General features: G+C 44.2%; 3 protein-coding genes across 5 annotated transcripts in view; all 3 read left to right on the forward strand.

Annotated features, from left to right (window-relative positions):
• The first annotated feature begins 1,306 nt into the window (after nt 1-1,306).
• On the forward strand, nt 1,307-68,430 carry RASGEF1C (RasGEF domain family member 1C). The gene is made up of 14 exons (XM_041397799.1): nt 1,307-1,429; nt 42,155-42,337; nt 43,941-44,063; nt 46,563-46,700; nt 51,173-51,385; nt 53,454-53,528; nt 56,842-56,937; nt 58,019-58,121; nt 58,222-58,301; nt 58,945-59,040; nt 63,502-63,597; nt 63,747-63,870; nt 65,903-65,975; nt 66,370-68,430. Exons 2-14 carry the CDS (start codon nt 42,161-42,163, stop codon nt 66,392-66,394), a joined length of 1,419 nt encoding a protein of 472 aa, XP_041253733.1. The 5' UTR covers nt 1,307-1,429; nt 42,155-42,160; the 3' UTR covers nt 66,395-68,430.
• A 10,479-nt stretch (nt 68,431-78,909) lies between these two features.
• CLK4 (CDC like kinase 4) lies at nt 78,910-89,872 on the forward strand. Of its 3 annotated transcripts, none has more exons than XM_041397421.1 (14): nt 78,914-79,509; nt 81,342-81,401; nt 82,018-82,175; nt 83,200-83,425; nt 84,597-84,687; nt 85,077-85,143; nt 86,402-86,518; nt 86,612-86,778; nt 86,881-86,975; nt 87,326-87,455; nt 87,756-87,838; nt 88,319-88,398; nt 89,350-89,437; nt 89,521-89,872. In XM_041397421.1, the coding sequence occupies exons 1-14, from the start codon at nt 79,171-79,173 to the stop codon at nt 89,656-89,658; spliced, it is 1,839 nt and encodes a 612-aa protein (XP_041253355.1). In that variant the 5' UTR covers nt 78,914-79,170; the 3' UTR covers nt 89,659-89,872. The 3 variants fall into 3 exon arrangements, with proteins under 3 accessions (XP_041253356.1, XP_041253355.1, XP_041253357.1); XM_041397423.1 differs by having other exon boundaries at nt 79,395-79,516; XM_041397422.1 differs by lacking the exon at nt 81,342-81,401 and having other exon boundaries at nt 78,910-79,509.
• Nucleotides 89,873-92,937: 3,065 nt separating this feature from the next.
• Nucleotides 92,938-142,512, forward strand: part of COL23A1 (collagen type XXIII alpha 1 chain) — a 178,642-nt gene continuing 129,067 nt past the window's right edge. The window contains exons 1-2 of the mRNA XM_041397859.1: nt 92,938-93,159; nt 96,874-96,943. Coding sequence (XP_041253793.1) covers nt 92,938-93,159; nt 96,874-96,943 — 292 coding nt within the window. The remainder of the gene's footprint in view (nt 93,160-96,873; nt 96,944-142,512) is intronic.

Raw genomic sequence — 142,512 nt, forward strand, 5'->3', positions numbered from 1 at the left:
AAAGAGCTGTAGTCTCTTGCCTTCACTGAAATTGATAAGAGCTGGTGGTTAAGACCCTGGACTGGGTAGGACAGAATCTCTTTTGGGGATGGGGGAGCTGAATTCCAACCTGCACATTGTGTTAACAAGCAGGACTGCCCATCCCCTTAGACACTGCCCAAGCTGATAGAAGTACAGATGTGTCAGCTCTCTGTGGCTCCCCTCTGCAGCCCTGGGCTGAAAGAATTCCCTAATCCTGCTTTATCTGAAGTATTTACACACCTCGTAGTGTCCAGGTGTCAGCAGGAATGGCATGGCTGGGTTTCAGCTTTGAGTCATGGGGTGAAAGCAGTGTGGTCTGGGGCCTGTAGTGACTAGAAATCATTACCTTGTGTTGGCTGCTTGTCCTCTATAAGATGAGTTTGTGGGCTTGATCCATTTTCCTCACAGAGATGCATAAAACACCCACACATCTGACTTGTATTAGCATGTCCTTATTGGCAATTTCCCTAAAGACAAACCAAGCTGGGGAGAACTGGGGTTTTTTAACCATCTGCAGCTCACCTGGCCCATTGAGAGCACAGGTACAGCGGGGGAGCTGCACAGGGGGTGCAGGTCCTGCTCAGCCGCCCAGGACATCCTCTGCTGCTGAGCTCCTGGTCAATAACAAGGTCCTTCCTTCCCCAGTGTGTGCAATAACCTTTCCATCCTGCAAGCGCGGTGTTTCATCCTCTCTGGCTACAGGCAGCCCAGTTAAGCCCACGCTCTCTGAGGACACACACTTGAAGAAATAAGTAAATAATCTTTGTCCCTCATCTTCACCTGCTGTGAGCCAAAAGGATCGCAGGTGTCTGAACGCGGGTTCTCGGGAGCGGGGCCCCGGCCATGCGGGGTCCCCAGGGCAGAGCCCGGGCGCGGTGTCGGGGGCGGCCCCGGCTCTGCGGAGCCGGCGGGGGCAGCGCACGGCACCGCGCGGGGGGATTCGATCAGCGCGGCTGCCAAAGCCAATTATCGGGGAGAGGACGATATAATTATATTAGGGAACATCTGTACTTCATTAAAAGCCCTCGCGGGGCGGATTCGCGCCCGGCCGCGTTACACACAGGCGCTTCCAGCCTCTCCTCGCCCCCGTTCCGCGCACGGCCGCCGCCAGCCCCGCTCCGGCAGCCGCGCCGCCCCGGGGCCGCGCCCGGCTCCGGCTCCGAACCCATCCCATCCCAGCGCGGCGCGGCGGGCAGGCGGCGCTCTGCGGCCGGGCTGTGCGGGGCTCCGGGGCGGCGCGCTCCGCTCTTCCTCCTCCTCCTCATCCTCCTCCTCCTCCGCGGCGGCGGCGGCGCCGGGCAGATGCGGCGGATCGCGGGGCGGCTGTGGCCCGCAGCGGGCTCCCGTCCCCCCGCCGCCCCGATGGACGGCAGCGGGGGCAGCAGCAGCAGCAGCCGCGCGTAGCTCGGTGAGTGCCGGTGCGTCCCCTCCGCGCCCTGCCCGCAGCGCTGCCGCAGCCGCGGGTGCCGCTCCTCTGCCGCGCTCCTTCTCTCCGACCAAAAATCACCCTCGGCCCGGCGCCCCACGCGTGCTGGCGGCGGGGCCCGGCCGGCGGCGGCGCCGGGGCTGGGCTGCGGGGACCGGCTCTGCCACCTGCTCCCCGCTGCGGCTCCGGCCCCGGCTCCGGCCCCGGCTCCCCTCGGGGCTGCGGGAGCGCCGCCGGTGCTGCCTGCCGCCGGACGGGGCTTGGGGAGCGCTCCCCGCTCCTGCCGCGCCAGCGTCCTGCCCTCCTCTATCGGGAGTCCCGGGCTGGGGGTGCAGTTGGGCTCCCGAGCATTTGTTTCCGGGTAGGACTTTACCGCTATCAATTTTGGAGTTATTTTGTTTCAGTGAATTTGATTTAAATTGACCCAGCGGCTGTGAGAAGCTGAGAGGAGAATGTCAGTTTGAGGATGGTTTTCTTTACCTTACATTTAAAGATCTCTCCCTGTGTTTCCGGTTATGATTTCTTTTTACAAAATAATTTTGTTGTGCTCTATTAACTCCTGGAGTTTAACAGTCCTCCAAGACAGACAGGCTTGTTGGAGGCTGAAATAATCAGCTCCAAGGCGCAGACAGTGCCCTTGGTCGTAACAGGTGCAGCGTGCATATTCTTATGAACAATGAAATGGTTTCAGCATTCAGGTTTATTTGTATGCTCTGCGTTTCTGTGACTCTGGAGAAATTGTCATGCTGTGTTATGTCAAAGATGTGCTTACGGCGTGAGCGTGTCCGCAGTACCCAATTAGCAGGGCAGGGGAGCAGCTGCACAGACCTCCTCAGCCCGTGGTGGCTTTGATGCCCGCGGCATTCCTGGTGACATCGCATAGCCTCGGGTGTTTTGGTGGCTGTTTGAGGACCCACACTGGGCACTGCTCCCTCTGGCACAGCATTAAACACTGGGAGATGACGAGGAAAAAGAGAAGTGCAGAGGAGGAACCATTTATGCTTTGATTGTATTCTCTAGACTTGATGGTCCCTGCCCATGTGTTGAGTAGGGTGGTGATGGCACATCATATGATGTTACTGAAACCTGAAATACTGACATTTGTATTACACAGGAGAAATTTCCTGGGCATGTATTTTCCAGATAAAAAGATAGTTATTGTTTTAGTGGCTTCCTGGGCTCTTTATTTAAGGCAAATGCCCAGAGTGACACCACAGTTGGGAACTGGCTTAAAAGGAGTCACTAAGGAGTTAGAGGTGTAGATCAGGAGGAAATTAGACTGGAATTTAATTATTGTTCTCAAACCAGTGTAGCTGAAAAGGTGTATCCAGCAGTCCTTGCCAGGTTCAGCTCTTGCTGTGGGATACCTGTGCTCTGTGCTGCAGCCAGTGGCACCTCATTCCTGGAGGTGTGTCTGCCCTTCTGAGCACTGAAAGATGCCCCTTGCTGCTGCCCTGTTTCCCAGGACTCTTTTAATCTCACTGTTTTTTTAGGGATGGGAGAAGAGGTGAGCTGCCTTTGAGGGATGGGGAGGATGACTTGGTACAGGAGTGAGGATGGGGAGTGCATTTCTTTGTTACACTCTGGCTCTTTGTGTACTTCAACGAAGAAGTGCTAGAGCAAAAGAAGAGTCAAGGCTCTAGCCAGGGGAAAGTGCTGGTAATGAAGTCCTGGGTGATATTAATGGAGGCTCTGAACAAAGCAAAGGCACCAGAGATGTCTGAGAGGTCTGAGCTTATTGTGAGAGACCCCTACACTGCACAGGCTTGGAGTTATGCCTTTGTAGCTTACCCCATCATAGGGAGACAGTGCTTCCTCCTCCAGGAAAGTGGTGAAAGAAAGTAATGAAGCTGTCATGTGGAGCTGTCAGCCCTCTCCAGAGGGCCTCCCCAGTGGTGGGGTCTGCCAGGTCATGCTGATAACTGCAACAGCAGTGAACTTTGTGTTGCTTTGTAGAGTCTGCAAACCTTGGGACAGCACAGTGTCTTGCAAAGGAGTTGGAGAAATGTAACCAGGATTCCTTGTGGTGTCTTAACTTCCCTTGGACTTCTTACAGCCTCACCCAACATTCTAATTCCATCCCTCACGGCAGGTGAAGGTAGGGATTTGTTCTGCCTCCTTTGAGTCAGGGCATTTTGTGTAGTTGTAATTCAGTCAAACAAGGAAGATAAACACCTTGTTAACCATTTGTAAGGTGTGACTAGTACAGCTCCCTCTGGTTTATTAAGGTAAAAGTGCTGTGTCCTGTTAAAATACAATGCACTTCTCAAAAAGCCTTTACTTAAGAAAATGGCTTTTTTATACCATCTAGTCAATTTCATATAATGATGTTTGGTTGAAAATATTTACAACATTTTAAAATCAAATTTTAGGACAGTAATCTTGAGGGGTTCTTTTAAAATCCTTAGAAATAATTAGCAGTCTTATTTAACTTCTTGGACAATTTATGCTGGTGAGAGAGTGCTTTGTCCGTTTCACATCGCTGGCAAAACGTGATGTTGCTGTGAGTAAGCTGGATAATGTTTATGGCTCTGCCACAGCAGTGAAGCTCTGCATAGTGGCCCTTTGGTTGCCTGAGGCTTTTCTTACTATACATGCTTGTTTAGCAGGGTTTGAAAATCATCTCTGGGAGCCAGCTATATGTTTATGCTGCAGATGCTCGTCTGGCCAGGGCTGTGTCCAGGCTGCAGCTGTGGCCGTAGCTGGAAGTGCTCTGCTCTGCAGGAGTGTCTGACTGCCTGGAGCTCGCTGCATCCTGACGCTGCAGGTCCCTGCTCTCGCTCTGCCGAGCTCACCCGCACCAGAGGAGCTCCAGCCTCTCTCCACAGACCTGATCCATCTGCAGGAAAGGGCTCAGGATGAGCAGGTCAGGGTGGGGTTGGTGCAGGAGCAGAGACTCCTGGACACTCTGATTTGGCAGACTGGTAAGCCATTAGCTAGCCCAGGAGTTTAGCAGGATGTAAACTGAGTTTGATGCTTCAGAGAGTGAGGATGTGAGAGCAGCATGTGCTGAAAATGAACAAGGCTTTAAGGGGGTTCCATTCCTTTTCCTCAGTATTGTTCCCTTCTGATACAGTTATAAGATGCTTTCTAGGTGTTGCTGAAGGCATATGGAACTTCTGAGGACTGGGTGGCAGTGCCTGTCCTCTGAGGAAAGCCTCTTCTACAGTAGACAGTTAATAAATGAATGCATTCTTTTGTGACTATAAATTCCTAGTCATAAGTTCAAATCTGTGTGGTGAATTTCTTAATTAATTTCATTTATTCTGTTTTCTGATTTCCTTGCTCAAGGACTGCTCTGTGTGTGTAAGAATAGTAGGTCACATGCTCTGGGATGCTTCTTTCAAATATCACCATGCTGGTTATTTTAGAAAGGTTTTGTCTAACCTAACTCATTCTGGACACTTTTCCCACCTGCAGGTTTCCTGAGGGATGCAAAAGCTTAGCAGGTGTATACTGAAGGCTTTTCCTTTGCTGGCCAAATGTTTGCTCATGTCCTAAATATAACTTCTGGGAATTTGTGTTTGTTTTGGAGCTGGGGAGCACTTTTCTCTTTTACTCTCTTTATAGATTCAGAGAATTTAAGCATATGATTAACATTAAACATGTGAATATTCTCCGCGGACTCATTTTTTGGATCAAAGGCAGAGTGCTCAGTCTGTTGAGAGGATGGAGCCCACAACCACTAAATGCAGGGAGCTGATCTGCTGCTGTGCTTGTCTGAAAGAAGTATATGATATGAGTGCTTTGGATTTATGTCTGTCTGTGCCCCAAATCCCTCTGCTAACTGCTGTCTTGATGTTGCTTATCTACAAAGTGCTTACAAGCATTAACAAACCTTTGTGGTGCTGCTGAGATGTGCTGTTATCCCCCTTTTCCATAAGGTGATGCTGAGAGAGTTTGGTGATCTCCTGAGACCACTGTGGGTTATGGACAAAGCTGGGCATTGAACGAGGGGCTGTGAATTCCCAGCCTGGAAGGGGCAGCAGCACAGCTCTCTGGCAGTACTGGCTGCAACATTGCCATCTCTCACGCTGCCAGAATGCTTCCCAGATTTCCATCCTGACACAGAAGCTTCTCATATCATCTGCTGGATCAGGCTGCAATGCAAAATTCAGCCTGTCTGCAGGAGTGAGCAGTGGCCTGTTAAGGGAAGGAATCTCAGAGTGAATTGTGTCCGTGCTGGCTCTCAGCCTTGCTGGATGCTACAGGCAGAGCTGATGCGTCAAGAATCCTCTAATCTGAGCTTAGAGAAAAGGGAATTTTTCCATCTTCTCTAAGTACAGTGATTCTTGATTTCTTGCTGATTTAAAAACACTCGTAGTGCCTCTACCAAGCAGGGAGCCCGAGTCCATGTGTATAAATATAGAAACACTAGGTGTGTGTGCCTATGAGCTGGCAAATGAATCAGTTTCCAAATCTGAACTTGGCATGGTGTCACTTTTGGCTCCAAGGTGGTTGTTTTTAGTCTTCCTAGTTTTATTGTGCTTCACTTGATTAAATTAGAAGAATTTCTTGAAAGAGAATGGGCAAAATTCAAACATGGAAGCACATGCTTTGCACCGTGCTTGTGCAGAGGTGAGAGGCCAGTGTCTGCCTCCCTCCCTTGCCCCTGGTCCATGAGTCCCTCCTGGACCACTGCAGGATTCCAGGACACTGGGAAACTCTGGTGGCCAGGCAGGCTTAGGCTGGGTCCAGAAATAAGGCAGTGCTGTGACAAAGGCAAGGTTCTGTGTTTGTTGAATATTTCCTTTAGGAAATGCAATTCATCAAAATCCAGTGCTCTGCAATATAAGTCTGGTGACAAACTTGCACTAATTCTCAAGTTTTCCACAAGACAGCAATCTGCTGTACCTGCACACACAAACATGTGAGGGACAGACAAGCCCTAATTGGGAATTTATTACCTTTATGTGCTGGGTGAATGAGCCATCCTGAGCTTTTGCATATATATAATGGCATCTTTTCTTCTTTCCTTTTATCTTCTGTAGAGAACCTGTGTTCTTCTGAACTAATGTTCCCTTCCATAAATGACCCAATCAGCCTTCATCACTGCTTGTTAGATCAGAAACTTATTAGTTAATAGCAGTGCTGTTCTTCCTTTTAGTCCCTTCTACAGCTAAGCTCATGGCATTTACAGACAGACTTGTTAGTCATTAATATTCTTTGTATTCTTCATCTTTGGCTTCAGAAGAGAAGGCCTTTCATCTTTTGCCTTGCTTTGTTTTTTAGAAGAAGCCCAGTTTGACTGGAGGAAAAAAGAAACCAAAAAAACATTTCTCTACTGCTTTCTTACAAGCTTCCAAGCAGTCTCCCCTGCTGACTTTGTACTTTTGCAGTAGACAAACATTGACTTTGTTTTCACAGAATATAGCTGATTTTTTTTTTCTAGTTTGCCTTTTTGGTTATGCCTCAGTAGCTTGACAGGACTGGATTAATTAGTCAATGACTGCATCTTTTACTGAAATTCTCATTCTTTATTCAAATTTTCCATCAGGTTTATTATACCTGAAATCAAGCTGGTGTAGAAAGCACGTGTCTAAAATTGTGAAATTAGTAAAATTGTGAAGGGTTTCCCTAGTTTGGAGACTAAAAGATTACTCAGATTGATCTGTGGGTTCTTGTTCTTTTCTTTAAAAGAAACCCAAATGCTGATACCCAGAAATGTGTTTTAAGTCTGTGCAGTGGGGGTGACATGAGCGTGGACAGGTAGGATAGCAAATTGTGTTTCTCAGATGGGGAAGGCTTTCTTAACATCACTAAATTCTCACTACTTGCAAGTGGTCAAATCCTTTGCTAATCTGCAGTGCTAACTAAAATGAAAATACAGAGAACAGCATTTGTTGTCTGTGATCACATGAAATCTCACACCTCATTTCTGAAGAGCAGGATCAAAAGACAAAAAACTTGGTGCCTGAGCTATGTGTTTTGTTCTTGAGGTTTGTTAAACGCTTTTTTTGAGTATGCCAGTAGTTCATATCCATTCTGCTCAGGTTTCCTCACTCCCAGCTCTGATGCGGTGCACATCACAGTGTGATCATTAAGTGTGATTACTGCATTTTTGACCTATTTAAAAGTGTCTGGCTGTGAAATTCCAAAGATTCTAATTTAAGCTATAAAACAGATTATTAATGTGCCGCCGCTTACACATTTCATGGCTCATTTCCTGATTACAGCAGTTCTGAACGTGTACGTGTAGGCTGTTCCAATGCATGTGTATAAACATCCTACACCATGTTCAGCCTGGTCACCTGGCTCAGGGATCATGTTCCACAGCTTAAAAACAAATAGAAGAGGAAGCCACAAGTGCAGGAAGTTGGGATGTTCCACATTGGTGCTGTTGAAAGGCCTGATGCTTTCTGCAGGGCTGGAGCTCAGCACAGGGTGTAGGAAGGGGGATCATGCAGGGGTATGGAAGCTGGGCAGGAATGTCTTCAGACAGTCCCCTGCTGTGCCCTGTGGACTGGAGAAGGTCCCTGAAAGCATCAGGGATCCGTGGCTGTCCCTGGAGTGCTGCCAGGAGACTTCAGCTGTACTGAAACTGGAACACAGACAAGATGCTGAGTGTAGTCAGTGGATCTGCAGAGAGCAAAGATGACTCTTGAGATCTGCAGTCTTTTCCATCACTTCATTCAAATCTGTCAGCTTGTTCATGGAACTGAAGCTCTGCAGACCCCCCCTATTTGGGCGCAGAAAGAATTTGGGGTTATGGTTATGTGGGTCACTTATGATTCACCATTAGGATGAGCCAGCATGGAATAATTCACCAGGGTTTCAGGTGCAACTGCAAACAGAGGGTCCCATAGAGAAATTCAGGTAGGAAGACCAGGAGCAGGTGAAAGTGTTGTAGAAAATATCCTGTGAGGCACTTCCATGCTGCTACATTGAGTCTTCTCCTGCTGAGGGCATAAAGGAAAGCTTGTGTTGCTGTGTTTTGTAGGATTAATTACGTGCTGAAAACTGCACCTGGAGATTTCTCTCTGGGCTGGGAACATGTGTAAAGCTAGGTGTGTGACTGGCTGAGTTTGGTGCTTTGTTCCAGAAGGGCTGGACCTGGTTCTACGTGAGCTGCCAGATATGGATATCTCCTGTGTGTGAGATTAGCAGTGATTTTGTACAAGTTTCAGATGCAGGATGAAAGCAAGGTCTGGAGCAGGTGTGATGCTCTGTATCAGGGTGGAATTTGTGCTTCTGCTCCTGGCATGTGCACGCACTAAACAGCATTTCAGTGTTATTGCTTCAGAACTTTATGAAGACAGAGTTGCTGCCATTTGTTCCTCAGTTGCTGGAACTGATTTGGATCCTTTGGATCCTTCTGTCTTTCTCCCAACTGGAAGGTTGGTAGCAGGGCTGGCTGAGCCCTGGTGGAAGGTATAATTGTACAGTGTACACAGCTGGGAGAGCAGCAGCTTGTCGTTTGCAGTTGTCTTATTTCTTAATGTGGTGTAGTAAATTATAAATGTACACAAACACCTACGGAGTGTTTCATTCATAAGCTGCCAGACTGCAGTGTGCTTTCTGAAAGTGCTGGTTTGGGGGTTGTTTTTGTTTTGTGAGATAATTTCATTATCTGATACCAGGCATTTCCTAAAAGTAAATGGATCACATGAGGACTCTGTGTCCATTAGTGATTGTGCTAATAAAAATTTGGGTGTTTTTTTTTTTATTTTTCGTTCCATAAAAGACCTTCTGTACCACAGCCTTTTTATGCTTTATGGCAGTTATTAGCTGTTACCAGGTCATTTTAGGAAGGTCATTATTTGCTGATGGGGGAGCTGTGGGGCTTAGAAGCATATGCCACAGCCTCCTGTAGGCCAACAGAAGTATTTGAAAGTATAGATTTGTTAGGAAAATGTGCAGGAGGGTTGTATAAGTATAAATAGGGATGGTTACTGGGAGTCCCTCTTGTGGCATTTCTCACATGCCTCTCCTCCGGGATGCAGCAGTGCTAACAGCGATCCCATTTGTGTATTAAAGCAAGGATCTTCTGAAGTGGAACCACAAATGACAGCAGAATTAGGATTAAAGGGCGGTCAGCACTGACAGCAAGCCCAACATAACATACAAGCCTGGCTGCAGTTGGGAGAATGTGCCCATCTAATAAGCAGCTTAACTTGGTGTATTACTGTGGAATAGAAAGAACCATGGAATATGTGATGTGAATAGTAGGCTGGATTTCCCTGTCACTTCGTATTTATGTTCCTGGAGCTGCCCTGGGTTCGCCAGGGTTACTTCTGAATTGCACCCCAGGGATTGAGTGGTGGATTTCCACTTCTCAACACCATTCTTTTTTATCTGGAAACTACTATAATTTCTTTGGTTTAGTCCTAGATTTGAAGTTTTCCTATCAGATAAAATGTGTGCTAAATATCTTAGCTGTAAAACTTAATTGGTCCAAATGTTTGAATTTTCTAGTTCAGCTGCTAACTGATACAACTTCATCTAACTCTGTTGAAGGAAAGGAGCATTGTTCCTTTCTCATTAATAACAGTTGAATCGGGCCATTAAAGGCCAATTCCAGGAGAAATATTAGCAAATGCTAAGGCTCGATCCACAGCTCTTTGCAGTCAATAAATCAGCAATTGCTGTCTACACAATAGCAGGTCTAGCAGGGTTTGAGTGTCTTTGAGATTGAGAGCCCTCGTCTTGAGTATTGCTTAAGTTTCCTGAAATCAGTTAAATTGAGATAAATTGAGATAAAGCCAGTGACTTCTTCATGTCTGTTGGAGTTGCTCAAAATTTATGTTCCTCACTGAGAACAGACTGTGCTCTGCTGTGGGTTGGGGAAGGTGGAAACTTTTTCCCTTGAACTGTAAATAGCCTGCTGCATATTTGTATTCTGAAGGTGTTCAACCAGCCACTGACACTGTATTTCCAAATTGCCTTAAATCACTTCCTGAAGGTTTCTGTTACAGGTATCCAGGTTTTACCTTTTGTAGGCTTTTACATGTGTGAAGTTTCCTTTTAAGATTGTTGTGTCTCCCTCCCCTCCCGTCAGGATTCTTCTTTACAGCCACATCTCAGGGGTGTGTTGAGGAAAGAAAAGCCTGTTGGTACCAGGCTGTGTGTTTGTGTGTTTCAGCAAAGACCACAGGAAACTGGAGGTTCTCTCCTGCACACCTTCCATCCTGATGTTCTGACAAGCCCCATTTAAAAGCTCTTATGGCAAGTGATTTTTATGAGCACGTGTGGAGGGGAATGTGCAAAGATGGTAGAGACTGGAAGAAGCATGACAACTGCTTTGTGTAAGCTGATCTGTGTCCGGAGGAACAAATGGTGCATTGAGATGACAAATGGAGCAGCAGAGGGGCAGCTGGGCACTTCCATAGCAGGGGCACCGCCAGGCAGCTCCATGGAAGGAGTTTGGAGTCGATAGAAACAATTTTCTATTAGCTTTGAGCTTTCTGATGAATTAATGATACAATTCGCATTGATTTAATTAAATCAGATTCCAAGGGCTTGATTTGCAGAGTTTTCTGGTAGTAGTTTTATAGCTCGGTGGACAAATAAATGGCCTTGATTTTCTTGCTGGCTGGGTGGGGTGTCTGGTGTTAATTACTGCATTTATCAAAGTGTCCTTTCATGCTGGAGACAGGCTGGTTTCCACTTGTGATAGCCAGAAACAGGGACAGTGAGATTCTGGGACTCTCCAGTGGCTGCTGTGTGATGATGGGTCAGAGCTCAGGAGTTAAGTGCTGGCACCCTAAAAGCCAGACTGGTCCCACGTGTTGTGCATCACTCATCCTCTGGGCCACACGGCGCCTTTGTCCTTCCTGGGGAGGGCAAACAAGCCCTGCACTGCTCCCTGCCCCAGCTACTGCTGCCACCAATTAAAGGCTCAGGAGTTAAGTGCTGGCAGACTGGTCCCACGTGTTGTGCATCGCTCATCCTCTGGGCCACATGGTGCCTTTGTCCTCCCTGGGGAGGGCAAACAAACCCTGCACTGCTCCCTGCCCCAGCTACTGCTGCCACCAATTAAAGCTCCAGTGCAAAGATTTGAGGTTTTGGTGCCATCCCAGCTTGGCTTTTCACCTGGTGAGACAGTGTGCAATATCACATTGCTCTAATTGGTTTTGGTTTCTCTCACGCGAGTTTGAATGAGCATTGGCTTTTGTCAGGAGATCAGGAAGGAATTAAAGCTTCATTCTACTTAATTGTTCCTCAACAGTTCAATCATGACAAAATTGCTCCACCCCAGCTAGTAAAATAACACTTAAGAAGACTTAATTAGAGTCAATATCTGAATTTTATGTATATGTATCTTTTTATTTCAACTAATTACTGTGTTGAGTAACAAGTTTAATAAGAGCAGCTTGTAAGATGAATGACAATAAAAACAGGGGAAGAAGAGAATGCATGGGCTTTTTCCTGTAACAGGACTGGAGGAATTTGTACCCATGGGTTAGACTTGCAAAGCCTCAACCCTCCCCTATTAGTATTTTTTTCTTAAAAACCAACATGCTGTCAGCACAAGTCACCACGTCTTGGAGAGGGTCGTTTACCTTTCATAAAATATAATAAAGGCCTGTATAAATACTCCCCATATGCTGCTGCTGGATTATATTAGTGAAATATGTCAGTGTTTGTGGCGTGTGCAGCCCCGTGTTTCATGGCACCGCTTGAAAAATGAAAGACATTCATGTGAGTTATTTGGGAGACAGTGACAAACCTATTTGGCCAAGCAGGGTCCTGAAGGGAGCCTTTCCAGGGTCCTGAAGGGAGCATTTCCAGGCTCCCAGCAGAGGCAGAGTGTGTGACCAAGCACTCCCAGCACTGGGGGAGCTTCACCCAAGTGCTGCTGGAGGATGGATGGCTGTGGGGCTTCCCAGTTTGCTGGGTCTTCCCAGTGTGACCTGTGAGACCAAGTTACAGGCACCAAGCAGATGGCCATGAGGATCTTTTCTGCCTGGCTTCCAGATATCTGAAGGCAGAGTGGTTGTTTTGTTTTCTTTTGGGTTGTTTTTTTTTGACAGTTTATGTGCTGTTGGGTCTCTACTATACCTTGGTATTTCTTAGCCATGTTTTACTGAGCTTCTTGGATAATCTGTGTGTTGTCAAGTTGTGCTGCAGAGCTCAGCAGACACAGCAGAATCCAAGGCTGTGGTCAACCTCTAAAGCAATGTAGATTTCCACCTGACAGTGCTGGCTGGAGCAGGTTGCACCTCTGGCTGTGGGGCTTCCCAGTTTGCTGGGTCTTCCCAGTGTGACCTGTGAGACCAAGTTACAGGCACCAAGCAGATGGCCATGAGGATCTTTTCTGCCTGGCTTCCAGATATCTGAAAGCAGGGTGGTTGTTTTGTTTTGTTTTGGGTTGGTTTTTTTTGACAGTTTATGTGCTGTTGGGTCTCTACTATACCTTGGTATTTCTTAGCCATGTTTTACTGAGCTTCTTGGATAATCTGTGTGTTGCCAAGTTGTGCTGCAGAGCTCAGCAGACACAGCAGAATCCAAGGCTGTGGTCAACCTCTAAAGCAATGTAGATTTCCACCTGACAGTGCTGGCTGGAGCAGGTTGCACCTCTGTACATCTGGTGCCCCGTTCTGCTGGGTGCAGATGTTTGCATTGGTGACCAGAGTTGGTTTGTTGTGCCAGAAGAGCAGGGGTGCTCAGGGACAAGCTGGGTTTGGGTTTGGGCAGCCAAGGAGAAGGTTACCCCAGCCACCCCTCCTGCTGAAGCTGTTGTGCTCTGCCTTCCCCATCCAATACAACAGGGACAACTGGTAGTAAAGAGCAAGCAAGAAGCAGCTTCTGACTGCATCTTCTTATGATTTTATCTAGTCTCTGAGCCTTCACTGTATTATCTCCTTAAATCTCTGTGCCTGACACTTTTTCTTTAGCACAGTTGAATGTATTAGTGTCCTGGGTTGTAAAAGAAAAGCGTGTGCTGCAGGCTTCCATAGGCTTCCTGGGAGGGCTTGGAGTAAATCTCCCAACGTGCAGCTGCCCGCTTCAATTCTCCCTTTTCATGCAGCTCTTTTTTTAGCAGTGAACTATTGCAAGGATAAGTTTCTATATGCAAATTTGAGATTAAACCTTTTGTGTTTCCAGCATTTTCTGTCTGAGTTGCTCAAAGAGTGGCTGCAGGTTCCCAGCTTTGGGCTCTGGCTGTGCAAATGCCCCAGCTGAGGGCAGGGAGTGTTGCTGCATTCCAGGCTCAGGTTCCTGGGACAGTGAGTGACAGGATTGATAAAACCCGGGGGTGGGTGATTTGTACTGCAGGCAGCAGCAGCACAAGGTGGGGGCTCTTTTGGTTAATGAATATTGAACTGCTCCTGTCTAACAGCAAGTTGTGTCGTGCTCTGCAAATGAGCATCTCTGCAAGAGGCTGAGCTGCAGGCAGGGGGGGCTGCTTGGGAATTCATTAATTCCTGTCTGGGTGATGAGTGTGCTCCAAACGGGGCTCTGCTGGTCACCCAACAGTTGGTGCCATGCAATATGACTTTTTCTCTTTTTCAGTTGTTCAGTTCTAATTATTTTCCTCTCAAAAATCTTTACTCAGGGTTGGATGCTTTTCTCTGGATGCTTTTCTCTAGCTGCCCACATTGCATTTTCTGCATGACAATGTCCTCAAAGAATTGATGTAATAAATTTGTGCACTCGGCAGTCCCTAAATTCAGCTCTATTTGTGGCAGGAGTTCCAAAGGGCAAATGCATCTCAGAAGCATTGTGATTGCTGCATGAAATGGTAATTGTAATGCATGGAAGATCAGCTGCTGATTTATTTTTATTAGTGCAGATGAAAATTACTATGATGTTTCAAGTAGGGCGTAAAATAATATCTTTCATCTTATTCCAGCAGGAATATTAACTTCACATTTTGTATTTCTTTTCTTTCCCAAACCACTGAAAATGCTTAGTATGTGATTTGAGTGTCTGTTCTATCATGTTTATAGGATGTAAAGGAAGGTTTCTCTTTTTTTTTCATGCTCATAATAGGAAAAGTGTATTTTGATTTGCTGTTTTTTATGTAGTATAGAAGTTCCAGCTCCTTTGATCAGAAAAGTCTCAGTTTTTAAGCAGAAATGTGCATTTATCCCCATAGACACATTTGGGGAATACTTTTCCAAACAGGTCACTGCAGGTGAATTCAATTTAAAATCCACCTGGAGTCAAACATTTGCCATCAGCAGGAGCACCTGGGCAGCCATGGCTTGTGAAAGGGACAGTTTCTGCTCTTGGTTTCCTACAGGTCAGAACCAATTTGTTCCTGGAGACTCCATAGATACACAAGTAGTTCCCTGGAAGGCTGACTGTAAACTGAGGCTCTGAGCAGTGTCTGTGTGCTGGAGTCTCCACTTGTGGAGTTTCCCAGCTGTCTTGGCAGGAGCTGCAGGGAGGATAAGCCTTTGTGGACTTCAGCTGTGCCCTGTCTGTGCAGGTTCATCTGCTGCCCACGTCTGTGCCTGGGGGAGGTTGGCAGCATGAAAGCAGCGCTGGAAGTGGAAAGCAGTGCTCCTTGCTGCTGCCACTTCAGGGCTGGCACCTGGAGAGGTGAGGGGCACGATGTGTGCCAGCCGCTGCACAGCCCAGGTCCTTCTGGGAGTGTTGGCTGATGGCACTGGCCAAACATCCCTGGAGAAAGCGTGGTGATTGTGCCAGCATGACTCAGTACTCCTGCTCTGAGCTACCAAAACAGGAGGGTAAGCAGAGCTGTGAATAACTGAGGGTTTTCATCCCTAGATAAGTTAACAAAAACATGGTTGTGGGCAGGCCAGGACTTCGTACCAACGTGTGAGGACATGAATGTGTGTTTCTGTCAGGTTCTGTCACATTCTCCTGTCTCTGAGTGCTGCTGTGAGAGCATTAGGTAGCAGTGGTGTTTCAGGGGGGTTAATTGCTAGTCTAAATAGCATTGTGAGGAAAATTGTAAAAGGCCTTGAAGAGAATATTAAAGGATTCAAGTATTGCTTAAAGCATTAACAGAAGATGCACATGTAGGTGTGTGCATGCATGTGTGTAATTGACAAAGCAAAGCCTTTGAATTGGAAATCATTGGTACAGAAATACAGTTAAGGGTTTAGAATGGACTTATTTCAAACAGCCATGGGGAGAAGTCAGCAGTAAAAAGATGTATGGCAAGGTATTCACTTCTTTATCAATACATTGATTATACTGAAGGTGGAGTGTGTGCAGAGATGGGTCTTCTGGTAGGAGAGCAAAATGTATTTTAGGAAATGAGAAAAGTCACTGAAAGTGCTGTGAGATGTTCTTAATGCATCTTTCTAAAAGTCTGGAGAGGATCCCTGTGAGTTCTGCTCTGTGTTCCAGGAAGTTGAATACTGTCCTGTGTCTGGGAAAAGCTTTGCACAGCTGAAGAAATTGGTGTGGTCTAAGACTCCACAGGTATAAGAGAAGGAAAGTAATGATATGAAAATATTTATAGTGGCAGGAAATTGTACACTGCTGAAGTGACACTTCTGCTGTGAATAATTTTCCATAATGAAAATCAAGAAATGGGCATCCTGGTGAGTTGACTTTGACTCTGTAGTGAGAGTGCTCAGAGGTGTTCCTGAGGCTGCCAGGCTGGTGCTTATTATTCCACAGAACAACTCAAATAGTCTTTATCAGTAGCACACAGTGTGCTAAGGGTGATGATCAGCTGGCCTGGGGAGTGAGCACCTGGAGTTGTGTGGCCAAGATGTTTTCTATCCCAAGTGCCTTACCTGCCCTGGAGCTCTCTGAGCGTTCCCTCATCTAGGCTGAGCACTCTGTGGGTGTAAACACTCTGTGTAGACAAACTTTGGGGAGGAATTTGGAGGAAGTGGCTTTGGGAGTGTTACAGGTTGAGCTGGGCAGAGGCAGATAACCCACACTGCACTTGTGCCTGGTCTGTCTGCTGCTGACCTTGTCAGTGATGCCCCTGCCCTCTCCCAGCAGGGTTGGGGTGTCTGGGGGCTGTCATGGAAAGCTGCCATGGCTGTGTGCTCCGGAGTGAAGTGGGAGCAGGTGTCCATTGGTGGGCTCCACCACTTCTGTTTGCTCCAGCCGTGCGCTCACCCACCTGCTGCTGGTGCCCGAGGCCACTGTGGGTTTCTGCCCAGTGCTGGGGATGCTGAGCCTGTCCTGTCCACACCCTGCAGTGGGCACACTGCACAAATGCTGTTAGCTCCCACTGTGGCTCACTGTTCCCGTGAAGGCACACAGTGGCCCCCAGGTAGTGGCAGTGTGAGATGTGATGTCTGTGCAGTGCAGGGTTTGAGGCCAGTTCATTGCTTTATACTGCAGAGCATAAACCTGCCCCAAGAGCCTTCTGGTCACAGGAGGCAGCTCATCCCTGTCTCCTGAGCTTTTGTAAAACCAATAGGCTGAGCTACTGTGGGGTTTTTTTTACTACTAAGTGCTAAATCTTTGAATGTACCAGCTCCTGTAGGAGGTATTGGTATTTTTAAGGATTGCTTGGTTTCCGCTTGCAAATACACAGCTTGTATTCCTGGATGAAGATATTCTTGGAATACTTCAGCATGAACCCTCCAGTGGGCAATCTTTTATTCCAGAATAATGGGCCTTTGTCCAATTTAACATAATGTACTTTGGAAGTGGAAGCCTGTCATTTGTTGCACAGGAAATGCACTCATTTACCAAATCTCATTAATTAACTGGCACCTATTTAAGGGAAGTCTCTTCTCTCATGTAGTGTTTAAAACCTCATCTATCATAAAAGTAGCTCTTTAGTTTTTTAGATTTCATCTTTGGTTTTACAGATGATTCCTTCTGCATATTAAAAGTAATTTTTCTGCTGTTCCTTCTTATGAAAAAGGGACCTCAGCCTTGAGAATTGCAGTTTAAGCTGCCCAGAGTTGTGTGGCAGCTCTGTGCTTGCTGCCAGAAGCTGGGACTGTGCTCAGGACACTGCGTCTCTGCCGTTCGACATCATCTTCTACGTGATGAAAAACTAAAGTAGCTATTTTTTTATTCTGTGTCTAGCCCCCACCACTTCTGAAAGGTACAGGATTAATCTTCTGGCTGCCAATTCACAGAGCTTTGCCCACAGCAGAGACATCCAGCAGTGCCTGCACTGCACCAGCTGTGTCAGACAAACCTCGTCACCTCTCCTCAGTGGGCTCTGTAGAAATAACTGTGCAGATGCTTCTCCTCAGCCAGCTCGTCTTTGCTCCTTCCCTTGCCTCACTTTGTCATTTCCAGGTCACTTCCCTTGCCTTTGTCAGCATGTTTAGCCTTGCTCCGTGTAGGCACTGCCCCCAGGAGCACTGTCATGCATACTAAATCCACGGCTGGGGCCACGGTGTGGAGTGGCCCATCCACTTGGGAGTGAAATACAGCCATAGGGAAGAACAGGCAAGCTGCTGACCTTCTGGGGGTCAGCTCTGGGCAGCCACACAGGCACCTTCTGCTGCCCTGCCAGAGTCAGGGTGCCAGGGTGGCCCTTGTGCAGGTGGGTGCGCTGCTTCTGCCACCCCTGGCTGCTCTGACTTCTCTTCAGTGGTGCCTGAGCCAATCTATTTCAGTAATGCAATTATTCACATTGAGCTTAATCAATGAGCCACAGAGCAATCTACTGGTGGCTCCAATCAGTGGAATTACTCAGAAGGATCAAGATGAGCTGCTCTTTGTGAAAATGAAGCTGTCGTTCACACAGAAATGAGTTCAAGAGAGCCCTGTTCTTTATGCAGGGCATGCTGTGACTCTGAGCACCTGGCCTTGGAAGTCCTTGCCTTGCTGTAATGTAGGAGTAGGAGTCTGTGCATGTTTGGGAGGATGAGGATTCCTATGCAGAAGGGCCAGGGTGGTCACCTTACAGAGGGAATAGGAATAAAGGGCTGCAGAGAACCCTGCAGTTTGCTGTCTGCCTGCCAGCAGCACCAGTGCAGTGAAAAAAAAGATGATTTCAATGGGGCCCAGCTGAGTGTCTTGAGGACAGTGTGGCACAGCCCAGACAGTGATCACTGCCTGAGGGGGAAGTCTGTGCAGCTGTCCAGCTGTGAGCTGCTGTGTCTGGTACCTGCTGGCATGAGCCTGCTGTCCCCATGCAAATATCCCTTACACCTTCAGCATCAGCCACTGAACTCTCAGCGTGTGGGCAGCTCCTCCTGCCTCTCACATGTGCTCGTCCTTCCAAATGACAAGAATCCATGGAGGGTTTCAGGGAGCGGGGAGGGATTTGGTGTGAAAGCTGGCACTCCTCTGTGCTTGGCAGGACTTTGTCCAGGCTCACAGCTGGACGAGGGGAGGCCAGATGTGCGCCGCTGTCTGAGCGTGCGTCGGCGCAGCTGTGGGAGCAACCCTGCAGATTGTCAGCCCCGTGCTGGGATTTTTATGTGCACGGCTCTGCCCTCACTGGTTATGTGTTCCTCTGCAAACCTGCCTGTGTCTGCTGACTAGACCCAAAATCCCACAGCGCTGTCTCCTCCCCCACATGTGCTGGATGCTCACTGAGAGCATGGCTTGAAGGTTTTACCCTGCCCATGAACTGATGCCAAAAGGGAGTCTCTTCCCTCTTTTGGAGCTGTGAATCTCCTCCCTCTCCCTTGCCTCAGGTTGCAGGTTGTGGGACTGACAGCAGCAGGGCTCATCCTGTGGGCAGTGTGTGCTTTTGCTAAGGGGCAGGGCAGTCCTTGGAGGGGTTTGTACCTTTCTGTGTTTTCATTCTCTGCTACATCAGCAGACTGAACATCCCCATCCCACTTTCTGCCAGCTGCTGTCTATTGTAAGGAGAGCAACAGGCAGCAGTGGGAGAGCAGGATCTCTCCTTCACTCTTTGCACAGTCACACCACATTATGTTTAACATCCAAATGCTGTCTTGCCTACTTCTTACCTTGGATGTGACTGCAAGTGGAAACTGCTGAGCTTTAATATGATTAATTTTGAGTTCTGAGTATAAAAATGCAGCCACAAATAGCTGTTTGGCTCTATAAAGCTGAAATGTTGGGTGCTTGTAATGATTATTTATTGTCAGACTCTTAATCTGGCTGGGGTAAGTGAGAAGCTGGTGGTGAGATCCAAATATTTCCATACTTTCAGAGACCTCAGTTCCCAAGTTGGAGATTAGGCCCAAATATTCATGGTGATCCTTCCCAAAATGCCTCATCCCAAGGGGCATAACACTCCCTGTCCATCACTGGACCTTCAGCTCGAGTTCTTGAGTTCAGTTCCTGTCCCTGGTCATCCCATGCTGTCCTGCAGAGGTAAGGGGGAGACAAATCTGAAGGCATTTTGAATTGCCAGAGCCATTTGTATCTTGTGTATGTGAAATCTAGCTGGGGAGAAGAGTTTGCTCTATTACTGTTACTTTATGGTATTGGTTTGGGTGTTTGGACAGTTTTCGTGCTTTATTTGTAATCTTCTCCATAGATGTTTATGTGATACTGAAAACCTAGTCTAGGATTCCTGCTGCGCAGTAAAAATAAAGGCAAAATTGAAAAACATCCAGTTGGATCCAGTTTTTCAGCTCAGTTCAGATCCCTGATTAGGGAACCCAAAATGTGGATGAGAAAGCCAAAGTGCACAAGTAACCCATGTCTCTAAGACCCCACGCTGTCTCTGAGCACGTCTCTGGCGTTGTTGTTCCCCTTGATTTATAGAGTAAGCGTGGCAATATTGTGATACACGTTGGCAAAATGATAACTTCTCGTGGCAGCCTCTGCAGGCTTCAGGCATCAGTTCAGCAAAACCACAGAACCATCCGAGCAGCTCCACCTCTGCTGGATGGGACGTTTATATGTTTACTAAATTTTGAGCACATGAGTAGCTTTGTTGGCTGCTGCATTTTGAAGCACACATTTAAATGATTTACTGACCTGGGGCCTACATGCAGATGTGAATATTAAAAATTAAAATTAAAGCATCCAGTCCAGATTGTGAATGTGAAATATATGTTTTCAAGGCAGTCTTGAGGATTTAGGCAAACATTTTCCATTAAGTTTGATGGAATATACATGCCTTAACTCCTATAGACTGCTTTGAAAATCATCAAGTGTTGCAGTGTGAAGCCCTAAATGCTGGATGTCTTTGCATTGAAAGTTCTCAGCTCTGAGGATCTTGTAACATCTCCTGGTCATTGTTTTGCATCAGGATCTCACTGTCCTTGTCACACTGTGTTGCCAGCCCCTGCAATTTTATCTTTAGCTTCATGGTACTTAGTTAGTTTTATTTTAAAATAACAATTCCTCATCCTGATCAGTACAGTTTCACTTTCTAGTCCTATTCCTACTTAGCATGTGTTGCAGGGTGTGATGAACGTTTACAGCCTTTAAATTCCTGAGGGAAGCACTTGAAACACTTGACAGCATTAACCATAAGCACTCTTATGGTTAGGGAATAGGAATTTGATAGACTTGTGCATGTGTTTTTAAGTCTCAAGGCTTTAACATCAGTCTCCTGACCTGTTGCATTGCTGGGGGAGCATTTGGTGCCAATCTGGCACATGCAGCTTCACAACCTCCCACGTGGGCATCAACCAGACACGGGCACTGGGACTCTGGGTCTGTCCTGCTGTGTTCTAGCATGAAGCTCAGCTGGATGACTCTCCTGCCTGTCTTTCTGGAAAGCACTTGCAGTTGTCCCAGCTTCTCACAGCTCTGCTTTCTTTATAGTGGTGCTCCAGGGGCTCCAGATTGGTGCAGCAAATGTAATTTCTGTGTGCTATTTGTAGAACTGCTTTGGTTTTTTGGAGGTAAAACTGTTTTCCTTCAACTCTGCCTTTTGTTCGTAGGCACAGTGCTTGAGGCAGAGCGTTTCATTAAAGATTTATGTAAAGCAGGGGCTGGTCTCTGAAGCAGGAGGATGAAGCTGTGCTTCAGAATGCTAATGCAGAGCTGGAGCAGTTTGAGACGTGCATAATGCACCACCGGTTGGCACGAGCTGGTGTCTCATCCAGGAGAGGGAAACTTGCACCATGGTGATCTTTACCACCCCGTAACTTGGAGGATCATTCACATTTCAGTGTGGATGAGGAAACAGAAACATCCTGCAGGCAGGCCCTGCTGGGAGCCCTGAGAGTGAACAGGCTGGGAGGGGTGAAGGGAGGTTTGGCTCCAGAGCAGCCACTGCACTGAGCTCCGTTTGTTGGAAGGAAACCACAGCCATGTGATTTTGTTCTCTCTCTGCCCCAGCCTCCCTTTTCCAGCTGGCATGAGCAGAATGTGGAGGTGAAGCTTGGCTTGTGTTTCCTTCACTGAAATCTCTCTGATAACTTCTGCAGTGGCTGAAATGTGTGGAGAGTGGTCTTTCTTCTGTCCCTGGTTCCCCAGTGGTAGGGAATCCAGGGAGTCTGCCAAACACTGAGACACTTGTGAAAATGTACAAGTGCACCCAGAAGCACGGGTGTGAGAGGCTTCACCGAGTACCTGGCAGCTGCTGCAGTGCTGCTGGAATCCTGCCTTGTGGGAGGGCACGTGTGTTCCTACAGAGCTGGGAGCAGGGACTGTCCCAGCCCCATCCCCAGCAGCTTGTGCAGAGCCAAGCAGCCTCTGACAGCACTAACCAGATATCTCAGAGCATATGGAGCTTCCCTGGGCTCCACAGTTGTGCACAGGGACCCGCAGTGCTGCTGGCTGCTCATGGCAGGTGCAGCTCCTGTTCCCCACTCTGCAGGCAGAGATCCTTCCTGTCAGGAGGCACCCAAAGCTCTCAGGGACCTGCCAGCCTTCAGCCACGCATTAATGTACTGCTGAGCTGTTTCTTTGGATGTAGGCACAGGAAATGGGGCTTGTATTCATGGAAATGTAATTATGTATGTTGTGTAAACTAACTAGTAAAAGTAATTCTGGAATTCGTAACAGGACAAGATTTGAATACTTATTAAGGAAAACAATAGCAGTTGCTGTGTGGGTTGGAATAAACATCTTTATCCAATAGGAAAGGCTGTGTTATCCCATCCTCCTTTATAGCCCTGGCAGCTGGAAATGACCGTCCCGCAGGCCTTGTGTGGGAGGATTTGGCAAATGTGGTTCTGGATCGTCTCTGCTGTGTGGAGATCCTGCAAGTTACAAGATAAAAGACTGGATGGAACAAGCTTGCCTGCACAGGCAGTGCCCTTCCAGCTAGTCTCCTGAAGATAGGATCTATATAAAGACAGATCTCCTGAAGATAGGCTCTATATATCCCTTCAAAGTTATTCATGGATAGCCATGATAACATGGAAATCTCTTGGGCTGTCTCCTTCTGCAGCAGCTCCAGCTGGGCTCACAGGCCAGACTGCTGCATTGCGTGTGTGAGAAGCAAATGCTGCTGCTGGAGGACTCTGCTTGCACAGGGTGCTGGTGGTGAACAGCCTTGTCGAGGGATGGATGGGGTAGGGTTTGACTTGAGACTGAAATTTCAGCCAGAGCAGCTCAAGTGTGAAACAGCCCCAAGTTGGAGAGCCCAAAGGTGTGTTTGCAGATGGTCCTTGCAGTGTGAGCTCCCAGCTTCCATCAGCTGTATGAAGCAGTTGCACTGCCTGTCGCTGACCTGTCAGACCAGGACTGATTGGTTTCACTAATTTCACCATGTACCTGAATTAATACAGCAGACTGCGACACTGTCATTTGCAGTTTGTTTTGAGGCAAGGCTGTCATAAATTGGGAAGTCCAGTTCCAGTCCTCTTCACATCAGTCATCTGCATGGAGGACACCAGCACACCTAGAGAAACACCTGGTGGTTTTTGCTCTGCATTTGCCAGAGGCAGGTAACGCCAGCTGATAGCTTTTATAAGGGAAAGTTCTGAGAAGCTCGAGTTATTCTGGTGCAAATCAACTTGGTTGCAATGTGAGTAGAGCTAAAGATTGGCCAGTGTTGTTAATCCTAAGCAAGGGATAATGGATTGTGGAATACAAATTGAAAAAAACCCCAAATCTGTTTCTTCATTTTTGTGGTCTCAGTTTTTGGGCAGTGCCTGTGATGTAGGACAGGTGAATGTCACCTGGCTTACCTTTTGTTTCTTCAGCAATGAATTCAGGCAGCCATCAGCTTCCAGTGACTTTCAGCATCTCTGCAAACAAGCACTGGAAGTGGCTTTGCTGATGTACAGACAATGTCAGATCTAGAAAGAACAGGTTGGCAGTGTCAAGTTGTTGTTTCCCAGCAGCTTTGGAGGACAGAGTATACTTGAAATAAATCTATCAGGTAGGATTTCAAATTGGCCAGGGCTGTAAGTAACAGTTTATTGAGCTTATTTATTATGTGGCACCTAGGAAATGAAATGGAGAATGTCAAGTGCTTTCAACACCAGCCAGCACAGTTTAATGCCCCCTCCCCCTTGCTTGGAAGCTCTGTCTTGGCTTTGTGCCGGAAGCATATTATTGTAATAAAACACATTCACATTCTAGGTGGTAAATGGAATTTACCCAATAATTAAAACTAGAAATAAGTTCATTCATCATCTTCATTCCCAGCATAGCTGACATTCTTACCACTATATATGGTATAAAAATGTGCACCTTGGGTTTTTTAGCTGTTCATGGTGTAATGACCAAATCCATCTGTGAGAGTCTTGGGAATTGAAGCTGAAGCAAAACCACATGAAAGCTAGATCTGAGCAGTTCCCATAAAGGATGTTTCCACAGTCTCTTCTCCTGAATTTGGACTTTGGCCTGGGCTGAAGCCCATCTTCCTTCCAGACTGTTGGTTGTTGCCATTGTACAAAGACAGAGCAGTCTCAAGTTCCTCAGCTGAGTAACCATCTGTCTGCCCTCCCACACAGACACCTGAAGATGAGATAATGTTGAGAAGAAAACAAATAATTTAAGTAATTTTAAAGCCTCAAGTGCATCTTTGTGCAATCTTTAAAATTTCCAATATATTTTTTTAATCTGTTAATAGGATAGATGTGTTCTTAGAGGTTAAATTTGCTTGTTACATTAGAAATATGCATTCAATTTGATGGAGTTGTTTCATAATTGTGCAAAAGGTCTGTGCAAATGCACAAATGAGTTGGATTCAGTCCTGAGGGCCAGCAGCCCTTCTGCAAACCTGGGATGAATGACATGAGCCCTGCAGTCTGCTTTGCAAGTTATGTCTCTTTGTGCAGTCTTACTGAGTAAAGCCTTAGTAAGCAGTCAAATAATCCAGTACAAGCAGCACAACTGAGCATAGCAATTTCTTTTCAGAGGAGTGTTTGCTAATATTAGGATAAACTTCCACAAAATAGAAAAATTAAAGACAACTTTGAAATGAATCCTGAAATGCAGCTAGAGGGATCTTGGATTAAAAACCTCTTGTGTGCTGCTTTATGAACAAACAACTTCATCCGTGATAGACTGTGAGCCCTGAGCATACATAACAAGGCAATTAAGAGAAGGCACAGTCAATGGAATAATATTGCATTATCTTTTTGTTTCACATAAGTCCTGTATCTCCTTTCCACTGCCAGTTTGCTGTAAATTGCACCTTGTCATTAATAGGATTATCGATAACTCTGCCAAACAGAGCTTCTGCAGAATTTAGTGTTTGCTAAAATGCCTCCTTCACCATTTAGAAGTGTTACTAATATGCTTTAGACATAAATCTTGTACTGTTAATACTCTAGGTTATAGCCAGCAGCAAGCAGAGCTCTGTGGATCATGAAAGCTGGAAGACAGGGACCACTCCTGCTGTGGGATGCGGTGTGTCCAGCTGGTAGAATTTTTTTCAAATCTGTTTTTAAAGCTTAAAAGTGAATTTGCCCTTCCACCGTGGGGCAAATTCAGGGGTGAATTCCACCCTGGACAAATTGTCTTGTGCCACAATCAAATGTTCACCAGACAAGTGGTGTTTTCCTTTGCTTTGACCCTCTCCTGCAGCTTCCTTGGAGGCAGCAGCTGTGCTGCTGGTGTTGGCTCCGTGGGTGCCTGTGCTGGCCTTGGCCACAGGGACATGGTGATACACAGGTTCAAAGTCTGGTGGCCTCTGGGTCAGCTGAAGGATGTGGGTTCATGTCCAGCAACACAAAGCTCTTAATCTCCCACCAGCAAGGCTGTCAGCAGTGGGGCTGCATGTCACACACGTCCCCCGCTGTCACTCTGCTTGGACCCAGCGTGGATGACTGCAGGCCATGGGCTCGTTTGGGGATAAAAGACAGAATTGTGGCTGGAACTTTGTCCAAACCACTTTTCTTTGCAGAGTAGCATCACGTTCTGCACCTTGGGTCTGGGTTTCAGCCAGCTGCTTCTGCTCTTGGTCATCCTGTCCTGTGTGGGACATCTTTGTGGCACCTGTAGTGTGGCTGGGCAGGGAAAGGGTTGGTGGCACTGGGTCTCCCCTGCCCTTTGACAGCTCCCCAAATCCTCCCTGCCTGATGTGGTCCCACAGGTGCTGAGTGGGATTCCAAAGCAGGGCTAGTAAGCAAAGGTGCATTGCCCATCGCTGCAGTTTATGAGGAAGAGTTATGTTGCAGGATTATCCTGGACCACTTCACTGCTGTGAAGTGCTTTATTACTGACAGGTCTGAAAGCTGCAGAGGATTTGTAGAAATGAAAATAAATTACTTTCCCATCTGTGGTAAGAGGCAGAGATCATCTGTCACTGCTTTTGGTGTCTCATCTCCCGCTTCAGTCCAGGTTGTTGTCTGGACCATGAGCTCATTCAGGTGATCACTGCTGCACCCAGTGTGCCCTGTCTCTGTGTAGTATTCTCTAGTGCACAGTCCAGCTCAGACTGAAATAACAGAAATGGATTTAACTGTTATTTGATGGAGCTGTGTGGTATCAATCTGACATTGTAACAAGACACAGAAGTGCTGTGGTACCATCCTGATATTTTCAAGGACAGTGACCAAATTGAGGCCAAGCAAAGATGGTGCAGAGCAATTCCTTGAGATTTTCATTACCAGTGTGTTGATGCTCAGGTATTGTTAAAGTCTGTGGCCTGCATGGAGTGGAGCAGTGATCACTACGTGCTCCCCCATTCTCTTCTCTAGCCTGTGTAAAGCAGCGACTGGGGCCTCCTGCTCAGTCATTTAGAACATGGTTGTTCTCTCAAAGCAGCAGTTTGTCAGACTGTAATTTTAAAATTACATTGTGTTTTTCTAGGACTTGGCAGAACTTTTCCAAGACTTTTAAAATAGTACTCCAGAAAAGCTCATTCCTGGTGCAATTAAAAGGAGGAAGAGTGGTTTGAAATGAACTGTTTGTTTGGGAGCTGAGTTTTTGTTTCTGTTTTTTTCTAAGAGAATGGTGCCTGAAACTCTTGCTTTTGAAGATGTGTTCCCATGCTGAGTCACATGCAGGGCTCCTGCAGAACAGCCTGGCTGGTGTTTTAGAGGTCGATATTTGTTGACTATTTCAGTGATGTTTCTGGTGCACAGCAGTGGTGTCTCACAGAGGGGCTGCAGGCATGCCCTGAGATAAATTGATTCAAGAGGTAGGCACTGCCTCTTGGCTGCTTTAATTTTCCTCCTGCCAGGTTCACTGTGCTGGTGTGATTGCAGCACACACCAGGCTGGAGTTGCCATCTTTCACTGGGTGACAAGGACAAACATTTCTGCCTTCAGAGAGAATGAAGGTTTCTCTATTGTGTGTCACTGTGTCTGGGGAGCATGTAGCTGCATGTCACCTGTGACAAACGCAGCCTTAGAAATAAGTCTGCTGTGGGTTAAGAGCCTCCATCTGGAGGTTATGTGGTTGTTATGCTACTAAATGTCACTTTAACTTACAGAGCCTCACTCCAGCCTTATTTCTCAGTGCTTCGGTTGGTGAGCGTGTGGTTTTGCTGCTGCTCCTCATGAAGTGCATAACTCAGAGTGAGTAAAGACACCCATCTGAAACCATAATGTACAACTACATTAAGCCCCATTAGTTAAGAGTCAGACTGGTGACAAATGAGGGTAAAATGGCCATTTCATTGCTGCATCTGTCTCTTCTCTGTGTGCGTGTTTAATTCTTTGAACAGAGGGTGGGGAATTAAGAGACATCTCTGTGATACATTTGGTGCCATTTTGAGCCAGCCCAAGTCTGGGAGAGCAATCGTATTTTCATCACCTCTGTGAGTCATCACAAAAAGTGCCAGCTCAGGTTTGATTGCTGAGATTGCATTGTTGCTGAAGTGTGAGACGTGGAGTAGAAGGAACACAACGTGGTGTTTAGCTGCAAGACTGAGCTCAAGATGCTGACGATTTGAAAAAGCTCGGTTTTGACTTCGTGTGCCAAACAAATTTACTGTCGGAAGAGCATGCTGGCCACGCGATGATGTCATTTGCATAGAGTCACTTTACAGATGGTGCCTACAGCTCAGCAGAAGGCTTGGTCTGAATACAAAGACCTCTTTAGGGTTCTTCTAAGTCTCCTAGTTGGAAGAAAGCCAGTACTGATGTGATACTGAAATGCAGATAGTGAAACTACTCATCCGGTAAAATGCGTGCCTGAACTCACTTGCAAATCAAAAGTGTCATTGAACTGCCTAGAGAAGGTGAAACCTATCAAAGATTTGGAGATGTGAGAGAGAAAGAAAAAAAATATGAGGATTCTACAGAGGATGGAGACATGGTGCTGGACCAAACTCTTTCTGTGTGGAAGGGTCGCTTGGAACTTGGAAGCCCGTGGAGGCTTTTGTAGAAATGAGTGTTGAATAATGATGGACTGAGCTCCACAATAACCTCTTGACTCTGGCTTCTCATGGTGTGTGGTGTGGTAGTGAAGCGGAATGAAGGGCTGGTGTAACATGAAAAGCTTTAAAAGTGGAGGATTTAGGAATTTTGAAATTGAGTTCTCACAGAGAAGTCACTCAGCTGGCAAAATGGACTACAGCCCTGAAAAATGGTGGTGGATTGTACCATATGTGAGGTGGAACTTTTTTTGCTCCCAGGTAATTGTGGTAGCCATCTAACTGCTCACTATGTTAATACAGATTTTAAACAAGAAAGCAATTATGTATTTATGAATGGCAGGCACACACTAAAAAATGCCTGGACAATCAAGAAGAATGTTGGTCATTAGTGTGGTAAAAGATGTATAATAGGCTAAATCACTTAATTTCCCACACATTTCTGGATTTGGCCAGTGGGAAAGATTTCACTGAAACAATCACAAAACAGACTGAGATAATCTTGGCCAATATCCTCCTTTTTGACAAAACAGATTCTAATAATAAAATCCTGCGTTTGATCACTTATCCCAGTGAAAAGCTTTTCGTGGTCCTTCCTTTTCACAGTGTTTAATAGGCTGTAGCACCATTGCCAACCAGCCCAGAGCAGGAAGGGAAGGAGAGCTTTGTGCTGGCCTTGGCAGGAAGGTCAGGGCACAGATCTGGCCAAGTGCAGTGGCATTTGCAGGGACCAGCTGGGAGCTTTATTTAATGTGTGGGATGGAAGTGAATGGGAGCATTGGTGGGAAGGGGGGATCTTCACAGATACTTCTATTCAGAAGATAGTTCTTGAACAAAATGCTTGTAACAGTATGGAGGGAATTCAGATGTGGGTGAATTCCTTCTGTTTCCCAAAGGGGTTCCCATGCCAGGACTGATGGGGACTCTTGGCCCCACTGAGATACATGGAGCTCTCCGGGGAGGGGATGTGACTGCAGGTGTGCACTGCCGAGCAGATAAAGAGCAATACATCTCTGCTTTTGGACACTGCAGCTTCTCTGGAGTTTAATCTGTTAAAACTCTTTGAAGAACTTAAATATGCAGAGCTCTGTCTAAAACTGAATTATGTCTTGTCCTGTTCATGTAGCACAGTGTGGTGTTTTCAAGCAATCTCTTGAGTTGCTGGGTTGTTTTTTTTTTTTCACTGACTATTAAAAGGCACCCGATTCTACCATGTTGTTTTAAAGCTTGAGTATTTCAATTTAGGGGATATTTTAAGCTGGCATCCTTGAAATCCCTAAGAAACCAGCCTGTTTCTCTGAGTCCCAGGCATGTCTTCTGAAAACACTGTAAATGTCATAAGAAGCGATTTCACTGCACGGCTGCCCAGAGCAGACATTTTGATGTTATTTAGCCTTCACTTGCCAGGCTGAGTGTTAGGATTGGGTTTTCACATGCAAGGCAGCTATCAGCTTTACTGATAGCCATATTTTCATAAGCTGCATTTGGCTGTCACACCTTCTCCTGTAATTTCTTGATATGCAAACAAGTCTCAGTTATATATGCTCCTGGCGTATAAACTGATATCCCTGAAGAGTTCCTGATTATCCTTCCATTAACTTTTACTCTCCTCTGTCTCCCTTGGGGAGGTAACAAGTACTCTTTCCTCCATCATGGATTTCCAGCTGGTTACCTTCCTGCTTCTCTCCTAAATAGATTCTTTCAGTAGGGAAGTAGAGTCTGAAAATTCAGTGCCATTAATAGTACAGCAGGGACTGCTGAAATGGGAATTTAAAAATTTGAAATTTTACTGGATCCGAAAGTGCCCTCCCAAAGAACAGAATAACCATACACATCTAAATGCAGAGTTGTAGTGAAGCCAGGAGTAGGGGTTTGCTGATTGTACGTGGTGTTTCAGCTCCTCTGCTGTACTGCTGGAAACTTTGATGGAGGCTTGTGTCAGGCTCTGCCATTCTTACATTTTCTGGTCTAATTAGTGTCATTTACAGACCAACATTCAGCCCCACTTCTTGGTTTCACTCAACACACTTCTCAACATTCCTCCCTTCCACAGTTTCTCTTTATAGAGCTCACATTGTTTTTTTATCAGATTCCCATACCCTGTGTCCATCATAGCTGCAGCTGGGACATCCTAGCAGAGCATTCAGCAATGAAATCTTCACTTGTGCTTGTCCATCCTCCTGCAAACTCGTGCAACAGCAAATGTTTGTGTGAGTACCACCTGAGTCCTGTTCCCAAAGGCTGGCTCCATGGAGGGTGTGTTGTACTGGGAACCCACCCATCAGGTTTTTGCACATGCTGCTGTCTTGACCCCTAATCTCTATGATTATTTAAGTTCTAAGTGTTCTTAAAACAGTCCTCGATGCCACTCTGTGCTCTCCCATATTCCTGCTTGGATTATATCCTGTTGACGAAGGGCTGTGTGTATCTTCTAGTTACTGCCTTAAATTGAGCATAAAGCAGGATTCTTGTCAATGTTCTTTGTTTGCAGAAGCGTGCTGGCTCAGCTTCTTTAAAATTATTCAAATTGAAATTATTTAGTTGAATAAACATTTCAATAGAAGTTGCACATTTCTGGTTTTGGTATTAGCACTCTTAGAAAGTTTGCAAATACCAGAGACTGGGCTTTTAAATCTCTAAACTTGTTCCTGTAAATATTGACGTGAGCCTTCAGTTGTATTTGGGGAGCAAAGGTGACTCCCCTTACCCACATGAGCAGAAGCATACTTGTGGAATACTCACACTGATTTCAAGAGCTTTTTGAGGCCACAGAACAGAATTAAGATGGCAAGAATATGGCCCCAGCTATGAGCTGATGGCAGACCTAATTTGAGAATGTGATTCATCCTATTTCCCATGCGGGGTGGAAAGTCAAGGGTTTTCTTCAATTGCATGTATAAATCTACAGGCTTGAGAGATTACAGGTGACATTAGACTCTTCCTTTTGCAAATACTCTGTGTTTGCATATCTGTAGATGCATAGTTTACCAGAAATTCCCCTGTGGAATTTAGAGTCCTGTGTCTGTCTGTGCAGGTCTGGAGCCTGAGAAGATTAAGTAAGGGTGAGACATTTAGCCACAGGGTAACAACTCTGGTGTGCATTCAAATTTTGTATCAGCCAGTTTGTTATATTATTAAAATAGTGCAATTTCATAACAGTGAGAGTTGCTGCTATTAAAACATCACTGTTGCTCAAACAATATGCAAAATTAAGGAATGGATATAGTTTTTGTATGTTGGGTGCTATCTGTAGACACAAATTGGGATTTTTACTGTCCCTGTACAGCATATCCTTTTCCAAGCATTCCAGAGGGGTGTCTGTGTCACCATCTGAGCTGGCTAAACCTTAGGCAAGCTGTTACCCTGCAGTTTTGAGGCTGAGGGGAAGAAAACCCATGTGTGTTTGGGGCTTCTCAGAGCACCAAAATAATGAGTGATTAAAGCTCTGTGCCTTCTGATGGGTCACATATCTTTTTGACCTACAGGATTTGCACCCTTGACACCATCTTTTGAGGACCACTTCCAAAAAGTATGGAATGAATGTAGATTATGTGGGAAATATCTCAGTAGTGTGCTCACACAGCTCGAGTCAGCACAGTCTCCCACTGTTAACTGGACATGTCCTTTATGGAAATTGGCTTTGTAGCCCACATTTCAACTGCTGAAGAGTTATGAGGTCAGCAAGCGCAGTTCAGAATTTAGCTAATTTTCTGTATATCTTGGACCATGTTCACCCCTGGGTTTTATACCACAAAAATCAGTGGAATTATGCCAAGAAAAAAATTCATCTCCAAATATTTAGGATCAGCTCCTCTGACTGGAGTGTATTTCACTGAGCTCCCTGCCATAGCTCTAAGAGTTCTGGTGCTGGTTCCTGAGAGTTGTGATTTCTGCATGGGCACTGAGAATCACTAACAAGAGCAGGTTTTGGATGGATATTAAATCTCATGCTTCAGGTTACAAACTCTTCTCCTAACTAAAGAAAGAGGCTGCTGTAGTTGGCAAAATGTTCTATTTCTGCCCCTGCTCTTGCCTGTCTAAGATGCACCCAGTGTGGTGGCCAGTGTGAGAGGCAGGTGGGAGGGCTGGATGGACCACGGGCAATCCCCAAGTTTCTCTGAGAGCAGATTGCTGATCCCAAAGCCAGGGCTTCACTTTGCTGGCGCTTTGATTGGGAGCTAAGAACTAATGTCTGCAGTCCCTTTTAATGACAGACTTCTAGCAGCGAAGATCACAGAATTGTCTTGCAGAGTTAATTTCAGCTAATGAGCAATTAGTCAGCTCAGCAGTGACTCTCCCTTGCCGTGGCCCCTGGGGAAGGGGTGGTCAGGGCTCAGCATGGTGCTTCCCTGGGCTGTTGGGAGCCGCAGCATGTGGGTCCAGCACCCTCACCTGTGCTGCTGCTTGGGCTGCACCTCAGATTTCCTCCTTCTGAAGCAGAGGGATTTATTTTCCAGCTACAGACTTGCAGTGTTATCCTAAATGTCAGCAGTCTCTTCTTTCTTTCTTTTTTTTTTTAAATACTTATTGCAGCCAGAGAAAATCTGTCAGCCGAAGACTCCTTGCCTGCCCAAATGAAGGCTGAATTTCTATGGGCTTGAGCATATTCCAGCATGAATGTGTTTAGATTTGGGACAGCCAGGGATGCTGCTGCTGCATCCTGGGCCCATGCAGGGCTGCCTCGGGTCACGCTGTGGCAGCGGGTGGTGGGACTGGGAGCAGGCACAGATGGTGCTCCAGAAGGGGAAATCCAGAAGCTCACGAGCTCATTTCTTTTAGGGAGACGTGTCCATATGTCACCCATAGAGGATGAGAGCCTGCTCATCAGTCTGGAGCACTCTGAGGCTGCTGGGATGAAATAACCTGAATCTATGAATAACCTGAATCTATGTCTGAGCTGGAGCCTGGTGCTGGCTGCGTGATGGAGCCCCTGTGCTCTGTCCACCCTCCCTGCCTGAATGCCCGAGTGTTCAGTGCCTCTCCTGCCTGGGGCTGAGGGGGAGGACTTTTCTAGAGAGCCTGCATGGCTGGATCCATCACTAGCAGGCTCAGCCCTGACCTCTCAGTTTTCCTGCCCGCAGTCCTGTGCACAGCTCCTGGAGGAGAGCTGAGGCTCGGGGATGTGAGCACCATAAATCAGGTGCTTGGTTGTCTGTCCCCTCAGCCAGGCACTGCACACTGGAGCACAGAGATGCTCCGCACAAAGGATACCTTGCAGCTGGACATAAATCTCAGGGGTGCCTCCAGACCCTGGCAGTTGGCACAAATGTCAATTAAATTTTTGCTCCTGATCTGGTAACTGAGCATTGCTTGAACACACTGTAATGAACAGTGGTGACAAATTGACATTTGTGACAGTTAGAGCTTATGCTGCTCTTCAGAATGTGTTGATGTTTTCTGAGATAAAAATGAGACCCTCTTCCATTTAATATTTCCGCAAATTTGGGGAAGAAAATGGGTCAACAGAAATGTTGTCCCACTCAAACTGGAGCAGTGGTAAGGAAGTTACTTGAATTTCTGCATTTACATATTGAGGAGGAGGAGTGCACTTACATGAATGTGTTGTGTCTCTATATAACTGCATTTACGTATATAACACCCAAAATACATCATATTCACATATGGTGTCTGAGGATGTATGTATAAAAATATGATTTCTAGGTTTTTAAACCTCCCTGACAGATTCCAGGAGACCAATTTCTAAATGTATGCCAAGATTTTTGACTAAGAGACAGGTAGCAGTAGGTGCTAATAAAGGAAAGAACTGCAAGTAAAATGTTGTGACATCCACCTCCCTGAACAACCTGCAGAGCGCTGGCAGAATCATCAAACCGAGCTGAGCGTAATCAGCAGGGACTGATAAAGCTGCTCTTGTAATTATTTGTTTGATATACAGCTTTCCTTCTTCCTTCTGCATAAATAGCAGAATTGCTTTGCTTAGTGTGGGAGGTTTTTTTATTCCTGTCAGGGCTTGTTCTCACCAAGATGTCATGAGAGGAGGACTGAGATCTGCATTTTTGTTTTATTTACGGGCTTTCCATTGCAATTCTGACAGCATGCAGAGGAGACAGCATTCATTTAGCTGGGGAGAGGCAGCCTTGCTCCTGCAAAGGGGCCAGACTCTGCCAGGCTGCTCCTCTCTGATTCCTCCAGGCCTGGCCTGGCAGAAGCTGTTCCTGGGAGGAGGTGGCTGCTGAGGTCTGAAGGCAGTCGTGGTGTCACGCTCGAGTATTTGGGTATTAAACACAATTTCCACAGCGGCTTTCTTGATTTTAGGTGTGAGTTTGATGATGCCACAGCTGCCCAACTAAACCACACAGCCCTGCATGTTGACAAGTGTTAGTTATCCTTAAATAACTTCCCCTCCTTGCCACTTCCACTGCTGAAGGAAGAAGATCCAAGCACTGACTGATTTCCAGGCAGTCCCAGTTGGTGGCCCATCGGTGATGACTGAGCTGAGCCAAAAGGCTCCTGTTGATGTCAGTGGTTTCTGGGAATGCTGCCTGTGTGGTTTTGTTCCGGGATTTCCCTCTCTGTCCATGCCTGGTTGAGCTCTGACTTCACTCAGGGCAAAGTTTGCAATTTTGTGTTTAACAAAAGGTACAGTAATTCATTCCCACCCTAAGCACTCTCATTTTCCTTTTCCCATTTATGTACTATTTAGCCTCTTTCTTTCCTTAAAAAAGGTGTGTGTTGGGGGGGGGGGGGGGGGGGAAGAATAATGGATCATTTCTGAGAGATAAAGAAAGGATAACTACTACTTTTTAAAAAATTCTGTGCACCAGAATAGTTTTTATATTGTCTAAGGGTTTTATCAGGATATCAGGAACTCTGGAGGAAGGGGAGGCATAAGAGGAGAGAGAGGCACATTAGAGCAGAAAATAGATTTCCTAGCCTAAAGAGAGAAATCCAGACTGCTGCCTTTGGCATGCATTTGAATATTGTCAAGGGCATCTGGAATATGTTGATGGCTGTTCTCCTTCTAATAATTCTAAAAATCTGCTAATGATGAGGCACAGATTTGCCATGGGCTGTGTCTGCCACGTGCACATCCAGCACTGGGAAGGGTCTGAGACATCAGAGGCTGTGTTGCTCTCCTGGCAGGGTCAGCACCAACTCCCTGTTACTCAGGAGAAATACTTCAGACTTGAACCAGATTAATGAAAAGAGAAATTGCTCTGAGACTAAGAAAAAAAGCTTTACACCCATTGCAGTGCTGTGGGGGGTTGTTCTGGAGCGATTACAGCTCATCCTTTCAATGCCTTCTGATTCCAGGCAATGATGGCATTTTAAGATAAATAAAGTGTTCATGGCTCTGCTTGTTATTGAAGGGCTTTTATTATTGCTGATGTTACATGAAAAAGAAAGTTATTAAAAAAATGTGGCACTAACAAATTGAAGCCCCTGGGGAACTGTTGCCTGAATGGGATTTTGATTGGAGTTCAATTTAATTGGCCATAAATCTTCCCTTTTCTGATTTACATTCTACTTCAGACCAGTCTACCAAATTCATGATAATCAGGTTTTCATTTTTCTCTATTGAGCAAAATACTCTGACATGAGCATAAACAGAAATATTCCTTCAGCAAGGTGACCTTGTTCTTGCTTGCACCGTGCTGGTAATTGATTTAATGCCTCCTTACCTATAAATTGGGCCTCTTTCTGAGGCATGTCCGTCAGATTTCCAGGTAATTGGTTAGCATGGTTGTTTTTCTGACTGCAAGATATTTCTCATAGACCTCTAGTACAAGATCATTTTACCTCTAGGATCATTTTACTGACATGATGGAATGAATTCAGCAGGCAGACATGCACTGGCTCTGCTGCAGCTTTGAATGCACCTATGTGCATTTCTTGGGGAATTACAAAAGATCTTGTTCTAGCCTGGAGTAAATCTGTGGAGTTGTAGAGCCCAGTAATTTCTGTGGAGTTCAATTTTGCAGAAAAAAAAAAAAGAAGAAAAGTTTTCCAGGCACCCTGAGGCTCCTGGCCCACATCCCCTGCTCTGGGTGTTGTGTACCACAGCACATCATGGAGCTGGCCTGTCCTGTCCTGTCCTCTGCTCAGCTCTCCTTCCTTTACCCAAGGCTGCTTTCTGTGACAGCTGGTTTACACTTGTGAGGAGTTTTCCTTCCCCTCCTCTCTAAGAAGGCTTCACTGGGTGAACTCTTTAGGGAAGTGATATGTGTGGGTGGATGAGTCAGAGGTGAGAACCAGGTGGGATCAAAGGAAACAAAATTGTCATCTAATCCTGATTAGATATCCAAAGCCGTACGTTCACTTGCTGCTCTTGCAGCCTCATTCATGGGAATCTCAGTGAAGTCCTCAGCTGCTGCAAGGAGTGGGTAGGAAAGGGGAGGGAACGTGCATTGAGATGTAATCATCATTATTGAGATTGGAGAATATTGCAGTTAAATGTTTTTCCCCACTGTTCTTATCCCTTGTGCTTTCTTTGTGTTTCTAACTCATGTAGAGCCTTCATTATAATGCTCATTTAACCACTTCCAGCAGTACTGGGATTGACAGGTTGAGTTTTCAGCAATCTCACAACTTCATGGGCTGTAAATTGAGTGTTTTAGGGCCTGGTGAAAAGGTGATAAGAAAGTTACATCTGCTACCACTTTCCTAATTACATCATCATCAAATACATTGAGTTTGTTAATGCCAGGTACTCTTGCTGAAAATACATTTATAACCATGGCCTTAGCAACTGGAAGCAATTACTTTGCAGTGGTTTTCCTTTTGTATTCTGAAACACCAGAATTCTTTTCTCTTCTTTCCTCTGCTTCCCTCCCTACAAAAGAAGCAGTGAAAAATCTGAATTTTAACTTGTTATGATTATCTTCCGCATTTTTTTTTTGTCAGAAAAGATGAATAGCTAGAAAATTACTGAAAGTAATGTAAAGAAAAATGAGCATCTGCTACTGGAGTTTCTGCTGAGCTCAGTGGTATTTGGGGCTCGTGTGACAGCAGTGGGCAGGTACTGAGGCTGATGGGACCTCAGTGCTGTTCTGACAGGGGCTGTGGACAGGGTTTGTTCCCCATATAGTGATGGCTGGGTAGTAGACCTGGTTACTAAAACCGATCAAGGCATTTTTCCAAAATGTTTTATTGTGGGCCGTCTTCCTTTAGTTATGGTTTTGGTGATTGTTTGATCAGAAAAGAGTTTTTCAGGGTTGAGATGGGATGGGAGACGTCTCCTATCTTGATTCTCAGCTCACTCTGGATTAGGTATGTTTGTTAAAGTCTGTGCCTTGCCAAATGAATGCTCGACTTGGGTCCCCCATACCCCTGGTTTGTCCGCTGCCCGTGCTCCTGAATGCTGACTTGATTGAGTGACACTGGAGCCTCCCTCATGGCACAGATGGATACCCCTGCCTCCACACCTTCTCTTACCACCCCCTCTAGCTCCTGTAATTCTGCTGGGAGATTGTCAGAAGCTTGTGCCTTTCATCCCTGGAGTGGGAAGGCTTTTATTTATTTGGTTAATCCAAAAGTTAAGTGGGTGGGAAGATAAGTCGGCAGCCCCGTTCCCTTCGTCACATGGTACCAACTCTTGTTTCCCCTTGAGAGAGGCAGAGCAGATGGAAGGCAGAGATGAAATGAAGATCAAAAGTAAACAGTGTGATTAGGTTTTTGATAAAGGATAAAACACTTATCACATCAAAGGCGGTGAAAACCACATTAAATGTTTCCTGAACATTTCGTGTCCACGTAAGCATTAACTGTACTTGCCATGGGGACACTTGTATCAGCAAGTGGTGCAGCTGGGGGATGCTGGTGGGTGTCTACCCTCATGGCTGTGCTGTAGGTCACCTGCCTGGCCCAGGAAGGCAGAACTGGCAGCCTGCAGCTGTCCTCTGGCACCTTGAACCTCTCCTCCTGCAGCTCAGCTGGCCATGTGTTTGCTCAGGACTCCTTGTCTTGGTTTGCAATAGAATACGATTTGCCTGACAATCCAGGACACTCCTTTAAGCCTTCTCAGTCTTCCAGGTCTGGGCACTGGTTTTCCACAGATTTCAAGGCACTTGCAGATGTAGATAGGTGCAGAGTTTGTGGGTAACTTTTCTCCCAAGCACTGGTCATCCTTTGGTTCTGTGCTTTAGCTCAGTGAATCAAGTCCTGAAACATTTTGTGCAAGCAGCATCATTTGTAGTGAGAAGTGTCTATATCTCTTTTCATCCCTGTGCTGAAATGCTAGATGGTGCTGGCCAGTGAAGGAAGATAAAAAGATGTATGTTCCCATTAATTTTAAAATGGTGGCGCTGATTGCTCTGGCCACAGCTGGAGGACATAACATTTTGGTAAAATTAACCCAAAATGTTACCAGCCCAGCCCAGCAGCATTTGTTGTTCTTTTTTCCAGGCAGTGCTGAGTCCAATCTGCCTTTGCTTCCAGTTTATCACCTTGTTTTCCTGTAGGCAAGGAAGGAGGTGCATGCCCTGCCTTCTGCCACGTGGGACATTCTGTATAACACAGACCAGTCCCAGAAACAGTCTGCCCCTGGATTTTCTTTTTTGTTTTTTTAGCCAGTGCAGAAACATTTTCCCATCTCCTGGTGTCAGCCCTTCAGAGCACAGAGGTAGTTTAAATGCTGTGTGTGTGTGTAGCCCCATGTATCATCAGTCATTCTGCATGCTGAGGGTGGAAGTTTGCCCTTCGCTAACATCTCACCATCTCACTTCCTCCAGAGCACCATTTATCAACTGAAACTGGCATCCGATTTGCTTCTGAAATGAGAGGAACAGCAAAACATTGTATGTTGAATTGGATGAAAGTTCATGGAAGCACCTGCTGAATCACATGCTTAAATCTCATTGACTTCAGGTTCAGTCTAAGAGGTTTTCAAATGAGGTTTTGAGTCTTTTTTACCACATTCAAGCTGTTGTTTCCAGGAAAAGTGGAAAAACTTTTTATGACAAGATGGACTTCTTTACAAATATCTAATAATCTGGACTCAATTTTTACTTGCCAGGGTTTATATTAAAAAGCTCAGAAATGGGGCAATACTTGAAAGAAATGTGTGTGTTAGAGTCACAGAGAAGCCAAAAAGAAGAATCTCTTGCACTCATTAGTCCAAATTCCCACTTGAAGCAGGGCTTGAAGTTTGCTCAGAGTCTTGTCTAGCTGAGTTTTGAAAACCTCCCAGAATGGAAATGGAACATCCTTTCCAGGTCCCTCTTCCACAGTGCTCAGGGGATGATTTTCTCTTCAGCTGGTATTTCTCTGGGAGTGCTGCCTCTCATCCTGTCACTGCTCTTCAGGGGAGGGTCTGCCTCTGTCTGTGCTGCCTTTTCCATCATCCAAAGGGTTCAATAAGACAAATCTCCTTCGTTGTTTGCTTGTTTACCTCTCAGTGCTTCCCTTGTTTCTGTATTCTGTGAGTGATTGACAGCAGAACCTTGTCTGTGTATTTGGGCTCTTTCAAAGAAAGATCTTGTTTCTATTTAGTACTCTTGAAAAGAGAACTCTGGAAATGTATGAACAGAAAAAGGAGTTAGGCAGAGAAGCCCCTGTCCTGAATTCACGTCTGCCAAATGCTAATGTTAGTTATTTTTGAGCTTAGTAGTGCAAGAGGCTTTTATCCTTTGTACAGCTGGCCTCATCCTGCTGTATAAATGGAACACAAAAGGGAGCAAAAGGCATCTGTTAAAACCTTCAAGTCTTCTTTGGTGGCAAGTAAGGTGGCAATCGTGCACCAGCTCAGATATGACACAGGCCTTGCCTGAAAACTTGAGGTTACTCAGGAACTTCATAATAAATAAGTCAAATTTAATTTCTTGACAATATCCAAGACAGATGTCTCAGTGACAGTTGTACAGCTGTTTTATTTCCTTTTTTAAAAATGTACTTTTTCTTTAAAAGCATTACCATGTATTTCAGCAAGATTTCTCATTTAATATTATGCAAAAATTCAGGCAATATCCTGTTTAGATGGTTTCTATCTGATAATAAAAATGGCATTGACAGTGAGAGATTGCACCGAATAAATCATTAGTTGTGAGTTCTGTTTTATGCTGCAGCCAGGATGTGTCCTGTAAGTTCACAGCTGTTCTAACTTTTTCTTTTCCTCATCTAGACAGCTGTATGTCCATGAGATTTATTTCTTGATCTATGTGGACACAAAATCCTTTTTGGGATTATTGCCATAGAAACAAGCCATAACATAGAGCGTGTTAGAGGTAACAAATGGGATTTGGCAGTCCTTCCCATTTACTACACAGAGTCTGAGCTATGTGCTTCAAAAAGCAGCAATTACTTGCTCTCAGAGCTTTATTAACAGGCACATCTGCACATTCATTAGGACTAGATGCTTCAACTTCCATCCTGGCTGGGATGGCATTTACATATTCTGGTCCTTAAACTAAAATCCAACATCTAGTTTATTTTTCAGTCAAGGCAGGAATTGGTCAGGTTTGACATTTTGGTTCTTTTTTGTTGTTTGCAAATCCCAGAGACAGCCTGTGTGAGCCTCCCAGAAGGAGATAAGGGGTGGAACTGCTGGCTCCAGGGAACGCTCCCTCCTTTGAAGGATGAAGTCACCCAAGTTTGGCTTGTAAAGCCTGATCTCCCACGGAGCTGGGACTCGGCTCCAGCCTCTCCCAGGGCTTCCCACCCTGCCTGGCTTACAGGAATGATTCCCTTCTCCTCGGTGGCCCAGGGTGGCTCTGAGCTGGGGGAGTAGATGGGCTATGCCAGGCAGGGAAGGGTTTTTTGCAGGAGTGAGCTCAACAAGCTGTACCTGGAGCTGAGGCTGAGCTGACTGCCTGGGGCACAGCACAGCTGCTGATATCCATGGGGGAGAAAGGAAAACTCTAAATTCTATGCCAAATCCATGGGTCAGCTTTTGAAATGGTATGGGATAGTAAAGAGGCAGAAAAGCAGAGGGAACAGAACACAGAAAAGGGCAGAGGAATGTACGAAACCCCAAGGTGTGTCTGCTGGCTGTGTGTGCCCAAGGCCTGGCAGCGCTGTCACCGTGGCCCTGGGCCTTCTGCCATGGGAGGTCAGTGCTGGCTCAGCAGGGCACAGGGTGCAGATCTTGCTTGGCTCTGGTGCTCTTCTCTTATCTCTTTCCTATCCTCCCTTTTATGAGGTAAAATCAAACATGAAAACAACTAGTCAGGTCACAGAGGGGTCCCTTGCTCTGGATGATGCATTTGCAGACCTGGAAGGGAGCACACACTGTTCTTTTCCCATCCATGTCCTATAATGCTGCCTCTAGCTGAGAGAGGAGCAGCTTCCAGGAGGGATTTCAGAAGCAGCTGGAGATGCTTTAAAGCTCTCAGGGCAAAATCTCTTATCCCTCTGCAGCAATTCAAAAATGAAACAACTTTGCTCAACAAGAGGAACATTCAAAGCTGATTGTAAACCACAAAATCAAGATGAAACCTAGAATGCAACCTGAAAAACCCAAATAACTGAAATATAGGGATTTGAATCTGGGCTATGTGCTCAGAGTCTGCCTGGCCTCCTTTTCAGAAGTGCTGAGGACTGAGCAGCTCTAGTGCAGGCGATGAGCGCTTGGAATTTCTTTGAAACATTTATTTAGTACCTAAGTATAGATCTAGGACTGACTAACTTTGGGCTCCAAATATAGTTCAGATGTCTGCCTTCTCACTCTTCCTCATTTCTCTTTTCCTTGCTATTTAATCTCTTCATCCCACATTCTCTGTTTCCTCCAACTCCCTCCATTTTTCCGTCCTCCCCCAGCTGCCTTTGGTCCTGCTCCTATCTCCTCGCTCTGACACCTCTGCTGTCCCAGGGGAGCCGCTGGCATTCTCCAAGGTCCATCCCAAGTAAGCTCTAGATGGCACCCCTTTTCTCTCCTGCACACCCTAAATTCTCCCTGCCTCATTCTCAGGCTGGCAGAGGTTCAAACAAACTGCTTCATCCTGTTCGTGAACCTGCCGAGGTTTAAGTCCCAAGTCTCTCTCCTCTCCTGTGTGGGCCCGACCAGAGGTGGCAGTGAAAAGGGAATCATCACAGCCACTCTTGACTGGGGGGAGCCCAAAGTAGCTGCCATCACTTTCTGGCTCAAAAGCATAAATCAAAATGTTCCATTTTCTGTGTTCTGCCCATTGCAGGAGTGATCTGCCAGTGCCAGCAGTGGAAGAGATGTGGAGGTTATCAAGGAAAGATCATGTTAATTTTGTACATAGGAAGCTCTCATTAGTGTCTGTGTTGTTCAAATCAGCCAGAAGACAGAGTGACTGCGGATCTGATGGATGTTGTCCCTGTCTCTGTTGCAGGAAGGCATGCCCCAAACGCTGAGTTCTACCAGCATGTTTACCCCATGTGGCTTCAGCCCTCATCTACATACTTCAAAAGAAGGTGAACAAGGAGGACTGATCTTCCAGGATGGAAACCTTACCTCAGCATCTCTGGATGCTCTGATCCAGCATCTGATACCTACCACTGATTACTACCCTGAAGTAAGCAATTCACAGTATAATAAATGGTTTAATTTTGATGAATTGGGGCAGCACTTTATGCAAAAGTGCAAATGTGTTAAATTTTGAATTAAGAGGGCTCATTTAAAAGCTGCATACAATTAAAGCTTGGTAAATTGATGCATTGCTTTAAATGCTGTTTCACTGCTCTATAATTGTTCCCATGAAAAAGCAGATCCCAAAGATGATACTGCCTTTAAATAAGAGAACAGGGTTGGGGGAGCTGTCGTGGTGATGAATTAGTGATGTAGCAGTTGGAGCTTTTCAAAAATAGCAGCGCTTCCCAGAGAGGTTTAGAGGAAAACTGAAGCAAAAAACTCCCAAGTCTGAACTGGCATTAAATTAGCTGAATTTCAGTGGCTGCTGAAGTCATCCAGGTTTGCCTGTATGTACAGAGCATTCCCTTGGTGATGACAAAGATGCTTCTTCTGGTGGGTTTGTAATTTATGTAATTCACAACTTTGCAGTCACTGCACAGCATAGTCCAGATCCTAATCCTTGCTTCATCAGTGGAAATTAAGTGTTTCCTCACCACAAGTGTGAAGATCTAAACCGGAAGCAGGTTTATGGTCCTGCAAGCTATTGACTTCACTGGATTTTGTACATCCTCAGTGGAATTCAGACAGAGTTTGACTGGAAGACTTTTAAGTGCTAATATATCTCCGTGGCTTGTATTTCAAAGCACAGAGGAGCATTGACTTCTGGGTACTTGAGGAGACTGGGAAAGTTATCAATGCAGAGCAGGCAGCATGTTTTAAATTACCCGGAGCTCAGTTTCTGATCAGCTAAAAATAAGTAATAAAGAAGCATCTCAACTTAAAAAAAAAAAAAAAAAGGAACAGAAAGGCAATAAAAAATAGGTAATGGGCAGATCAGGCGGTGAGATTTTCATTAGGCAATGCATGATATGTAATATTATACCTGCTGCTTGGGAGCAGGGCTAGGGCTGGTGGAAAAGAGATAATTCAGGTGCAAGGATGCAAGGAGGGGTCAGGATGCAACAACTAAGACTTTATGCATGTATTTTAAATTCACTGCTGGAATAATTTGAATAATCCAAGGATTTATCCTGCAGACCTGCTTCCCACAGCTTCACAGATGTGGAACTGCATGTGATATGACTTGGCTGATAGAAATGAAATTTGGGGAGTTAATAGAATAAATGAAATATTGCTTAAAATAGGCTGGGTGATATCTGCAGGGCAATAGCAAGATGTGGCTGATGTGGGGGTGTCTGCAGCTCCCAGCCCAGTACAACACAGAGGTTCCTGCCCTTTTAGCTTTCCTGTCTCCAGCATCCTGGTTGGGCTGTCTCCTGTACCTGGCCTTGCTCCTGCACACTCTCTTCACTGGATGTTTGCCCAGGGTTTAGGCAACCAAGGGCTGGAAGTGGATGCTATGGAGGAAGGAGATGCTGCTGCCTCCTGTGCCCAGTGTAACCAATTCCATGGTCAGGAATTATGTCTTTTAGAGAAAAAGGTCTCGCCAAGTGGAAATGGAAAAGCTGTGAAGTTCAGGGCTTTTACAGTAAATACTACCCACTGTGTGGCTGCTTACAGCAGGTCTTCTTGTCTTTGTCCTGCAGAAAGCCTATATCTTTACATTCCTGCTGAGTTCCAGACTCTTCATCGAACCCCATGAGCTTTTGTCCCGAGTTTGTCACAAGTGCATTGAGCAGCAGCGGCTGGATGACCCCGTGCTGGACAAGGTTAGTTTATGTTTACAGCAGAAAAATGTGAGGTGTTTTCAGTGGGGAGAGGATTCTGGGGCTCTGGCATGTTTCCCTTGCCTCTCTTTAGATTGAAGGAATCTTTCTCATAAAGGATTTGCCACTGAGATCCTGACACGGAGGCATCCTGGTATCCATGTCTGAGAGCAGTGCTTCAGGCAGTAGTTACTTCAAATCTTCTTCTGATTTTCCCTTTCCCAGGGAAGAATCTCAGTCTTCCCAGGTGATTTTCCTTCTTAACTTCTTTAAGGCTCTGGGGAAGCCTGCAGGATGCAAGGAGGTAGGACACAACCCTCACACACTGTTGAGTGCAGATGTCCACACACCACTCTCTCTCCCATTTTTACTTAATGTCTCTGCCCCTTTGCTTTCTTGCTCCTGCTACAGTAATATTTCCCCTTGGCCTTCCCTGCCACTTTGAGCACTGTGTAACAGGGGGCAGGTGCCCACCACCCTCTGCCCTCAGAGCAGCACCAGTGGAGCACCAGGAATGGGCAGGAGAAGCAGCGGGGGCCTCACAGGTGAACAGAATGAGAAAATCCAAGCTGTTCCTGCCTCAGCACTCTTCCCACTTTGCCCCAGGGACTGTGCAGCCTGGTACAGTGTAGAGGAACACATGTGCATCCTCTGGCAGTGCCACAGACAGTGCAGAGGTGATGGGTCCCACTGGATGCTGCTCAGTGCTGGGTTCTGCCCAGGCTCTCCTTGCTGCATTGATGAACACTTGTCTGGTTTGTTATCTGCAGCAGGACATGCACCTTCAGAGCAGTGGAGAGGCTCAGAATATGCATTTCTTGGAAATTTCCAGAAATTCTGAAGTGGTTTTCAATATCAGGCTTTCCGTCTTTGAAACTGGAGTTTGGCATCAAATACTGAGTCACCAACATCAGACCATGTGCTTGTTTTTGCACAGGCAGCTGGTTCCATGAGTAGCAGGAGCTCTGCCTTCTCTGTGGAGAGTCATTCTCCAGAATGCTCAGCAATCCCAGACTCCAGTGTTAATAGAAATATTTGTATGGGGTAAACCATGCAAAACAAGTTTTCTAAAGGTGTGAGGTTCTGTTCTCCAATTCTATGACAGATACAAGTTTAGTAGGATTAAATGTGACCATTGCAAAGTTTTGCTGCTCATTAAACTTACAAGAAAATAAAAACACTGTCTTATTATGAAGACTTCTTATCTGCCTGAAGTTCTTCTGGGTTTTGTAGCAACACAGGGCTGGTGGGGCACGGCTGGTTTTGTGTTCCTGAGAGCGGGGCTGATTCTGAAACTTTGTACACAAGCAGCCTCCCATCCCATGCCCTGTGACTTGCACAAAGTCCTCTCCATCAATTCGTAATGCAGTTTACACAGCTGGAGCAAATGTCTCCCCAGACCTTTGTAGTTTCCAATAAAGCTTTCCCTTTAGCAGCCACCTGCTGGTCTTTGAGCCTGAGCTTAATGCTAGCTGACAGCAGTTATTTTTAGAGATGTGGTTCATTGAAACCTGTTGTTGGTGGAAAGCTGAAATATGCATTTTGACCACCTTGGTTGAAAAACAAAGAGCCAGGGAGCTTAAGTGTATAATTTTTCCTGATTGCAGGGTACACTTCAGCTGCAGTACGTGGGGATGCAGAAGAAGGCTGCTTGTTTCGGTCTGTGTTTTCTGTAAATAAAAATGCAGTTTGTTTTTTAACACCATTTCCTTTTCACATAATGGAGGCTGAAAGCTTTGGGAGTAGCCACACTGGCTGTCTTTTGAGATAACACTAATGCACCAGTTGTGCCATTCCTTGCATTTCCCTCCTTGCCCCATCCCAACTATTTCCACTGCCACATCCTCAGATGAATCTCCACCAGAAGTGGGCAGCAGCTGTATGCTGTGTGAGTGTCCTTGTCCCATCACAACCTTGAGCTCATGTGGGAAGAGAGCAACACTACCAGCAGCCCAGGTAAAGTTACAAAAGTGCTGCTGTTCTGTTCATCTTTTTCTTCATTGTGCATCTGCCACTTGTGGCACTTAGTGAAGCAGTTTTTTTCATACAGCCAGAAAGCAAAGGAGCAAAAAAACCTCTTTGATGGTCAAGAAATTCATTGCAATTTTTCAGAGAAGGTTGAAAACATAGAAGTGTTGTGAGTACAAAAGAGAAGAACAAATGTTTTGAATCAGCAAAAGGGCCAGATGTTTTAAAAAAAGGTATAAAAGTTGCACCAACAAAATGTCCATCCAACCATAAACAGGCCAATTGCATGTGCAGAATACTTAAATCTGCATGTAAAACAGGCAGTTGTGCATGCACCTGAGTCCTGGTACATTTTGCATGCCAAAATGTATTATTTGTGCACCACACTCTTTGTATGCATGTGTGCAGGTTTTGCAGGTGCAACACAAATGCCTTCTTTGAAAACCTGGCCCCATGTTCAGTGACACACACACACAGACTTTAATGAGTGAACATGTTTCAGTCCCTGTCCTCATTCAATGGTTTTCATTTCAGGCTCGAATCAGAAAATTTGGACCCAAAATCTTACAGTTGCTGACAGAGTGGACAGAGACATTCCCGTATGACTTCCAGGAAGAGCGGATGATTGGGCATCTCAAAGACATGATTCACAGGATAGCTCCATGTGATGAGGTGAGGATGCCTGACTTGGCATGTTCTGCTGATACATTAAGCTCATTTTCCCACTTGGTTCCTTCTTTTCCTATTTTTCCTGCATTCTGTTCCATGCCTCTTCCTGGATACTCCCAGAGGTTTTTTTCTCTAATAATGTAAAAACCTGTAGTATCTTCTCTGAAAGTCACATCTCTCTTTAGGTGCTCCTGGAGCAGTGAGCATTGGAATTTATCTCCTGCAATTGGAATTGTAGGATAATAGCATTCCCATTTTATAGAAGGAATATTTGAAGGCATAGCATAGACTGAATGTGCTGGTGACAATTCAAATAGCAGCAGAGCTGTGATCTCCCAAGTTAGAATCATAGAATCACAGGCTGCTTTGGGTTGGAAGGGACCTTAAAGACCATCTTGTTCTACATCCCTGCCATGGGCAGGGACACCTTCCTCTACACCAGGCTCTCCAAGCCCTGTTCAACCCGGCCTTCAGTGCTTCCAAGGGTGGAGCATCCACAGCTTCTCTGGATCTAAGTTTTTATATTCAAAGAAAATACTAATATTAGTGGACATGTAGCTTGTCTGGGAGCATGGAGGTGGCAGAAGACAGCCGTGTGTGGCCTGCTGAGCACAGACTCAGGCTAGAGGTCTGTATGGTCCTGAGTTCCAAAATGTGAGCTCTGTGTGTGGCACAGTGGGTCACAGTGAATGGAGCCTCTGGGAGACCTGCTTGCAAATTCAGGTGGGTGAGCCCCATAAATTAATTCAGAAACATTAAAAAGACCACAAAGTTCATGAAAATAATAAGCAAATAGTACACTGAGAGTCTGTAATTACTTCTAGGTTAACCATGGGATGTGGAAAAATTCAGTTCCATGGGCTACATGAAGGCCTGGCCTCGAGCCACAGAGGAGTTCAGTCCAGTAGAACACCAAGAACATACCCGTGAGGATGAGAGAGGGAAGAGGGGAGAGAGGACAGAAGGAATTAGTGGGGCTGCAGCACACGAAAAAATTACATTGGGCTCTTCTATGCCCATGAAATATGTCATAAATGGAAACAGCTGCTCTTGGACTGGGCTGGCATCATGTCTAGCACTTCAGGGAGCTGTAGGCTGGCATGGATTGACTGCCTGTGCTGGGCAGCCCGTGGGAGAGAAGGGGTAAGACAGGGAAGCTGTGAGACACAGTGGAGGTGAAGACAACAAAAAAACTCAGAGCCAAAGTGGCTTGAGTTGCATTAACCAGAGTAGTAGAATTCCTTCAAGGGAAAGAGGCAATGAACTTGCTCCTGGCCAGCCCCAGCCAAAGGCACCTTGCAGCCCTTCAGCATCAGAAGTGAGGGAAACCCATGCAGACCCTCCAGAGTTGTGTCCACTGGAGAGAAGGACCCAAAGGGTGGAGAGCAAGGACTTAGCATGTGCTCTTTAACAGCAGTAGTTGCCCTGGTGAAGAATCATAAATGCTGTAAATCAACTTTCTGGTTTATTTGCCTAACCTGAGCAAGTACTGCCCACCTTTGCTCCGGAGCGTGCACAGCTGTGTACAAATCTTTGTGGGTGCCCTGGGGGGCCTCAGACTACATTAGTTTCAAACCACTGTTTTCAGATATTACTAGGCACTGTAATTGCAAGTGATTATGCCTGGGCAAAATCAATAATTAATTTAAGAAACAGCTCATATCCTCCGAATGCAAATTTTCTTTTTTTTAAGGGACAGCACAGAAGAGTGATGGTGACCCTTAGTTTTTTGGAAGAAACTTGTTCCCATTGTGAGCCACAATGTTAAAGACTGAAGTTAAAGACTGAAAGATTTGTGATGTCATCCAGTCCATGTAGGTCAGTGCAGGATTTTCCCCTGCAGTGTCTGCTCCTGTTCTTTGTAGAGTCCACTTTCTAAAGGCTGTGATGTGCTTATAAAGGTGTCCATGCTGAGAAGCATTTCTTAGTAAGTGCTGTGATTTGCATTTAGAGTTAGAAATTTTAATTAAAATTTGAGCTCCTAAGCCACCTGCTGAGGCCTGCTGTCTTCAGAGGAACTTTCCTAGTTAAGAACGAAACATTTTCTTTAAATATTAAACAGTAGTGTGCTTCTTTTGACTGTTAATGTGGCAGTGAAGTGAAATTGGTTGATAAGTCCAGCATGCAGCCCCTGTACCATAGGGGGTCACTTTGTGGCAAGATAATTACCAGCACGTTGAAGGTAATGAACAATGTTGTTTTCAGTTAGTGGATGTAGTTTAAAAAAGGCAGGAAAGGCATTTAAAAGGACAAAAGCAGGATTTTTTATTTTTTAAAATTTCTCTCTCAAAGTGCACAGAAAAGCTTTCTAAGCAAGGGTGCACCCAACTGATTTCCAGTGAGTCTCTTCAAGAGCTCTGATTTCTGTGTAATTGTTTGTGTCCTTTAAGTGTGTCTCTTTTTTTTTTTTTTTTTTTTTCATTCTTTATTAGATGGTTGGCTTACCTGAGTCTTTGTTTACTGTTGTCTGTGTCTATTTTTTGTGCCATATTCCCTACAAAGTGAGGTGAAACTAGATCTCTTGATAAAGATTTATTGAAAGACTGGCTAATATGCATGTCTTTCAAGCAATTTTTTTGTAGCTTTTTGACCTTTTGGCTAAACTATGAAGAATTTGATAATGCATAGACAAGTCTGGTCCAAGAGTTTTCAGCCAAACTCCTTTTAGAAAGAGGAGCTGGGTTTCCAGCCAAGTCTTTTAGCCAGATGTTTTTTATTCATTAGAAGGTTTGGCTTTCAGTGCTGTCCCCCCACCCCCAAAAAACTGAGTTTCCCATTTACAAAATAAGTCACAAAATGCCAAATATGTCACTATTTGAGTTTTCACTAAAAAATCACACTGTGTTCACAGAGCTTCATAAGCTGAGGTTTGCAAACACACCTGGATGTAAAACAGAGAAATATTTAGATGGTGGTCAGTAGTTTGGGTCCAGAACAGTCTTTTTAGTCAAAAGTGTGACCATCTGTTGACATGAGGATTTACATGAAGAAGGCTTTTCTTGGAGCTAATATACATCAGTAACAAATAAAAACTGAAGGAGTGGGGTTTTCCTCAGTCAATTTTCATTCCACCTTTGGGATTTGATTCCAAATACATTTTGTGTTGTCATTCTCCAAGATACATGCCTCCTGCCTTCTGGGTACTTGCTTCATTTCAGATTTAACAGCTCTGTTTCACAAAAAAGAGCCTGACTTATCCTGCTCATCTGGTACATGCTCTAGCCCAGCTCTAGAGAGCATCTTCCTTAGTGAAAGGAGAGCAATGTGAGTCCAAGAGAGTAATGAAACCTTTTGTTAGAAAAGCTGCATCAAAGTTACAAAGTGTTCTGGCAAAAGTTGAAGCACCTGGGATGTTCTAAAGGTCTCCAGCCTCTCCTACCCTGCCATGAAGACAGAGTAGGTGGGAGAAGTTACTCTTCACTGTGAAGCAGGAGGAAGTGCTATCTCCAATGTGCAGATTGGATTCTGTGCAGCTGAGATGAGCACTGACTCTGGTTTCTGGTTCCTTGAACACTTAAAACAGGAATGCTGTCAATGCCTAACACTGAAGACTATCTTCAGCCTACAAAACTCTGAAGACAAGGGTTGGATCTAAACCATGGGATTACTTCCCAAAGGCTCACTTGAGTTGCATCCAGCTTGGGACATGACATAGGCGTGTGTTGTTCTTTGTGGTGAGGCACAGTCTAGCCAAGGACATTTCCAACTAACCTTACCCTTAGAACCCACCCACCAGTTCTGTTATCTCAGTTTTGTGATGTCTGCATCTGTCAGTCATGAACAGTTGAAGTAATTTCTTTCTGCCCATCCTCCATGGCCACAGACTCCACTCATTGTCTGTAAAGAGTTACTCCAGCTCTGAGAACAACCTGGGCAAGTTGGTAATGATGATCCTGCAGCACATGGCTGTGCTTGGAATACAATATGAGCTTCTTTCAGTAGCAATTAACATTTGGATATTAAATACTCAAAGCTACACAATGCTCCAGCCACTCCAGCTGGATAGCAAGCAGCTGTGAGCTTCTTCTGCATTCAGGTCAAAAGGATGGAGAAAATAGCATTAGAAACATTTCTTGTTCCTAATAAATAAGGGTTGACAAAGCAGCATTAACAGGTAGAGTTCTCAGCCAAAATGTAGCTGACATAAGAGATAGGTACCAAAAGCTGCTGTGCTCCAGAAAGCTGCAGTAACTCTTGTGGTAGCATTGCCTCTCCTTTGAACCTGATGTTGGCAGGAATCTGGAGTATCAGTGCCAGCCCAACCCACCAGTCCCTGCCTGCCTCTTCTCTTGACTGCAGTCAGAGCACAGAATTGTAATTAAGCCAACTGGTTATTCTGAAATAGGCTTGTTGGAAATAAAATGGTAACCTGTTGCTGGCTTAGGAGTATTTTGCAGAAAGGAAAATCCAGCACAAAAAACCACTCCAATGTCAAGTTTTCTGGGTGGCTTATGTTTCTCTCCCTGTCTCTTCAGGCTTACTGGAAAAAGATGAATCAGCTCTTGCAAGCCCTGAATCAGAAGCTTGCAACCCTCAGCCATGGGCAAGAAGGGATTGTCAAGATCAGTACTGCTGTCTCTGATAAGCTGGTTGCCTTTAAAACTAAACCTCCATCAATTCAGAGAGAAATCCTGAGTGTCTGCAGCGACCCTTACACCCTGGCTCAGCAGCTGACACATGTGGAGCTGGTAAGTGGGAATGGTTCCCAACTTCTGCAGCCAGAGATGTTATTTTAAGCCATCAGCTGCTAAGTATTCCAGACATAACCAAAAAATGTCTGCACTGCTGCAGCATATCCCCTGCTGTATCAGCACTGCAGCATGAGGCAGGGTTTGACGGGTTAAGAGATGTTTGAGAAGAAAACTATATATCAGAGTGTCCCTGTGCAGCTTGGAGCAGGTCACTGCACTTCAGCTTGCTAATTTGTGAAATGACAGTCCTATCCCAGCAAAGTCAAGTCCCAGGAATGTCACTTCTATAAGGTGCTCAGAGCCCCACAAGCTCTGCAGCTGCTGTTTAAATGGCCGGTCATTAACCCTTTTATAAATTTGGAAGAAATGTTAGCAGTTCAAATCTGTTTCTCAGATATACAAAGCAGTGGGTTGTCTGATGTGCCTTTCATTCTTCCCTTTGGGATTTGGTGCATGGACACATACGGGTGTGCAGATACCACCCCCACAAATTGCTGCTGTTCCCCCTGTGCTGGGCTGCATTCTGCTCCCAAACAGGCTCTTGTGTGAAAAATTGCAGTGCTGTGGCCTTGGTTGTGCTGTTGTGCTGCACACCCTTCTCCCAGGGTCAGGTGCTCCCCACAGACCTCCTGGGTGTGCACAGAGAACATAAAACATTGCTGCCATCTGCAGATCTCTTGTTGCTCTGGTGCCCTACTGCCTGTCCTCCTTCCCTCTGCTCATCCTTCAGGGGAAGGATGGAAAAACAAAGCATGAAATGCACTGTGGATTGCAGTGAGTGTTAGGAAATCAGAAATTTGGATTTCTGAAGATAGTATTTATTCTGTTTGTCAAGAAGTGGAATGGATAATTTTCAGAACCTGCAGCTTTGGCTCTCTTTGCTTTGTGTAACTTAATCCAGAGAATAGAAGTCCTTTTGCATGGAGTTTTGCCTTGCTTTTGTTTTTTTTCCTCTTCCACAGTGCAGCTGTCTTCCAAGGGGAAATTCCCTATAACTGAGGCATCACTGCCTTTTTAAAACAGATGCAGCTAGAGATTTTAATTCCACTGTGCTGTAATCAATTCTCTTTACTTTCTTGTTCATTGCTATGTCTGATATATCAAGTGCTCTGCACTGAAACTGTCTGATGCTTATTTGTTAGTAAGAATTATTTGATACTTATTTAAAAGAGTTATTGATTAGTAAGAGCCCTATACAGTTATCAGTGTTTAAATGAGAGGCCCAGAGAAAAAGCATAGGACTAGACATAAAATTTTCCCTTGACCAGAATTACCATTTATTTTATTGTTGCTTGAGTATTCTAAGTTTTGACTGTAGGAATTACAGAATACCTCCTCGGAAATACCTTTGTGGCCTACAACCTACTGAAAATATTTATTTTTCTAATAAACACGTTTAAGGAGAGTGAAAAGTCTAGCAGGAAGGTCAGTGTGTTGGAGCTGCCATGTTTTTCCAGGAGCTGCTGGAGGTGGCCTCTCTTACTAAGAGAGATTTGGATGCTTTATTTATTCTTGGTTTGCTTAGTGCCTGGGACACTCTCCAGTGTAAGCAAAGCCTTTAATGTGTCACGAGCATCCTCAGTGACCCAGAGCCATCACCCCAGGGCAGCACCTGAGGGCCAGTGGGCAGGAGCCAGGGCAGAGCCCTGTGTGGGCAGCTAGCAGAGGATTGCTGTGGACTCCAGATAACAGCATTACTGCCATTGTAACAGCTGGAAAACAACTGGCTGCTGAGTGATGCTGGACCACAGCAGGTCTGAGGGAGCACCAAACAGAACTGATGTCTGCGGGCTCCCAAATGAAGCCCTGTGCATCCAGCACAGTGGAGGGGATTCTTATTGTGGCTTGTCAGTAATGAGATGTATTTATTCTAATTTTCATCTTTCTGCTGACATAGTTCTAATTGTTGTTATGAATTTTAATGTCCGTTAGTTGGCTGTCTGCAGTTCAGTGACACCACTCAGAGCTGACAGAAAATGATGCTGTTTTATCAAGAGAAACAGAAGATATTCTGAGGTGCTTTCTTATTTTTCCCTCTCTCTTCCCACTCCCCTACCCTCAACAGGAAAGACTAAGTCACATTGGACCTGAGGAGTTTGTGCAGGCATTTGTACATAAGGACCCTCTGGATGGCACCAAGGTATGGCTTCTCCACATGCAAAGTGTTTCCTGTGACCACAGCTTGTCCACTTGTGACAAGGTCCCCAAGAGCAGGACCTGAGTCACAAGCTGGCATGGGCCAGGCCAACTGGTGACCTGTGTTGTCATGGCAAGGCAGAACCTGTTGGCAGAGCTGGCACTGGCAGGTCACTGCCATTCCTCCCTGGTGACAAACTAGCCACCACCCTGGTGTGCTTTCGGACCTGTTCCTCCCGAGCTGCTTTGACTGGGACAGATGCTTGTGGCTGTACACAGCCAGGGAATGTCTGCTGCTCTGGTGAAGGACTAAAGGCTCTGGGTGTGATGTAATGGCCTCAGTGTGTGCCCAGACACCACAGCCATGAGTCAGTGCGTCATGAATCAACTCTTCTCTCCCTACACAACAACCCAAAGCACCACAGGGAGCAGAGTGCCTGATCAAGGCTTCATCCAAAGGCTGTGAAAGCCACTTGGAGTCTTTCCACTGATTCCACTGAGGTTTGAAGTAACATTTCAGTGAGTGCTTCAGTAAGGAAAGAGGCTTCCTAGCTGGAGAGTCAGAGATTTCACATACTGTCTGAAAAGAAAAGGTGGGAAATTCTTGCCCTGAGCTGCGAGTACATTCTCACTGAGATCATACATCAAGGGCTGAATTTCCTCATTGGATGCCAAAGGTACCAGGAAGACCTCTGCTTGTAGAGCTGCAGAAGAGCACCAAAATAGCTTGTAATGGTGAAAAGATGGATGGATGGATGGATGGATGGATGGATGGATGGATGGATGGATGAAACATGCAACATTGGGCCCTTTCCTTCTTGGACTTGTGGAGATTCTGCAGTTTGTTTCAGCAGGAGGGAAATAGGCAGAGATGGAGTTCCAGGTATTCTGGGCATTGATCACATTCCTTAGAAAGGTGCTTAAAGGCAGCAAATGTGTGTCAGAAACATGCAGAAACACAAGATACCAAACCAACCACAGTGAGATTTCAGCCACCTGGGCTTCAAGTCAGCAAGGCTGATCACAGTGGGGGGAGTCTGGAGCTTTTCTTCGTGCTCTCTGTGGTTGATTTAGAAAAGCTTCTGTGCCAAGATACAGCCCAGGGGGAGAGCATTGCACGCAGAATCAAAAAATAGTTTAGGTTGGAAAAGACCTCCAAGATCATCACCTCCAAACCTTAACTCAGAACTGCCAAGGCCACTACCATACCATGTCTCCAGGTGCCCCAGGTGCCACATCTTTTGAACACTTCAGGGATGGTGATTCCATCACTTTCTTGGGCAGCATGTTCCAATGCCTGACTGCCCTTTCAGTGAAGAAATTTCTCCTAATATCTAATCTAAACCTCTTCTGGCACAACTTGAGGGCATTTCCTTTTGTCCTGCTGCTTGTTACTTGAGAGAAGAGACCAACTGCCCTCTGCCCTACAACCTCCTTCCATCGAGCTGTGGAGAGCAAGAAGTTCCCCCGTTTTGTCTCCAAAGCTCCCTCAGCTGCTGCTCCTCAGATTTGTGCCCCAGCTCCTTTGCCCTTCTCTGGACACATCTTTGGACAAAGTAGCACAAACCTGATGTGGAATCATATTCCCTGACCCCTGCAGAACATCTCTGTCAGACAGAGGGAGTTGGCTCAGGTCTGAATTCCCTCCAGCTGGAGATCAAATTAAACATCTTTCTTGCGTGAGGGCTTCAAAAGGCTTCACTTATGAATGTTTATCAAGCATTCTGAGCTGCAGATGGAAGATGCTTGGGAGGTGCTAAATATTGCTGCCATTTATAAAGCTTAACCTTTAAAAAGCAGTCTGTCTCCACTTTACTGTTGCACATTTCTCACAAGTTTTGCGTTATTAGCTGTGGCTCTTACGCCCTGGCACAGGACAACAGTTCTGAGATGGAAATACTATTTTCGGATCAAAACCTGAGGTTTGTGTGCTTTTTGCTGTAATAGGAAACAAGAAACAGAGCATGTGAAAAGCAGTTAGACTGGGGCTGATTCGGGTTTCCTTTGGGTTTTTGATATTTACATGCTGCTTGCTAACATTTACTTTTGAGATGCTGTAAAAATACACTTTTATTGTGTTTGTAGTCTATTCATAAAGTGGCTCAGAATTTCAGTCCTGTTAGGATTTGTTCCTCCATAGCATGGTACTGTGATTTCTGTTCCTAAACACATCTGTGTACAGAATCACAGGTGAATATTTTCTTACTTTGAGTTACCTTGGGAGTCATATTAAGCCACATTTCCAAAGGGGTTCTTAGTCACTGGTGTACCTTACATAATATGGGTGATCCCATTGACATTAATGGATCTTTGCTTATGCATTATGATTTTCCTCTTAGTGGTGTGTGTTTATGGTACCTCTGGGAAACTGATCATCCTAATAAAACAAAAATCAGTATTCTCTGGTACCCTCTAGTGGATGTTACTGACTGTTCAGACAAATCTCTTGAACTTTAGAGAGCTGAGTGTCCTAGATGGATTGTCTAAGAGTTTAAAGCTGGGCAAAGCACTTGAATTTTTACAATCCCAAGCAAAATATTCAGACTGTGTGAACTGTCCCATCACTCCTCTGAAGTCAAATTTTCTGTTGATGACAAAGGAGCGGGAAGAATTCAGCCAAGTATCTGCTCACATAGCCTGTATCAGTTATGGGAATTTATGTTAAGTTTTATATAAATAAGTGAAAAATATGCTTCTTGTAATGGCTCTTATCAGTGAAATGCCTCTGGCATGTTTGACCTGTTCAAACATAGCCATCCAGGCAGAGCTGGTTGCTAAGAACCTGTTTTTTCTGAAAACTCACTAAGGAAAATAGTGGGGTTTTTTCATAAAAAATCAACCAGAACTGCATTTCATCTTGTTTATCTCTTGTACACTTGACTAAATTCTGGTCCCTCCCCTGCAGAAAAGGGCTGTGGGTGATTTTATTTACTGAGGTGGAGGAAATCCTGGAATCAAAGTCACAAACTGAGCCTGCTGTGGAAGACTGTGCCTGTCTTACTTTGTCTGCACATCCTTGTTGAAGTCAGAATCCTGCAGTGCCTCAGCTGTTCCTATCCCAGTGAACAAGGGTCAGTGCAGACTCTCAGTGAACACTTGCTGCAGGCAAAAGGGGGCTGTTTTCTGGACACCAGTGTGAATTGTACAGTGTGACACACCCAGGTATCCACAGGATTTTTAAAAGGGGCCCTTAAATGCACAGTCTTCCAAGAGAAGAGAGAGATGTGGCCAGTAATTACCTTTGTGCAGTATTTCTCTTAGTGATCAGGTCACTGACTGGAACACATTTATATCTTTCTGTGCTTTTTTCCCCTCAGACTTGTTTCAGTGAACAGAAGAAGACGAGTAACCTTGAGGCCTATGTGAAATGGTTCAATAGACTCTGCTATCTTGTAGCAACAGAAATTTGCATGGTAAGTTACAAGTATGCACCACATTTTACCATATACCTGAAGTACCACTCTGAGATTTTGTATTAATAAGCAATCCTGGGGATTTATTTCTTATGATCCAGCTAAGCATCTGATGGTAAGTTTTAGTAGTGTTGCACTTGCAGAAGAGACCTGATAAATGACAAACATATTGCAAAACAGAGGTGGTGGCGCACAGGGGAATGCACTTTTCTCTTGATGTAGTAGGAGCACAGTGTGGAATAATGAACCCTGCAGGGAAAAAGAGAGGAAAAAATGCCTTGAGTTATCCTGTGAGATTTCTGCCAGCAAAGATTCTAGCAGAGCCATATTTGTTATCTGTCATCCTAAAGATCTGCTGTGTGTGTGAATTCCCACTGCATGGCTCTCTGTCCTGCTGCCCATGAGTGTGGCTGTGATGTGGTCGACGTTTCTTGTAGTGGTTTTAGTTTGTTTAACTTGGTCCCATCAAAATGAAATTCATGCATTCCTCTTTGGAAAGGGTATGGAAGGGAAGAATACTCTTAATAGTTTAAAGAGCCAGGATAGCCTGTGACACATAAGATTTACCATTTGAAGATCATCTTTGGAAAAGTTAGGGTGATTCCAGTACAATTAAAATGTGAATTTAAAATGCTATCATTTGGTCTGGCTATATTGCTAAAGGGACATGAGAGGGAAAGGGATTAATGCAATGAAACAAGCTCTTTCTGAGACAAAGATGCTGCTGTTGCAGGGGTGTGAAATCCTGCCCTTGGGGAAGTCTGTGCTGATGAGCCCACGGACTTCAGGGAGGCCAGCAGGGAGCTGAGGCTCTGCTTGGGCTGCCTGTTCCAGTACTGAGACAGCCACTGGGGCTGGGAATTGCCTTGGATTTCTTCTGTGTCACTGCAGTGAAAGCTTTGATTTCAGAGGCTGCCAGTCACCAGCATCCACTGGATTGCTGGAACAGAATTAGGGCCAGTGACTGAAAGCAGATGGCCCAAGCTGTGCATGAAGCCACGCTATGCATGGAACAAATGCTTAGGATGACCTCCAGTTCTGCATATGCTCATTACAGATACTCATTTATTTTAATTTACAGCCTGCAAAAAAGAAACAGCGAGCACAAGTCATCGAATTCTTCATTGACGTTGCCCGAGAGTGCTTTAACATAGGGAATTTTAATTCACTGATGGCAATCATTTGTAAGTACAGCTTCTAACCAGGTCTTCCATCAGCTGTCACAGATGAAAAAGCAAACCCAGCTCTTATCAATGGCTCTGTTTTTTTCTCTCTCACTCGTAGCTGGAATGAATATGAGTCCAGTTTCCAGGCTAAAGAAGACTTGGTCAAAAGTGAAAACAGCCAAATTTTTCATTCTGGAGGTAAAAAAAATTCCTGATGCACTGCTTTAATTATATTCAGGATATTTTTGTTTGGGAATTTTACATTGTTATCTGGGTGTGAGATGTCTGGAGACACATTTCAGAGGCAGAGAGCCTGATTCTAAGCTGAAATATCCCAGATGTAGGGAGGAGGGTGTAAAGCTGATGATATGTAGAGGGAATTCAGAGTACTCAAATAAATAAGAAGAATGTTAAAAACCTTTAAAAACCCCAAAGTATGAACACCACAGTGCTTCTGCTGATGCATTTTTTGTTTGGCCATGGGCACAATGCTGAATGTAAAGCTCCCAATCTATACCTTGGAGGTTGAGTGAACACCCCACAATATTTGGCATTGAGAATTCCAGGATTTGGCACACATGGAATGTGCAGTGCTTATTCTTCACATAAAACCTCAGTAAGCTGTCAGTAGGAATATCAAATGTATAAACAGCCATGGGCTGCAGACCTCTCATTGCACCCTTGGTGCGTGGGGCTCTGCAGGCATGTGGATTTTGAAGATGTACATTTTGAAGATGGAGGAGGCTCTGCTCTGCTCACGGTTTGCTACAACTGAGTGTAAAATTGTCTTTAGAAAGCCCAGGCTGCTTTCTAACCAAGGCGTGTTATTTTGTGCTTGTAGCACCAGATGGACCCTACTGGCAACTTCTACAACTACCGGACAGCGCTGCGGGGAGCTGCCCACAGGTCCCTCACCGCGCACAGCAACCGGGAGAAGGTGCGTGTGAACACAGCCCACGGTCTGCACTTCTGCTGCCACTCTGTGGCTCAGTCTGCACGGGGCTGGGCTGCACTTCTGCTGCCACTCTGTGGCTCCAACACTTGATGCAGATGCTCTCCTCCCTTCTGTGGGTCACCAGTGCAAAGCCTGTGTGCTTCAGGATGCAGCCAGAAGTGTAAAATGTGGGGGGAAAACGTGGTTGAAAGAGTCTGGGTAGGATCAAAGCAAATCTTTGTGGGCTTGCTGCCAGACATTGGGAGGGTTAGAGAGGGCAGGACACACAGCATGGAGAACTTTGTTGCAAGTGTCTCTACATCCCTGGAAAATTCACACTGTTTAGATTGATAAAGATGATGGAACAGGTATTCCAGGCTGAAAAGAGTTGTATTTTGGTGATGGAGCATGAGCCTGGCAGACCAGGTGGAGCTGTGCTTTGTTACAGCTGTGCCCCAGGCTCTGGCACAGAAGCCCCTGTCGTGTGTTGTGTGAGGTGAGATGGAGAGCAAAGGGCACAGCCATGGAGGCGAGGTGGATCTCCATTTACATCAGGGAAAGATGATTTACCACAAGTCCTGCAAGGGAGTCTAGTCTAAATCCATTGCAGCAAATTCAGGGTGATATTCTGTCCTTGTGAATTTTCATTTCATTTGGTTGTTGCTGGCATCTCAGTGAGTGAGAACTGAAGTGTTTTATCAGTGTTCGTGGCAGATGTGGAGCTTTCTGACATGTCACTGATGCTGCAAAAATCAGATTGACAAGATGTTAGAGTGTAGGATCCTCCTGGTTTGTGCATCGATGTGTTTCTTGTTAATTTTCTTACTCCTCCATTAAATTATTTTCTTTTCTTTTTTTTTTTTTTTTTTTTAAAAGAGGGTTTATGTTTTACACTACAGTTGCTCATAGTCATAAATGGGTAATCTCTGCACTAAGCATGGCAAAGCTAAAATAGATGCTGCATGAACAAGCACAATATGGAATTTAGTATTCATTCACTAGAGGAGCCAGGCCAGATGCTAATCTCACACCCCTGTAAATTTGATGTAAATCTGCTGAAGCTAATGGAATCTCACAGCATTTACAGTGAAATGAGATCAGCATCTGGTGGCAGGCTGACTCAGCTGCAATGGGAGTGCACTGAGTTGTTCTGAAAAGCACTTCTCTATGCAAAGGAGAGATCATTTGGATGTGTGTGACTAGAAAAGCAATTCTTTCAACTCTCACACACTTCAGTAAGGACCTGTCAGTCTGATATGCTTTTGCAGTTTAGCTCTTCTGCGACCATCACAGATATTCAAACCAGTTGCTTTATTGTTTGACTTAATTTCCTGTGAAGTTAGCAATCTCTGTCATACCTCTACCCCTAGCTGGTTAATACTGATGGCAGAGATGTTATTAGACTGAAAGGAATCTATTGTACATCAGAAAGAGCCCATATTCTGTTTTCCTTGTGTAGACAACATTAGTTCAGGAAAATGCTCCAGGATGTGATTTGGTTGCTGCTTATACTGGGTATTTTACAGTGTCAGATACAGCAGATCATGTAAAGCTTTCTGTAGGATTAAGGAATTTTGTTTCTTTTTATAAGCAAGATTATAATTTAATTGTTTTAATGAACATGAACACATCCAAAAGAACATGATGACTTCTTTTTGATAGATGTTACATTGTTTCTTGGCAAACTCATAGCAAAGCTCACTCTGAAGAACATTTTTATCTTCAAACTGAATTGTGCTCGCAGAGGGGTGTACTGGTTAGTAAGCAAGTCTGGTTTTGTCTGTGCAGTCAAATGACCTGTGCCAGCTCCAAAATGAAGTCATTCCACTGGGAAACTGCATTGTACTCATGGCATAGCTCTGGCTTTGAAATGTTGGGAGTGTGTACAGCACAGCACTGTGTGTTGTTGCTGTCTGATACTGTGGAGACAGAACAAGTCAGATCTCATTAACTTTCTTCTTTCTGCAGGAGGCAATTGTCCTTCAGCATGTGGGTGGGTTGGATGGCATGGAAGGGGGATAAAAATGGAGAGAAATATGAGTTTCTGGCACTAACCCAGGTTTTATGCTAGCAAAGTGCCTGGAGTGAAGCCAATATTACAGTATAATTGTAACAACTTTTGCTGGTTTTCCTACAGAAATTTGGAAAGCAAAACAATACAGGGTAATATATTTTTATTGGGAAAATAAATGGTGACCAAAATACAGCAATTCCATGGAAATGTGTAGAGAATTGGTATGTCTTTTTAGCACCTTTTGGAAGAGATGAGAACAAGCTCTGCCATGTTCTGAGCTGACTGGGGGCTCTGTAGCTGTGTTACCCTGGCATCCAGCCCACATTTGTGTACCTTTCCTCTCAGCAAGGCTTCTCCTTCATCTTTAGTACCACTAATGGTGCTGACCTTTCTCCCAGGCAGTGGAGCAGGACAGAACAGGCTCGCATCTGCCTGCAAAAAAAAATATGTAGACAGAACCTGGCAGTGATTTCTAGCTGGGGCTCAGTGTCTGGCTCCAGCTCTCTGTATCTTCCCACCTTTTGAGACCACACTGGTTACAGAGTTGTCATCATTTTTGGTAGAAAAGAAACCACATAGAGTGAGTTGTATTCTTCACTACAGGTGGATGATCTAGTTTGGGTAAGATGAAAATAAATCCTGAAACACACTTAGCTCAGTTTGTCTAGAATTTGTTCCACCTGATCCTAATAGGAGGCCCCAGCATTTTGGGAGGATAAGGCTGTGCTTTGTGTTCATTCCTGAGTTTTATCAGTGGAATGTATCAGGATAGGTATTCAGTGGCTCTTGGGGCATCAGTCCAGGCTTTTTTATGGCTGTTTGCAGTGACATTACAGAGTTTATCTGTGGCTGTCCCATAAGAAAGCCAGCAGAGATGCAGATCTTTAAAAGTTTACTGGATGTGGTAATTTAGCTAGAACAGAAATTGGCTTCCATTTTCACAAAACACACTGGCAGTAGCTTGTGGACTCTTTGCCTCAGTGTTTTCACTTCTATGGCTTGTTCACCCTCATTGGAGCATCACAGCATTGTAGCATCCTTGTAGACTGGAAAATAACAGCTGCCAATCCTGTTCTGTCCATTTCATATCCTGTTACAGCTATGTACAGCATGAGATGGAATACCATTAATGAGATGGAATAACATTAAATACTTAACTAAAGGATTGCTCTCTTGGCTGTTCTTGCTTGCCGTGAGGGCTTTGGTGCTGCTTAATAAGCTGCAGCTCAGTTAATATACAAACAGACCACTGGAAATATTTGGACACTGCCATGCAGTGTGTTTTCTTTTATGTTCATGGTGGCTAAGTTTGTGCTTGGTGGTTTGAAAGACAGACATTGCTGCCACAGGAAAATTCTCACAAGGGCACATGCTGACCTTCAGCTCAAAGCCCCCAGGCAGCCTTTTGTGTCACAGTGTCACTGCTGGAGTCGTGGGCAGACTGAGGTTTGACTGTCAATTTTCATGGACAGGTCCTTAGTGTTATCTTTCTTTTTACTTTGAGCTGTGAGACAAAGGACCCTGAGAGAGTCTGCTTCACTCTGGATCTCTGCTGAGATTGAGGATGCACTTCAGGAGCACTATTACTGCTTTCTGCTGTAGAACATCTGGCATAAAATTTATTTATCCCTGCTTGTAATTCCATCAATTTCAACAGTCTTACCCAGACTTCTTTTATAGCAAATTATGACCCAACTCTGATGGGTAAGAGGGAAGTCTTGGGTCACTGCTATATGTCACTCTGCCCTGGATGATGGCCAGGGCTAGTTTTGAGAACTACAATGGTCTCTCTGGCTACTGTTAGCAGTTTCCTGTCAACCAGCTTAATATTTTCAGTCCTGTTGTCTGCAGGTTAATTTGGAGAAGCAGGTTGTACTAATCAGGCACCAGGAAGGAAATTGCATGCCTCAAGAGGTAGCCATGCTTGGAGCTGTTGAAAATGAAACAGCTGCTGATTAACTGTTTGTAGACAAGTCCTTGGTCATCAAATTGTGTGCTGTCTTTCCTTGTCCAGGGACAATATTGGTTCTTTGGTTCCCACCTGTGTTTAAATTGCTCCATTTGTGTGTTCAACATCTCTGCTTATAAGGACACAACATGAAAGGGAAGAGTTCTGCAGTGTTATTTTGTTCTTTGCTGTCTGATGTTGTCATCAGACAGTGATGTTGTTGATAATAAACTGGGCTTTTAGCACTTTCTTAATCATGTTATTGTGCTCAGTGAACATTGTGTTCAGTTCACTTTCATCTCAGCATACATTCTCCTGGTGGCTGGAGGTCTCTCTAGACACCACTGCCCTTTTGCTGGCCTGTAGCTGTACTGCTTTTCAAGTGCACAGCACACTGAAAAGTTAATACTTCTTTATTCTCATCTCTCCCAATTGAGTTGTTCTTTCATGCAGAGAAAATACTGAACTGAAAAGATAATGGTATTGTCATTTCTCTCCACAGATTGTGATCCCCTTCTTCAGCCTATTGATCAAAGACATTTATTTTTTGAATGAGGGATGTGCTAATCGCCTTCCAAATGGACACGTCAACTTTGAAGTAAGATCTGAAAAATGTTTTTACCTATCCCATTCTGATAGCTGAGGGACTATCTGAGACTATTAGCCTGCAATTTTCAGTGCAGACCATCAAACACTGAACATGTGGTAATATTACTATATCTGAGTGGAATGATTTTGTGTTTACAGAAGTTCCTGGAACTGGCTAAGCAAGTAGGAGAGTTTATAACATGGAAACAAGTGGAGTGTCCATTTGAGCAAGACCCTAACATCATCCACTACTTGCACACGGCTCCCATTTTTACTGAAGATGGTAAGACTCTGTACAATCACTCATCACTGAAAAGGTCTCTCTTCATCACTACTAATTAACACCCTGATCCATGCTTTGGTGATCTCTCTCACTATCCCAGCTGTTTCCTGACTTTCCTGCCAAGCAGCTTGTTTATGCCCAGTCTATCAATGTGTTTTTGCAAATACAGCCTTCATGAAGCTGCTGCCTGATGGCTTTTCTCTTGTCTGTAGCTTCTCTATAAGGCACTGTCTAGGAAGCTGTCATTGTGGCCTTATTTTTTTAATCATGAATTGAGGCCACACAAGCCTGTCATGGACTCCTGTGAATGTCAGCTGTCCCTTAGCCACTCATTCTGTGATTGATGGAACCAGAGCTAATTTCTCTCACAAACCAACGCTGTCATCTCCTCAGTAAACAAGGCCCAGGGCGATGGAGCCCAGCTGACCTCCTCCTCTGCACCAATGGCATGTTATGTACAGAAAAGAATTTTTAAGAAAACCTTTTCTACTCATTTCAGCTGTAGCTATGAAAGCACCGTTCTGAAATTGTTTCTCTGATTGTCTTTTTATACTTTTCTGTCCTCATCAGTTTGGTATCCAGCATGTCGGTATGTGTCACTTCATACTGGTTTGTGTCAGCTGCCTCTCTATACGTTGTCACACACAGAATTGTCTATAGCAGCCTTCCCATAAGCTATTCTGTTGGTGGGTTTATTTCTTCTTCATTCTATAGGCAGTTTTCTGTACTAATCCAAGGTAATCAGACCAGACAGCTTGTATTTCACAGGCTACTTCAGAAAGCAAAGTACTTTTTCTAAAATCCTGCCTAAATCTTAAGAATGACTGGCAAAATAGAATAATTAATATGATTAAAGTAATATGTATCAAAAGGAGATAGGATGAAGGCATTTCTTCTTGTTTTAGACTCTAAAGGGACAGAAAATGAAAGTCAGGGTAAAAGTACAGTTTTCAGGCTACTGGACTAAAAAAGAGTGACCTCAATCCACTAATTGTATGCAGATTTTCTCCCTCATGTCCTCCCCTATAGTCATGCTGCTTTTGTGAAATGCTCTTTGCAGAAGCCACAGGAAACCTCCCCCATTACCCAGGGGCAGTGCAGAGTAGAAAGAACTGCCCTGAATGAAAGGTGGGAAGATAGCTGAGAGAGATTCAGCAGTGGCACGTGAAACGCAGCTGTACTGTGCTTGTCACGATGTGGAGGAATGGGGGCCAGCAGCTGAATATTACAAGACAATGCATTTGTAGCACAGACTTGAATGGTGAGATGGTTCCAGCAGTAAAGAATTTTTATTCTTTATAAAGAATAAAATCATGAAACAGTCAAAGGAGAAAATGTGTGTGAACACAAATTACAGCCTGTGATTCTGTGAAGACTGTAAGATATTATTGCACTGCCAGCTTTTGCAGAGGAGACTACAATCTAAACTCATTTCAGTGTCATAAAATGCATCCTACAGTGTAAAGATTTGCAGGGGGAAAAAAAGGACATATTTATTTTCTTCCACTGCATTCCTTCTCAGGTTCTGTAACTCACTCTTACCTTGACGGTATTTTGTATCCATTTAAGATACCATGTCCCCATAAGCTTTAAAAAGATTGAGGAACATAAAGTTGTGTTATGTGATGAGAATATCCTTAGTTTTTAAAAGCTTATGGGTTTAGGTGTCAGCTCTCACTGTGTCTTTTTTAAAGTTCATATAATTCTTGAGTAGCAGTGCTGTGATGAAAGAAATGGGCCCAGATCTCTGTATGCAAAACCAGAGACCATTCAACTGCTTAATATTGTAATGAGAAGATTGTGCTAACATATTTTAACTCTGGGCTCCTTTATTGTTCCATCAAAATTAACACAACAGCTTTCCAAGGTAGATATTAGAGCTAAACATCAGTGCCCCACTGATTACCAGCTACCTGAGGGAACATGACGTTTTACAATTTCTCTTTCTGTCTGGTACAAAAGGATGTACAAGAATGCAGAGGGATGGGGGTTGCCAATGCTGTTGTAAATAACACATATTTACTGTTTCCAGGTTTGTATCTGGCTTCCTATGAAAGTGAAAGTCCGGAGAACCAGACAGAAAAAGACAGGTGGAAATCCTTAAGGTAACCTCTCATTTTATCAGCTCATTTCTAAAGTACCTCCAAACAGCTGTTCTGATACCAAAGCTTGTGAAGTGCAGGTATTTAAGCTGTAACCCCTGAGTGAGGTCTCTTCAATTTAAAGCTAATTTGCAGAGCTGAGGCTGCACTGATAAAAGCTCATTTTAATCTCAAATTATCCTCCCTGTAAAGAATGCCCTCAGCTTGCTGTACCCATGCACAAGCCTGATGCAGATGAAGAATGCTCCAGGTCAACTGGATCTTCCAACAGTTTACAGCTCTTCTAAGAGATGTGAAATGGTTTGATGTAAATGAAAATATGAAGAAAGTGATTAAAACTCCAAACCTTTAAATTTGCTTTTTTTTTTTAAATTGTCCTTATGTTTTACATTTACAGATCCACTATCTTAGGAAAGACTTGAAGATTGAGAGGTTATTGCAGTAGGTCAAGGAAAAGAAATCCGCAAACATTTTGCACTACTGATTCCAAAGATGCCTGTTTGGGATTTAGACAATTTCTTTTGTTTGAGTTTTTTTGTTGGGTTTTTTTTGACTGCCTAACATGATGGATGAACTGGATTCATCCACTGAAATCAACAGAACTGTGTGCACAATGATGCTTTTCTAACTATGAGACAGAGAGAGGAAGGACAAACAGACTATTTGTGGCTGTGCCCAAACTGCGTCAGGATCACTGTAATTTTGCCTCTGAAGGAAAATGCAAGAAAACCAGGAGCAGGGAGAATGATGGCACTGCAACAGAGAATGGAAAAGTATAAAAAACGGAAAGCAAAAATACACAAGAGTATTTCAGAAGCAGGTGCTTCAGACAGCAGTTCTTTAAACCTTTGAGGATTGTAAAATTAAATCAAAGACAGACAACAGCAATCTGGTTAATTGCTGAATGAAGAAAAAAAAGAACTTAACCGTGCATCAGCAGTCCCCCAGCCTTGTTGAACAAAGCATTGACTGCTGCAGGTTGGAGCTTGCAGGGATGAGGACTGGCACCACTCACACACACGTCTGTCACATGTAGGCCACGTCAGCATGGGAACATTGTCCTGATCCCATGGATTTTTACAGAACAGGAGTGTGGCTCTTGCTTAGTTTATCTTCCCACCACTGTTGTTGCTTTCCTTACTGTGAATCTGGGCCGGTCTAAGGAAGGCACAGAGGGTTGATGGTGCTGCTTGAAGACACCACCACCACTTCTGAGACTGAATGAAGAAGCAAATGACTCTGGACTCAACTTGCCTCTATTTAATGTATGTAGTGTATTCCCTAAATTTATTGATGCCGAGTTGCATCTTTTAAGGGGTTTTATCACAGTAAAAAAAAAAAAAAAAGGTACTGCATTGCCATTTCTATCGGGTTCCAATTAACACAATACTGTTTATTTTGTAACGTGATACTTAGGAGGATGGGGGTTAATTGCTCTGAACTTAGGAACTACATGGTATGCTTTAAGAAGACAAAGGGTTTCAGACTGGAATGAATGTACTAAAGAATTTGTCATTCATGAGCAGATAACCATTTTTGTCTTTTTTACTTTTAGGATGTAAAGATCACAGTTTCCTTACAGATAACATGAAATAGGGACAATGTCTTGTGTTTAAAGTTGTACAATAATCAAGGTGCTACTGTAATAGATACATTAAATGATAATGAACTATATTAGATTCAAAACTAAGCCCTGACAGTAGACTATTGTTTGTGTGTGGGAGGAATGTTCCTAACTGCCCCAGAAAATATCTCAAAGCTTAAATGAAATCTAAATGCCACATCACACTGAACTTTGCATTTTTATTACTAACTTGGTGCTACCTTTTCAGATGTTCCAGTCCTTCTCTCCCTACAAGAGAAGGATGCAACCCTTTCTTTGAAATCAGTAATAATTTTATTTCAGCACAGAGTGATTCCAAGTGGCTGTGGTGTTTTGAAAAATTAGGGTAATCACAAAACCTGGCTGTGTTGGCCTACTCAGCCAGAAAACTGGAACTGTTCCTGCCCTCTGCCAGCCCTCAAAGCTGTTGGTGCCTGAGTGAGCTGTTGACCTGCAGGCATGGGCAGGCAGCCTGGGGATGCTCTGTGGGGTGCACTCCAGGTTTGATGTGTCTGCAGAGCAGGTCTGTGGTGGGTTATGTCCTGTGGGAGCCCAGTCTGGCTCACTGAATCCATTTGTGCTTGCTGAGCTGAGCAGGATGGATTCTTCTGGATTTGCAAACGGGACTTGAGGCAGGACTTCAGATCTTTTCCTGTAGATCTATCAGCACATGAATTCAGACGGGGGGACATAAACTCTAACGTGTTTATTCCAGCTTTGTATGGAAGAACTAAGTGTAAGGATGGTGCAGCATCATTGCAGCCACGGAATGATGACTGTTCTGCTGATACTGTGAATCTGCTGTTTGTTAATTTTTGTACATGAGCTGAGAGCTGTACAGAGAAATTATACACATATAGCTGTTCCTTCAGGCAGAACCATTGCCAAAATGAAGCCATTAAAAGCCTCTTAAATTTCAGATGAATCCAGAACAATAACCATAAACGTAGCAGGTCTGTGGTGGGTTATGTCCTGTGGGAGCCCAGTCTGGCTCACTGAATCCATTTGTGCTTGCTGAGCTGAGCAGGATGGATTCTTCTGGATTTGCAAACGGGGCTTGAGGCAGGACTTCAGATCTCCTTTTCCTGTAGATCTATCAGCACATTAATTCAGCCGGGGGGACATAAACTCTAATGTGTTTATTCCAGCTTTGTATAGAAGAACTAAGTGTAAGGATGGTGCAGCATCATTGCAGCCACGGAATGATGACTGTTCTGCTGATACTGTGAATCTGCTGTTTGTTAATTTTTGTACATGAGCTGAGAGCTGTACAGAGAAATTATACACATATAGCTGTTCCTTCAGGCAGAACCATTTCCAAAATGAAGCCATTAAAAGCCTGTTAAATTTCAGATGAATCCAGAGCAATAACCATAAACGTATCTACAATAATGCTAATGTTTAAGTGTGTTTCCTAAATAGTCATTTTTTCTTACTATCTGCATATTTTTAACAGGCACAGTGTGACTACACAGTGGAAATATGGGGGTTTTGCTTATCTGAAACCCAGTGCAGGTGGATGGGCCCTTTCTTAAAACCTGCTTTTTAAAATTGAAATCCTCACTCCTTTTCTAATGAGCCACGAGAGGTTGGTACTGATGAGATTAAAATATGGTTTCTCATTATAATTCCTTATATTTTGGGGCACCTTCCATGAATTTGGGCAATTTTGTAAGAATAAGTTAAATTAGATATCCTAAAGTTTATTGCTGTTGCAAACTAAACCACTTTTGTAGTCCAAAACTTTCAGACCTCAGTGCTTAAAATGGAAGCATAAAGGTCAGATCTAGGTGGGTGTTAAGGGCTTAGTGGGACTGTCAGAAGCACTAAATTATTCTTAAGCCTTTATGTAGTCACACATTTAAAAGGTCTTTTTTCAGAGGTGCTAAACATCCTCATCTCTTGGGGAGTAGTGAAGCAATTGTTTTATGAAGGTGCATGGCACATTAATCTGTAGTGTTTGATCTCGAGGGACATTCAGTGCTCTTTGCAAAATGATTTGGAGATGAGAGTGCAAAACAACTTAAAATGAGAAGACAATGCTTTTAAAAAAATGCACTTCAGGAGACACAGCTTGTCGGCAGAGAATTTTGTAGCTCAATCCTATTTAAACAGGAAAAATGTAAGCCTTAAGTTGCAGCTGTCAGTTGCATTTCTAATCAATCTGTGGCCTAACCAGGGTGAACAGCTCCTGGCAGGAGTGGGGTTAGAGCCTTGCTTCACCAACAAGCACCAGTACAACTGAAAACAAAGAATGACAACTTGGGCAATAAATTTCTTCTAAAAATGTATTAATATTACATGAAAATGAGAACATATACATGTCCAGTAATCTTTTTCTTGCTATAAAGGCATAAAGAACTCCTGTCATGATGAAAAGAAAGGATCACTTCCCACCAAGCACTAAACCACTGTAAGGTGTGCAGTCATTAGACCAACATCTAGACAAGTTACTTGTAGCAATGTTGTGGCTTTCTAATTCTGCTGCTTTGAGTGGATTCACTCCCTGGCAGCTGCTTGAACTAATGCTACACAGAGAACAGAGCAAAGCTAAACCTGTAGGTCTGCACTGTTGGTATCAAACCCCTAAGCTGGTAAAATGTGAATATGACACAGTCTTGCAGAAGCATTAACTTAGTTTCTGGTATACAGCAGTATTTTAAAAGACCCCAATATATGAAATCACTTCTGCACCTCCTCTGGTGTAATCAGAATGGTAAAAAGTCCCATTTTTCCATTTCTTGAGTGTGCCATCCTGCAATGCAGGGATAAGAATAAAGCTCAGTGGAAAACAGGGAGGGAACGGTGTGCCTTCAGCTTGTGTGAAATCAGTGAATGAACTTGCTCAATGCCTTTCAGAAGACATTTAATTGTACAATGTTGACCTCAATTTCACATCTGCATTGATCACATTACTGAATTAAAGGTGCATGGATACAGGGCAGCTGGGCACAACTAAATTTTCAGGGCAGAAACTCGAAATGAGTCAAGCACTCAAGCATTCTGTGCACCAGAGTGCCCCGATCAGACTGCCATTATTCCCCCTCTTAGGCAATGAACACAATCCTGTTGTACATCTCTGGAAGCTCCCCATGTGGGTAAGCAAACTGTGATCTCAGCTTCTGCTGAGTGTCACTTTAAAAAAGTGTGGACAGCTGCTAAAGCACTTCAAATAAGAAACAATTTAAATGTAGAGATATTTTTCTGAGCTCAAGAATATTTTATGGTGGTCAGTGATGATAAGATAATCACTCACTTAAAATTAAGCCTGTCCCTTCCCAATATCTTGGTTATTTCATCATGTTTTATTGCAATAGTATATGCACCTTTTTTTTTAAGCATATTAGCACTGGTTTGCAAATGACTGTAAACCCAGTTTAGAACAGAGCTCAGATCACTGAATATGTAATTGGAATTATAAACCAAAAAGACATGTTATTAGAAAAAATAGTTATGCATATCAATATAAAAATGTTACACAGTTAACAGTCTCTGGCCTAGCAATGACTGTTCCGTGCAATGAGACTGATTCCAAGCACAGCAATGTGCCAGAGGAAAAACTCCAATTAATTTTGATGTGCTTTGGAGCAGTCCTGCAATTATTAACTGTAGTACAGTTTTTAATTATTCATAGATATTAAGCTGTATTGCCAGCTGGTCTAGTCTCTGTGCCAGGGCAACTCTCAGAGGGGAGATGCACTTAATAGGGTGAAAGTCCAGCCTTAGCAAAAGTTTTCTTTGACATTGTTGAACTTTCAGCAGCAGATTCAAGGACTAAATCTGATCCAATGAATTAATGTCTGAGGACAAAATTTGACTTTCTGGCTTTAAGAACCTTTTTCTCTTTTTATACTGGCAGAAATTAGCTATACTGTCTCAAATTACTCTCTCAATGGAAATTAAACCCCCTTGGATTGTGAACTGATTATTTCCATTGTTGTAGTTGCAGAATGGGGTTAGGGAGTGACAAGGAAATAAGAAAAAGCCCCTTTGGTACTGCTCAGAGACTCAACTGTGGGCCAAAGCTGTCTTTTTTTTTTTTGTTGTTCTTTCTAACATCACCTGTGGAGTGGAATTCCCTCTGTAGGTGGTGCAGGGCATTCCTGAAATGTGGGTACCCAGCTCTCAGGATGGCAGCACAGGCACTGCCAGGGGATGATCCCAAAGCTGAGTGCACATTCACAGCTGAGCCTGCTCTCTGCTTTTCTGGGACACATCCCTTTTGAAGGAGAGAAAGTTCTTGGAAGTTCACCTGAGGCAAAGCCTGCTATACTTCCTTACCCACCCAACAGAATGATTTATGAGAAAATTATTTGAGCTAAAATAAATCTTCTCTAGTGGACTTAAAACAGTGAAGAATTTGTTACTTAGATGACAGAGATTTTAAGATCTAAGAAAAATAAGTATTTTAAAAATTATGAGAAATACTTTGATGGTTGTTAACCTTCATATTTCACTGCATGGTGGCAGAGTGGAACAAAATATCTTCTATTAATAGCAATGGCAGCTAGGTAGGCAGGAGAGAATACAGTGAAATACTGGTGCAGAAAATGTTTGTTTTAGTATTGGCTGGAGTGTGTCCATTCCCCTGAAACCACTGCTCCCTGCTCTGTGGAACAGCTGAACCAGTTACTTTTTTAGATGGAACAGATCTGAAGTTTAATCTGGTTTGTATTAATTTCATTTAGAATTCTTTCTGCATATTGTCAGATAGGCAAAATATACTAAGTACACTAAAGCTGATGCTCATACAAGGCATCACATCCTGCATTGTTACATTATGCCAGTGTAGCTAGGGACAAAATAGCTTGTATGGCTGGTATTTCATACACTGTGCACGGGTGCAAGACACTAAAACTCAGGCAGCAGCCTCAGCTGCAGAAAGAAGCTAAGAAAGAGTCACTCCTGCCAAGCTCCCCTGCCCTGCTCCGTGGCCAGCACAGGCTGGAGTGCTGGAAATTCAGAGTGGCTTGGTCTGCTCGCTCCTCCCTTGATGCCTTTCCCTCCACAGAAGTGGTATTTTGCTCCATAAACAGCTCTTGCAAAATGCCAAAGGAACATTTTTCTAGCTCTCTGCCATACAAAGGCTCTGTATTCATACTCCAGATCTGTCATAACAGAATAGGAGTCCTTCTCTCTTTTCATCCCCATGGCCTTAAAACTGCCAACCCAGATTAATATTGCAGTGTAGCAATGTTCCCAGGGCTCCTAGAATGCAGAAGACTTAGGAGTTCAGAGTTCAGGAGTCCTGCAAGTTAAAAGGTTGTAAAGGAACCTTCTTTCTAAAAGGTGCAAAGCCCCATCTGATGGAATTTTGAACAGAAAATTACATACTCCAGATACCTTTCAGAGCAACATAACTTCCTCAGTAAACTATTACTGGTCAGTACTATATCACCACTTTCATTATTGAATTATGCTTCTAAAATTCCAGTCTTTTTGAAATTAATATATGATGTTTTTTTGACAATTGGTCTGTGGGCAAACAGAATAGACAAAAAGGGGGCTGTAGTTTAGGCTGTTGGTATCTTCTGTGTTTCTTTAGCAGCCCAAGCTGTGTTATCACTTACTGTCTGTCCTTGCCTTGAACCAGAAGGAATTGTTCCAATACAATTGTTCAAATTATTAAAACTTACTGAAAAATGCACGTGCAGAGCTATTAAATTCAAGTGTTTTGAAGTCTGATTCTTACAAATGTACAAGTACTTCCCTTAGAGGTCTGTCTGTAAAAACACCATTACTACTACACAACATAGATGGAAAACAAATTATCCTCTGGGTTCCAGAACTCTTAGTGAGCATTCATAAGCTTATAAAGGTGAAAAATCAGATTTTAAGATTTTTTTTTTCACTTTTAGCAACAGTGACTATCAACTGTCTTAACTCCAAGAACATAGTGTTCTAAAAGTATTAGAATGATGCTATTTAGTCACAGACCTAAAAGCACAGAGTAAAAATGGGTAAGCAGGACTATCTTTATTTTCAGACTGAGAAATTCAAAGGTTGCATGACAGGCCCAGGGCTACCTGGGAAGCATGTCCTTTCAAAAAATTATCCAAAAAGATACCCGAATTTTAGTTTTACTTCTGGTGTTAGTCCTTTTTACAGCTGTGCTTAGATAAATGGGAACTAAACTATCACTTTAGGTTTTAAAAATAAACAAGATAAGAAATAAATATGGCTTAAAAGAGTGGTATGTATTAATCATGTGAGTGATAGCAATGAGGAACTGTGCTTTTCCTGTATCTTTTTCATTAAATTAAAAAATTCATGTTGTGATTAGCATTTTCAGGTCAAATTGAAATCTCTCTACCATAGAATCATAAAATTGCAGAATCATTTAGGTTGGAAAGGACCTTTAAGATCATTGAGTCCAACTTTTAACCCATCCATAATACTCAAACCAGGTAGCTTTGTTAGAAATTCCCAGAACAAGTACCAACACTTTATTAATTGCACAGGCAGGAAACAGTAAAGTTACTTGAGAGTGGCTGTTATGATTTTGTGACTGTACATAGATCTTGCAAAATGTTATTGGTAATTTGCATCCTGTAGCCCACATAAACACTGCGAGAATAGCATGGTCATTGTTACGCTTTCTAGCTGTTGTGGAAAATGTCTTAACCTGCATTCATGATGGTAGTGCCCATCTTACTCCCATGCCTTTTTATACAGTTGTGGTAAGATTGTTATGAAATCCTTTTGTCAGTCATGTTCCAGCTAACTTACCTATGTATAGAATTTATATATTAAACCCCCCCTAATTTATACTGTGTTTTAACAGTTTGCCTGAACTGTCTATGGTTTCTAAATTTTGTAATGTGAGTGTCAAATAAGAACAATTAAAAAAAAAAAGGCTCATCTGTGTGGATTTTTTTCTTTGGTTTTATATGTAGGAAAGATTTCTTCAGGATAGGCTGTGAATAAACTCACTTTGCATTGAAAGAGATGTCCCTGACTCTGCACAACAATTAATGAATATGTGTGTAGGAAGAAACCTGTGATTTCTGCTCTTTCTCATTTCCACTTTACTGCTTCTCTCTCCATCCTCACACATGCAGTTCAAGCATGTGCACTGCAAGGAAAGGAGACAGACTCACAGTTCCCATAATAAAGTGTTTTCCCAAATAGGAGCTATAGAATGGAAACTTCTTAATAATAGGAGGAAAGAGCTGAGACTGGGTCTGAGTATTTTTAGTTTGTTTTTATAAAACTCTGTGGTACAACTGATGTTTAAATGTGTTTTTTGAATATTTGTGTTGCTGACGGCAATACAAATAAGAGGTGCTACTGAGATGAGGGCCCCATTTCAGCAACAATGTACAGCAAGAGACATCGTTGGTTCAAGCAGCTTAAAACTCTTTTAAATAAAGAAGAAAGAGCCTCAGAGATGAAACTGGTGTAGACAGAAATGGTGGAATTCCTTGATGTAACATTTGGCACCTGCACCACGATGGTTCTGTGAGTGTGTAACTGCTGGTGCTGCCTGCTGTCACCAAGGGAGAAGGGCTCACTGTGAGGGTGGCACTGACTCCAGAGCCTGTAGAAGTGGATGTGCAACTCCTTTCTCAGCAGTGCTCTTACTCACAGTGCCAGAGCTCCTCTTGCCAAAAGGAACTGTTGAGTTGTCTGCCTGAATTTCCTTCAGACTGTGGCTTCCCCAGGCTTCCCCATGTGAAGTCCCAAATCCTCTATTAGGCTAAAACATTTCAATCCTCAGGAGGCCCAGCTGTGCCACAGAGAGTGAGAGAAGTCCAAGTTTCAACCACCGCTGTGAGCTTTTCAGTTACAGGGAGTGGCTCAGCTCAGCTCAGCCCAAGGGAGCCCAGCTGGCCGTGGTCACCACAGTGAAAGGCAGCCTGCCCGCCGGAGGGAACACTCCCTGCTCCGGGTGAGCTGCCATCGCCCTCAGCACAGCCCAGTCTGCCACTGGCCACAGCTCAGGTGTTACCTGGCCAAAACTTCTCCCCACCAGGGAATGAACACAAGTGCCCACAATCACACAAAGTTTCTGGGCCACTGCTTTTCTAAGAAAAATTCTAATAACTCCTACAGAAGGAAAATGTGTCCCTAAGCCATAGCCATACCTTGTTCTTTTTTACCAGGCTGAGTATATTTGCGTTTTTTCTATTCTACTGCGTAATCTAAAAAGAATAATTTTTAAAAATCTATTTTAAAAATTTTCTTTATAAAAATAAACTCTCGTGGAATGGAAATGCAACTGTCAGTGGGTTCTCACTTTGCCTTTCTGCTGATCCACACATCCAAGCTCCTATTATCTCTTTGAATTTACATATGCCACAACAATCTGGGACACTGGCTCTCTTGATCAGTAGTTACAGTGATTTGTGAAACGAATAATATATTTTGCCTGATGTATCTTAGAAATTCTCGTGGTGGGTTTTCCATCCCCATTCAGTTGAGTCCCTTATAAAGAGACATTATTGTCATTACTCTGTCCCTGAGCTCCCAAGCAAACATACAGCTGCTCCCACACAGTTGGGGGAACCTAAGAATATCTCTCTGTCAGTGTAAAAATCAAACCATGGAACTGTAGAAATCCATAAACAACTAAAGGCAAAGCACAAATGCTAATCAGCCACCCTCTGACACCAGAGGGAGGAAAAACAAAACTAATACATCTGTAATTAAGAGAAAGCAAGCACAGCAGTGGAAGTACTGAAAGTCAGGAATTTTTGGCTCTGCCTCTGAGTTTTTCTGAGGCTTTGGGCAAGGCAGACAACCCTTGTTTTAAATTTTGTATCCAATGAGAAAACTCGATAAGATCTGTATCTCCTGAAGAGCTGCTGTGAGGATGGATCACCTCTTGTGGCAAGGCATTTGAAAGAGGGACCTTACAAAATTGCATTCTGAAGAAAATGGTTTGAATGTATCTTTTCATACACTCACAAATGTGTCCCAGCAGCACAGTAACACTGAATTGTAATGTACTCTGCTGTACAGAGCAATCTAAAACATAGTTGCATTGTGTGTTGCTCACTCCACAAGCTGAGCACACATTTGGCATGGCAAGTCTAATTAAAGAAGGATCTCTCTCACATAAACAAAAGTAAATACCTTAAGGGCTGACAGCAGAAGTGGCTGTAACTGCACTCAAATGGATGTCCTGAGTTTTGTAAAGACTGAATTTCTCTAGTTTGATTCTTCATTATTCACTTCATTCCTGACTTTAAAATGGCCATTTCTAGAGGGACTGTCACTTTGTGCTACCCAGCCTGGTCATGGGCAGCAAATTTCTCCTGACTTTATCCTTCTCTGAAACACCTCCTAAATTGCAGCTGACATTCCTCCAGTGCTGTGTCTCCACTGCCACCTCCCGAACAGGAAGGAAAACTAACTTCTTCCAATTCTGCTTTTCTTTTGAATGTCTGCAGAGGTGGTTTTGAAAGCGCTTTGTTCAGCACACAGAGAGGAGCTGAAACTGCTTTGCAATCTGTCTAGAGAGGCTACATTCTATAAAATCCATTGTAAGGCTTTTACTTCAGAGGGAATTTCTTTATGGATGTTTGATATGAAGGTGCTTCAACGTTTATACACTGCTTTTCTTCTTCAGAAAGGTCCAATTATTAACTTCTGATAGGTTTATTCCTCTTTCAGCTGTCAGCTGAAAGCCTGTGACTGAAACCAGTAAATCTTTACAGCTCCCATTCATTCTGTTTTCACAATGCACAATAGCTATTTCTACCTTTTCTATTCCAGGCTGAAGATCCTTATTCCTAGCAGGAGGGAACCAAAATATCCTAGAACCAAAATTTTCCTGCTTCCAAAAGTAGCCAGTTCTGAGAATCTCTTCTGCATTAATTTCCTTTTATCCCACTAAATGTGATTTCCCAAAATTGCCCCTGAACTGCTACACCCTGTTAGAGGCCCTGTCATCCATTTATAAGGGGAGAGGAAATTAGCAAATGTAAAACCCAGTAAATACTTAGAAAAGGCACCAAGGCAAGAAAGGCAGAGAGCGTGATCCTGTCACACCCCGTCCCCTCTGCCCTGCCAGGAATACCAGCCACGGGTTTGTCATCAGCCTTCCAGCAAGAAACTTTCCATAAAATCCAGATGATCTTCCTAGCCACACCCCTTGGATTAAGAAATTAGAGAAAATTTGTAATTATGTGGTACAGTTGGCTAATATCAGGCACATGGATATTTTCTGCCTCTTCACAGGTGCATGTTCACTCTCTGTGAATTTAATTTCATGCTTCTATCTTTTTTCTGCTGCTTGAAGTCTGAGAGAATTCCTCATACAGTATTAGTGGATGCTGGGAGAACTCTTAATGCTTGGCAGATATTACTGTTTTTTTATAAAAAATAGCCAATCATTTAGGTGCTAAATGAGAAACACTGAAGCAATGGCACCAAAGCCATATTTGGCATTAACAGATTTGGTATACAATGTGAATTATGAGGTTAAAAGATTTTTAAATATGCAGCAGGCAATAAACAGGTGTCAATGCTCTGTATCTTAGTTTCTCTTCTTCAAAAAAAAACCAAAAAAACCAAAAAAAAAAAAAAAAAACAAAAAAAACCAAAAAAAAACAAGAAGAGGAACAGGATTTCCACTCTAGTGCAAACCAGGTTTAAATGGTCATCTTACTCTTGTTGGCAAGTTAATTCTAATGACAATTTTAAAACCACAAATGCTCTCATTTTAGAACAATTTACTAATGTTATTGGGGACTAACATTAAAAGGACAACAGTACTCATTGAATTCTAAGTACATTATACCTTAGCTACTCTAGATTGTGCTTCAGCTGCAAAACCTTGCTGTATTAGAGGTTACACTTGCTAAAATTATTTTGGGAAAGAGCCACTACGTTCAGGAATTTTTCAATTTACCCATTCACCTTCAGAGATTGCTATTTTCCCCAGATTGCTATATTCCTCCTAGTAGGGAAAGAAAAAAAATCCCAAGCAACCACAAGTAAAATTTTCAGTTCACCCCAAATTTTTTTTGCTATTTTCCCTCACCGTGAGCTCCTAAATCTGAACCTTGCGCTGCAGTTGGACTTTTCCCTATTTGGGGGCGTGCTTTTCTTTACTTCGCAACAATCTCTTTGGGCTCATTGAATCCTGCCTGGCTGAGGGCGGGAGGAGCTGGCGATGCCGTTTCCCGGCGCAGCCCCGCGGTGAGTCCGGCCGGGTTTGCCCCGCCGGGCCGTGACTCAGCGGGACCCGCGTCCCACACGGTGAGTCCGGCCGGGTTTGCCCCGCCGGGCCGTGACTCAGCGGGACCCGCGTCCCACACGGCTCCGCAGCGCCGGGAGCCGCCCAGCCATCCCTGCGGCTGCACACGGCCGAGGGGCAGCTCCGAGCTGCGGGCCGCGGCTGGTAAAGTATTTTATTGCGTTTTTAGCGTTTTCACACAGAAACGGCTCGCACAAAGGACTGTGAGCCTGAAGACAGGCCTGACTGAGGAATCACCAAACTGCTGAAACGCTGCGTTTGGAGTTCATTGGAAGGAATTAATTGGCGGTTGGGGCTAATTGGTGATTTCCGCACTACTACACGCGTTTGATGAGGCAACAAAGGAGAGCGGGCCCGCAGATCTAGAGTTGCCTCTGAACTCGCCATCCATGCTTGAACTCCTCCACGAGTTTGGCTTACAAAGCCGTGAAGATTTGGGTAAAGATGCCCAGCATGTGCGGTGGGGCGGCACAGGACGGCAGGAACACCGCCCCGCTCCCCTCAGAGCAGCCGCCACAGCCGCGGCACCGCCTCAGGGGCGTGGCGCGGGGCGGGGCCTCTCCTGGGTCTCCCGCCCTACAGGCGTTTACGCCGTGCGTCTGACGTCACAGCGCACAGACGCCGCGAGAACGAGGGAGGAGGAGGAAGCCGCTTCTCCGCGCTCTCAGCCGCCATTTTGTCTGTGCGCGCAGGGCGGACACGGAGCTCGCTCGCTTTCTGTTCCAGTTGTAAGTGGTGAGGGCCGCCCTTCTTCGTTCTCTTTTCACCTTCGCTTTTTTCCTCTCTCCTTTCTGTTTCCAGCGGGAACAAGGCAGCGGGGAAACGGAGGGGAGGCAGGGTGGGGGGTGGGGTGGCCGAGCTGCTTGCGTTGTCTCCGCGGCGCGGGGCGCATCAGGCGCTGCTTCAGGAGGTGTTGAGGGGGGAGGAGGATTCTCGGCACAGGAGCTCTGTCGAGGTCTCTGGAGGGCTGGGGCGGGCGGAGCCGGGCTCACCCGGCCCGGCCGTGCCTGGCGCCCGCCCAGGTGGCAGCGGGACCGGCCCTTCCTCCCCCGCCGGCCCGGAGGGCTCCGGGGGAACGCGGCGTGGAAATGGGCTCGGTGCCCCTGGCTCGGGCCGAAGGGTGTCCCCTCCGGGATCTGCCGTGCGGGACTTTGGCCATCCCGAAGGAATAAGCCTTTGACCTCCTCCGGCTGCCAAGGTTTTGAGGAGAGGCATTTAGAAATTGCTGTGTGGGCAGCTTACGGCGCGGCTTTTGTGGCCCTTGTGTGTATGGGTCTGTTGGAGGAGCCTTATGGCAAATGTGGGAGTGAAAACTGCCTGCGATATGGATTAGTTCCACATGCTGCAGGAATGCATATGTTCGTGGCAGCTGTCACTATTACATAAGTGAAGTTCTTCGGTGCATTAAATCAGATAGAGCACCGTAGTTAAAAAATTTTAAGGTGGCTTCTAGCGTAAAATGGACTCAGACCGATTCTGGCCATTTCCTCCTCATTTAAATGTACCTGGCTCCTTTAGGGCCGAAATTTGTAATTTTTGTCTTAATTTCACTAAAGTTATGTGCATTTGGTTGTAGTTTAGCAGCAGTTACTCTTCGAGCATTTTCTCCGGCTTCCTGTGTCAAATATCCATCCTTCCTGCCCCCAAGCCCTGCTCTGCAGGACAGTTTAATGGTGATTTTATTTAGATAGTTGTTAATTACAGAGCTTTAGTGCACCCCGCCTTCCTCCAAGTAGGGGAAAAAATTCCCAAGCAACCATAAGTAGAATTTTCAGTTCACCTAGAACTGAGTGTGTCTATTTGGAGCTCTGCGCCTCAAGAGTAACTCAAACCTGAGTGTGCTTCAGAGCCTGAGTTATGTAAGGTGAAAATACAGGAAAATGGCTTTGGAGCTCTGTAAGAAGAGAGGAAATTAAAGCACGTGAATGAAACAGCAAGTCGGTGTTAATTTTTCAGGTGGCTTTGTTGGTCATTTGCTACATTAGTATTTTTGGATTTTGTTAGAAACAAGTACGATTTTTTTGTGAGTCATGCCTTACCCAAAATGTGTACAATGCACTTATTTTGCACAGTTTGTTAATATGTTTTTGATTTTTAAAACATTGTTGCAGATATCTGGTTTTGTTGTTTTTTTTTTTCTTTAATTATCAGCCTCTCACGGATCCTGAAAGTATCAAAAAAACCTTTTCTTTCAGAATAGGCCTGTCATTTGCATGTTCTAGGAGTTTCCAACTTCCTGCCTTCTCTTTGTATAGAGGCATTGTTCTCTGTAAATTTACACGGATTTGCACAATTTACACATGATTTACAGTCATGATTTTTTCTGCTCTATTGCTGTCATTGTCTCTAAACTACTGTTCTCACTGTCACTGCTAACTGCAGAAACTTTTTATTATCTTGTATGAATTCATTCTTTGGAATATACTGCAATACGTATAGAAGGTTATTCTTACTTTTAAAAAACCTCCTGCTGCAGATGAGTAAACAAATAACAGTTGGTTTTGTTACATTCTTTAATTCTACAGCCGTGTTTTACTTTGCCTTTTTTTTTTTTTTTCAGTTGTGCATGTACCTGTTTGAACAAAGAATTCCTGCACCTAACATCCAGCAACAGAAGCTGGTGGGTTTTGTCTTTGGTAAATCAGCTGAGCTGTAGAACACCCACAGTCCTGCATGCTCCTAGGGTGCAAAAGTTGTGACTTGGCTCCAGGGGCTCCAAAGTTGTGTTAATCCATCAGAGTTCACAGTGGCTGTTGCTAAAAGTGACTGTTTCCTAGTGTTCTGTAAATAGTTTAGTGAGAGAAGTTTTAAGACTGATCGTGTATTCTTGATTTTCATGTAGTAACTTTACAGTGCAGTGGGAAGACCTAAATCCAGGTTTTCTTGTTAGAGGATGTTGGGAGAGGAAGGTTTCTTCCAATAGGAGGCTCTTTAAGGATACTATTGTGCTTAGTCACTTGAGAGCTTATTTAAAACTGGCTTTAATGACATGTTTGAAGCTATTAAATGGAGATGAGTTGGCCTATTTAATCTTGATTTGTGTTTCATAACAGCGTTAGCGTTGGGATGGGGGAGCTGTGTCTGCTTGCCAAACCGAAATAATGGGGGGAGGGAGCTGAGGAAAAATGGGCCCTTTCAGTTCTGTCAGACTCGATCAAACTGCCATTGTTGGCTTGAACCTACATGTGTGCTTGTTGATTTTTCAAAATTATTATTATTATGATTGTGTTTTGCAGTGGGAGATGAGGCATTCAAAGCAATCTCAGTGCCCTGAGTGGGACGACAGGAGGAGCTGGGATCAGAGGAAGCACAGCAGCAGCCGCAAGCGCAGAAAGAGGTCCCACAGCAGTGGCCAAGAGAGCAAGCACTATAAACCCAGTCGCATTTCAGAAAGGTATTACACTCTGAACTGAGTCGTGCAAATGTTTCTTACCATGTCTAAGTTAAATGTGTTTTCAGGGTAGGAGTTTTTGAATGCCCAGAGTTGTCAGTTCCTTATGGTTTGGCTCACTTAAGACAAGCCTGATAGGTAGTTGTTAACACAGCACCTGAACTATTAAGTAGAAGTTGTTGAATAAAAGCAAGTAAATGTTACTAGTTTGTCTCAGTGGTGTCAGTTAAATTTTGGTATTGAATACAATCACTATTAACTTTCAAGTGAAAAGGATGCCTTTTAATGTGAACAAAAGGAGGAGAAGGTTTGTTTAATCATTTAATACAGTGGTAAGTATGAATTTCTCTTACTAATTTGGAAGTGATTTATGTTTTCTCCCATACTGCTTTCACTGGAAAGATGTATTTTCTCTGTTTTGTCTTGGTTTGGTTTTTTTTTTCCCTTGAAAAGATCCAAAGGAATTCTTTTAAAAGCTCATTCTCATGCTTATTAAAATGCTGGAAGGAGTAGGCGTACAGCAGTCAGGGAACTCTGTGCCTCAGCAGCTTTCTTAATGGTCTGTTTTCTGTGCAAAAGATCCTTGTTCCAGATCCTTTGAGGTTTTAGTGTTGGTTGCAGAGCACTTCTCAGTCTCCAGGTTTTATTTAAATCTGGAGCTTTGAAAGTGCAGAAGGGATGATTTCTGTATTGAAGGTGGTTTCTCATGTGACTTTTAAGGTTGTAATGAAGTTGCTCAGTATATTTTAGGAAGTGTTTCTCCTTTTTAAGTCTGAGTTTCTTACTATGCAAACTGTGGTCAGATATTACATTGTTCATGTGGATGGCTGCCATGTATTTGAGACTGACAATGTTGTTAAATTCCTAATAAAGTAACATCAAAAGCTCCACTATTTTTGGGGAGGGAGTCAATTAAAAAACATTTGTGCTGTAAAGACAGATACTGTGTAACTCAGCTCAGGTCACTTATCTTGTTGGAACCTCAAGTTTTTGAAGTGGAGAACATTCACTTAAAATATATTTTCAGTCATTATTTGGACGATAGAGCCATAAATGAAAGAGACCATCATGACCGGAGATATGTTGAGGAGTACAGAAATGACTTCTGTGAAGTGTATGACCACAGGCATTATCACAGAGACTATGAAAAGAGTCACCATCATCACTATAGCAAATCCTCTGGTCGGAGCAGGAAAAGTAGTCATAAAAGGAAGCATAAGAGACATCATTGCTCCAGTCACCAATCGCATTCGGTATGAGTAATTTTTAACTTTATTATTAATGAATTAGTGGTAATAGACTTCTTAAATGAGTGCTAGAGCTGCAATTCCTGATCCACGGTACTTTAAGAAATACATTATTAAAAAAGGATTTGTATTTATTTGAGTCTGTTTGTGGAGCATGTGAATATGTTGTTGGTTGAGATTCTTGGATCGTTGTTGGGTGGGGGGTGGGATCATCAGTACTAGCTGTACATTGGGAATGTAGGTGGTTGGTAGTCAAAATGACTGGGATTGACCTGAAAAATGTTATCTTGAAATTGAAGACAGGCAGCTCTCCTCTTTTAAAGTACAGTTGTCACTTAGTTTTGCAGCGTTGAGCTCTGGTTTTTTAGGTAGACTGTGAGGTTCTATCCACCCTATTGCTAAAAGTAATTGAGATGACATGCTTTTTTAACATGAATTACAAGTATGAATGTGCATGTCTGGTAAATGGATGTGAACAACTTTGCATCTAATTGCAGAAAGCTTTGATAAACCCTGTGCCCAGCTAATGGCACCTAATGTCTTATGAGATGGGATAAGTTTGCTGCTTGCCTTCTTTGAAGGTGTGCTCTCTGAATTTCTCATGATTGTCATGATGCCCACTGATGCATCTGCAGTTCCAGGTGTTTTATACCACTTTTCTGCAGTAGAACAGCAAGGTGTATTAGATGATATAGTGCAAATTAAGGACTTCAGAGTAATTTTTCTCCCCTTTCTAAACATGGGGGAAGTAAAATTGTTTACATGAGTGGATGTTTTAAGAGTAGAAACATTTCACCTGACTGAGAGCTTAGGTATGTACATAAATACTGGTTTTTGCTATTTGCTAGCAAAGAATTAGAAATAGCAGTGTTGCAGTCTTAATCTGTCTTCAATTAAGCCACTGTTTGAGAGACAAAATTGTGTTGTTTTTTTTTCTGTTGCTTGTATCACTTTAAGTATTTATCTGAAAATCTGTTCCTTGCCATGTTTTTCTTCTGTAACATAAACTGTGCCCTGTGAATTTCTGGGGACTGAATTTGAAATTGCTCCTGCCAACTGTTCGTGGCCTGGTGTGTAACTGAATGCCTGAATATCTCCCCGCTGAATGAATTGCGTATTCTGCCCTGAATTCACTCTGATATATTGATTGGCTGGACGATCTTGGTGCCGTTTCCAGAAGAGTCACCGAAGGAAAAGATCCAGGAGTGTAGAGGATGATGAGGAGGGTCACCTGATCTGTGAAAGTGGAGACGTTCTAAGAGCAAGATGTATAGAACATTTTTCAACACTTTTAAAAAACTTTTCAGAAAAAAATCTGTTTAGAATAGTATGTCAGAGGAGGGGGGCTAAAGAAATCTCATTGCTCTTTTTGTTCTGTTTTTTTTTGTGCTTTTTTTGTTTTTTTGCATATCTTCTTTTCTGTAGAATTTAAATACTGTGTTCAAAAAGTTCCAATTAGTAAATGAACTTGAGATTAGAACAAGAGATAGTTTTTTGGCTAACTGTTTTCATGACTCCTGTCCAATAAAATAATGCATTCTGATGCTGAAATTTAAAGTAATTATGCTTTTGTAATGGCACATTTTAAAATCTACATTAATATGTTCATTCTCCTTTAAGTAGTTGTATAATTCTAACTTGTCTTTGTTCTTTTTAGATGAAATTGTTGCGACTTTAGGAGAAGGAGCTTTTGGAAAAGTAGTGGAGTGCATAGATCATGATATGTAAGTGTTGGGTTATCTTTATCAGTGGATCTCATGATAAAAGATACCTAGATCAGAAATTAAAGCTCGAGGACATTTTATTTAAGAGAAGGTTGCAGCCCAAGTGCCCTTTTAATGATTGAGAACTCTGTTTTGTTTCATTTTTCTGTTTCTATTAAGTCCTGCTGCTGTAACTGGAGAATGTGAGAGCAGCTGAAGAGTGCAGAACTAGTTTGGGAGGCCTTTAAAGGTGCTACAGTGACATACTGAGAAAGTAGTTTTGGTTCTTAGTGGAAGCAGTTTCTGGAAAGCAGTTACTTGGAATTGCTTGAGCTGTCAATTGCTGTCCTCAGTTCTCATAATCAAAATTATCCTTTAAGGTTTTTTTGAATCGACAGTAACCTAGTATTGAGTACTTTTTTAATTAAATGATTGCTTCCATGTGGAGGGCATGTCTGGTGAAGTAGAAGAAACTTAACTGTATTTCCATTAATTCTGTATGTTCCAACTGTTGTTAGAACTCAGACTATTCTAACTGTATGTTTTATATCACCAGTATGACGTGGTTTTAGTACTTTTTCCTCTACCTTTGGTTTGTTTGTTCTGTCATTTCATAAGTAAAGACTGTTCTGGAGTTTGAGGTCATGTTGTGAGGGCAGAGAGTGTTCTGAAGTTGTTAGAATTGAAAGAGCTCTACAGAGACAAATTGTCTAAGAGCAAATGGGACAGAAGGAGCTGTGTCTGTGTTCCATTTAAATAACAGCCTTGCAGTCTGAATGCGTGCAGGCATTCAGTGCAGGGCAGTTTTCACTGGTATAAACTGCTCATAATCCAAACTTCTGAAATTACTCAATTCCCCTGATTCCATAAGAACACTGGAAAAGAGCCAGCACAAGTTGTGCAAGTAGCAGGAAAAAAAACCTGTCAAATTTTTGTAGTATTTTTTGTTCAAATGAGAACTTTGTTAATTTTTTAATCATTCTGCTGGCAGATTCCCAATGTTTATTCTACTTCAGATGAGATAATAACACTGAGAAGTCATTAATAAAGCATATACTATAAGTATTTGAGAAAGGAAAGATCAGGATTACTTTTTTTTTTTTATAAAAACTGTTCTGGTTGAGTGCAGTGTGCTTAAATCAAATTCCCCTAATCCAACTCATAATTCTCCTTGACCTTTAATCTTCCTGTGTTTCTTTTATTAAAATCAAGCTGCTTTGGGGCTGTGGGTGTTTAACAATAATTGATTCAGTTTGCTATGCATTACTTTCTTTTCAAGGAGAGGAATGCATGTAGCAGTTAAAATAGTGAAAAATGTTGGTCGATACCGGGAGGCAGCCCGTTCAGAAATACAGGTGTTGGAACACTTGAACAACATGGATCCAAGCAGCAATTTGTAAGTATGAAATCTGAGTAGGCAGCATACCAAGGATTTGAGGAAGGTGATTCATTCAATAGTTTTTCATTTGTTTTTTTTTTCTCTTTTAAGTCGCTGTGTCCAGATGCTGGAGTGGTTTGATCACCATGGCCATGTCTGCATTGTTTTTGAGCTACTGGGGCTCAGTACTTATGACTTTATTAAGGAAAACAGCTTTCTGCCTTTTCATATTAATGACATTAGAAACATGGCCTATCAAATTTGTCAGTCTATAAACTGTAAGTAAATTTCAATACTCCTTTCAAATACATGGGTGTGTTTTGGTTTCTCCGTGAATTTAATGTGTAAATTATGGAATACTGTTCTCTTTTTCCTTGTAGTTCTACACCATAATAAACTAACTCACACAGATTTAAAGCCTGAAAATATCTTGTTTGTGGAGTCTGACTACATAGTGAAGTACAATGCCAAAATGGTAAGTTTGTTCTTTGTTTCTCCCAACTTGAGTTGCACTATTTCTGTCTTTGTTGAAACTTGTCTTAAAAAAAAGAGACAACAAGTAACTGAAGTTAAAGGTTAACAAAAGAGGAAAAGAACTCTTGTTACTGCAAATGGTCTTTACTCAGCTGTTTTGGGTACTGAGATTAAATCACTTTGTTGCCTGCTCTTCTTTCTTGGAGCATTGAGCTGCACAGGAATTAAAGTATTTGGAGGAAGTGCTTTGTTACACGTTTTATGCTAGCTGGTACTTTGAAGCTAATGTGATAATGCCTTTTGCCTAAGCATGCTTTTAAGAAGTATTAACAGCGTTTTGGTTTCTTGCAGAAACGAGATGAGCGCACTTTAAAAAACACAGACATCAAAGTTGTTGATTTTGGAAGTGCGACTTTTGATGATGAGCATCATAGCACATTAGTGTCTACGAGACATTATAGAGCTCCTGAGGTTATTTTAGGTCAGTAAAGACTCTTAAACCTTCTGAAAGTTCATTGCAGTTCATTTGGATGTCTTTACTTCATAAACTGGAGTAGTTGTGCATGGTTCTGGTAATCAGTCGTCTCTCAGGTGGTGGGGGTACAATTATTGAGAGTAAACAGTAAAAGTACTCTAAAACCAGAAACAAGCAGCAGGGTTTGAGGAGGGCACGGGGAATAAGTTGGGCATCAGTAAATGTGTGGAAACTGGGCGTGTGCTTTGTGGGTTACACATTTTGAGAATATATTAAAAAGTAAAACAAACTTTGCCTATTTTGCAGCATTGGGATGGTCTCAGCCCTGTGATGTGTGGAGTATTGGTTGTATTCTGATTGAATATTACCTGGGATTTACAGTGTTTCAGGTGTGTATGTGAGCTTAAATAGAATGTGTTTCTTACAGACTACTGATTTTAATCTTTTAATGACATGCACTTAACTGTGTAAAAGGCAGAACCCATGGGCTTTTAAGGATTATATAATGAGATTGGAAAACCAGCATCCATACAGGAAAATGTTGCATCTTGGATATCTCCTTCAGAGTATCTAAGATGACCTTTTCTGGCATTTTGAGTGAAGAAGACTGTCATGTTACTGCTGGAATTAAGAGTGAAGCAAGCATTGTACAATACTTGGTTTATGAACCGTTGTTCAAGGGTCATCCTCACTGTGGAAAGTGTTATATAATCTACATTGCATAATCTGTTTTTAATAATTGAAAGTGGCAGAGTTTAAAGATATTGTGACCGTGGTCTGGCAAAAGCTTGTTTGCAGTTTGATTGTTGTTACCAAGTGGCTCAGAGGAGAAAAATGTGCTAAGTGCTTTCATTGCTTTTTCCACACAGACTCATGATAGTAAAGAACACCTGGCAATGATGGAAAGAATACTGGGGCCTCTGCCCACTCACATGATCAAGAAATCCAGGTATGTTCGTTGTGGAAGTGGTAAGTTGCCTAATATTTTCTCTTACACGAGAAATTGCAAAGTTGCCAATGTAAACTGTGAGTTGCTGCAGATCAGCAGAGATTCATAGGCAACCTTAAGTAGTTGACAGTAGTCCTCTTTTCTGATTTTAGTATGAATTGTCAGCCTCTTGAACTGTAACTTGAGTATGAATATTTCTAAGTTTTTAAAGCTAAGTTTGGTATGGTCACCAGAACAGTACAAGACATAATTTTTTCTTTAAAGTCTCATAATGAAAAACATGTTGTCATCACAACAATTATTGCAAGGAAGAGGAGGGTCCTTGCTTGCTAATACAGCTGTCATCCTCTTGTACTGCCCCTCCATATCCCCCAGACATGTGCTTCAGTGATCTTTCTGTCTTCCTCAAAGATAACTCCATGCAGCAGGAGTTTCTCACTTCCATGGCAAGGAGAAGCAGCCAGCACAGGGTTCTCCCCTAACCCCTCTATGGCCAAAATTTAGAGCTCCTGGGATGATGGTCCATTTTCTTTCTTACATAAGCTGTCCTCTTGCCAGCTCATGTAGATAATTCTGTAACTCATGTTAGAGTAGAATTCCAGTAAATAATTCTGGGTTGGGTAATGTATATTGTATGTTATGGTTGTCCAGTAGATTATAATATTATAGTGCATTTTGAAAAACAGGAAAAAGCTTGGAAAGCAGTAATTGCAATAGATTCAAGTAATACTAAAAAATAAAATTTAAAAAAAAAGCTACTGTGTTCTCGTTATTGTGGCAGCAATAATAAAAACCCAGCAGATCTCTGAGTAAATGCACACTAAAAGAAATGCTAGCTCCCAGATGCAGATACATGCAAGAGTACTTAATGGTGTTTTAAAGCTTCTTGGTAAAGCATCTGCTTGCTGTGTGCACTCACACCAACTTGCTGTTATTTCCCTTGTCCTGCAGAAAACATTATTTTCACCACGACCAGTTGGACTGGGATGAGCACAGCTCTGCAGGCCGGTACGTCAGGAGACGCTGTAAGCCCCTGAAGGTAGGAGACAGCATTTTTATTGCTCTGCTAGACTGCAGTTGTGAAAGCTCTCTCTAAAATACCTCCTGTTTTTTTTCTTTCAGGAATTCATGCATTGCCAAGACACAGATCATCAAAGTCTGTTTGACCTTGTTCGCAGAATGCTGGAGTATGACCCAGCCAAAAGAATTACTCTTGATGAAGCCTTGCAGCATCCTTTTTTTGATCCATTAAATAAATAAATTCAATGATCTTCTATGCTTCTTCAAGGAGATTTCCTAGACTGTGTCAGTCAGTCAGCAGAGGTTGCATGAAACTTTTGTAAGCTTTAAATTATTTTGTACAGTTAAGTCTGTAAATAATTACATATGTTTTGTATAACTGTTATGTTTACCTTGTTGAGCAGTTGTAGTCTTATGGGTATCAAAGTGAAAAATAAAAGTAATTTTCATTTTTGAAAGTCTGCACCACTCTCCTTTTACAGATGATGCTAGTGGACCCCCTGACTGTAGGTGAGGACTCTGGGCTAGCTGAAGGAGTTCTGGAAATATTCCCTAAAACTTCCTTTTGTTAGTCTTGAAGAAAAGATCCACCTAGTTATGCTGTGTGTGACAGTTTGATGGCATTTTGAAACATGGTTGGGAACAGTGTATATCCTAAGTAGGTAGCTTTTTTGGGTCACCTTTTTCCCAGATTTTCTGTTACATAGCGTGCCTTGCTCCCCAGGTAGCTAATTAACTCTTGGAAACTTGTCTGATGCCTTCAGCTTCAAGTATTCATAGCTAACGTTTTTAGTTAAGATCTGTAAAGTAACATTTCCTATTTTCAATTTTGCTCCTAGTCATTAAAGATGAACATTTTCATAAGTTTTTGGAAAGATTGTATTCCTGCAGAGGAATACGGCGTGCCACAGAATTGTGGCATATTTAAGCTCTTGCAGTAGTGACATCATTCTGAAATCTTTGATGTGTATTTCTGTGGAGCTTTATTTGTAGTTACTGGTAAATGAAGTGGCCTTGGGAACTGGGAAGTGCTGGCACTGAGACTGTACAGGATGGAGGCAGCCAGGTTCTCAGCTGTGGCTCCTGAGCTCTGGTACTGAGTTGAGAAGAAAATGGTGCAACTTTCAAGTCCCATTAATGTACTTTGGTAGTTTTGGGGTTTCCACATCTATAAGTTGGTGGTTTTTACTCCAACTCCCTTAATCCATTTGACAGTGTCTGGGTAGCTTGCTGCGCAGTAGGAAGGGAGCCTTCCATGGAAAAGTTCCTTCTGACTGTAATAAGGAAGTTTGGGCAATTTATTTTAATCTTTACTGCACAAGTCTTCAAAGGAAGGAAACGAAATTGTTTTGGCTCCACAGGAGCCTGACTTCAGGTTTTGTGCTTGCTGAGTTAGCCCTAATACACAGTAAGGTTTTAACCTGATGTTGAGGAGGCTTCATTTGCAAGAGGCTCCAGACGTGCATATCTCTGAGCTGGGGGCACAATAGAGCTGGGCCAGGCTTTGAAAGCTTATCTTCTGTTACTAGTGCCACCTCCTGGGCTTGGTTACAGCTCATCACAGCCACCTCCTTTCCTTGGAAGTTGGTGTTGATGACATTGTTTCTGCTTGGCCTGACAGAAAATGTAACAGTCTGTGCTATGCAGGTCAGCTCGGTAGGGCTGAGCAGGACAAGAATAAATTCCTTCACTTCTTCCCACAGAACTTTCAATCCCACAGCTTCAGAGGCAAAGCAAGGACTTGGCTGAGTATATCAGCTAAGCAATGCAAATCAAAGGCAGATGGGGGGAGAAAAGTTTATATGCTGCTATAACAATAAAACTGTAACCATAAAACAGTTCTATCTGGGAAATCAGGGAAAGATGGTGGGCTCTTGCTTACAGAGTGCTTCTAGCTGTTGATGTAGGTACTGAAATTTGTTGTGCTGGGTAAAGGAGATATAGCTTAGCCCTGTTATAAAGCCATCTTTAAACTGACTTCCAGTAAATTTAAAAGTGCTATCAGGATTAATGTGGCACACCTGCTGCAAAGTACCAGGGGCTTTTGCAGGCCTTGTATCACTTACAGCAGTGTTGGTCTGCTGGCACACGAGCCCAAGGCCCCTGAGTTCCCCAGGGAAGCTGTGTGGGACTCTGGGGCAGAGTCTGGTGCTGCAGGGCTGCCCTCGGTGCTTCTGGCTTTAGCAGGGGATGGATTTTTATGTGCACACACCACCACCCCCATTCTCTTCTTCATACTTGAAGTTTAATCTTTGCATGTTTGGCTCAAGCTATAGCTGTTAAATAATTAGAAGAGCATTCCCATCTATTTTTACACTTCAGATTTCCAGCTATTGTACCTTCAAAATATGGTCTGTGACTGGGTCAGCCAGGCAGACTGGACTAACAGTGTGCATTTCCACAGTGCCCCAGTCACACTTTTTACTAAACAAAGAGGACAAGCCAGAGTAAAACTGTCTTTCAAGTGGACAGCCCAGGCTTCATCACACTGAAGTGTGTGATATCTAGGGCTCTGGAACCTGAGGGAAGAGTTGAGCTCAGGGCTAAACTGCATGGGAACGGCATTTGGATTTCTGGGGCAGGAGCTCATCTGCTGCAGGAGTGACCAGTCCTGCCTGTTCCTTCAGTGTCTGGATATCAGGGCTGCCTGGAGGACTCAGGTCACACAGGACCAGAGGCTTTGCATCCGAGCATCTCCCCAAAATGATGGCACTGTGTGTGTTCTACTGCTCTCATGGAGCTTCTAAGGAAAGTCTTGGCATGCTCATACAAAGGAGAGGGGGGAAAGGAGGTAAGAAAGAGGGTCTCACAGAAACAGAGTTTTCTTTTTATCTTCCAGATATGTGAGAAAGCAGAAACTGGTTCTCAGCACATGCTATGGATTTACCTCGTTTAACTGCTTTGCAAATAGCTACAAGAAGCCTGTGTCTATCCCTGTGTGTTTTATTAACAAACTTAATTAGAAGCTGACATTGGTAATGTTACTGACATTGTAGCATTTCCTAACTGTCCTAGGCTTCAATAATCTACTCTAGAATTAAGAATTACTCCTTGAAGGGCAAGTGTGTGTGTCCAGGGGGCAAAGGGTACACTGGAATTTGTATGCCATGTGCTTAGAATCTAGACAAGAATTAAGCTGCAGGAGGATGTTTTATCGGTGAGTTGTGATGCTGTGTGTAAGAGCAAGGAGGAGGGATGACAGACTATGTGGATGCTTGGAGCTTATGCGTGAGCAGTTTTCTATCGTTCAAAAGCTCACGAAAGCGGATGAAGCACTCCACTGAGATAACAGTGAGTTACAGTGCATGGTGGGGTTCTTCTCTAGAACAGATCGCGGTGCAGACGGGCAGTAGGGCAGAAGGTACAAAGCTCCCGGGCGGGTGACACCTCTCCAGGTCGCACGCTCCAGGGGAGCCGGGGCCGGGCGCAGCCGCCGCCCGCCCGCTCTCCCGGCGGGGGGAGCCCGCTGGAGGGCGCCCGGCCCGCGCCCGCCGCCCCCGCCGCGCGGAGCGCGGCGCGATGAGCGCGGGCAGCGGCAGCTGCGCCGCCGGCGCGGCGGGCACCGCCACCTCCGCGCTGTGCCTGCTGCTCTCGCTCACCGCCGTGGCCGTGTGCCTGCTGCTGGGCGCCAAGACGGCGGAGCTGCAGGGCCGGCTGGCCGCGCTGGAGGAGCGGGGCGCCGCCGGCCACGGGCCGCTGCTGGACGCGCTGCAGCCCCGCGTGGAGCAGCTGTTCCGCGAGGTGAGTGGGACGCGGCCCCGCGGGCGACAGGATCGGGGAAGGCGTCCCGGCCCCGCTCCGCCGTAGGGTTCGCTCCGTGCGTCACCGGCTTCTCATCCTCTGTGAGAAAACTTACTCCCTTCTACCAAACTTTCCCCTTTTTGCTGCCGTTCCCATGAATCAGGCGTAGGGCGAGGCGTGGCAGAGCCCACCTTGATTAGCCCAGGCGAAGGTTAGAGGACGCGCGACTTTCCCCTTGTTCTATTCACTGACACAGGTAACCCGAGTACTTTAACTATTTGTCTTGGGATTTAATGGACCATAATTTCCTTGTTAGAAATTATGAACATGATCCCCGCTATCTGGACTCTCTGTCATAGACTATTGTGGTCTGGCAGTGCAGAAGTGATTTATGGCAGGCAGAGGAGACCCGCCACTTGTTACTTCACTTTCAGTCCTGGGGTTTTCTGAAATTATTCAATAAATATTTCTGTGCTGAACAATTCCGCCTACTTGGAGAACTGTTATCCACACTGATGCCCTTCTCAGTGCCTGACTAAACCAAATCTCTGGGAGAAGTTACACTTTATCCCAGGGTTATCTTTTTCCCGATTCTGGTGTTTAGGTTTGGGGCTTTTTACAGGCAAGGGGGACGTGAAGGGCTCCATCACTCATAGGAAATGCTTGAAGATCCCACTGTTGGTCACTGGATTTGTATAAACAGAGGTTCATAAAGTTCAGCAAGATTCAACACGGCTTGTGGGGCTGCTGAGGGGCACCCCTGAGTGATCAGTTCTGACATCTGGGGAAGGTTTTACACCGGGATTTTATTAATGGTCTGACTGCGGTGCAAAACATGCATTAAAACCCTGACAGCCACGAAGCCTAAATCACGCAAAAATGTGTTTGTGTGTGGAGCTCTGTGAAAGCTCTGGGGCTGTGAGCAGGGACAGAGGCAGTGCTGGGAGCATGAGACAATTCCTCATGCTGTGTGTTGCTGTCGGAGCTAGGGTGAGGGTATTGCTGGCACCACCACAGCATGTCCTTTTGCCTGGAAACTTGGTTGCATTGATGTGCCTCGATAAAAGTGAAATGTTAAAATATTTTTGTGAAAACCCTGAATACCAGACCAGGGGGGGTGCCTGTGAGGCACAGTCACAGCCTCTAGTTAATGTCTGTTCTCCAGGCAGGAATTAGCCTGCCGGTTGTGGCAGTGGTTCTGTTCCAATTACCCCAATAAATGTGCTTAGCAATGGGAATGGTTTCTGTGGCACTGCCTAAGATCATGTGCAACCTCTTGCTGAGATTTAGTTAAGTGTGGAAAGCTTGTTTTGTACTGGGAATGCTCAGATGGAGTTTGTACAGGGGAAAATAAAGCAAAACCACATAATTGGGTTTCTAATGGAAGAGTGAGCTTGTTGAAACATTTAGTATGACCGAACTTTTGTCAATGCTAAAGCAAATTTTGAATCAAGCAACAAATTCGAGGAATCCATAGTAGTAATTGCACTATCTATTAATGGTCATTTTAAATGAACCTCTTAATTTATGGTAAAGTTTCAGAAAGTGTTTCTTGCCCAAACTCTGTTACATAAGACCGCTCACTTGTCAAGGAACTGCTGCCCTTTCTGTGCTTGAGAGTTTCTGGAGAGTGAGAGAGTATTTCCATCGTCATGAACATCAACTGATGCCTGGGGTCAGTTTTTTGTTAAATTCTGTGCTGGTCCTCCTTTGAAGTTTACCACAGTATTTCAGAAGTGAAACCAAAGCTCCATACGCTCTCTGTGCATGACCCAGCATCCTTTGTTCTCTGCCACGACCCAAAAAGCTTTACTCCATGTACCAATGGAGGGGTTTGCTGGCATAATTTATGGCAAAGCTGTGTACAGAGAGCAGCAAATACAACACCAACACACTGGCTCTGTTCCTTTTAGTGCTGTTTAAATGTTTGGCAAGTAAGAGAGGATAGGAAATAATAAAGGAAGGGTAAGTGTGCAGTTAAGGTAATGAAAGCCAATTTGCACAACAAGAATTTAGTTTCTGGCTCTCTGACAGGCATCCGTGTAACTCTGGAGAAATTGCTGATTTGACTGTGGCAGGACCTTGCCCTTCCCTTGGCTTTCCCATTAGTGGGACGTGCTGCAGGCTCCTCTGGTGCCCTCTGAGACATTGCCAACAGCACGGTCCAGACGTGGCAGCATCTCCACTTGCTCTGTGTCAAAAGCCCCAACTCCAAGTGTGTAGTTTTCACACTGGAGGGAAAATATTAACAGGAGGATTATAGAAACATCCAGTTGTTGTAAACAAAGCCGGACCATTTTGTTCACAAAGGATTTATTGTCCGCAGTGTCCAGATTAATCAGTTTCATGACAAGAACAATTCAATGGGAGAACAGAGGACTCGCTCCAGGATTCAGAACTCCTCTGCTGTTCTCTGTGATGCCTGCTGAACTAAAAATGTGGGAGAGCTTGTTTTCATTTCCTCGAGCATCTTCATCATTGAAATTACTTTAAAAGTAAACAGATAGAACTTGAGCAACTCTGTAACATTTAGACTGCAGGTGGCTGTCAGAAAAATCTCCTTAGATGTTTTTTTTTTTTCTGCCGCATTTTCTGAAGGAAAGTGTATGTTTTGCAGAAGGCAGCTGGATTGTTCTGGTATTTATACTTCCCTTAGGACAACTTCTCTGTCAGGTGCTATGAAACCGTGTTGATACTTTCAGGACCTCTTAGCGTCACATCCAAGCAGATAGAGGAAGCATAGGATTTCAACAACAGATAAAGCTATTTAATCCTCAGAATAAAAAGAAAATAACCTAATTCACAAGTAGCCTAATTCCTGAATAGTCCACAGTGTTCAAATATTTGAAAAGGGACTGGGCCATCAGTTGTACAATATCAAGTCTTAACACCCTAAACTGTAAAAGTACTTTGAATTTTCTCTTTGAAATGTAGGGACTCCAGTTATCAGATTATTGGTTTGTCTTTGGCAAGTACTTTAGGTAGGACACGGCATTCCGGGAGGACTTGAGAGAGTGAGGATTGTGGGTGAAGATGAGCTGTTCCCACCCTTGCTGGGCTGTCCCAGGCAGGGAGTATGCCTGAGCTAATGTAATGTACCTGTCATCAGGCTCATTAACTTGGGCTTGGCAGGGGGCTAAATGCAGGCACGAACAGTCTGCTTGGCTTAGGGAGCAGCCAGAGCGTGCACACATCTGCCTGCAATATGCCACGTAGACACTGCTCTGGTTTCGTGAATTTTTATGTGTTCTGGTTATCTCATTGATAACTTTGGGGATGGAAACACTGGGCTTTGGGTAGGCCTGAAGGTGGGTGAGCACTCCAGCCTTGACTGTCCTTTACCTCATCCCTCTGCTAAAGAAACCTCTAACCCTCCACAGAGCATGAACTTTAAGTACAAAATCAACCAAATCAGGTCAAGTTTGAACATGGGACTTGGAGCTCGGGATGAATCCTGCAATGGAGCTTTGGGATGTGCAGGAGGAGTGCCTGCCTGCTCCCTCTGAGGGCTGTAGGCTGCCACTTGCCCAGAAACATTTAATATTTACATGCCACTGTGGCACGGGACATCATCCAAGGAGCTGAACACCACGGGATGAAACCATTACCCCTCCCTGGAGGGAAGCTGGATGGTTTGCATGTTGGCATGTGTGCACGGTCCGTGTTTAGGTGTAATGAAGTCTAAAGGGCTGTTTTCATTCCCCCTCCAAACAGAAACTCGGCGAGGGACTGGCGAAGCTGCGGACGGCGCGAGAGGCTCCCCCAGACTGCGTGTGCCCCCCAGGTAGGTGCCAGGTACCAGCTCAGCCCGGGGCCACCCAGCCACTGAGCTCCTCCTCTCCTGTTTTACATGCTCCTTTCCACGGAGGAAAATGTGTTAAGAAGTGTTTTTCCCCAGCTGAAGCACTCCGACGTCTCCCAGTGCCTTGCTTTGGCCTGTTTACAGATCAAGGAGTTTGAGGTTTGGACAAAAGCAACTTTTGGCTATAAGAATAAAAGAGCGAAGAACTTGACTGGGTTGTGAGCCCCGGGTGTTGGGCCAAAACAATTTAGAAGTAGTAACAAAATCACTGGGGCTTAATGCAAGTGTGATAATTAAAAGCTGCAGCCTCTCTGCCTTTTCGGAGGGCAGGATTTCTTTTGCTGTAGGAAAGCTGTCACCGATTGTTTAAATTTCCTCCCAGAGTTTAATGAACTTCTAAAACCGTCAAAACTTCCTGTTCTGCTGTGGAAGTGCATGCTCCTTGGAAACAATAAACAGCTCAGATTAGTTTGTAAAGGAACCTCATTTATTGAAATGTTCTGTGAAGTGCTCTGCTGTCACTCTGAAGGGTGCTGCGTGTGGCTTTGAGCTGGGGCACCTCGAGCCTTTATTTTCTTTTTTCTTTTCACAAAAGTAGTGAGAGATGGGTGAAAGATGTGCAGTGCTTTGATGCAGGAGAATTCGCAGTGTTACAAGAACTTGCGAGCAGCAGAGAGTTCCATTCTAGTTTTAAAGAAAACAAACAAACAGTAAATGCTACATGGGGACGGCAGAATAGGCAAAGGGGCAGGGTCAGTTTCCCCTGCCACCCTGGACACCCTGGATACAAATCCTGCCAAAACACACAGTGTTAGTCCATACTCACAGGACCGAAAAAAAAAAAAAAAAAAAAAAAAAGGGTTTTTTTCCCCGTGTAAGATTATGTTTAATCTCAGAAACATTTCACTAATGATGCTCTTAAGTGTACTTGCTGCTTTTCTGGTGGAAGGCTCCCTGTGTCTCACTGCCTGGTAACAAAACCCACCAGCTGAGAAACAAATCCTGCTTATTTTCAGCTCTTTGCAAGGTTGGTCAAATCAGATTTCTCTCTTGTGGTGCACAGACCCAACAAGTCCACCAGCCTCACAGGACTCTGATGCTGTGTCTTTCTCTGGTCTGGGCAAACGGCACTGCTGGCGTGCTTAAGTGGTCAAGAGGCTTTTCCTTTGCTCTTCGGAAAGCAATTGGGATTGAAGAGGCTTCTTTTGTCCAGGAAAGTCCCAATTCTGTTCCGGGTCACTGAGTTGCTGGTTGCTGTGTTTGGGAGCTGGGGGAAGAGAGGAAGGGGAAGGTTTTCCCACGTGCTGCTGAAATGCTCGTTACAGTCATTAGTAACGGAACAAAGCAATTTGTGAGCCGAGGGAAGGAGAAGTGATTTCCTGGTGGGTAGGAAATGTCCCAAAGGTGGCTGCTCCTGGCCACCACTGCAGGGAGCTGGCGTGGGGATGTGCTGCTGGACTGTCCTGAAGCCTTTTGGCTGTCTTTTGAGCAAATCAAAGACATCTTCAGCTGTGTTTCATTCTTTCCCTCTTTCTCCTGAAAAAGGCTGAATTGCCTTCTGCTCTGTAGTTAAAAGAGCTTGGTCTGGAAACATCTGAGAGCTTGTGGCCCTCACTGGCATTCCCTGCTGAGCGATGCCAGGTTGCAAACCAACGGCTAAGCTTCAATTTGCCTCTGCACTGAAAAAGCAGCCCCAGGTGAAAATTTCCTTGTGGAGGGGATGGGGAGATGTCAGACCCAGGTGAAAGGAAAATTTCCTTGTGGAGGGGATGGGGAGATGCTGCCAGCCCCACTCCTGCTTCCCATGGGCAGCTGGTGGGTATCCTGAACCCCTGGGCTGGGCAGCTTTCCTCTGGCAGTAACCCTGCAAGGCTTAAAAATTCCTCATTACGACTGGATTTAAAGCCAGCTGGGGAGAGAGGCGAGGGAGGATGCTCTGTGCATTGCCATGCAGGCGTGCTCCCTCCCTCCGTGCCTCTGGGAATGCGGGACCCACAGAGCCACCCGTGGGCAGCGGCAGCAGCAAACACAGGCTCAGAGCTGGCCGTGCCAGCTGGGCTTGCTTTAAACAAGCCCCGGTTTTTTACTAGAAATGAGTCAGTTTGGGGTTTGTTTGGATTTGAGGGGGTGGCGGTTGTTTTTAGGGCACTGTTTTGATACCATTGACTTGCTACACATTCAAAGCAGTTTTGGAACAAGATGACAACGACCCACTTAAAAGTTAAATGAGGGTCAAGTTATTCTAACTACAGCGAAATCCTAAATAACTGCTTGTAAAACAAAGACAAAAGACGAACACCCTTCCCTACCAGAAAAAAACCTAACCCAAACTGACCCATTTTGTGCTCTATGCTCCGCTGGAGGTCACCTATTTGGCTCTAGGGCACAGCTGGCTTGGCTTCTAGGAGGGACCCTCGGGGCTTTTTGCGGCTGCGGGGCTGGCAGGGGCCGGTGGCCGGCAGAGGGGGCCCGGCTGTTTCGCCAGGGCCACGGAGAGATCGCGATCGTCAAAAGAAATCATAGAAGGACTCTTTAAAAATCATCTATTCCAACTGCCCTGTAGTGAGCAGGGACATCTCCAGCTAGATCAGGTTTCTCGGAGCCCTATCCAGCCTGACCTTGCAAGTAAGAATAATTTGTAAAAAAAAGATAGTGAAAAGAATATACATTTAAAGCTTTTTTTTTAAAAAAACTTTTCTGTCTCTAATGCTGAGCATGCTGTGAAAAGTTGCCTCTGCAGTTGCTCTGAGCATCTGTGTACTGCTTTGAGTTGACTTGTTTTGCATTATTCATTCAACCAAGGCGATGCGGGGGAGGATGACAACAACTTTGTGTCACTTTGAGTCCTTTGTGGTTTGGGCATTTTTGTGGCTGAGGGAGAGGAGAGCATCCTTGAGGGGGTTGAGGCAGCTGGACTGAGTGTGGGTCAGGCTCGGGAATGCTGTGACAGGCTGGTGACCCCACTCTGGGGCCAAGCGTGGCCTTTGAGTCCCCTCAGCTATTTGGGACGGGGTGGCAGCGGTTGGATGCTGCGGGCGCCGGGCAGGGCCAGGACAGGCTGTCCCCATATGTTGTCTCACAGAGAAACAGCAGCTTAATACTCGTGTTATTGTCATTCCCTAAGGCAGGCCTGTAATGCTTTGCAGAGAGGCCCCTCGTGCCCTTGTGTTCAGCCTCTTTCTCTGGTGGGATCCTCACAAAGCCTCTGCTGCAGGATGAAATGCAGCAGGTGCAGGAGCACTGCTGTATATGGCATTTGGGACAGCCTGCTGATGAGCTCTGGGAGGTGGGTTGAAGGCAAGACTAAAACTTCACACTGGTAAACAATTTGTTTATCAGTTGTGTGGGCTCTGGCTGCCTTCTCATACATACGTTTTTTTAAGAGGTTTTTTTTTGGTTGTTTTTTTTTTTCCCCCCCCCCACCTTGTAATTTTAACAGTCTTTTGAAAACTCAGGTGCCAAAGACTCTCGTTAAAAGTGGTATTTGCAGAGCCAAAAGTCTTCAAGCTCTGTGAGAACAGGTCCCTTGAGAGCTCAAGGTGCTGGATGCACTGCGCTGGAGCCTGAGAGCAAATGTTTCCTTAAATCCAGTAAAGAAAGGCTTAAACCAGCCCCAGTGCACAGAGCATGCCTTGCCCAGCAGCTGGTCCTTGCTGAATTGTGGGCTGAGGGTGTGAAGAACTCCAGCTCTGCTGGCTGCTCTTGCACTGCATATTTCTATGTATGCATTGTGTTTCCATGTGCTTTTTTTATTTAGCAGTACCTCTGCAGCTTTAAGTCCAAATTCCCTGGCCTCTGGATGATGCATATCCCTGTTTTCATCTTGAATTCACGCTGGGACGGTGTCGTGTGCTTTTGAATGTATGGATACATTACAAAACAGCGTTAAATGTTCGGTGTAGTAATCTGATGTTCCAGCTAATATGTGACAAATATTTCCCAATAATGGCTTGGCAGCAGCAGGAGTGCAGTGGTGCTGCAGCCGCAGGACGGCGGATTGCTCCATTTCCCTGCAATTCAAACCATGTGTACTGGGGGAACTGAGCAGTTCAAACCCTCTCCACCTCTGCAGACTCAGCAGCTCCACAGGCTCTCTTGCTTAGATTATTATAGAATTTATTTTTTATTATTACTTTTAAAAGATTTGGTATTAATATTTTAATATTTACCCTAAGTTTATACCCAGGGATCAGCGTTCTCCAGCTTATCCTGGGAGCCTGGTGTGGCACTTTTTGTGATTTCCAGGGACTTGAAATATCTGCCTGATTTTTACTGGTGTAAATGTTGCCTTCAAGTGTCACTTGCTATCAGCCTTCTCCCCGTGTTGTCTCCCCAGGTAATTAGCACAACAGAATTTCCCTAATTGCTGCAGATCAAGGGGGTGAGGGCTCTTCTGGCTTTGTAGTCCTGACAAATGGCAGATGTTTTCCAGGAGGCCAAATGGGATGCACCCAGCTCTGCTAATTCTGGCTCTTTGTTTTCTTCTCTCCATGATAGCAGCTCTGGTATTGCATCTTCAGGATCTGGGCCTGGAGTGCCACATTTCTGAGTCCTTCAGGGTAGTTTAACAGATACTGAAAAATATCAAATATAAGCAAGTATCTTTTTTTTTTTCTTGAATTAGCAGTTATCTCTTTTATCAGCTTTTCTGAGTTGCTTTGCTTCTACTGACCTTAAATCCTTGAGGTATTCCTTACATTTGCCTCAAGATACCCTTTTCTGCTTACTGAAGCCATGAAAACTCAGTATTTTTCTGTAATTTCTATGATACAGAGTGAGACAAAGAGCTTTACAGACTATTCAAGTTTTAAAATGTCTTCTGAATCCCCCTTTGCCTCAGTTTTCCATACCCTGCCAGTCTCTTCACTACAGCAGAGTTTGCTTTCTCCATCTGCCTTTGCCTGCGGGAGGCTGGGACATTGGAATTACGGATTAGTGTAAACAGGAATTTTTTTTTTTTTTGGTAATGGTTTTCCGTACCCTGCCAGTCTCCAGTCTCTTCATTTCAGCAGGGTTTGCTTTCTCCATCTGCCTTTGCCTGCGGGAGGCTGGGACATTGGAATTACGGATTAGTGTAAACAGGAATTTTTTTTTTTTTTGGTAATAAACTTACAAATGCAATCAGAATTTTCTCCTGCACAGAAAAGGCTGTGCTAGGATTTAAAAAATGAGCCAGAAGCAAAGTGTTAAAGCATCAAAATAACAAAGAACAACTGGCTGGGAAGGACTTTTGGCAAATGGTGCCATTTAAATGCAGGCACTTTCTTTCTGTTTCACGTGCTTTCAAATCTTACTCCTTCAAAAATCCAATCTGCAGACCTTAGCAACTTTTGGAAAAATGCTCTTTGAGCATAGAAATGACTGCTGGCTACCTTCCATCAGCTCCTTCCTGGCGACCATTCCCCAGTCCCTTTTGGATATTTGTGGAAGGCCCCAAGGACATCTGGAGCTGTGTCTGCACGCCACATGTGCAGGAGCTGCCAGCTCCTTCTCCCAGGAGCTACCTGGGATGGGCACTGACACCTTCCATCATCTCACTGCTGGGAAGTGATGGGATGATGGGTCCCCACCTCATCCTTGGGACCTCAAAGCTTTGGCTGCAGGATTGACAGAAACCTTTAGGTCAGGGGTTGTTTTCTTGAGTGGTTGCAATAGATGGAAATAAAGGGAGGAGAGGGAGTTTTGCTTGGTTTGGCATCTCCTCCCAGCCATGTGGGTGCCAGCCAGCAACAGGGAAAGGAGCCCAAAGTCCCCCTGGAAAGAGGAATGACTTTCTGGTGGTCCTGTGGGTGGCTGTGTGCTCTGAGGGGGTTGCTGGAATGGTGGCAGCACCAGGTGTGCCATGGGAGTGCCAGAGGGGCTCTGCTCACAATTTTGGCGCTGTTCCACACCCCTGCTGAGGAGCTGGTGGTGGTGGTGCTGGGGAGGGCAGGAGGTGACAGCCAGGTGTGCAGCAAAGGAGAGGTATAAGTCTGGGAATTTGGGGACTGCTCTCAAACTGAGCTCCCCCCGTGTGCTGGCGTGTGAGGGGGGGCACATCCTCTGTCCCACACCCATCCAAACAGCCCTGTCCCAGATCAGCTGCTGTGGCAGCCAGCAGTGACATTTAACGTCCTACCGAGGTGACTTCAAATGCTGGATGTGGTCAGGGCTTTCTGAGGCAGGAAATAGCACAGTATCAGTGTTATTCCCAGAGCTGACGGCGCCTCCGACACAGAGGCAGAGCACGAGCTAAAGGCAGTCTGGCCTCAAAACCACTGTCGCAGGGAAATGGGCCGGAGGCATCTTCCAGGGAGGCTGAGGCAGGGTTTCTCCTGGTGGTGCTTGGTGCAGCCCCAGCATTTGAACACCAGGGCCTGGAGCAGCCCCCAGCAACATTTGCCTTTAGACCACTTCAGCAAAAAATAATTAAAACTGGTGACATCAATAGGAGAAGGCTTTGAAAATTTATTTTTCCTAAGTCTGCCAAAGTTATTTTGAGTGTAACGAAAACTACAAAAATAAATCTGATGACCATGTCCTCCGCAAGAGGCTCTGTGTAACTTTATCTTTGTCTCGACATATGAAGTCATTTACCCAGGCACAGATATTTTTTGCTGCCAACCCCTTCAGTGCTGCCTTTCCAGAGAGAGACTCTGGAGCAGGTTGGTTCATTGTTCATGGGCTGACTCATCTGGGAAGTTCCTGTTAGTTTCAAGTTGTTTTCCTCCTCTTTCTTGTTTGAATGATGGATCAATGTCATGCAAGTGAGCAGGGACTTGGCTGTGCAGAGCTGATTATTGAAAATAGACAGTGCTGGCATGGTACCTGCTGTACCTCCATCCCTGTCATCAAGTCAGTAGTGCTGTCATCTCCTGCCCACCCTGGGTGTAACAGGGTGGGAACGTTTCTCATCCCACCAGGCCTTAGGTTGAATTTTTCACTCATGCAGTGTTGATAGAAGCAGGTTTTAGCACAGAAATCTTTTGGGACAGTGATGTACTCCTGAAGCAAGAGCCACCTTATTTCTCTGGTACAAGAAGCTCCAGACTGACATTTCATGACTGGCATTGCACAGGAATCACCATCACCTGTGTCTGTGGCTGGGGGTGTGTAGGTGACAGCAATCAAAACCAAACTCGAGCAGAAGGGCTGTATAAAAGTTTTTAATCTGCTCTTGCTGCACTGTGTGGGTGCCACATCATTTACCAACAGGTACCATTAATGAACTTCCCTCTGGCCAGCCCAGACGATGGCTGGACAAATAGCCCCATCTGCCTCACCAGCTTCTTCCCTTGGCTTCCTACTTGAGAAATCCTAGACTATCTACAAAACTGGTGTCTTCTGATTTCCATGACCAGAAACACTTCTCTTCCCCAGTGCTGTTGGCTTGCTCCTGTTTTGTTGCTCCAAGACATGGTCATTTGTTTGACTTTGTAGGCTGCAGGGGCAGTAGGTGCAGTGCTCTTTAAAGGATCCAAATATAACCCCATCACCCCTGACACTCCAGTAAAGGCTGGAGCAGTGAAGGGCTGAGTGGTACTTAGCTGCCAGCTGGGGTCAAAACATGAGCAAACCTATCAGTAACTTTTTTTTGTTATTTTACAGACTTTTGAGTTAGACAGTCCCTTTCAGCACTTGTTAAATAGAGTTTTCTTGAAGGAAAGTGTTGTGAGCTCCAGCCCCTGAACAGTGCTGTCTTTGCATTGCAAATGTGCTCGTGCTTTGACCACCACATTGTCACGGCAGGGAAGAAAGTGAACTGGAGAGTGATACCCATAGTTGGCTGTAGCTGGGAGTCCTAACAGGATTTTAAGCAAGTAATTATGTTGCAACAGTTGCTCACTGAGAAGTGTGGCTTGCCTGGATTACAGAGGCCAGGGTGTGAATCCAAATACCAGCCACAAGCGTGGATCACTTACCCTTCCTCTACCACCCAAGCCAAGCACTGGTCATACCAGCTGTGAGCTTACTTAAGACTCCAGGTGTTATTTCAGACAGAAAACAAAGAGAGATCAGGAAACTTTTGTCTGTTATTGTCTGTTACCTTTATTGCAGTAGCTGTCTGTCTAGATCAGCAGTAACATAACTTATCAAGTCTGCTACACAGAGCACCTGGACGTTGCTCCAGGGGAGGGTGCTGTGGCACCAGCAGGTTTGTCCCCACATGTGCTAAGGGAGAGGCAGTTCTGACACTGTGTGATGGGACACTCCTGCACCTCGTCTTTCATGAAGCCAAGCTGGCTGTAGAAAATCACTGAATAGCTATTTTGAAAGCAGCCAGAGTGAAGAATTTGGCCACAGGTTTGTCCACCCATGGTTGTGAGGAGTCTGGAAACAGCACTGTTGCATTGGTGTCGCTGGGTCCCTTGGCCTGGGGGTGCTGGGTGGGGTGGCAGGGATGCACGGGGTGGCTGGAGTTGGTGCTGGATGTACAGGAACCATGGAATGACCTCAAGGTACACCAGTGTGAGTGACAGGTGCTCGTGGTGATGCACTGCAAGGAGAAGCAGCTTGAGGAGACAGATCCAGTTGCTGATATTTTTTGCATTGCACCTGTCCTGCCATGATTAACTAGACTGTAAAAAGGCTGGATTTCTTTCTGCTTTTCTAAATCACACCCAGGAGGCAGCAATTCTCGTCACTTCCCAGCATGAGCCCAGGGTAATCCCAGCCAGCATCCAGCCTGGGGGGAGCAATGGTCTTTGCAGGCTGTGCCTTCCCACCCAGCATGGACTGGTGGGGATGAGCACTTGGGTTATTGCAACTTTACAGGACACACTCACATGGTTAATGACCTAATTAAGCCTCCACCTGCTCTTTGTTGTCACCATCAGTCTGTTTTATCATGTGGCAGAAGAGGTACTGGTGCCAGAATGCCCCAAACACGTGCCTTTGGCAGCCTGTGCAGCACAAGGTGCTCCTTGGGTTTCATCCCTGCGGCAGATGGGGTGAGCTCATGGCCTTGTGTGGGAGTGAGGCACGGAGCTGCTGGAAATGCAGGAATGACAGATCCCCAATGTCCCCCTGACCCCAGCATGTTCTTGTTTGCTTTTTAAAATGTGACCACGTGGGGCAAGAAGGAGAAAATCTGAATGTGCTGGAGTGTAGCCAGAGGACTGACAGAAGAGGGCTATGGAGAGCCCATCACTGCCTTGAATGCTGATTTGGTGGCAGGAATTCACTTTTTTTGATACAAATTTGAGCTGGGGATGTGTTTGTGAAAGACCTCCCATTCATCTTGTACTCCATACAGAATCTTGGTTGGGGTAGGGATGTGGGGCAGTGCTGGTTGCAGCTGAAGCTGTTGTTCATATTTCTGGCTCACTTTTACATTGGGTCCATTTATGTAATTACATATTGAAGGCATTAAAAGAACTTGGCTTCTGCTGAATGGGGGCTGCCCTTGATGGTTTATTTTTTCACAATGATTGCAATCATGGCAAGACATGAAGGCCAAGAAAAGCCAGTCTTTACCTGAGGCTGGTTGTGTGACACAAATTACTTTTTAACCCACTTGAGTAACCCTATGGCAAGAGCCACTGACTTTGGGACTTTGTTCACCTGAAGATTCCCTTTAGTGCAAGTTTGCTGGGACATTTATGTCAAGACAGCTCCAGTGAGGGACTTGGCTGCAGCCCATGTGTGATGTTTCCTGTACATTGCAAGAAATCCCTCTTTTCTCCCTTTGTTTCTGCCTCTCAGTGGCACAACTATGGATGTTGGTTGTACAAGCAGCAGAGAAGCCATGTGCTCCTGGGTAAACCTATTAAATTCTGTGACCAGCATAAAAATGTTACCCCTCATGTCCCAGGCTCTTGGGTGGCTTCCCAGCAAGGATGACATGGTGGAGAGAGAAGTATTCACAAAGAAAAAAAAAATTAAATAGGTTCGATGATGTTCCCAACCATCTGTGTATTTGTTGTCAGACTTCTAAAAAAATACTGGTAGAGATGAGATCTGTCAGTGCAGTACATCTGGAAATGTTTCTTTCTGGCTCAAGTTTGTCTGGGTTTTCTCCCCATTTTGTGCTGTCTCTGGGCTGTCCCCATTTGTGCTATTCCAGTCCACTTGGTGCAGGAGGATTGAGCAGGTTTGTGCTGCTTCACTGCTCAGAGACATTGAAGAACTTGGAGGAGATGTTGAACAGATTTTTCTTTTTTTTCTTTTCCCCCAGCAGATCTGTCTGGAGGATGAGAACAGTTGGTATTGATATGATCTGCTTCATATTTTGGGAAGTCTTGGCAGTAACTACTACCAAATAATGATGCTTCTGGGGCCCTATTGTGCAAACATTTAAATATGTTCAACCGTGTTGCGCAGAAGCCCTGTCAAGAGACTAACACGCCATCCCAGAGGGACTCAAGGGCATGGCTGGTGGCAAAAATGGGCCTTGATAGGGAATTGGGAATGTATGTTCCAATTTCTTAAAAGAAATCCTGTCTTTTTGGCTGCTGACAGCTGCTGGTGGCATGGCTGAAGGCCGTTGGTGGTTTATTGGAGGTGGATTGGATGGGAAGCACGCTGCTGCTGGAGGATGGGTGCTGTTGGTGTGGGCAGTGCTGCTCATCTGTGCCACGGGTGCAGGGACTCCTTGTGTTCATTTGATTCTTTCCATTTTTCTCCTAAATTTTCTATCCTAAACCACAGATTGTCCACCTTATTACTGGGGTGATCACTGCATGTAGGTTTGCCCCATCCCTCATCCTGGGTGAGCCATGTTGGGGGAAGGCAGTGGTGCCCTGAACCTGGCCAGAAAATTGCACATGCTTTTCTTTTCTGCTGCATTTCCTCTCTTTTTTTTTTTTTTGGGTTTTTTTTTTTTTTTTTTTTTTTTTTTTTTTTTTTTTTTTTTTTTTTTTTTTTGTTTTTTGTTTTTTTTTTTATTTTTTGAATCTATCCATTTTGTAGATCAGGACTATATAAAAGCAGGTTTTTAAAATTCCAAAGATATAATTAAATTCCCCAAGAAGTTCTGTTCAACTCCACTTGGGAGCTTATGCAGACCAGTTGACTTTAAGGATAAAAGCTCTGTATTTGAGCTCCTCGAGGGTTGCTTTAATGTCAATTCAGCCAGACTTCAAGGAGCTCTGCTTCATTTTCAGAGTGACAAGGTTTCCAGTCTTTAAACCATTTCTTCACAGAGATGTGAGGTCAGAGTGCATCGGTGCCTGGCAGCATCCCGGGACAGGGGGGCTGTGCTGGAGATGATCAGACACACGAGCTCTGCTCTGTGTGAGCAGCAGCAGCAGCACAGCCACCCCCTGGGAGGCTTCCCTTTGCCTGTGGTGGCACAAAGACACATTCAGGCCCTTTGATAAAAGCCAGGCTTGGCTGCTTTTACAAACACAAACAAAACAAAACAGAAAAACAGTGGGGGGGGGGGGGGGGGGGGGGGGTTGAGGGGGGGGGGGGGGGGAGGGGGGGGGGGGCTGGGTTTTGTTATAGTGGGGACTTGGGATTTAGCAAGAAAAGAAAACCCAAACCTCCACTTCTTTCTGAATTAACAAGGGAGTCTGAAGTTGCACCCTTCTCCATCTCTCCCACCCTGTCAGGCCAGTGGACATTTCCAGACCCCTCCCTGGGAACATTTCTTCCTCTTCAGCCCCATGGTGGTGTTTATAAGAAAGGAGTTTTATAGAAATACATCTCTCTCCCCCACACCCCCACCCTCTACATATATATATATATATATATATATATATATATATCCCTCCCCATATAGAATCCTATAGATATTTATATTTAATATTTGTTAAGTGGCAAAGCAAAATGCAGTGAAAATCAGCAAGTGACAAACACATTTCTTCTCCTTGGTAACTAAGTGCCCACCCTCTCTTACTGGGGTTTATTTTGGGTTTTGCTGGTTGCAGGTTTCAGCTCCGCTTTGCTCCAGACTGGCCTTAACTGCCAGCTCAGTGCTGAGAGCTCATCCCCAGGGGATTCCACTGGTGGGAATGGGTGAAATTAGGTGGCTTCATCCTGCTTTGGTTAAAAATGGTAATTATGTGTAGCTTGAACCCAACCGTTTGTTGAACTGTTTTGCTTTTAATTTTATTTAATACCTCATTTTGGGAGTTTTTCTTGCTGTAGTTGGGGGTTCCTTACAGCTGTTCCACCACTGTGTGTCTATATTCCATTACTACCCTGAATTCCAGCCCCTCCACAGAGTGAATTCCCCTGTGCAGAACTGGTGATGTCAAACCTTGCACTGATGCCCTGAGGAGATTGGCCTTTGCCATCAAATGCTGAATGTTTCCTTTTTCCTGGGTATAAAACTGTGCAGTGAAGGCAGAGGGAACACACACATTGAAGTTGTGTCACTTAAGATGTGACAGCTCATCTGACAGGCCCTGGCACAGGGTGTCCAGAGAAGCTGTGGCTGCCCCATCCCTGGACAGGGCTTGGAGCAGCCTGGGACAGTGCAAAGTGTCCCTGCCTATGGCTGAGGTTTGGAGTGAGATCAGTTTTAGGCACCTTTCCAACCCAAACTGTTCTGTGGTTCTACAGCAACTCTTCTTTGCTGGGTTCCCTCAGGGATGTTGTTCATGGCACTGCAGCCTCCAGAGGCTGAAACCGTAACAGTGAACCTGTAGAGGCAGATTCTACCTTCAGTCACATCCCCTGTGCTCTCAGGAATGACCCCAGAACTGGCTTTTGCCTCGCTGCTGAGGAGCCAGGAAGGATATCAGGAACATCTCTCCCTGTTCTGAGTACCTTAGGGAGGGGAACAGAAAAGGCAGTAGGGCTGTTCCCCTCTGTTTGCTGAGGGGAGCATTGCTTGGTCAGGCTCTCTGTCTGGCAAGAATCAGAGCTGCCAGGCACCCTTGCAGGTGACTGGGCACAGCTGCTGCTGCACCACTCAGCACAGCTGGGTCTGTGGGGGCTCCTCTCCTCCCCACAGCTGGCTCAGGGCTGCTCTGAGGCTCTTCATTGAACCTTGTGGGGTGCCTTGGCAGTGTGCGTGGGGCTCCAGGCTGGGGGATGCAGCTCTGTGCTCTCTGTGGCTGAGGTGAGTCCTGTGCCCTTCCCTCTTTCTCAATTCTCTGCAAGGTGCAGCAAAGAGATGGTTTGGAAGCACGTTTATTCTGCTGTGAGCTGGGATTGCTGGTCAGCCTGGCAGTGAGAGCCATGTGCAGATGACTTGAAAACATCAGAATCCCCTTGTGAACTGCAGGGCAGGGATTAGGGGGTACTGGAGGGAAGCAGACAAGCAGAGGGGTGTGTGTATATTTATGCACACGTGTGTGTGTGGGACAGCTTTTGTCAGGTCTGTTTGGGAGTGGCTGCTGAAACAGCCTGGTGCCCTCTCAAGAGGTCTTTTATGATTTTGTTGTTGGAGATGTGGGGGTGTAGCAGAACTCTCTGTGCAGTCTTTGTTGTAGGAATCGAAGGGGGGCTTTTGCTCCGACCAGGGGCACAAGTGTGTAATTTTAAAGTTGGTTTTAACTCAAACCAATGCAAACTTTTAGCCCTGGAGCTGGATGTCTGCTTGATCATGCTGTGACTGGTGAACATGGGAAATGACTATAAACTGTGCACCTTAAGGAGAAATCCTGCGTAGAAGGGCAAAGTGACCCAGCTTCAAGATGTTAAACCACAGAAGGCTTTGAGGGGTCCTCACCTTTCTGGCTGTTATTTTTAGTGCTTTTCTTGCATAAAGAACTCTTTTACACACAGACTGTGCAGAAATCCCAGTGCAGTCGAGGCATGGTGGGGAGCAGGGGCTGAGCCTGGTTGCTGGCCCTGGTGAGACACCAGCATGGGGTTGTGTGAGAATGGCAGGTGACATACTGGGTTGTAATCCCAAAAAGGTGACTTCTGGAGATGAAAAGATTCATCAGGCAGTGGGGGCAAAGTTAGTAATGACACTAATTGGCTTCTGTCTGTAGGAGTCTTGCCAGCTCAGTTCAGTGACTGCACTATTTTCTTTAGTGCTTTTTTCCCTGTGGTGTTTGTTTGTGTTTTTATTTTTGTGGAATGCCTCTGTTGGAAGAGGGTGGAGGCAGACCTTTGTGGATGAAGGAATAATTTTCTTGGGTAGGTGTCACAAAATGTAAAATGAGAGGAACCCCAAGATTCCTCCAAGCAAGGAATCTTGCTTGGAGATGCCTCTTCAATCTTCCTGATTTGAAGAGACATCTCACTCTGCTCTGGGCAGTGACTGCTGATGGTTCTGCTGCTCAGCCACACTCAGAAGCAGGAGCTGGTGGCTCTTGGTGGAGCTGGGGGATGCTGAGGTTGCTGCTGATGGGCCCCAGCTTTTGTGGGGTTGGTGCCAAATTCTGCTTTTAGATCTCGGTGCTTGGTAGAATTTAGCAATAGCCTGGCTTAATGTGAAATGGGGCCCTGGGTTTGAGCCATTCATCTCTCCTGCTTGGGGCTGTGCCCTTGCCAAGGAGCCACCAACAGCCTGAGGAGAGGGGACAGCTGAGTTACAACTTTCATCTGGGGGGTGGAGAAGAATCCTTCTGATCAAGGCCACTGACTGAGGCTGTTTTCTCTCTTAGGACATCCCTGATAGCACGTGGGATGCTGAATAATAATGCCTGTTACAGCAATTTGTCCTTATCTGATAGCCTGAAGTGAGAAAGCTGGAAAGAGGAAGATGAAGGGACAGAGGCTTAGCCCAGGACCAGAGGGTTTGATTTCCCTCTCTCAACTGCCAGCATTTTGATGGGGAGCCAGGAATGCTGTGGGCTGTGAAGTGTTTTTGTTTCACTTCATCGGGTTTGTGCAGCCAAGCCCTAATCGAGGCTGTCATTTCCAGAGAGGGGAAATGGGAGGTCTGTGTTTGGAACACCTCTGTGGGACTGTAGCAGGGGAAGGGTCCTGCCTGGCAGTTTTAGGAGCTAAACTTTACTTCACGTTTGAGGAAGTTGTTGCTGTTGTTGTATGGTTTTGTTTTGGTTTTTGTTGGGTTTTTTTTGTTTGGCTTTATTTTTTTTAAGCAACACTGAATTGCTGTTTAGAGCCTAAGTGGTATAAAATGGACTGAGCTGAAGCTTTCCAGTGCCAAGCATCACACAGAGCTCTGATCGGCTGGACAGCTGCAGCCACAACTTGGTCCTTCTCAGCTCAGCCAGGTGAAAACACATTGCTGATTAACATGATCCTTGTCTGCATCTTTCTTAGGGACCTGCCTAGAATATCAACATCACTAATGTGTTATCATTTAAGTCTCTAATTTCTGTTCACATGCAACTCTTCAGCTCTCATCTGTGAATAATTCATCTGAAATTCGGAATAGCAAAGTGACTTTGTTTGCAGATATTCTTGGAGAAGCCCTCCTTGGTTTACTTGTCTTCCTTACCAGTTTATGTATCTTGACATGTCATTTCCTTCGTGGTCTTCCCCTCCTCCCAAAATGATTTGCATATGAATAATTAAAAACAAAAGGAGGCAAATCCCCATCATAAATGTCTTTCATATTGGGTGAGACACGATTCTTGGGGAAAGATGACTTCTGCATGCTGTGATTGAAACATCACAAACAACATACCTGTGTATGAAAGGGAACCTGCTCCTCTCAGCTCCTGCCTTGCTTCCATCTCATCCTCTCTTGCTCAATGCTCTGCTGCCCTTTCTTGAATCCTCTCTCAAAAGAACAGGAGGGAACCATAATGATTAAATTAGACAGGAATACATATTTTTGCAGCAGGTTACTTGAGGACATTAATTTAGTCATCAAGCCCATCCTCCTCCCTCAGCCTTCAGTGCAGCCCCTGCTTGCTGAGCCCTTACCCTGCACTGCTGAGTGAATCCCTGGTGTCTCTGCTGGATGCAACAAGACAGTTGTAATTTTAAGGTAGCTCTTAAAGGGAATATAACTTTAAATCCTTGGGTTGCAGTCAGTACCAGTTCTAGTTTTTGTTGGTCAGTATTATTTTGGTTAATGTTAACAGATTTCTTTTCTCTTTATTATGATTGAAAGGTTTTTTATTAGGACATAGAGATTTTTATTAGGCTCACGTATGCATTGATTTGCCCAGTGTTCCAAACAGATCATCCAGAAGATGATCATATTTCCTGCAGGTGGTTTAACTGTAGATTCTGTAGTGTTGTGGTACTACTCCTGAAATAGATTGACCTTTCAGTTTCAGTTCTGCTCAATTCTGCCAAAATTATTTCCTCCTTACTCTGGTTCACATTATCGAATTGCAAAGCCATTAGTTCTAGTTCTTGGTAAGGATGCTGCTGTCCAAATCTGGCCTTCACTAAGGCTGAGTGAAACTCGTGATTATTTACTCACCCTGAGGCAAAGTACTGGGAAAATGAAATACAGGATGGTATTGAACAAGTCCCATCAGTTAAAAATTAGTGTATTTTTAAAATTATTTTGATTTTATTTGAACTACAGCAACATGTGCTGGAGAGCTTGGGATGTGGTGCCCACGGAGACAAAGAGAAGGCAGCCTGTGAATCCTCTTTAAGGAGCTGCAGTGGTGCTGGCTCTCACTGGTTGTCCTTTTGGGGAGCTGGAGTGCATCTGCTGTGTCCCTGTCCTGTGTGGGGACAGCCATGATTTACTTTTCAGGAGGAAATAAATTTATTTCATTTGGAAGAAATTGAGGTGTGTGAAATAGATGTTTCTTTTGGGTCTTCCCCCTAGAGTTACTGGATAAAAATTTTACTTGAAAATGTAGAAATTTCATTTCAAACATTGAAATAAGAAAACGTTTCTTGAGCTTGAGTTCATCACTCCCCTACTTTTGCTTCATACAGACACAGCCAAAATGAACCAGTGGTCCTGCAGGACTCCAGCCTGCTCTGGGCTCTTCTGGCCTTGCAGGTCACTGAGTTCCAGCCCTGGAGCAGAGGTGCTGCTGCTGTGACCTAGCATTGCACCTCCTCTGGAGCTCATGGAAAAGCTTGTGGAAACCACGAGCCTGCTGGGACCTAAGGTGTCCCTGTGATTTATTAATTGATTTATTTAAAAAAACCCAAATATTCTAACCACAAAACAACCCTCTGCCCCAGTCCCACCCTTGAGCATTCACTTTCTTTGGCTCTGAATGCATGATCCTGATGCTGTCAGCATCCTGCTGCAAGGCTGCAGTGCAGACCTGCAAAATGAGGGTGGGCACCTGCTGCACTGAACAGCTGAACTTGTTTTTGTGGCAATAACTCTGATCTAAAATTGTTAATTTTTAACAATTAATTTTTAATTGGTTTTTTTGTTAATTTTTGATTGTTAATTCTAATTACTGAGATTTCAAGAAACACAGTCCCTGTGACCTAAGTGTGAGTGACACAGATAACTTCTCCAGCTGATGTCAGACCCTCAGACACCAGACTTCCTGCAGGTATTCACCTCCTGAATCCAAATTCTCACCTAGCAAAGCCAAAGCTGTGTGCTGGTAGCAGGTTGGGTGGCATTGTGTGTCATGCTGGGAGATGCTCAAGGTAGAGGAAAAAATCTGGGGTGGGAAGGGGGCAAAGTGGCTAAAAGAGTTTAAAAACTGGCCAGATCCTGGTAATAGTTGCAACAATACATGAAGTATCGGCTCATGCTGAATGAGGAGATAGTCTTGGCATAATTCAGAAAAAAAATGACTCTTAAAAATGTGAGACTTTTCTTTAGATTTACTCTTAATACCCTAAATAATCTCCAGCTTTGACATTTTAATTGTACAGCACAGATGTGAAAACTTTCCACCAGGTCCTGGCAGAAATCCCAGCAAACTTCTTCAACCAGAAAAGTTAAAAAGGGGGAAAAATTGTTTCTTGCACTTGTAAACCCTATTGTTTCAGGATTTATGAGGTAACATTGACCTCTCCAGGCTTTATAAAAATCAGGATAAAAATATTGCAAGTGATGGTGTGAAGGAGATGTGATGGAGGCACTTTGTGAGCATGAAGTAGTGTATTTGGTGCTGAGGAGCTAGGAAGCTTTTGACATTTGTTTGGTTTTTGTAAGACTAGAGGGAGGCAGAGATCCAGTCGTTGGTGCTCAATACTGGCCTACATGTTATGGGTTTAGCACTGCTGCTTTGAATTTTATTCAGTGGTACTTTCTTGCAAGGGACAGACTTTTCCCATCTGTTTAGCAAGTAATACTGGACCTGATTCCTTTTGTATCCACTCTGCTGCCAGGAAAGATAGGAAATATGCATAAAATCTACAGAATATGCATAAAATCAATTATGTAGGGTTTGAGGATTCTTTTGAGTCTGTCTGTTGTAATGAACAAGCTCCTTGAGAGGGGCCAGGACAGCCCTAGAGCTCTCCTTCTTTTGTCTGGAGCATGTCTGGGGAGGTGGAGGGAGCTGCTGCAGCTGCTTTTTCCCTTAGAGCAATGTCCTGACCCTGTGTGAGCATGGTGAGGCCTTCCCTTGCCAGAGGCCTCTGCTTTGGGAGATGAAAATGGATTTTTAATGCAATTCATGAATCGGTTTTGCCAGTTTCTGTGCTGGATGCTTTTGGCATTGAAGTCTTTGAGGCAGTGGCTGCTGTCCCTGGTGGGATGGAGGGGCAGAGGTTCTTCTGGCAGCTGGGCAGTGGCTGATCTGTGACACCTCTGGGGTCAGTGGGCAGGGCTGGAGGTGGCTCTGCCAGCCCAGCATCCATGACCTGCATCTGCCAGCCTTCCCCTGCTCCTGGGGGCACAGCCCTGTCCCTGGCAGCTCTTGCAGCCAGCCCTGGGTGCGGGGTAAGAGCAGCGCTGCTCCAGAGCCTGCCTCCATGCCCAGAGCTCACTCACACAGCTCAGCTGCGATCACAGCAGTGGGGATGGCCTTCCCTCTCTTGTGAGGGCGGCCTTGTGCTGGGCTGAGCCCAGCAAGGCTTTGCCTGCAGTGTGAGGCCTTTTAAGTGCTGGGTCAAATCAGTTCAGCGGCTCCTGGGGGAATCAAAGGCGTCCACAGGCTGAGCCTTTGCTGCCCAAGTGTCTCCCCTGTCCCAGTGGAAACCATTACAGAGAGACAGAGAACATGGAACCCTTGCAGCTGGGCTCAAAGAGGATCCAGGCCTCACCCAGACATCTTCCCCTTATCACACAGAGCTTGAACTGATGAATTAATTGAGTCTGCAGAAGAGGGATGGGTGAGCACAGAGGGGCTGTAAATTAAATTCCCATGTGGGATGTGAGTGCTGGAATGAGCTGGCAGGGAGGATTGGTGCACACATGGCCACTGCTGTAGGTGAGGGGGTCTGGAGCTTGCGAGGGCTCGTTTACTGAAGCAAAGAAACATTGCTGGGAGTTCAGCGCTGCTGCAGCAGGGAGAGAGAGCAGGGATGAGCTGGAGCTGTCAGATCTCCATGGCCAGCCCAGCTGTGATGGCTCTCCACTGTCACTCTGGAGCCCATCATATCCCTTGGGCCAGCAGCACTATTTATGGAGGCAGAAGCACCAGCAGTGCCCTTTGGCTTGTCTGTCTCTGCTCTATACCATGTGGTTTGCCTTTGATGCCAGTAAAGTATTTTTCTAAAATTTGGTGGGTTTTTTGTGGCTGCTGGGCTCTTCCACAAAGGTCCGACATCTGAAATTACAGCGAGGCGTCTCTGGAGCTTTGCTGATGTCTCAGAATTTCATTAGCTTGGAATTGCTGTTAGGGCACTAATTGTATTTCCCCCCAGCCTTTATTATTTTTTCTTTTTGCCTGCAGGAAAACGTATGGTTTTTACAAACACTGTTTGTTATTTAGCTCTGGCTTCACAGAATGCCTGTGAAGATTGGTCTCCACGAGAATCAATTGCAGATAATTTTCATTGCAAACAAGACCCTGCAGTACATACATGTGCAGCTGAGTTGGCTTCTCCTTGGAGCATATGTAATGGTTTCTAGATGGAAAGGAAAGTCTGAGATGAAATAGATCATGACATGACATTTTGAAAGTTTATGAAACAATAAAACACAATAATCATGGTTAAAATTTGATAAATGTGTGGTGGTGTTTTTCTAGCACAGAATACAGTTCTGCAATAAACTCTAATTAATACAGTCTGTGGTAAACAGATTAATTCCTGTTAAAATCAAACTTTCCATGCCCTGAACTGAGACAAGTATGCATTTTAGCAGCCAGTGTCTAAACTGGGGAGTAAAAATATTTCTGTTCATTTTTGCTGTTGCTGTTGTTTTGGGGGCTTTTTTTTTTTTTTTTTTTTTTTTAATTGTTGTTATATTCATTGTATGCCTTGAGAATGGCCAAAAAAAAACCAAAAAAAAACCAGCTCTGAAACTGCCCTGGGTGACATCGGGCCCTGGCTGTGTGTGCACAAACCCATCCCCTTGCTGTGAAACACTTACAGCTTCGTGTCTGCCCATGCTGGATTGTGTGGGTTTATCTTCCGAAGGAAGGGGGGATTTCTTTACCAGTTTGGATTCCCCGGAGGGCACAATTTCCCTTTTTCCCTGGGTTGAAGTGAGCAGCTGTGGGAAGGGCAGAAATGTCCTCAGAAAGCAGCGCCTTGGGTGGGGATGTGCTGGGACACTTTGATAGGAGTTTCATGTTGACTTCAGCTGCAAAGACACATGATTGCTTTAGTTAGAATTAATTAACTTGGTGAGTCATCCTCTGGTAAATCAGGATTTGGGAATCTGAGATGCTCTAAGTGTCTGTGTGTGGTGGTTCCTGTATGAGGGAAACTGTTTTGGGAGCAGGAGAACATTTGCCTTCCCAGGTCTGAATTTCCAAGGCTGCTTTTGAATCAATATAATTATTCCTGGATGACTAAATCCAAAATTGTTGTTGTATCAAGCTTTTAATTCCTTGAAAAGTGGAAGATGGCACCAGTTTTTCCATTTTAATAAAACAAACTTCATCCTTACTGCAGAGGACCTGGACTGAAAATGCACCTTTTCACCTCTATCCCACTGTGGTTTTGCTAATGTGTTTCTGAAATAGACCTGACTGCCAAGGAAAACATCAACTATTACACTTGCTGGGAGGAGAGGATTAAATTCTGCTTCCTGATGGCTGGATTTCACACAGGTAGTTTAGGCCTAATAAAATTCCATTCTGGTTTTTACAAAAAGGAGATTTTTGTATTGGCACTGAGCTGTGGCCTGGGGAGTGTGTACTTTGGCTCTGATGGGGTGGGTTCTGTTTCACTGGAGCAGGGATGCCCAACCTCCAGCACCACCAGCACAAGAAACCTCTCAAAGCCTCTTGTGCAGCTCCTGCTCTGGTCTCCAGGGAGGATGTTCTGCTGAGAAATTCATCAGCAGTGTTGGTACTAAAAAAAAATAAAATAAAATAAAATCACTGAAGTGAATGAAAACTTGACAGAATTAGGGTGTATTTATCTAAGCTTTATGCTCCCACAGTTTTGTTTTAATTATTGAAAGCAGCAATAACAAACTGTGGTGCATCTTCCATGTGGCAGCAGTGCCTGGAGTGTAACTCTTGGGAAAAAAGAGACCAGACAGTAGAGCTGGGCACAATGGGGGTCTTTCCCCACTTCAGCAAGTTCAGTGGAGGTGGATAAATCCCCAAAGCCCTGGCTGGGAGCTGTGGCACAGCAGCAGTGGCTGTTCACCCACAGCCAGGAGCCCCTGCAGCCCCTGGGGCAGCCTGCCATGGACAGCCAAAGGCAGCTCCTGCTGGGAGCAGGGATTGGAAATAACGATTTAAATGCATGTTCCTGTGAAGTTCAGCTTACTGAGCTGGCTCTGGGCTCTCTCTGCTCCACAGGCTTAATTATTAAGTTGTCCCAAGAGCATGGGATTTGCTGCAGAGGAATTCCGGGTAGCTGTGGGGTTAAAGAGGAGGGTGTGAATCTTTACATGCAAAAACATCTTTGTTTGTTAATGTAGGATATGTGACTCAAAGACTGATAACATGCCACTGAAGGTTTTCTAAGTGAATATATCAGTGGGTTGTTTACTGAACTAATTGAGTTTATCATGCCAACAATGTTTATGGCTGTCCCTGGGATCTTTCTGGCAGACATATTAATGTGTTTTCACATACCTAAAATTTGTAAAACCAATTGTTTATTGTGTTCTTGAGCATAAACAATTGTGCCAGACTGAGTTTTCACACTGACGTTTGTAGACATGAGCATTTCTGCTGTAAATACCTTCTCTGTTACAGTGCTTCTGAGCCTGGACTGATTTCTCTGCCTTTAAAATGCAGTTACGTCCTCTCATGACTCTGCATAGAATTGCCTTTGAATGGGGTGTGTATGATGTGTGATGCACATATGTGAGCATATATGTGTGTGTAGTCATATTAAAAAAAAAAAAGGAAATATGTGCTTTTCCCTCTCAAGAGGGTGCTGCTTGAGTCGGGCTATTTCAAAAACGGGAGAGAACCCACACCTGGGAAGGTGCATGAGAAGTGTGCTTCAGTAGTGAGATAAATTCAGCAAGGTCCTGCTTCTATCCTGCCCTCTTTTCCCTTTTTGTAATATCCTGGAAATGCAGTGGGTAGGCATCTGGGTGTGCTGTGTCTTACTGTGAAATAGTCCCAAATATTTCAGACTGGACTGTCTTAGGAGCTGGTATTGGTATTTGTAACTGGGGTGGAAGAGACCAAATGGTCTTAGATATCTGTGTAATCAAGTCCCAAGCCCTGGGTGAGCTGTGTGCATGCTGGGCTTTGGGAGGGCACTGTGAGGTCTGAGGGCAGGAGGAGTTTGCTGAGTTAGGATCTCTGGGCATGTGGCAATCTCCTGAAGCACTGAGGCTAAAGGGAAAAGCAGTCTGGGGACTGCAGAGCTGAGCCAGGATATGTAAGCCTCAGACTGTTTATGAGCAGTTATCCCCAGGAAGCAAAAGGTAGTGGGAAATCCAGTGACTGAATAATTCCTCTGCTTAGGATGGCTTCCAGCTTTCTCTTTCCTCTGAGCACCAGAAGGCCTTCAACTAATTCTGACCTGGGTTAAATGAGTGCTTTAATTAATGTGTGTGTCTGTTGCTTAGCCATGAGGAAAATCAGGTTGAAAAAGGTTTGGGGTTGTTTGGAAAGCTCCAAATGGCCTGAATAGTTTCAGCCTGAAAACATCCCTGTTCACATTATTGCAGCTATTTTCCCAGCCCCCTCCTCCTTTTCCTTAGGATGTGCAGAACTAGAGAGTGACTTTGGAAACTAAATGGGTGACCATGCAGGCTTTTACCTATTGGGACAAAAGCCAGCCCTGAATTTCTTTTGATGGAAGGGATGTGGGTGTGGGGTTTTACCCCAGGGTCAGGCGAGCATCTCTGTGTCCCAGCAGCACACATGTGAGCACTGGGGACTCCAGGGTGGGGCTGGAAACCGGCTCAGCACAGCACAGCTCCTTGTCAGGGGTTAGCACCTCGCTCCCGGAGCCCCTCTGGGAGCTCTCACACCTTCAGCTGCAAAGCAGGTGGAGATGTTTTAAATGCACGAAAGCGCCTTTGATCACCGTGAGGTTTTCCCGGAGGTGAATGTTCCTCCCGTCCCGCAGGGATCGGTTACTGCAGATTTGGAAGGCAAGAGACTTATCTGGACTTCAAAACCCTCCTCCTCCTCCTCCCTGGTGGATTGGAAAAGGAGCCGGGGAAGACTCAGCATCACACGTATGCCCTGAACTTGCCCACCTGAACTGAAATTTTCCGAGTGTGAAGTGATGTCTCTGCTTGAGGGACTTTACCCTCATTGTATTGATGGCACCGGCATAATTCTCCAGCCAGAGTCTTTTTCTCCCTATATTTCTGTAATTAAAAGATGAATAACACAATTATTTTATGCATGAAAAGGGACTACTCTTTTTGAATAATTTTTACTGAAGAGCAGATTGTTTAAGTAACTGTTTATGGTGATTAGTTGCGAGTTTTCAGACTGAATCAATAGCAGATGTTACTTTCCTTTATGAAATGTGGATGTGTTTTCATGCTAAGTTGACTCTTCAAGGTACCCTTGAAGTAAATCAGATGTCTTAAAAACCCCTAACCTGTGCTGTGCCAGAATGCCATGCACTTAGGAAATAAATGACAGACAGCTCTGCTGGCCAGAGCACCTTGGAATCTGCATAAGTGATTTTATGCTCTTGCAGCCAACAAACATCAGGATGTGGTTTTCTTACAGGTTTCCATGCTAATTGAGTTATACATGGAAAAACCAACATGACAAAAAATCAGTTTTTTTTGGTTTTAAACCTCTGGCCAGGCTTGGTTTTTGGTATTATTTTTTCATGCAGTTATCTCTGTAGTTCCTCTTAGAAGATGCTAATTTAGAAAATAAGAAGACTTTATTTCTAATATGTGTAGTTGGCTGCTCATTAACAGGTTTATAGCTTTTTTAGCAGTGCAATTAGCAGGCATCCATGTGAATGGAAAGATCACATATTTATATAGTTTAACATCTAAAAATCAGTTCTCAGTCAAAAGTATTTGACTTTGATTTGTGTGGTCATTCTTCAAGTTTTTTTTTTTATGACCTTGGCAAGTGATGCTGATTTGGCTGCTCTGAAACCCGGTGTCATCGTCATTACACCAGAAATAATGTGATGCTTGAATTGGTTTAGCCTGCCTTGCAAAAACCTGTTTGAACGTGAATACGCATCTCGAATTTCTCCCACTCGGTGTGGGAATACCTTGAGCGCTGGGGACTGGGGTAAGACAAAGCACTTTGGAGTCTTTGTTTTACTTGCAAGCAGTAGATACCACACTTAAGTCTTCGTTTAGGGGTGAGACCTGTCAGTATGCTGCACTCAATCAGCAGGTACCTGAGTTTCTGGCAGGCTGCAGTGACTTTTATCTATGTGTCCCACCTCCACCCCCCCCTTGGAGTTCTGTCTTAAACCAGAGAAGAAATTACATTTTCAAATAGATACTGATTTTTCTGTATCAGTTGTTGGGCTTTGTTTTGACTAGATTGCAAGATTTACTTCCAGTTTCTGGTAACTATTAATATCTTCTTTTGAGTAATAGCAAAATTTCAGTTGTATCTTTGTTTCTGGCTTTTTTTTTTCTTCCTGTCTCTATTGTTGTTGAACAAAAAACATATAATAATCTTTAGCAGGGGAAGATGCTTCCTGACCAGTACCTTTTTCTTGGTAGGAAAATATCCAGGTCAACTGTAAAACATGGATGAAATCACAGGTCCATTTCCTCTGGAATGACCCTCTTTTATGATGAGCACAGAACATATCTGCAGTATGGCACCAATTGGCTCCCATTTGCAGAGCACATCCATGCCTCTGCCTGGTTCACTTCCAGTGAGAAATTTTCCAGACACATTTTTTCCTTGGCTGTGTGATACATTAACATGGGAGTGCTCAGCAAAACATGTCCGTGGTATTTGAGGTTAGAGAGCTTGGGGGATACCCCAAGGTTGCTCATGAGGCACTTAAATCTCAGCTGCGGAGGGGTAGTGGGAAGGAATAAAGGGAAAATACAAATAAGTCCCATAGAACGATTTCTCTGCAGACTTCCTGGCCTTGGTTTGATGGGCTGGGATGCTGTGTCTGAATGCAGAAGCACTCAGAGCTCACTGGGGTGTTTCTGAACCTGAAGAAAAAGACAATAGAGTAATTTTAACTGTTGCTGAAGCTTTCTGTGGGATCAGTAATTGAAGTGAATCATCTTGGAGCTCTGGCATTCTTCTATAGAGTGTGGGTGTGTGTTTTAGGAGAGGCAAGGTATGCTTGTTCTTGCACATCTAGTGATATGCATACAGCACCTAGAAACCTCACTTAGGACCATTTATTATGCACAGACTGGAAATGAAGTGCCCTGAGCACTTGTAACTCACCTGGCTGTTACTGAGGCAGTTAGAAAAAAAAAAAAAAAGTGTGAGTAGTAGTTCCTGCCATTTTTAGTTGTGTGACCTAGCAATACAGAAAGCACTTGACAAATTCATTTCTGCCATAAAGGGTGGAAGAGAATAATGAGATCTGTCAGAGACACGTGTGGGTGTTTCACTCCTGTCTGTCCTGAGCATGCACATTTTAGTTCAATCTCATTGTGTGGGAGAACAAGATGTTTAACTCTTCTTGTTCTCTGACAGTCTGGCCCATCCTCTGGGCCTGGGTGGAGGGCAGGGAAGGAAATCCATCTGGGTCTCATTTGGAAGGTGTGTGCTGCAGTGCTGGGCTGCCTCCCCCAGCACAGCCTGCTGGGCACCTCCTGCTGCCCTGGCCTTTCTCCTGGCTGCCTTCTCCTTTGTTTCTCACTCTGTACATCAAAATTGTAGTGTTAAAATCCATTTCCAAAAGATCAGTTTTATCCCAATGTCTAGAAAGAAATCATGATGCTACAAGTGGGACTAAGTGAAAAATGGATTTTTAAAGCACAGTGAATTCTGGTGTTGTTTCAGTCTCAGTCCCTCTCTGCTCTAGTTGTGAGAAATGGTGAACTGTGGAGGAAGTTGTGCTGTTGTGATTGCAAGGCATAGAAATCAATTAGATGCACAAAATACATGCTTTTGGCTCTGTCTCTTACACTTTTATATCCTATTTTATATGTATTTTGGAAAAAAATATTTTTTGCCTCACATTTTTCTTTGAGAAAACATAGCAATATGATTTTTGCATGTACTTGGGGTGTCTTGCTGAACCCTGCCCTGTGATGTAAGACCTACTTCGCATAATTTAAAGTGAAAGCAGGTGTACTTGAGTAATTTGAATTTTTTAAAGAAATATTTTTTAGGAATAGGTGAACTAAGTTAAGTTCATGGAGCTGGAAGATGGATTTTTTAAAGTTTTCATTTTTATTTTTCCTGGGGTCATGTACCTTTAGCAGGGTTTTCCCTGTAGGAAGGACCTAACTTGGCTTCTCAGTCTTGGGGTGATCCTGGGGGAATGGGACCTGAACCACTTTTTTCTTGATATCTATAACTCTGAAACTGAGTCAAAACCCTCAGATAAGCTTCAAGTATTTCCTCTTCATGCACTTCCAAAGCCTTGCTGATATGAACAACTTAGTAGGTTTTTCATAATCAAGACATACTGGGGTAGAAATAATCCCATCCTGGCTTGGCAAAGTCAATATTTAGAATAAGTTATCCCAAATGAGCCACACGAGGCCATCCTGGATGAGACTGCAGCAGTGTGAGCTGCTGTGGCAACAGCTGCACCATCCAGATTGTCACACTTGGGCAGAGCGATGAGCATCCCCAAAGTGCTGTAAAATGTTCTTTTATTGGTTTGGTTAAAGCCCTAGTAGTTGTAATTAGGGTGACAAAAAACACTTCAAAAGTGAACAATCACTTTATGGCAATAAAATCTTGGAGCAGGCCTGCCTCTCCTCAAGGACACAGGCTGCACGCTGGCTGCAGGGCAGGCGCCTTGGAAGAGCTGAAATGAGTCTGGTGAGAAAACTGCAGAATGCTTTGTCAGCCCAGGAAAAATCTTGGTTTACTCTTTGCTCTGCTGTCGTTTCTTCCTAAGAGAACTTTGGATTGTAGCAGCATCGGTGGGAAGGGGCTGGTGAAGGGCTCCTGTCCAGGCTCCTGGTTTGAAAAACATAAAGAGAAAGGGTTGATCAACATCCCCCTTGATTTGGGGGCCCAAAGCTGGGTCCAGCCCCATCTGCAGCTGTGCTGGCCTGGGCAGAGGGCGGTAGTGCTGCTTTCAATCCACCACCCTCTCAGTGCTATTGAGCAATGCAAACCAATAAATCCACATGGATGTGGCTCCTCCAGCCAGCCCCACCCTGTGCCTCCCTGGGTCGGGATATTGGTTTGTCAGGCTAAGCCTGCCTGTCCAAGGATGTGACATTTAGCAGTCTGCCTTGTAAAATCCATCATTCGTGTTTGGACATCCTCAAATGCCTGTGGGAGAACACGAGGTCAGCCATTAGGTTCACAGTTGTGCTTGCACATGTCCAGCTGTTCAGCCCCCCATGCTGGAGGGGCTTTTCCCCCCTTTTTTTGCATATCAGAAACTGTTGCAGGTCTGTGGACCCCCACCAGAGCTACTGGGTTTTATATTGTGATAAGCCACAGCAGTTTAATTCTCTTGTGAAAAGCATTGTTTAAGTGTGTTTAGGCTGAAGGAGCATTTATAATTGTTTCATGTGGTCTGATTATGAATTTCATGTGTTGAAAACATAGACTACTTTTTTTTTCCTTTTAAATACACAACACATGGTGCGGAAGGTGGAAAGCTTTTGTCTTCTATGGACCCACCCCAGTACATAGGGGAAAAACTTAGTCTGGTGCTTGTGATGACTCTGGGGGTTCGCTTTAGGTAGCTGTTCAGGGGTTTCCTTCTCGCTGGCTTGTTTTTAAAAGATCCTTCAGGGTAAACCTGGATGCTGCTTCCTGAAACTGCATGCATGAACCATTAACACAAATGGGAAAAGGACTACCAGCCATTCTACTGAATTTGGGGTTTGTAGTGGATACTTGCTGTACAGAAGTCTCTGTTTCTGTCCCACGTTCTGTGTCTCTGCCTGTTTTCCCCACAGCCCCATCTGGGTTTCCTGGTCTGTTTGCAGAGAGAAGGTTAGTGCCTCGTGTCACTGGGGTAGGGCAGTGTGTAATGGTCACCACTTGCTACAAATTATGAACTTTATTATTCAGAACTTTGCAGGAGATTAGGATGAGGGAATAAGCAAGGAGGCAGAAATGTCTCCAGATGTTCAGCTTGTGGAGAGATGGCAACTGATCTAGGTGGGCTGGAGCGCCTTGGCCGAGGTGGGACAGGACATTGATCCTGGAGGCTGATGGGGTTTGGTCTAATGCCACATGGCTGTGATTTACAGAAGTATGAACCTAACATGACTCCTTCAAAACCTGTGAGTTTTTTGCAGATTAGGCTGCATCTTAAATCCTGTGTTCATTTTGGGTGCCTCGCTGCAAAAAAACAGTGAGGTGCTGGAGGGAGATGTGGGGAAATGGCCTCAAGTTATTTTAGGGGATGGATGCTAGGAAACATTTCTTCATAGAAAGGGCTGTCATGCCCAGGGAGGTGTTCAAAAGACATAGATGTAGCACATGGGGACTTGGTTTAGTGGTGGATCTGGCAGCACTGGGTTAATGGTTGGGTTCTATGATCTTGGAGGACTTTGCCAACCTCAATAATAATGATTCTGAGCAAGCTGGATCTGCTCTGCTGAATCTGTAACCTGAAGACTAGGAGAATATTCCTGGGAGCTTTGTACTAGCAAAGCTGGTCATATGTTTTGGTGTGCATTTAGGATATTTTAATCACTTAAAAATAGTCTTGTTTATAAGAAGGTAAGATTTTTGCAAAAAACCTTTACATTAGCAAAGTCCATGGAAGAATTGGTAGGTAATTCAAAACCCTGGCCTTGCTTTTGGTTGTTGAAGCTATTCTAATTGTATAAAAACATTTTGATTAACACAATCTCTGATTTTCAGATGGTTTTGGAAAGGAACAAGCTTCTGTGGGAAGTGAGCTCTTCCGTGCCTGAGCAGACCAAAGAACAGGGAAAATGGGGATTCTCTGGAAAAATATTGTTATGATTCACTCAGACTCTGTAAACTAATATGGGAAGGGCTTAGTCTCCCTAAAATCCAGAGTGGTAACACCTGGTTTTAGTTTTCAAAGGAGCTTGTTGCCTGTGTTGCTCTATCAGCAGAGCATTACATTTTCCATTACTTTAGGCAAGAGTTTTAACATGTTTTTTTAACAGATGTACTACCGTGAGTTTTTTCCAGTTTCTAAAAATACAAATATACTGTTTTCTAGTAGGAGAGGACCAATTACACTCTACTATTTTGCCTTGTAGCTCAATAGTGTGTATACACTCTTTTTCCAAAGAAGACTCGGAGCCAAAATATCAAGGAAAGAAGCACAAGTACAAATTATCATGAGTACAAATTGCTGCTGCTCTGTTGAATATTCCCACTCTGCACACATGGAGAGACTATGCCCACTTTTGTAATTATGATCAGGTCCTTAAAATCTGCCTTTATATATTACACTTAATTATATATATATATATATATATATATATATATGTATATATATTTAACTTATAAACATCTGAAATAGCTCACCATTAGACTTTGAATACAATTTGAGGGGACTCACCAAATCCAGAGACTGAATGCTGACAGCAGGAATCAATTATGAAACCTAATATGAGATTAAAAGGTTCCTGAGTATATCTGTAATTGAATTGTACAAAATGCCTGATTTGTGCACTGGACACAGCGCACAAGAGACCACAAGCCTAAATGAAGCAAATTATAATTCAATTATATAAATGCTTCCAGAGCAGTTCAAGTCCCTTCTTTAAGGCCACTTAATGTGGAGAAAATGCTTTTGCTTTTTTCTGTTAGGATATAAAAAAATAAGCCCTTATCTGAAGGGTGTCCTCTGTACCACATCTGGCAACAAACTTGAGTGTATAACCACACTGGCTGCAGTGATGATGTTAGTCTGTAAAAGAGAAAGAAAATAGATGTTTTGTAGAGAAATTGGAGAAAATTATGATAATTTGTAGTGGTGAAAAACAGTCCACTGGAGCTATCTTGCAAGCTCGGCTCAAATTTTCCCATTTTCATGAGGCATTTATGAATTCAGTCCCCTTGCAGAGCCTGTCACCAAGTAAGTCCAGCCTGACTTAAATTTAATTCAATCCAACTTGTGCTTATCTTGGGATATCTGTTTGTTTCCTCCCTTACAATCAATGCATGCCTGGCAGTTTGAGGGCTGTAATGTTTAATTAACCCTCTCAGTTTCTTTGTTTAATTGCAGGAGAAATTCAGTCCTCACTAGATGTCTATGTATACACCTTAAAGTAGCAAAGCAAAAAGACCCTGATTTTTAACAGCAGGTTAACAGGTTTTTAAGAACCTGAATTGTCAGAAATCTGTAAAATATGAAAGTTTCAAGTCACTTCTGCCTTTTTTTTCCTTATTTTTCCAGAGGGTGATGTTGGAGTCAAATATTACCATCCCAGCTAACAAGTAAGGGTATGGTTGTATCCAAAATTTGTAAAGAAATTATGGATAAGGTGTGAAATAAGTTGGGTTGGTGATTGCAGGAGTACAGAAAGCTTAGCTGGGATTGGTACACTTGGCAAGTAACAGGAGAAATTAGAGCTTGTTTGCTTGACTTAAGTCTGACACCCATTCTCATTGTTTTCTAGCAGGTTACTTTTATTGGGGATTTCTAAACAAATATTTTTTGTTTACTTTTTTTTTTGTCCTAGTGGGGCAGATGAGCATTCCATCAGACTTCTGCAGAGCCAGCAGCAGGAATAAGTCTGGCAACAGTCAGGTTGTTCTTTCTTGTCCAGATTTCTCAGCTGTTTGGGCATCGCTGTTAGTCACTAAACCCATTATTACTATTATTATTATTATTATTAATAAAAATAATAATAGTAATAATAATACACTTTTAAAAACTGGGGGCTGGGAGGGGTCTGGCTGCCAGGCATACTGGCAGTAAATACCACAGGAAATTGCTTAATGAGAGCAGATATAAGAATATCTCTGCCTCTAAAAAATTTTTGGCTTGGCTGCTCCTGGATAATGTGAATTAGGCTGTGTGCTTTGTGAGGCCCAGAGGGCAAAATTGGCATGACTTCCCTGCCCGTATTAGGGAATAATTGCTGCCTAGATAAGGGAGGGCAAGGTTGCCTATTTATTTTAAGTGGAAGCAGTGAATGGGCTTGCTGGTTATTTCAATGTATCCTATGGAAAAAGCTCTGTTCCTCCACCAGTGGTAGCATAAAACAGATTTGTGCAATGGTTTGCCACATTTTGTCCTGTCTGGAAGAGCTCTTGGGGTGCTTCTGGTGCTCTCCTGGTCCAGGGGACACCTTATCCAGGATGACCCCAGTTGTCCCAGGTGAAAATCACTGGTCTGAAACCTCTATTCCTATACAACAAATTGCTGTGTAGCCAAAAGCAGGCTCAGAAATAGGTCCCATGTGTAGATATTTACTATAAATCCTCAGTGTTATCCAACAGAGTAGTGTTGAACATGGCAGTCACATTAACTCTTGTGCAACTTTTGGGTAGCCTTGGGTGACCTATCCCACAAGTTTAAATTGCTCTGTCACCTGCAGTCTTTAAGTATTTTCATTAAAAATCTTCCTCTGTATAAATCTGTTGATTTTAGGATGTGATACTATAAATACTATTCTATGGATGTGTTCAGAACAGCAGGCCAGATTTGCCTATCTCAAAGTTGGGAGAGTTGTGCCAGAGATGAGTTGAGCTTGGTGCTTTTAAGGCAAATTTCCTGATGTTTGATAGTTCTGATGCTTGTGATAGGCACCTCTCAATGTTCAACGTCTTGCTCATTTTAGTTTCTTCTTTGAAAATTCTTTGGACTGAAAGACTGTGATGAATTGCCAAAGTTCACATTTCAAATTACTTTCCTTCTGGGCTAAATAAAAGAATAAATGAGCATCATGCTGCTTGTGTATTTCTTGTTCACTTTGTTATTTTCTGGTTTCAAAAGAAGCGATTTTTTTTAAACTTGTGAAGTGAAATGAAATGTGCACTTTTGCCAAACTAATACATGCTCAAATTTACTGGAGAGCAAAACTCAGCTCTGGGTTTCCAGTACATCCATTTGGACAGGCTAATGGAGGTATTAAAACACAGTGACAGAACCTTTCCTGACTTCAGCTCAAGGTACCATCGATGGAAGCTATTTTAAAGAGCAAATGAAGATCTATCCAAATCATCCTATAATTATCTTTTCTTTCTGGCTGGATTCTGTTCCTTCAAGCAGACAGTTTCTTTCTCAACCTGTAACCCCAGCTTTGTGCTGGTCTTTTCTCTGGCAACAGCTGCATGAATTAGGGGAGCTCTTTGGTTCTCCCCTTACTTGTCATGGCCCATTCACCTTTCTCATTCCCCAAGGAGAGCTGCAGCAGGGCAGATGCCCTGGGGGCTCAGACCACAGGGATTTATTTTGATCCCTTGTGTTTCCTCCTAACACACCTTTGTGGGTGGATAGTGGGAAGTCCTGTGGGATGTGAGTTTATTACGGCATGCTGCACCAATATGGGCAGCACTGGTGTGCTTCAAGTGCCTTGAAAGAACAATTACTGGGCATTAATTTTTGTGGTCAGGCTGAAGGAGTCACACTGTTCTTGAGTGAACTTTAGCACCAAAGCCCACCGTTTGCTGAATCTACCAGCAGCACATCTGCAAAGGGCAGGAGCTGCCCTGTGTGCTGGGTGTCTGAAAGGCTGGTGGGCAGCTTCCTGCAAAACCTCCCTTTTGGAGTTAAGATCTGCCACGAGCTGGGAGCTCAACCCTACAATTCACATAAATCTTTTGTGGTCCAGCAGGGAAAACTATAAGCTCCTTCTGGTCTGATAAAGACTTGTTTCTAAACTGCTCTTCTATTAGTCTTGGCCCACTCTTTCAGAGAAATAATGCCATACTAAAAATAAGATCTTTATTTCTTAGAGCTCTGTTTTTTTCAGCTTTCCTGAATTTCTCATCTTTCCCTTCCAGTATGGTCCAACCAGGCAAGAGATTCTGTAAATCCAATAGGAATCAAGATTTCTTGTTTCCTTTTAAAAAACTCTTCTCCCCTTTCTATGCTTAAACAACCTCAGTTAAACCATTTATGACAGTAGGTGCAAATACAAGGGCTTTGTTTCCTTAGCTTGAATCTGTTTTCTTTTATGAATATTGTTGCCTCATCTCTGCTGAACTGAACATCATCTTTAACCATCTGTAAAACTCCCAGTGCAGAACACAATGAATACCTCTTTTGAACTTCTTGAACTATAGGAACTGTAGTTATTGTTTGGGAGTTTTTCTAGCCTAAAATTAAGGGTTTTTTGCTAACCCCATTTCTTGAATGGTTAATTAAAAAACCAAAACAAAACAACTCCAAAAGCCAAAAGAAATAACAAAACTATGAATGAGCAAATTTAGGAAATGGCCCTAAAATACCTTTTGGCAAACTTCCTGAATGGGCATCTTGCCATACTTGTCTTTGGAGATGCAGGAAGTTTAATCCTCTAGAGCTGATCAAATTTGCAGAACTTTGAGCTTTTAGCAGCTTAGGTTTGGGTTTTTTTTGTTGTTGTTTCTTTTTGTTTGTTTGTTTGTTTGTTTTTTTTTTTTTTTTTTTTTTTTTTTTTTTTTTTGTTTTGTTTTGTTTTGTTTTGTTTTTTGTGGTAAATAACTGGGTTGAAACAAACTGTGTGTCTCCTTGGCCCTTTTTTGGGCTAAAAAGAAGCAGATTTATGCAACACAAAATGAATGCTGCTGATCTTGGCTGCCCCAGCCCTGTGTTGTAGGGTTGCTCTGGGGTGGTTTTACAGCTGTTCTTGAAATTCTGACTCGTACCATGTGAGGGTTTGTGGTTTAGTGTGATACAGCAGGAGTGGAGGCTGAGCTGGTGACTCTGGCAGTGACAGAAAAGTCAAGGCACAGGACACAGGTGCACCCTGCATCAGGATCAGCCCTTGTGTGAGGGGCTTGAGGTCTGGGAAGGGGATGGTGGATGGGTTTGGTTATTTTTCCCAAACCCTGCCCTGTGCAGGCTGAGCTCCTGCAGAGCTGGGTGCTTTGGGGAGCTGAGGGCTGGGATGAGGCATCAAGGTTTAGCTCAGGGCAGCGTGCTGGGGCTGCTCTCTGGATTTGCTCCTGTGTGCACGAGTGGTGGCTTTCATCTAAATAAAAATGCCTGAGCAATTCAACATGTGTATTTTTGTTTGTACAGCAGACCAGCTATTCCCAGTGCTGGTTCTAAAATCTTTCCCTCTGCACCTTCTGTCATTTCAGAGCAGGGAAGCAGCACATGCTCTATTTTGTCTTTCCTTTAGAGCATGTGAGGAAGGCAGAAGGGGACAGGAAGATCATCACTACCTGTGGTGTGAACCTCTTGGTAGAAGAGCTTCCCTTTCTTCTTCTCTCTTTTTTTTTTTTTTTTTTCTTTTAATTTCCAGCAAAAAGTAAGCTATAAAATGGGTGCTGTTGGATGCTGACTTCAGCTGTAAATTTCTTCCAGAAGGTAATTATTTTATTTTTTTTAAATGGTAGTTTTGTGTAAGTTAGCAATAATTCCTCCCAGAGACCTATGTGTAGCAGGATAAGAGGATGTGCAAGAAAATGAGGCAAACCAGACCCTGACCTGCTTCTTTTTATCTGGTTGCTGTCAACTCAACTGATCTTGATTGTCGACTTCTGCGTTCCTGAAGTTTACTTGTTTATCTGAGCACAGGCCAAATCAAACAGCCACAAAATGTGCCTTTAATCTGCAGTGATAAAGAATACCTTGGAGAGGAAATTACATTGTAATGCTGGGAGAAGAGGAATAACTGGAGAGAAATGCATGTGAAAGCTCTGCTCTGCTTTCCTTAGAAACAGTTTTTTCCCACCACATTTTTCTCCCTAAAAAAAAAAGAAAAATGAGGGAGGGAAGGGGAGCTGTGGGGAATGGCAGGTCCCTGCTTGCTGTTTCAGAAGGAAATTGCAAAATATTAATTACAACTATAAAATTTGAGGGGGAATTAAGAATTGTTATTTTGAGACATTAGTTTCTTTCCTAAATGCTTTGATGACATTGCTGTGGTATTGCCTTTCTTTAATAAGAATCTTTAACTTTGTCTTACTTAATATAATATGTGTTAATTATCTTAATACTTTCTGTTCTTTCTCCATGTTTCAAAATCTTGGCTGGGAGTGAATTATTTTGATTTTTTCTGGCCTGCCTGGCTCTCTGGATTTAGCCCTGATTGTCAGGCTTTTGAGGAAGGGATCATATTTCATTATGTGTGGACTATCTAGCCCAGAGGTTTCCCTTCTCCCAGTCAGAATTGCAGATGCCCATATGTTCAGAAGTATTCTGCTTTTTAAATAAAAATAATTGCAAATAAATTTTGCCATGAGTTTGTTTCCCCTCCTTCAATCAATGGGTTTTCTAAAACCTGGTTTGAGTTTCCTTATTTTTCTGGTGCTCATAACTCTGACTTAACATCGCTTAAAATTTTAGAAGGAAAACTGCCTTTGGGTTTTGACAGTGCGTGGAAAACTTTAGCCCTTTGCAAAATTTGTTTAACAAAGCTATTTGTAACTGGAACAGGGGATTAAATTGGAAATGCCATCTAGTCCCAATGCTCTCTGCTGTAACCTATGCCTGCACACATGTAATACCTCGTATCTTTACCATAACCTCCTGCCTTACTGAATTGCTTATCTCTGTGTGAAATTCCTGCTTAAATATTTTCAAGGAACAAGTTTAAATAAACGATGGGTAATTGCTTTCCCTCATTCCTTACAGCTTTTGCCACTTCTAGACTTTTCAGTGTTTTTATGAGGCGTTTTAGCCTCATGCTTTAAATTGGTAACCTGAGAAGAAAGCTGGTGTATACTTCATTTAAGTGAAATCAGAGCATTTTAATTAAGGCATTTCTTGGGCTGTGATGGGGACTGACAGAGATGCAGAGCACAGCCAGCCATTGGTAAAGACAATTATGCAGATTATATATTTTTATATATATATATCTTTGCTTTGCCCACCTCTCCCTGCCCTCTACATCTGCTCCGTGTTGATGCTGAGAGTGTATCCCCAGATTCTGGCCCGTTTCTGGGTTTTGTTTCAGTGAATTTTTCAGTGTTTTTGGTTTGTACAAACTACTTGATGAGTTACTCTGGTCTTTTGGGTTCATATGCAGCCTGGAAGTCTGAGGAAAGTAGCTGTTCCCTAAAGAAAACCCTCATATTATGTTACCAAGTGCTGTGAACCAAAGCTGGCCTTGGAAACAGACCATAAAACACAGCGCTGGTGGCTCTAATCCCTGGTTTAGGATGGGGTGGAAACTGGTTTCCTGTGGTGTACTGGGCAGTGCTTTCACTGGGGAGATTATCTGATGGCTAAGATAGTTTGGTATTTCAAACCTGTTCAGCTGAATTTGGTTGATATTTCACTCTCCCTGGGAGTTTGGCCCGTGGAGCCAGAGCTGTATCACAGCCCAAACTTCTGTGGGGGTCTGAGAGGAAAATGTTATCCCTCCCCTTGTTGCTTTTGAGTAATAAATTCCCACAGTGACTTATGTATTTCATCTCCTCTGACTCCTCAAACAGAACGAGTTACATGTTTAGTGGCATTTTGTAGCTAGGAAAGGGAAAGAGACACACAGATTCCCTAATTTGTTGCCTTTGGTGTATTTTTATTGAGTTTTTGGAGGACTGGAAATGAATATTCAGTTGTCCTGTTTAATCTAGATCTTGTGACACATTGCAGATTAAATACCATAACTCAGAGATTAATGTTGCCTGAACATGACAGTTCTAGCCATAAGCAATCAATCATCTTGCAATACAGCCTTGCAGCACATAAAATGCCCCAGCAATTACATTCACATGCATTGCTTGGACTCACATATTTTAAAAAGTTGCTATTTCTGTACTCTCTTGGAAATTGGCGCAGCAGAAAGGAGGAACTGGTTGCACCAGTACTTTATGTTAACACAGAAAATGTATTAATACTCGATTAAGTACAAAGTCCCTCATGTCTGGCCTCAAGATGTGTGTTTGACTGACCAGTATATGTTCATTTTTTGACACTGAAGCTGTGTCAAAAAATGTAATTATATAAATATAGGGAAATGTACAAGGAAACTCTTCATGTAAATAGAGAAGAGTCTTGCAAAATTACCATGATCAGTACGGATATAAAATTATGGCATTTGAGGTACTTGCACTCTGAATGGACTGCCCACACTGGACTTTCTAAATGGTCTTTTAATTTAATCCAGAGTTGTGAGAGTTGTCAGTAAACAAGCAGGGGAATAGAAAAAATTCTCTTCTTACACAAGAGTTGTTGAAGATTGAGGACAAAGCCACGAGAAAAGCTGGTCCTCTCAGTGCTGTAGTTCTTTTTTGGGTTTGTTTTTGTCAGTAAAAAGACCAGAACTGCACTATTGATAGCTCAGAGTGGGAAGAGTGGGCACTGTTCTCTGAACTGGCACCATCAGTGAAGTTTCTGTGATGTCTCCTGAGGCAGAGGGAGGGTTGCAATAAAAACCTGTGGCTGGGCTCTTACTTTACATACTGAGAAAGAGAGGAACCACATCTACAACTTGAAAAAAGGAATTATAGAAAAGCTTTTTGTGTTCTAGTTCATGAATAAGCACAGGATTGAGTTTATTACCTTGAGATCTGTTTGGATTCATGTCTCTTGACCTTTTGATTTAAAAGGTGATTTTAAAGTATATGGGTTCAGATTGTGCTATTGCTGCTGTCCTTCCCTAAAGAAATTTCTCCTGCTGAGGAACTTAAAATTTAATAGTTTGAGCCAGTAAAAATTTTTGAACTAGACAGTTGTGGTTTTGTCCCAGTTTACAACCTGATGAGCACAAGTGCTGCAGAAGTCTTTGTGTCCCCCAACAGCTTATTTTTTTTCTGCCAAAGTCACTTTGACCCAACCTTTTTTTCTATTTTGGGAATTAGTCATTGCATCCTTCTGTTTCTAATCAACTTAATTGGGGAAAAAAGAAAATTAAAGAAAAGCTGAGACTTGTACCACTCATTCTGTTGATCACAATTGTGGTGTGTGGTTTGACGTAGGTACTCAGCTGTTGTTGCTGGTGGTCTCTGCAGTAGTTCTTTTAATGTTAAGAAACAGGGGTTTTTATTTGATTGTGAGCACTATCCAAACCAACCAAAAATGACATTGCACCCCAGTCTCTCTGCCTGGTGGTGACTGGGACTGAATTAGATTGCCATAGAAGGCTGAATCCCTGGCATCTGGCAGAATTTAAAAGGAGGGTGAATGTCCAGCTCATTGCTGGTGGCAAAGACTTGGGCTGTAATCAGGACCATGAAACACTTCCCTTCTTCACTTAGCTGGATGCTTGCCATTAAAAACATTTTGGTGTAAAATGTGCTCAGTTCTGACATGTGGGCAGTGGCATTGGTGCCATCAGTCACAGAGACTCTGGAGCCACAAGCAGCGGTGTCGGGCTGCATTTACATCTCTTTAATCAGATTGGGTGTTGTAAAATCATTTTGGGCAACCAGAAGAGCTCAAGTTCTCAAGAGAGTCCCTGAGGGGGTTCTTCCTGGCCAACCCAGTCAGCTTTAATACACTGCATTTTGTGCTTGTCATTACCAGGACAGCCTAATTACTGCACTGGTGACAGCCAAAGTCTGCTGAAAGAAACAGTGGCTTGGCCAGAAAGGATAAAACCAAGATAAAACCCTGCAGGTCTGTGTGTAGAGACCACATCTAAGGCAGTGAATGGCCCATCCCTGGAAATACTCAAGGCCAGGTTGGACTGGACTCTGAACAACTTGTTCTAGTGGAAGATGTCCTTGCACATGGCAGGGGGCTGGACTGGATGACCTGTAATGGTCCCTCCCAACCCAAACCATTCTGTGATTCCATCTCCAGCTCATGCCTTGGCAACACTGATCAGGGATTCTCATAATAAAAGACTTCCACAGAGGTAATTAGCAATGTGCTTTCACAGATTTAGAGTGGACAATTTCTTGTCCTGTGGTCATGGGGACAAATGTGGTCTCTGTGTGACTCACAAGACACAAGTGATGCTCATGGTACGCCAGTAATGTGTTTGCAGGGCACAGGCAATTAGTTATCTTTCCATTGCTTCAGTAGGAGTGCTTATGAAAGGCAGACCTGCTTTTGAACATGCAGTTTCCATCCTGCAGAGACCTCCCCTCCCCAGTCAGTCACTGCTGTAGCCCTGCTGCTTCTTGTACCACCAGCTCTTCAGTCGGGTGGCTGAATATCCTGAGTCCAAAGGGGTTTTTCTTTGCAGCCCCAATGTTTTTGGTGTAGAACTGTTGATGTGATGTTGAATGATAGGTGCTCTGGGTGGCCATAAGGTGCTGTTTCTGTTCTGTCAGAGCAGTGCAATAGCACATCCTGTAAAGCATGGAAATAAGGTGTGAGAAATGCAGCTCTGCCAGCTGTAATGCTGAACAAAAGGCTGGAGTGCATTTGGATCCAGGTTAGCAAATAACTGGCAAGCCAGTAGAGCTGATGCTTTTTTTGCTGCAAGGAAATTCCTCTGGAACATCATGGAATTGCTGAAAATAGTATCAGGATGAGCAAATTTCCCAGGTGATGTGTGGGGATAATAAGAAATTCTTGAAGAGAAGGAAGCTGTTGGGAAGGGGTGATTCCCCAGAATTTTGTGGGTTTGTTTGTGTTTTTAAAGATAAAGCAAAACAAAAATAACATGTAGGTTTCATAGATGTTACAATCTCTGTGCAGTACAGTGTTTTGAGCTATAATAAAGCTTTATGTTGCAATATTAGATGTAATTTCAAGCAAAAGGATTCCTCTGGACACACAAGGTGGACTTTAGTGCAAGTTGACCAGGAGAGTGGCTGAGCTCTGCAGAGTGAGATGGAGAGAGGAGAGCAAATCTCCTCAGGGGAGAATTAATGGCAGTTGTTTACAGCTCACATCTGAGCTCTCAAGCTGAAAGATCAGCTTTCCTCAGAGGATGATGCTTGTTGCTGACATACCTCTTCAAGCCTGAGGACAAGTCAGAGGGCTGATGAGATGTTTGGACTTTTACTATTATTATTTTTAACTCAGTGTAGGTGGGTGACAGGAGGCAATTGGTGTCCCTGGTATCTCTGCCCCTCATGGAACTCTGCTTCCTGGGAGACCAGCTGCATGGCTCAGGACAGCTACCAGCAGAATTAGTGATTTAGAGTCAACCATCCAAATTTTAAAGTGTAAATCCAATGGTACAGAGTGTTCTCAAAGGGTGTAATTTAAAACATTTCTGAAAAGAGTAGCTATCACTCTTGGACTACAAGAGCTGTCTTGGAATATGGAGGTCTCTTAAAAATCAGGAAAACCTCTGGATTTCCAGGACCATGGAAATGTGTTCCTGATAAAAACCTGGCTTTGTGCTGCCTGGTATCTTTATGGAAGCTCCTCTTGTATTTGATAGATTCCTAATGATAACATCCTTCTTGGTGTCTTTGCTGTTGGTTAAAATATGACAATTGGAACCATTGATGTGTCTCATTTCCAGATTCACTCTCAGTGGGCTGGGACAAGTGTGAGGCTACCTGTCTTATGGGGAAGTGATTTCCAGTGTCCCTTTTCCACTTTCTACAAAGGAATGAGAAGTGTTATCAAATAACCAAAGAAGTATTTTAATAAAAGAGTAAATATCACTGTAATGTGATGGCTGAGTGCAGCTCACAAGGAGGGCACGGAATCCCCTCTTTCTTTATGCCTGGCTGTGGTAGGTAGCTGGGTCAGCCCAAGGCATTTTCAGACCCTTTTGCAGATACTTCTGGCCTTTGGAGAGCTTGGCACCTTGAACAATACATGAGAGTGATGTTTGCTGTTCCGATGTCATGGGAGGACAAAATGTGGTCAGAAAAAGCTTCTCTTGTGCACTCAGAGTGGTTGGAAAAATACCTCCAAGTAACAGGAATCCTAAAATGATCCATTCTTACCCTTTCCTAAAAGAAGTGGAAAAAAGATGAGAGCAGATGCTGAACAGCAAGCAAGGAGGATTAGGGTGTGTGTGGGTGTTTGGTGTTTATTGTATTTCCTTCAGCAGCTGCTGGTTCTTCAGGCTGTTTTGTATCCATGCGTGAGACCTGGTTTACTAGTGCTTTTAATTAGGGGATACTTCTGAGCTGAGTTGCCTCATTTAGTTTACAGGGGATTTCAGAAGTCCATCCAATTATGTAAACTGAAGATGTCCTTGCTCTCATGAAACGCTGCGGCTTTCCTGGAAGTTTGCAGTTCTCATTGATAAATTTTGTATGGGACAGTGAGGTAGTAGGAACCTCTGGTGTCAGCCTTTACTCAGTGCTTGCTCAAGCTGGGGACAAACCAGATGCCTCAGCAAATGCTGCTCCCCAGCTTTGGGCAGGCACAGATCCAGCTGTTTCCAGGCTTGTGGTGGTGGTTGAACTGTGGGGTCTCTGTTCTGATCTTGGCTACAGGTAAAAAAATGCCCTATTTTAAAGCTTACCTGGCCTCTTAGAGCCTTTTGTGTTCCAGGTCTTTATGGGGAGGAAAGACAAGGAGGAGCATCCTGCTCAGATTTGGTGTGTAAGAAGCCTTCCAAGGAGACCATCTTGGAGGCTTCTGCCAGATCCAAGTTTTATCTGTTTATTTTTCTGCAGATGTGTTTACACATGGAAATGCATGTGTACAGATGTATGGGGTCATGCATGAAGGCACCTCAGCCCTGAGTGCAAGGGAGAGCCTACAGTCTGGGTTCACACTGCAGCAAATTCATGAAAAATAAGTTGCTACCAAAAGGTCCCTCTGTCCATGGTGGTGTGCTTGGTTTTGGGGGTCTCTGCATTGATCTCTGCCCAAGACCCATGACATGGAAAAAGGGCTATTCTTGCACAAATCCTGCTCCTAGATCTATTTAGACACAATATGAAACCTCTCTGTAACATGTTTCCCCAGGCTGCATGAACCGGATCTACTCAAATTGCAAACAAAGTATTAATGACCCTATGCTGGCTCTTGTCCCTCTACCATCCCTTTCCTTTGTTGGCATGAACTATTAGGGATTCAGCCCCACTTTATTCTCTCAGTTTGTCCACAGTCTCTCCTGTGGCTCTGTTCTGGCTCACCCTGCAGTCACACCAGCAACGGGCCAGCACAGGGTTGGATGGGGATGGAGCTGGGAGTGAGCAGCAGAGCCTCTTCCAAGGACAGTGCTGGCTCAAACTCCTCTCACCATGGTGGCAGTAGGTTAAAAAATGTGCTGGAACATCCACAGGGGAAGAAACTGAAACTACTGTATGTCCGAGGACTTGTGCCTGGCATTAAACATTATTCCTGATGAACTGTATGCAGTTTTTTTGGTTCACATTTTGTTACTGCAGAAATTCTAAATATTTACAACCTACAACTTGGGAAATCATGTTTTCTGGCACAATGTGCAATTTAAAACTGCATTAAACTGATTGGGATGGGTTTAATCCAAAGCACTGTTGCTGGGGCTTTTTCTCTTCAAGTTTGTGTACATTAGTGTGAAATTCTGGGAAAAGCCTCTCTGCACGACGAGGGTGAGAGGCTGCTAGAAATTTACTGGCAACTCACATCTGGTTTTGACCTGGTCCCCTGCCTGTCAAATTGGTGGAAGATCTTCCAATTACTTGTAAATCTTATCTCCTTAAGTTGCTTTTCCTCTGGTCTTTAAATTTTTGGTTCTCTGCCAAACCGAGCTAGGGCAAGCACAGGACACATCCCACTTCCCCCCATCTCCTTTGCCACTGAAGGATGATGTGTGGGTTGAGGTTACAGAAGTTGCAGAGTCAGAGACCTCAGCCCTTTCTGGAGGACCCTCTGCTGGGTGCCCCCTTTTCCCCTCCTCTATTTTGTAGGGAAGAGCCTTCCCCTGTCCTTATTGATTTGCCTGCAAAGCAAGAGGGTCATTTCCTTGTTTGATGCTGTGAGAGTCAGGGTGGAACAGGGGCTCTTGCAGTGGGGAGCAGCCGGGATGAAATGGGTGTTCCCCCAAGTTCTGGCAAATCTGAGCTCTGGGCTGTGGCTCGGTGGACCTTGCTCCCTCCCCTGGTGCCAGCATAGGGAGGGGTCCTGCTACAGCCCTGGTGCCCAGGTGTGTGTTGGTGCCTCCCCATCCAGCCCCTCACCAGCAGCGGTTTTCCAAGGTGAAATGCAGAGTGGTGGCTGTGCTGGTGGGCAGGCAGCACTTTGGTGTGGATAACATCAAGCCAAACACAAGGTGGGTTGTATCTTGCCCTGCTGCTGTGCTGCCGCCCCTTGTTTCTGGCTGGAGGGGAGCTTGTCCATCCTTGCAGCCCTGTGCTAGGTCATCTGAGCCTTGAGGCTTTTCTGTTTAGTTCTGGATTTTTCTTCCACACTTACACAAGGATTGGTCTTTCTCATTCATATTCTGATGAAAACAAACCAGAAAATTCTCATATGCTAAATACACTTTCAGCCACCTGGCTTAGCCAAGGAAGCCTGTGCTTGGGCAAAGTTTTGCAGAGGCAAGCAACTGCTTTGTTTTATGAAATCTGCATTTAAAGGCTATGTGTGCCATTTGGTCACCAGCTGACTTAGCTTGAGAACCAAAGGCCTCCTTTGACTTCATAAGCTTTCAACTCATGTGTGGCACCTACAGAGACTGACTTAGCAAAGTGAGGTTTTCCAGTAATAATAATTTCATTGTAAGAATAAGGGTATGAGTCACATAGGATTAAACACATGGGGAGAATGTCAGCTTTTCAGCTACATGGATTATTTGGAAGCTGATGGATGATTTTTCATAACATGCTTATATTCTTTTGTAGGTAAAAAGTGGAAAGCCATTGCCCCATTGATTAAAATAGCAGGCATCTACTGTATTGAACTTGAAACTAATTCATTTTGATTAAATTGCCTTTTCTTTAACAGAAAAACCTGTGTATGTTCTGAAGACATCCAAAATCATACCTGAGGTATGAGAAAAAAGAAAAGATGAAGTTTATATCTGCAAGAGATTAATCACCTGGGTTCACACTTTCTTTTGCCATTTCTTGCTTATATCAAATCAAACTTGCAATTGTCATGAATATTTGCAAAACAAGTTATGGCAATGTTGTCCCAGGGATAAGAAGGAATCCATGATTCCCAATCCCAGCCTGGATGGGGCTGTGCCCTTGGGGTGAGTGGTGATTGCTCCTAACCGGAGAGTGAAGAAGTGAGGCAGCATCTGCCTGCCCTGTGCAGTAGTTGTGGCTGGGGGAGGCGTGAGAGCGCTGGGCTCTGGTTCCTTTTTGCTGAACACTGATACCTGTTGTTCATGTGAATGAATTCCTACCTTCTAGCTGATATTTTTTAATGCCTATTTTCGTATGTATTTTTGTCAACTGGGAGACATCAAAGCTATTCTACCCAGAAAAAAAACAAGAGAGATAGGGAATAGCAATTGTTTCAAATTAGGTCCTAATGAGGTGCAGATGTTGAGCTGTGCTTGCTAGAATTTCTTTGAAACTACAGATGGTCTGGTAGTTCAGGGGTAAGAGAGGGGCTGGGAGGTTTTTTGGTTTCATTTTCCCTCCTGTGCCATTTGCATGACATGTTAGATTAGGGCTGAATGTAAATGAAGAGCTAATACCCTTCTTGGATCTCTGGTCTTGCAAAAGCAGTGTGTGTGTAATTTTGTTAGTGAAGCAGATTTTGTTAAGCAGCCTGGGCTTATGTATAATACATCTTTCTGATTTCCTTAGGCATTTTGTATTGCTGAGGGTTGGAGGTGAATGGTGGAGAGCAGAGACATCCCAACTGTCTAGAAGTACTTTGGACGTTTTCTGATCTAAAACGTATGATTGTGTTTTAACAGAGCCGGCATAAAGGATGTTTAAAATGCATATGGCTCTCTCTGCTCTGTTAAACTTGGTAAAATGTAAAATCTGCCTTCTCCCACTAGTTCTTGCATTTTATTACTCTCTGGGGTGAATCTCAATAAATAACTGGGAACCAGATCAAAGGCCCATCTTTAAGACTGTTTATAAATGCTCTTGTTCTCTAGAAGAGATGATTCTGCACGTTGGAGGACAGAGTTTGATCCGAACAAAATGATACGTGTAAGGCCTGCTTTAAAATACATCATGTTTTGGTGGCTTTTTTTCTCATCCCAAAGGTGCTGAACCTCAGAGCTTGGCTGAACTCAATGGGGTTTTCAGGCTTTTAGCACATTTGGAAGCCACACTGATCCATGATTATTGAGCTGTGTAGGAAGCCATGAGGAGTGTTTTGAAGCTGCTTCAACCCTTGGTGAATAGAGGGAT

Source organism: Onychostruthus taczanowskii, unplaced genomic scaffold (genome assembly GCF_017590055.1).
Source record: "Onychostruthus taczanowskii isolate IOZ18803 unplaced genomic scaffold, ASM1759005v1 scaffold14, whole genome shotgun sequence".
NCBI classification, from domain to species: Eukaryota; Metazoa; Chordata; class Aves; order Passeriformes; family Passeridae; genus Onychostruthus; species Onychostruthus taczanowskii.

Bases quoted from the DNA above. Each gene is read 5' to 3' on its own strand.
- CLK4 (XM_041397421.1), top strand. From the start codon at position 79,171: ATGCTTGAACTCCTCCACGAGTTTGGCTTACAAAGCCGTGAAGATTTG. The intron at 81,402-82,017 runs GTGGGTTTTGTC...TGTGTTTTGCAG, and splicing joins ACATCCAGCAACAGAAGCTG to TGGGAGATGAGGCATTCAAA. The intron at 87,839-88,318 runs GTGTGTATGTGA...TTTTCCACACAG, and splicing joins TGGGATTTACAGTGTTTCAG to ACTCATGATAGTAAAGAACA.
- RASGEF1C (XM_041397799.1), top strand. From the start codon at position 42,161: ATGCCCCAAACGCTGAGTTCTACCAGCATGTTTACCCCATGTGGCTTC. The intron at 56,938-58,018 runs GTAAGTTACAAG...TTTAATTTACAG, and splicing joins TAGCAACAGAAATTTGCATG to CCTGCAAAAAAGAAACAGCG. The intron at 58,122-58,221 runs GTAAGTACAGCT...TCTCACTCGTAG, and splicing joins TTCACTGATGGCAATCATTT to CTGGAATGAATATGAGTCCA.